At 36.0% G+C, this 144179-nt stretch overlaps 1 protein-coding gene and 1 long non-coding RNA gene across 2 annotated transcripts in view; one reads left to right on the top strand and one right to left on the bottom strand.

Moving 5' to 3' along the window:
- ARHGAP20 (Rho GTPase activating protein 20) overlaps positions 1-13343 on the bottom strand; it is a 157827-nt gene extending 144484 nt beyond the window's left edge. The window contains exon 1 of the mRNA XM_074304311.1: positions 13013-13343. Coding sequence (XP_074160412.1) covers positions 13013-13117 — 105 coding nt within the window. The 5' untranslated portion in view covers positions 13118-13343. The remainder of the gene's footprint in view (positions 1-13012) is intronic.
- Positions 13344-26268: 12925 nt separating this feature from the next.
- Positions 26269-103764, top strand: LOC141563358 (uncharacterized). The gene is made up of 3 exons (XR_012488402.1): positions 26269-26341; positions 26789-26935; positions 102481-103764. It is a non-coding gene; the product is annotated as an uncharacterized LOC141563358 (long non-coding RNA).
- The last annotated feature ends 40415 nt before the right edge of the window (positions 103765-144179 follow it).

The following is a 144179-nucleotide window of genomic DNA, read 5'->3' as shown; positions in this document are numbered from 1 at the left end:
TTTTGTCCAGGGATAGTAAGAAGCATCCTCAGGTCAGATACCAACCAAGAACGTTCTGACCTCAGGTTCAGCCTGCTCTATCCACAAGCCTCATGCTCCCTGTTATTTTTTAAAGTCATACATCCATTTATGACTAGAGCACATAATAAAGTGGACAATAAACAAATTATGGGTTTCTTTCATTTTTAAAAGACATAAGCCTTTAAACTATCTGTAAAGGCCCATAAATAGCAAGCCATTGGATTTTTAAGAGATAATAGGATTCTTTTAAACCCTATTCCTTGATTCTAGCTCAATTATCTCAACAAGGTTTTATTCCTGGCTAAACTGACACCAGATACTGGGCAGATTAATGGGTAGTGATCATGTTCTACTTAGGGCTAGTTAGCCAATCCAGGTAAAACAAATGCTGTCTATACAGAATAATTTCCTATGCTGGGGTATAGGGTACATACTCCCTTCTGAAGTTAAAATGACCCCCAAAGAATTACTCTTTATAAAGCCCTCTTTCCATGGGATAAAGGAAAGGTCATCTTTTTTTTTTTTTCTTCTGTATCAAGGTACTTTCAAGGATGCCACACTGTACTATTACTATACGTTATCTAAATAGGAATTAAATTAGACTATATGTTAAACTCTAGTGACCAATATGGGAAGGTGCTTCCTTCTCCCCACCTTTATATAGATTACACTTCATAACTGACTTTCCTTAAATGTAAGAGGAAAAGACTGTAGATAAGCAATTTATAAATTTTACATGGAATTGTGAAAATACATGCGCTTCCTATCACATTTTAACAAAGGCAATAAACATTTATGTGTACTTGCTTCTAATGTGAGTATAGCACTTAATGCTTTAGGTAATAGGACACAAAGACAAAAAATAAAAAAAAAAATTCCTACCCTCAAGGAATTTCATTTCTTGTTAGAATCCTAGAACCACAGAATCCAAGAACTGGAAGAGGCCATCATTTCTAATAACCAACAGTCCTTTGTTATGGAATAACCGATTCCATCAAGTAATTAATTCAGCCTCTCAGTTTGATGAACTCCAGTGAAGAAGGAACTTTCTGAGATAGCCCATTAGGGCAAGTATGTAATATAGTGGATGAAGAGCCTGTTTTGAAATCAGGAATACTCATTTTTCTAAGTCCAATTCTGGCCTCAGACACTAGCTGTATGACCCTGGGCAAGTCACTTAATCCTGTTTGCCTCAGTTTCCTCATCTGTAAAATAAACTGGAGATGGAAATGGCAAACCACTCCATTATCTTTTCCAAGAAAATTCTAAATGAAGTCACTGAGTCAGACCAATTGAAAATGAAAATTGAAAATTTCCAGCAAATGAAAAAAAAGAAGTTAGTCAGTTCTTGTTAAGTTGTTTTGGTCATGTCCCACTCTTCATTATCCCATTTGAGCTTTTCTTGGCAAAGACATGGGAGTAGTTTGCCATTTCCTTTCCTCACTCATTTTACAGAAGAAAAAAACTAAGGCAAACAGGGGAGCAAGCTGGGCTTGGGGTCAGAAAGTTCTTGGTTGGAATCTGCCTCAGGTCATTCTTACCATCTCTGGACAAAACTAACTTCTCTGAATCTGTTTGTTCATCTGATAAGGGGATAATAATAGCACCTATCTTAGAGAGTTGTTATAAAAATAGCGTATACAAGATATCTCAAGATAATGTAGAGTTGGATGTGACTGAACAACAACAGCCCATTACTCTTTTAATTGGCTTTAACTGGAATAAAATTAGTTAATGACATCTGAATTTGGAAATAACATAGCCCATCTACTACCTATTCCTGGTAAACAGAAGTTGAAAAGGCAGAGGAAAAATGGAGAAGGCACATATTCTTCTTACAAAGGAATTGTGAACTGAACAGTGAAAAGGAGAGTCACAGAGCAGGTTAACTTAGGCAGACTTCTAAAATTCTAAATTAAAGTCTCTTGTTAAACTAAGTTAAAGATCTAAGTTAAACTCTCCTGCTCCATTTCTGAGAACCACACAAGTATCCAGACAGGAAACAGGCTGACTTCCTTGTCTTTCAAGTCTTAGTTCAAATCCCATCTTCTCCAAAAAGCCTTTCCTGGTCCCCATCCAATACTAATACTTTCTTTCTGAGAGTTCCCTCCCAATCGAGCCTGTATATAAAACTGTGTGCACATAATTGTTTGCATATTGTCTCCCTCTTTAGAATGTTAGTTCCTTTAGGGCAGGCACCCCGTTTTTGCTGGGGGTTTTGGTACCCTCAGAATTTAACACAAGGTTGGAAAACAGTAGGCACTTAATAAATATTTATTCATTTGACTAGATTAGGCAATGTGATAGATTGCTGTCATGATAGGATTAGAGCTCCAGTCACTGATATACAGAACTAGCAACTAGGGCTATTTCTGCTTTTGGGTGGTCACTGGTTTTCTTTGTCTGAACTAGGATTAAAGGAGATAAAAACAAAAATTATCAATGGATGGGGTTCCCTCCCCCATCCAGAACTACTTCTGGTGGCAGGAATAGAGTTATAACCTCTGCTCCTTCTGAGGCCACATTCCAGCCTTTTGGCCCCCAGAACATTCCACAAAAGTTAAGCCCTCACACCCTACATTCTGACATTGCACATCCAAGTTTACCATAAAGTAAACAATGAAGACCTTCCCCATTCTAAATCAGTCCCAAAAAGCTTTATTACAGTGGCAACCATATATGGTATTTGTTCCAGGCTTAATTTGTCAGGAAACAATAAAGAAAAATATTAGGAAAAAGATCCCTAGTGGTTCTTACTTCAGGATCCACTGTCATTATCTATTGGAAGTATGGTATAGGGAGGAAGAGTGTTTTACCCTGAGACATATTTCACAAGATCACAGATGGGTTGAAGGGGACCTCAGAAGACAACTAGTGTAACCTCGACATTTTATGAATGACAAGCTGTAGTCCAGAAAGGACCAATGATGACCTTAGGATCACAAAAAGTATTAAGCGGAAGAACTGGAATTTGAGCCCAGTCTCTGATGCTGATCACACTGCATTTTCTCTCAGGATTCTTAGGAAATCATAGACTTTTCAGCTGGAAGTGTTCTTTAGGCCAGGTAATACAATTGCCTCATTTTTCAAATGAGGAAACTAATTCCTAGAGAAGTAAAAGAACTTGACCACAGGTAATTAATGGCAGCAGCAAAAACAAGCAACCCATTGAAGCAAACACTGCCTGTTCCAAATATTTCCTCAGTCCTACATAGGAATATACCTAAGATCAAAGTGGGGTTGTAGTAGTTGGTCTCCTTGGTCCCTTTCAATTCTCAATCTATGCTCTTGTGCTATAAAATGTCTCTGATGTAGAGCCTAGTCTTCCTCTGGCGGGGAAGATCTCCTTTCTTAAATATACAATTCTACCAAAGCTGGAAATGGCATATGACCGTCTGGCTTGACCCACTAAATAATAAAAGTAGGATCAGTGGGTAGAAATTGTAGGTTGGCAAATTTTGTGCAGGAAAAGAAACTGCCTAATCATTAGAGCTGCCTGAAAGTGAGATCATATGTAGAGAAAAAGTGTTTTCTCCTCAGAGGTCTTCAAATAACGTGACAACCTATGGGGGAATCTATAACAATGGCCGAAAGAGGCAGATAGGTAGACTGTGAGATAACTCACAAATATAAGATGCTATGATATAGGAATAGATTTTACTTTATTCTTTGGACAGGTATATTCAATTATCTCATTTTCCCTCTCCTCTGCACGTTCTGAGTTCTGAACTTAGTTTTCAGGTAGACCTGGATTCAAGTCACTAATTTTGGAACCTTTATTTTTGAAGAGGACCAAAATGACATCACTATGGTGAAATTGAATTGCAGTGTGTCTGACCGTGGCTGATCAGACCAACCCAAGCTCAGAATGCTCTGCCACAGGTCGGACACAAATAGTCCCTATGAACATTTGGGGTGCTTCTCTAACTGTACATCTTGTGTCTCTTCTGGGCTAATTCAATTCTGCTTTGCTCAGAGAGCACACAGCACCTTCTCCGAGGAGGGCACGCCATGCTGGATGGTCCTGTGCCAGTGTCTCCCATGTCATACAATCAATTCTTTTTTTTTTTTTCTTTCTTTTCTGAGGCTGGGGTTAAGTGACTTGCCCAGGGTCACACAGCTAGGAAATGTTAAGTGTCTGAGACCAGATTTGAACTCAGGTCCTCCTGACTTCAGGCCTGGTGCTCTATCCACTGCGCCACCTAGCTGCCCCTCATACAATCAATTCTAAAGTTCTTAAGAGAGGCTGTCTTTGTATCACTTTTTTTTGACCCCTTTGTGAGCATTTGCCCTGTGTGAGCTCTCCATAAAATAATCTTTTTGGCAAGCATACATTTGGCATTTGAACAACGTAGCCAGCCCAATGGCGCTGTGCTCCATGCAGATACTGGACCCCCCCCCCAGTCTCACTTCCTCATCTGTAAAAGGGAATAACAATACCCCCAGAGATATAGTAATGATATACAAAAAGCACCTTGTGAACTTCAAAGAGCCAGATGAATGCCAGCTACCATTTAGGTGAGACTTTTCACTAAAATGAAACTATAGGGAATTGTAGGACACATGAATGATAAGCTGCTTTAATATAGTGAATTATTTATCATAAAGATATCAAAGTATATACTTGCTACAACATGCTATTTTTGGTATCTGACCCACATACTGCTATTTTAGTTGGGGAACTTCTGACTATTATACTTTGCCATTATTTGCTTATACTCAAAGAAAACTTTAAAATTACTAAGTGATATAAACATACATACATGAATTACTTCGTCCATAAACAGTGAGAGTATATCATGAACAAGTAAGAGCCGTAAGAGTATATTAACACAAATTTAGAGATAAGGAAACTGAGGCACAGAGTGATTTAAGTGACTTTACTTAAAGTACACAGCTAGTAAATAGCAATGGGAATCAGAAGATAAGCCCTTTAACCCCATATCCAATATTAATACCACTAAGCCCTTCTGCCTCAGGGAGAGAGGGAATTTCATTTAACACTTCAGTAAGTATTCAATTCAGTTAGAATTTTCAGTAGATTTACATTATTCCCTTGTGTTTGACTCTTCGTGACTCCATTTTGGGGAGTCTTCCTGATTATAAGCCCAGGGTTGGGTTCACTGCACTACTTAGCAGATTACTACTATGAACTGAAAACATAGATATTGAGGACCAGAAAGGTTGAGATGTTCAAGGACAAAGAGTAAATTAAGATTCCAGGCCTTGTTCTTGGACTTAAAGAATCAGTGCTCTTCTGCTATACCACACTGTCTTGTCTAATTGCACAAATGTATGAGAGACACTTCCTTTAGCTGTCACTATGGAAAAAACCCACAAATTTCTTTGTTCCACCATCCACAACCTTTTGAGAACAATAAATTATTTCCTCTTCCTGAAGCTAATAAATAAATCACCATTGTGCTCTCATTAAAAGCCATAACAATTCTGGCAACAAGAGTTACTTCCTAGAGTCAGTAAAAAAAAAAAAAGGTCCTACATGAGCAGAAAAAATGTGGAGCTATTTCCCATGTGTATGCACCAAAGCAGATTTCTCAGGAACATGTGATTCCATGTACCCACACATATAATGGTCAAACACAGTTGCATGAGTTTGTGCATTTTGAGCCTATTGTGATAAATTTGGAGAATGTTTAAAGTATTCTGGTGCAAACAAGATGTTGTTAGCTGGCCATCCCAAATGGAATTGCTTTTTAAAAACACATGTGACAGACAGATGGATACTGAAGTGGGCAAAAATCAATCAGAAGCAGTAGGCCAAAAATAAGAGTTGACATTTATATAAGAATTTAAAGGTGGCAAGCAGTTTTCCATACATTACCTCATTAGATCTTCACAAGAACCTAGTATGAAAGATACCACAACTAATGAGTATCAGAAATAGGAATTGAACTCAGGTCTCTCCTGGCTGACCTGTATCTTAACAGTTTTTGCTAATATACAGATTAGATGGAAAAGTACTTGAAACACATCAGGGTTAAAACAGGGTGCTAGTTGCTAGGGAGACAAAGATGAAAAGTAAATGGCATCCATTCCATCAAGAACCTTATAATCTAGTTGAGAGAAGTATGAGGCATGCACAGTTAGTTAGAGTTGTGTGTCAGGAGGTAAAAGGAAAGACTCAGGCAGAGTACTCTAGAGAAAAGGAAAGAATATTTTCACTTGCAGAAATCACAGAAGGTGACATATTGATAGAACCTTAAGGGATGAAAAAAGACATAATATGGTTCAGTAGTAAAAAACAAAAACAAAAACCATGCTGGATTTGGAGGCATAGGTTCTGGTTTCCAATTTTTTTGCTTCTCTTGGGCAAGTCATCTTGTCTCTCCAGGTCTCAGTTTCCTCATCAAATGAGGGGTTTATCACCTCTAAAATCCCTTCCAGCTTTAAATATATATATATGCCTGTAATTCCAAAAGGTAAAGATAAAGAAGGAATAAATTCCAAGTATTGGGGATAGCCTGAATTACTGTGAAGAATAACCATAACCTGCCATTTTAATGGAATTGGGAACACCTGGATGAACAATTTCCTTCCATCAATATAGGTTAGCACCCTCTCTGCAGTCTTAGAAAGCTGCCCAGAGCAGTTAGAATTAAATGATTTGTAGAGGTCACCTGGCCAGTACATATCAGATGAGACTTTTGCCAAATCTTACTAGTTCAGAGTCCAATTCTCTGTTCAGTGTAAAATGAATTAATGAAAAAATCAACTTTTATGACAGCAGCATCAGATAATATTCAAGAGCCCAGAAACAAGTCATCAGACCTGTGAAACACAAGTTGGAGTCTCTACTCCCGACATGCACCCTTCGGATGACTAGTGAGCAGGATGCTTAACTCCCTGAGACTCAATTTCCTCATCTGTGAAATGGGGGAGTTGGTCCAGATGGTCTCTGGACCTATGTCCCATAATTACCTTAATAATCTACTGTCTGCCTTAGAATCTTTTACTATTTATAGACAGGAGTATTTCTTTGGGTGGCACAGTGGAAAGAGTGCTGGCCCTGGAGTTAAGAATCAAATCTCAGGACGTTTATTCTAGTTGTATGAACTTCCTATAGTTGTGAGGATCAAATCAGATAATATTTATAAAAAGCACTTAGCACAGTGTCTAATGCAGAGTAGGCATTATATAAATGCTTATTCTTTCCTCAGTCCCCAATAACAACTCTACATCCTGATTACTCCACAACTCGCCTACCCTTTGGCCTTTGTCTTTGTTTATAATAAGTTAATTTTTATTCATTTGAATACATTTTTAAAGGCAAAGTCATGAAATGTTAACACTTAGAAGGCCCTCAAGGGTTTTCTAGTCAATTCCATCCTCTTACTTTATCAATGAGGAAACTGAGCCCCAAAGAAGGGAAGTATTTTGCTAAAAATTAAAGAATTAGTGACAGATCAGATTGTAAATCAAGTCTCCTTCCAAATACACTTATTTCTATTATGTTGCAATTACCTTAATACATTTCCATATGTAATTGTTTTCTATCCCCTTAAAAACAAATATAAAAGTGAGACAAAAACTTTTAGGATTCATCCAAAGTAGTTCATAGGGAGGAAATATGTATTTCTGTAATTATGCACCCTTTGAGATTTAGCATAAAGTTAGATTTACTTCCTGGTTCGGTTTTGAAGTTTATATCTAGTCCTTTAACTGGACTCTTTCTTGCATTATCCCTAGGAGCTCACTTGCTTCTCTTTCTCTAATTGCTTTTGTGTTACAAAGGTAACATATTCCATTCTCTCCAAAAATTCAAACACAACCAAGTATTCATTAAATGTCATCAATTGATAGACTTTACTTTCCAGATTTCCCATACACAAGATTACACACAGACATAGATATAGTATCTCTTGTATTTAGCTATATGCAGGGTGTCCCAAAATTCTTTAGTGCAATTTTAAGCTATAAATATTTTTACTTTGAGGAGATAGTAAAGCTGCTTTACAGAACAAATAGATCAGGTTGCAAACTAACTGTCCAAATAAAAAACTACAACTTAATACTTCTTCCATTATTCCTGAAGAGTCTTCTGTTGAACAGGGGCTCTCACCTTCAGGTTAAAGAATGTTGGCCAATGTACTATGTTTACCCATGCAATCTAGGAAAGAAAAATACAAAGTGTTCCAAAAATTACTTACTATGTGTCAGCTGCTTTGGGTGTCCTGGAAATCACCTACTGTGAGCTGACTGCTTATATTATCTCATTTGTTCCTCACAACCACCCAGGGAGGTAGGTGCTATAATTATCTCCATTTTACAGTTGAGGAAGCAAGTAATTTGCCTATGGTCATGCAAGGAGACAGCAGCCTAAGTGGTTTATTTACATTCTTTGGTACAGTTCCATCTAAGCCATAAGTACAGCCTTTCTCAGAATCAAGAGCAAATAACAAATTCTACTCTAACCTTCCTAGACTGTCCATGCCATGCAAAGAAGAGGCACACAAGGTCAAACCTGGATCTAGGGGAGTTTCAGCAGTACATGCCTCCAGACATAGTTTGATTTGGGAAGCGTGGGCAGCAAAATCAGAAATAAAGGGTACAATTGCAGCTGCTACATTTAGACTCTTTTTGCTGCTAGTAGATTTATTCAGCTTTCAAAATGTTAGAGCTATTTTAGCATCATTTTTTGGCTTAGCTATCTTTCTTAGCTCCTTTAAAGAAGAAAATTAAAGAAAAATGAGTAGCTTTCAATCAACACTGACAGGTCAGGATTCAGATTGTTTTGGAATCGAACACAAACCCTTTTCAGAAGGAACTAGTTCTAATTGGCTTCTCCATCTAATTTCAGAGTATAATTATTTCAGAGTATAATTTTGGAGTATAAATGTGAGGATTTCCTCAGGTACTCTCAACAACTAAGGGTTATGAAGCACTTTCCTCACAACAAACCTACCAGGTAAGGCAGGAGATTGCAGGCATTCTTCTGTAGTTTTCAAGATTAGATCAATGAAGCCCAAATAGACTAAGTTATCAGCCCAAGTGCATAAAGCTAGTCCTAGAGTTGATATTCAAATCTTCAGTCACAGACTTCAAAGCTCACATTTCCTAGCAAGTCACTGGGCGTGACTTAAGCAGCTAGGTGGTGGTGCAATGGATAGAATTGTCAGAGTTGCAGTCAGTTACACCCAGAGTTCAAAAATTTCAAAAGCTAGCTTCGTAACATTGGGAAAGACTCAGTTTTCTCATCTGTAAAATGGGAATATTAATAGTACCTAAGCCACAAGGTTGTTGTGACAATCAACTGAGATAATATGTAATAAGATGTATTATTGTTGTTTTTTAATTATGTCCACTGGATGTGGGATTTTCTTGCCAAAAATAATGTTTGCCATTTCCTTCTCCAGTGGGTTAAGGCAAATAGAGGTTAAATGACCTGCCCAGGGTCATAAAACTAACAAGTGCCTGAGACAGGATTTGAATTCTGATCTCCCAGACTCCAGGCCTAGCACCTATCTGCCTCAATGTGACCTATTACACATATGTAAAAATGTGAAGTATTACACCCTATATAAATGCTAGCTATTATATCATCATATGAAATATAGATAAAATGAAATGAGAATACCTTTTCTTTTCTTTTTTAAACACATATATCAAAAGTCAGAGAGATACTATGAAGTAACTTGGTTCAAATGATGGCTTTACAACTGTTTGTGAGACAGTGGGTAAATCAACTTCTTATCTTATAGCCTTGATTTTCTCCACTAGAAAATAAAGGATAGGATTAAAGATTTCTAAGGTCCCTTCCCTTTGCAAAACTATGATTCTAGGAATTTTTATATCCATATTAATGCTGACTCTTAAGGAGTCCTTCAGAAGACTATTCTACAAGCATTTCTTGTTCTCTACGACAGCATTAATCACTGAAGGATATTGTCTTAGTCAAACTGAGACCTATTAAAGACCTGGGCTTAAAAAGGGCAAGATCATCCCGATCTATGTGTTTCCTCTAAACCAGATGGTTCCAAAAGGGAAAGTGAGGCTGGTGACCTTGCCTAGCCCTCCAAAACCAACTCACTTGCAAATCATGGCATCACCTCCCTGGAGTCATGGTCTCTTATGAGAATGAAGGGCAAATAACAACAACAAAGACAGGCGCTGTACCATTCCAACAACAGTCATTGCCTAAAAACATTGGGAGTTTCTTGAGATGTACCTATTTTCTCAATGGCACCCAAGGTTGCATCTAATGATCATGCTCAGGTTTGGAAGGCTGTCCTGGATGATCTGACTTAGATTCTGAGACATCAAACCATTTTAGAGATGAAGAAACTTAGATCCAGAGGTTAGTGACTCACCTAAGGTGGCAAGACTAGCCAGTAGCAGGCAAAGAGCTCAGTCTCTTGCATCCCTGTGCAGTATTTTTCTGTGACATCTATCTTGACTCTTTCCTTTTCTCTAGTCCTCAAGAGCTAAGATTTCAACATTCAGAAATATCCAGGTGACCCTTTCTATCATTATTCATCAGTCTAAAACTACAGGCACACATAACTCAAAGTGAAACAGTTCTCTTTCCAATATGCATTTAGGATAAGCAAGCTTGTTATGATCAGAAATGTCCAGGTCATTCAAAATTACTTCCTTTCAGATAAGGAGAAGGGGAAAAAAGGAGAGGTTGGGACCAGCAGAGTAGGGATGTAGCAGTGTGTTAAAGGCTTGTAAAGGAGGCAGGGTCAATACCTTAAAGGAACAAGACAAGGAAGATTTTAAAAGAATATGGAAGAAAATAAATGGGTCTTTCCTTCACTTGACAAATTATAAAAATAGTCTTGGCAGAAGGGGAAAAATCAAATACAGAATCATGGAGACAAGCTGGAAGGTACCCGAGGGATCATCTTATTCATCTTCCTCATTATACAGGTCTCGAAGGCAGGTAAGTTAGAGCCCGGTGTGACTTGTCCAAGGTCACACAGCAAGCTATTGGATGTAGTATCTGAAACCTGTTCTCTCAGCCCAAGATAGTGCTCTCTCCACTGTACCACGATGCCCCCTCCCCCAATCCTCATTATTGTATTTCCCCGGATTGAGACACCTGATTACCAAATGATTAGCCGACTCTACATTTGGCAAAGTTATTCCCAGTACCAAGATTTAGAGCTGGGACACTGACAAAGTCCTGGACCTTGAAGTCCCACCCCCTCATTTCAATGAGGAAACTGAGGTCAACTAGGGTAAAATAATTTGCCCAAGGTCAGGCAATTTGCTAACAGATCTAGCATTCTCAAATCCGGTCCCCCGCCAACTCCCAAAACTGCCTTCAAATCACACATCAGGACTGCCCTTCCCTCCCTCCAGCCCCCAAGAAAAACAAAAGCACCCGGAAACCTTCTGCGCCTGGAATGAACCTGCATACCTGCCTTACAGGAGATACATCATCATCCTCACGAAATGCTCTGACAGTGAGCCAAGGTGTCTGGCTGCAGTCACACCGTTCTAGCCTTATAGAGCCCCGCAGTCCAGACAGCCAGTCCTTAAGGGTTGTGTGCTTTCGTGTTCCCCAGCCCCGTTATTCCCACGGGCAGAGAAGGGGCCACACACTTCTAGAACCATCCAAGAAAGAAAACCGATGCACGCTTTTCCTAAGGAGCTCTCCCTGCAACTTGAGAGAACCCGGTCGGGAAGATTTATGAAGGACAGCGAGATCTGGACCTGCTGAGCAGTCTGCAGAATTCCCTCGGGAACTCGATTCTTCAAGGACTTTTTTTTTTTTTTGCATCTCACTTCTGGCGTTAAAAGACAATGTAAATGTGAACTACTGCAAGTTATGATTAGGATAATCAATATTCCGATGGGTTACCTGAGTCTAAAACTAGAATGCCCAAAGAACGGAATGGTTTTGTCCGTTTGAAACGCAGACTCTAAGGAATCAATCTCTACAAGTCTAGCGAGGGAGATCTAGCTAAAATGCACTTGCTTTGGGAACGGCTCCAGGTGAATATGACAGACAGAAATGATCGCGTTGCACTGCCACTGTTTAGAGGAATAAAACGCTACAACTTGTGCGGGTCCTCCGGAATCAGCCTGGACACTCGCTGCCCCCGGCCCTGGCCCTCACGCGCCTCCCTCCCCAGACCCGCACGAGAGACGTCTTCCCCCGAATAAGGCCATCTCGGACTGGGGGCTGGGGGCGGGAAACCCGAGAACAAGGCGAAGGGCCGCGGAAGCCGCCCCCAATTAAGCGGGCGGTCAATTCTGACCTCGGGTTATCCAACCGCAGACCGGAGGAGCAACTTTGAGTCCCCCACCGAGCGGCCGGAGGGGCCGCGGGGCGCCCGAAGCCTCCCCAGCCCTCCGACCCTCTCCCAGAGACGGTATAGCTCAGCACTGCGCCGAAGTCGGGGCGGGGGGACGGGGAAGGCGGCGGACGCTGATGAAAACATCGCAGAAGACATCCAACCGGGCAAGGTGAAGAATGGAGACGGGATCACACCCCAAAGGCGATCCTCTAACGCCGCACTCGGGGAGGAACGCGTTGTGATTAGCCGGGGCCAGGGCGGGGAGCTGCGGGAAACAGATTAGTAGACCGGGTAACCGAGCGCGATTAAAGAGCCGTGCAGGGGAAGGACCCCGGGAGGCGGGGAGTCTCGCAGGCAAAAATGGGGGGGGTCACCTCCCGGCCCGATCCCAAGTTTCTGCCCCGGAATACAGGGCTCGGAGCTGCAGCTCGTAGGGGCAGCTGATGGAGGAGATGAGCTCCGGATAAAACGGGAAAGGGACTTGGAAGACCGGTGAAAAGGCGGGGGATGCAGGGCAAACAGGGGGTGAACCCGCGAGGAAAAGTAAAGGCTCGGAGCAGGGCAGAGGCACAGAACGGGGCCGAGGGTCCCAGGGCCGCGGACTGGGGCCCCTCCTCACGGATGAGAAGTCCCGGCTCCCGCCGCACGGAGGGCTTCCGCGGGCGCTTTCCCGGGGGCGCGGAGAAGCACGCAGGGCAGAGGGGCCGACAGCTCGAGGTCCTCACCTTCTTGCTCTCCGTGTCAGCCGCGGTCCTGGACTCCCCAGTCAGAGAAGAGGAGCGCCCTGGCTGCCCCCCCAGAGTCTCCTGCTGGGGGGACATCGCTTCCATGAAGAAAATCCCAAGCAAATCCCAGCCCTGGCGCGGGGAGCTACGCGGTCATGTCCTCTCGGGAAAGGCGGGCGGAGGGGAGCGGGATGCGCAGGGGAGCCTAGGGCCCGGGGCTCGGTGAAGGCACACGCCGGGGGGCAGCCACCCCAGCCTGCGGGCCTCCCGTCGGGGCCATGTAAAGACAACCGCACTCGGCTCCGCGGCTAGCGAGAGGGAATCCAAACGCTGCAGCAGGAGCGGACCAGCGCCGCGGCCGGGCCCCGCCCCTGGGCCCGCCCCCTCCCGGGGCCCGCCCCGCAGCCCGGTCCCTTCCTGCCCCCAGCCCTCCGTGTCCGAGGCCCCGCACGCGCTCCTGGCACCCAGGCTCCGGGCGCCAGCCGTCGACCCGCTCCACTCTTTTAAGCGCCCAACTGATTTCGTCCATCTCCCGAGGAGCAGACGCTTTGTGCCCCAAGAAGAGCTCCTGGTGCCCGCCCCCTCCCCTTCCCCGAGAGGACCCCCGCCCCTCCCGAGGAGCTTCCTTACTAAAAAAGAAACCACCCAGCGCACCCACCCGAGGGAGCTGGCGGAATTCTGCTGGCGGGGAATGGGGCTCTCTGCGGAGAGCCCCCTCCCTCCCACTTTGCAAACTGCGGATCCCTGAGCAAATGGGGGAAGGCTATGGGATCGTCCTGGGCTATCGAAAACGTTACTTGCTCTGGCAAGTCTGACTGGCATTTGTGGACATCCATCCGCGCCCCTGCCCCGTTTGCATAAAGGAGGCGTGCTCTCGGAGGGCACCCGCACGTGGGCACTCCGAACGCCCAAGGGCCTCAGGAAATTTCTGCCTGAGATGGCGCTTTGAAGCGGGGGTCGCTATCGCGAAAGCTACAATAAGTGGAAGCCTTTATCAGATGGCAGGTCTGAAATCACAACTTCCTGCCCACCTCCATTCCGGCATGTTTTCTCAAGGTCACCACGGAACTCGAGGGAAGGGAACGAGCCGAAGAGAGGGGAGGGGATCTCGGGATTAGGGCGGAGACCCGCTGCAGTTTGAGTCACCGCTTTCTGGTAATTGGGAAATAGCTTTCTCTGAGACTGTACCGCAGAATCCTGGCTTTCTGAGGCCAGGAAGGGCAAGACCGTAACAGGTTGCTGGCCGGCTGTCTTTCTGGTTGAAATAAAGATAGGAACCCAAGTTCCTGCAGCCTTAGGCTAATAAACTTACCAGGCCAGGTTTCATGAGAATAGGTCTGTGCTGGCCCTGTTCCAACTTTGAACAGTCTACAAACAAACAAACAAACAAAAAACCCCAAACCCACAAAACCACCACACCTCAAAACTACTGATTGTGGAAATGACGCAGAGAAAATGTTCCAGCCCATTTTAATCTCGGGTCCACACTTCATTGTTTCAAGTAGGCTTTACATGCTTTCCACAAACCTGTGCCTTACTCAGGCTTCGGGAGTTTTCGCTGCTCCTCCGTCCTTTTTTTTAAAATTTAAATTAATTAATTAATTAATTAATTATTATTTTGCTCCTCTGTCCGTGCTTTACAATCTCACAGACTCTTGCCCATTTGGTTATGGTCACTATTACCTTTTATTTTAGATTGGAAACTATTTCCGCAGTCGCTTTTCTTGAGGATCAGTGCCCCAAGACTTCACAGTGATTGTTGTTGTTCAAATGCTTCTGATTCTTCAGGACCTCGAGATACTGGAGAAGCTTATCATTTCCTTCTCTGCCTCATTTTACAGATGAAGAAACTGAGGCAAACTGCCCAGACTCAAGCAGTTACTAAGCATCAAAACAATCTGATATAATAAATAGAGATTTGGCTTCATAGTTAATATGACCTGAGTTCAAGGTTAGATTTTGGAACATTAAAGGAATCTGACTCAGCATAAAAGTATTTGGAGTCCCCCAATAGAATGTAATTTCCCAGAAATGAGGCACTATTGCGTCTTTTGCCTTTGCTCCTGGAACAAAGTAGGAAATTAATAAATGTTGGTTGATTGACAGCGGAAAGAAATATGTAAACCTAAATACAACGTCATTTTTTTTAATAATAGTAAATACAGATTAATGTGAGGGAGAGATCTAAAAGAGACCTAGAGAAGTGTTGATTGCAAGTGGCAGCTGTTGTTATTTGTCTTTCATTCTCAAAGAGGACCATGACTTCAGGGAGGTGATGCCAAGTTGGAAGTGAATTGGATTTAATTAAAAGAAGGCTGTGCAAAGCTTCTCCTCAGCCATCTGGATCTAACAGCAAGATATAGGTCAGGATGGCTGGAGATGGCCCTCCATGCAGTGGAAAGCTTGGCCTTTGTAATCTAAGGTCTCTACTAGTTCTCTGAGATGAAATTTGAAAGAAATTTGGAGGTTCTAATGGCACAGGAGATATTTCGATTGTTTTCCTAAATCACAAAGTCTGTTAGATGATTCTTTTAGATATGGAGGCATTTCAGCAGAAAATTTGTTCTTAAATTCTGAACTTTAATAAGAAAATAGAATTTTATTGTCAAAGTCAACTTTTTCTGTCTACAATTACAAAAAATTCAGCTTTCTTGTTGATTTATTTTTATTTTTTTATTTATAATTTTTTGACATTATATATGCATGAATAATTTTTTATAATATTATCCTTTGTATTCATTTTTCCAAATTATCCCCTCCCTCCCTCTCCTCCCTCCCCCCCCCATGACAGGCAATCCCATACATTTTACATGTGTTACAGTATAACCTAGATACAATATATGTGTGTAAATACCATTTTCTTGTTGCACATTAAGTATTAGATTCTGAAGGTATAAGTAACCTGGGTAGATAGACAGTAGTGCTAACAATTTACATTCAGTCCCCAATGTTCCTTCTCTGGGTGTAGTTGTTTCTGTCCATCATTGATCAGCTGGAAGTGAGTTGGCTCTTCTCTATGTTGAAGATATCCACTTCCATCATAATATATCTTCATACAGCATTGAAGTGTACAACGATCTTCTGGTTCTGTTCATTTCACTGAGCAGCTGATTTTTATTTTTAAGCAGATTCAATAAACATTTGCTAAACTTTCAGCACTTGAAGATCATGGTGGTAGTTCTGGTGGAAATATAATGATTAAGTAAGAAACAAGCTCCTCTTCTCATGAAGCTTATAATCCAGTCAGGATGGAGGTACACATATATACAAATAATTAGAATTTTTTAAATGGTTTGTTAAGTAGGTGGAAGATGCCAATAACATACTCTTGGAGATTGGAAAAAACTAATTTACAATTTTTCTTCTTTGAATGTTTCAGAGATAACTGCTCTGATAGGAAATTTGAAAATAAATTCTATTCCTGAAGAAAATTGCTACAAAGATAAATGTTCTATCCTGTGTTTTGAAACTTTCTTTCTCTTGGATGTTGTATAGCATGTTGTTTTGTTCTTCTATAAATCAGTTATCAGGGAGTTAGGAGGAACAGAGAATAGAGTACTAGGGCTATAGTCAGGAAAACCTGAGCAATCACTTAATACTGTTTGCCTCAGTTTCTTCATCTGTAAAAATAGATGGGAGAAGAAAATGACAAACCACTCCAGTATCTTTGCCTTGAAAACCCCTAATTGGGTTTCAAAGAGTAGAACACAATTAAAACAACTGAACAACAACAACAAATCAGTTATTATTAGTAAAAATAATTTTATACCCTAATATAATGAAAGCTACATGAGAGTAGAGACCGTAGCTTTTATAAACATTGAACTTCTTCAGTGCTTCTTTGTTGTTTGCACACAGTAGATGTATGATAAATGTTTGTGGAATTGAACTGTCTTGAGTTGTGTTGATAAGAGTTTTTCTCTCACCTCCCAAGTGCCAACTGAGAGCATAAAAATGGAATCTTAATAGACAAACTGCTTTTTCCTAGACTGTGAAGATATGTTTGCTACAGCTGGACTTATTAAACTTTTTGTACTTGCCACTCTTCATAGAGAAATTTTTACATAACCTCAGGTATATAGATATATAAAATATACAAATCAAATATTTACTGATAATAAATCATAAAAAATTTTAAAACAATTCTTTGGTATACATATAATCTTATTTATTAAAGATGAAAGCAAATTTGTATCTAATGAGTTTGATATGATTATTTTTACACAAAGAATTAAATCTTGGTTGAATATTTGATGTCTTTTACCATTGCCAAATTTTTCACGACCCCCGCATTCAGTTATGTGATCCAATATGAAGTCAAAACCCACAGTTTACAAAGTTTTGCCCAATAGTACTGATTACATGAAAGATGGGGTCATACTGGAAAACAAATGCAACAGGGTCAGTCAAGGAAGTTGATGCTCAAAGTGGAACATAGGCAGGATGCATCAGGAACATTTTGAAACAAAATTGAAATGTTCCAGAACATTTACAACTGGGAAACCCAAGTAACAGACTTCTAGCAGGAAGCAACCAAAGTTAGAGCAAAGCTTGGTTGAAGACAAAAAGTTGTGCTTTCCTTGGAGTATAACAAGAGAAAAACTCCCCAGAAAAGCCCCATCTATTAAACCAAGGAAGGATCACAGACCACACAGTCTTTTCAAGTCTATTGCATACATCAGAAACCAAATTGTTGGCCAAGGATCCTTCACTCCCCAGAACTTTGTCCTTCTATAATGACTTTAAAAATGCATTGTTAGTTATCTATCTTAAAAAAAATCTTCACTTGATTTGATGCTTTCCCCCCTTTTATATCATATAGTTAACCTAATTCCTTTTTCTCTTAAAAATCTTTGATTGAATGATGCCAACCTCCTTTAAAATTTTAAGTTAATCTTTTTTTCAATTAAAAAATTCTATTTTTTCTTTCTCTCACTTCTCCCTCAATGAGTAAAAAGAAAAAAAAAATGGTGTGAGATCTAGAAAAGACCTTAGAGTCTAGAAACTGTTGCTAAGAGATGGAACTTGGTTAAAAATTATAGGGTCAGCTTTATGTAAAGGGAGACATAGTTTGTCTTGCCACTGATGCATATATTCACTTCCACTATGGGTAAGTCATTCAGTCACTCAGTGTACAAGAAGGCTTTATAAAAATCATACCTACAATTTCTTAAACTGATGAAATCACATTAAAAAAAAAACCATCCTGTAAATTTTAGTTCTACTTTTTTTCACTCTGTAGTGATCATCAGCTATGATCTATATTTAAAGAATAAAAAAATCAGCGGTAGAGTCAGGGATGAGCAGGTGAACTAGTCTTATACTGAGGAGGCAATTGGGTAGCTTAGTGGATAATGCATTGGGCCCAGAGTCAGGAAGATCTGAATTTAAATCTGTCCTCAGACACTTTGTAGTTATGTGATCTTGGGCAAATTACTTAACCTGTGTTAATCCAGAAGAAGGGAATGATAAACCACTCCAGCATCTTTGCTAAAAACAAACAAACAAACAAACAAAAACTCCATGGACAGGATTGGCCCATGGGGTCACAGAGACTGAGACATGACTGAATAACAACAACAAACCTTATATCTAATAAAGTTACCTAAACTTTATACACTTCAGTTTCCCTATCAATAAAATAAGGGGGGTGGGGAGGGAAAGGATTATTTTGGTAGCCTTGGTTTTGTTTGTTTTGTTTTTCCCAGTTATCTCATTCTACTTCAATTTTTCTTTGTCTGACATCACTTAAACACTGCTGTTTTCTCTAAAGCTAATGCTACTGTTTAGGGGGAAAGCTATTCATCAGATGCTGATTTAGTGAATGTTGGTAGGTGGGGCTGACCTCATCCATGATAGTGCACCTGCAAGAAGTCACAGACAGCAAATTGTCCTGGAATCTTGTGAAACTCAAAGCACTCTTGCATAAGCTATAGCCAGCTCAAATACTTTCTCCGGACCCAACTCTTACATTTTCAGTGTATTTACATCTCAGAGATTGTCAAATACTACAAACTGGGGCTTGATATATTGTTTTGTTGATTGTTTACACTTTAAAAAGTGATGAAGAAAATGTTAATAATGCAGATTAAATTTAAAAGTGTGTTTTAGATTCATCCATTCGTTCACTTATTCGTTTATTGAAGAACCTGTTCTTAAACATTTACCATCACATTCCCGCTCTTATATCCTATACCACACACATCTCTTCATCTGCTAATTAATACTATTTTCTGGTAACAGATTTTGCTTCCTGCTTCTATTCTTTCTGCTTAAGAAATTCATATTTCTGGAATCTTACTTCCTGACTTTCTAGCCTCTCCCTTAATCAGGGTTCTCTCTGACTCTCAGAACAACTTTGTAAACTATTTCAGATGTGATTATGAGGCTGATAGAGGTTAAGGGACATATGATGAATGTAATAAGTTTCATTGACCCACTAAATGAAGAACCCTGGGGAAACTCAGGAATTTATGACAAGCAAGATATTATATTAGAGTAAGACCAGCATCTACATTCACCCTTTCCTACAGATATTGAGATTGAAGGCGTGAATATAAATTAGCCACTAATTTTCCTGGAATTTTTCCTTCCTCTACTGACATAAGTCACTACTAGTTCTTAGATCCAGGTCTCTTCTCTCTTCTCCTAATGCCTAGAACCAGATAAGAACCATATAAAAACTCATCAGATTTTACTGGTTGGGAGGAAAAGGTACTCTTATTGCCAGATGGTTTCAGTGGGATACCTTATTCTAACTGGGGCTGAGTGGATTTGTTTCCATTATTCTCCTTGATTATACTTTTTCTGTTTGTTTGTCTGTTTTTTGTAGGACAGTTAGGTGATAGTGGATAGAATGCCAGATGAAATAAAAAAGCCCCAGATTCAAATCCTACTATAGTGACTTAATAATTGGATGGGCTTTTAACTTCTTCAATGGTAAAATGAAGACAATAGCAGCACCTACCTCCCCAGGATGGTGGTGAGGATTAAATGAGATAATATTTTTAAAGTACTTTACCAATTTTGTGCTTAGACTTTAATTCTTGAAGAGAACCAATAATATCAGGAAAAGAATGTCTTAACTCCTGTGTAAATTAGATTTTGGTTAGGGATAGCAGCTCAAAGTCATCAGCCTCAATCTCTGCCAGTCGTTGAAATTCAGTGGCAAAAAAAGTCAACGTGACTGGTGATGGCCATGGATTCAGTGGATAACCTTACTGTCTTTCACATCTGATCAAACCCTAGGCATTCTAGAGCACCTGCTTCAGCAGCTTTCATGAACTTTGGAACAAATTTTTTTCATTTGTCCATTCTGCTAGGAGAAACCTTCATTTTGAAAATCTTTATGCATTGTATAAATATTAACTCTACATTCAATCATACTAATTTACTTTATTGTCATGGGTTTTTTGTAGTGAGTTCTTGAAATCTTCAACGTTTCTGAATCTGTGTTAAGATACTTGTCTGGTAGTTGGCACACATATTCTTCTTGTTATTTTTAATCTATAATGTAATAAAACAGTCCTTTTTGAAAAAATTTTAAAAATAGAAAATAATATTTTGACGTAGTAAGTAAGGGAATAAACATGTATACAGTATCTACTACATGTCAGGTACCATGCTAAGCACTTTACAAACATTATCGAATTGTAACAACATTCTAAGGTAGATTCTATGATTATCTCCATTTTACAGTTAGGGAAACTGAGAGAGGGGTAAGAGCTTGACTAAAGTCACATAGCAAGCATGTCTGAGATTTGATCTGAATGTAGGTCTTCCTGATTTCAGGCCCGACACTCTGTCTACACAGGCCACCTCGTTGCCTAAGAATTAAACTTAACAGGAAGAAAACATTAAATAAAAATGTTACTTTTATATTTATTTTAAATGCTGGTACCTAAAGGTTTAAAGAAAAGAGGTTGAGGAGAGAGGTAGGGAAAGACTTTTTTTTTTCTTGAAATGTTGAAGGACTATTCTAAATGTTTTGGAGAATTCTTGGAGTGTCAGAAGTTTATGACGCATTTTTTAAATTTATATCTAATTTTACTTCAAAGTTGACTGCTTTCTTTTTCCTTAATATAGACACAATTGGCTTACACTTACTAGTTATGATTAGGATTATTTTATGGCTCATAAATAAATGTGCTATATGTTAGAAGATCTTCTTGAGGCAACTAGGCTAGAGAAGGAAAGGAGAAAGGGAATCAAAAAGCATATATTAAATACCTGTTATATGTAGATTATGGTACTCGACATTGGAAGATGTACAAAATTTAAGTGAAGTACACCACATGCATATAATCTAGTAGGGGAATGTAATGCAGATAGATATTGATAATTATAATACAAAAGAACACATGCATAAGAATGATCCAAGCAAGGTATTATGTGAATTAAAATAGAATGAAAAGACATTACTCCATGGAAAAAATGACATTTGAAATGAGTTTTAAAGGATGGACAGGAATTCAATAGGCATAAAAAGGCATAATATTCAAAACAGAACAACTAATTAGAGATATACAAACTGAAGTAATTAAGATTCTGTCTCACCCTTGCCATATTGGCAAAAGTGACAAAAAGAAAAAAAAATAATGAATATTTGGAAGGGTTATAGGAAAACAAATATACTGATGCATTGTTGATGAAGTCTTGATTTGGTCCAGCCATTTTGGAAAGCAATTTGGAATCATACTTAAAAAATTTCTGAATCATGCATAGCCTTGATTCAGCAATACCAGTAGTAGACTCATACAGCAAAGAGATCAAAGAAAGAGGAAAAGGATGTATATGTACAAAAATATTTATGAATTAGGCACTTATTAAGTACTTGCCATGTGCTAAGCACTGAAAATGTAAATGTAAGTAAAAAAAGGAATATAGTCCCTGCCTCTCAAGAAACTTACATTCTAATAAGAGAAGACAATACATAAAAATAAACTGAAAAGCAGTGGGGTAGTGGAGGGCAGGAGCTGAGCTGGATGAGATGGGAGCATGAATGATGTGGGAATTTCATCTATTGACATTTCTAGAAAGAATTCATCAAGCAGAGGAGACCATGGTTAAAAGAAGCTCCTCCATCAGAAGAAAGGAGTTTAGGAAAAGAAAAGTAGATTTGGGAGGTGAATAGATGATATCAAAGATAAGAGTTTTAGAACATGATTTGCATTTCTAGAACTCAGTGTAAAATATTAGAAATGATATGCTTTGGGCCTTGGATATAATGTACCTAATGAGAGATGAGAAAAATAATTGTCTTATGACTTAAAGATCTAATCAAAAGGAAAAGAGAAGGCAAAAAATCTACCTTAAATAGGTAAATAAATATCAAATTATACACTTTTCAAAAAGTTTAACTAGAGTGAATGAGGAGTCACATTAAATCTGGAAATCTAGGCTGGAGTCAGAATGTGAAGTGCTCTAAATGCAGAACAAAGTGATCCCTTCTATCTTGAGAGTTTCCCCATCGAGGTTTTGATATATTGAGGATTGCATAAGAAAGTGAATGGAAATTTTTTTGGCAGTTTTGTGAAAGCTGTAGACAATACACAAAGGCTAGAAGATGACACAGAAAAAGTTTAGAAACTCAGAAATATATTACACACACACACACACATACATACACACATGTACATACACATATAGTATTGTATAATATAGCCTATGGCTAAAGTACTGACTCCAAATTTTACAGTAAGATGCTGTAAGTACCCCATAAAAAAAAAGAAAGAAAAAAATTCATACTTCTCTGGTATGGAGGTAGTGCCAAAAATTTTATGTGGCTTTTCCCACATAATTGTCGAGGCACCACACCCCTAACTTCTGTGATATAGAAGAGATAACTTTATTTTGCATTTTATTTAAAAAAGAATAGGGAGGCATGGGAGCTTTTTGACCAAAGAAGTGACAAAGTCAGACCTATGCATTAGGAATATTAATTGGTAGCTGTGTGATAGGAGAGACTAATGCAGGAACACCTATTCGGAGGTTATTGTAGCTGCTGAAGGTTTGGACTGAGATGGTTGCAATGTAGTGAGAAAAAGATGGATGAATATAAGATCTTTTGTTTAAAAAAAATTAATCTGTCACTTGATCCCACTATCCTTTTTTGGGGGGGAAGGGGAAGAATATGACTTTCATCTTTATATCTCTCCCTATGTACCTCCTAACCTTCATCCTATATCTCTCTTCCCCTTCTCAATTAAATTCACTAAGAAAATCAGCTCCACTAGACACCTCCTTTTTCGCTCACTCTTTTCTAAAAGCCTCTGCAGCCTGGCTTGCAGCCATATTATTATATGATTGCAACAGCCATGTCTAAAGTTACCAATCGATCTCTTCATGCTGAATATAATAACATTTTCTCGGGCCTTATCTTTCTTGCCATCACTGTAGTATTTAACATAGATGATCATTCTTTCCTCTCCTATGTTCTCTCTAGACATTTGCTTCTGTTTTTTTGGAACACTGCTCTCTCACACCTAGCTGACTTCTCCTAAATCTTTTTGGCTATATTTTAACTCATGTTATAACCCTCTCCTGTGGATGTCCTTCAAGGCTCTGGCCTAGGCTTTGATTTGTTTTCCTTGCAGTAACATCTTACTTAGTGATTTTTCAGTTACCATGAATTCAGTGATCACATTTATGTAGATGATTCGCCATCTCTATTGACCCTAGTCCCTCATCACCCTCTGTCTTTATCTTAAACCAGAAATCCTACAGGCAGCTTAACATTTCCAAAATGGAATCCCTCCAAACGTTCTCTTCTCCTCAAATATTTTATTCTTTTTTGAAGCAGGGAAATTGTGGTTAAGTGACTTGCCTAAAGTCACACAGTTAATAAGTGTTAAGCATTGGAACTTAGATACCTCTGACTCCAGGGTGGGTACTCTATCCACTGGACTATTTAGCTGCTCTTTATGTGGTTTTTTTTTTTTTTTTGTTTTGTTTTTTTGTTTTTACTTTTAAGAGCAATACCATCACTCCAATCACTCAGGCTTTCCATCCTGGTGCCATTTTTGACTCCTCACTTTCACTGATTTTTCAATCTGTTTGTCACATCTTGTCATATCTACCTTCACAAGCAGACACCATCCTAATTCTGGTCTGCATTGCCTCTTGGAAGGATTATTCTAATAACCTGCTGGTTGATCTATCTAGTTCAAATGTCTCCTTATTCCAATCTATCTCTACTCAACTGCTAATGTAAAAGTAAAGATGTCTATTACTCCTCCACCCTACTCTTCAAATTTCTATGGCTCTCTATTACTTCCAGGATCAAAGAAATAAAAAATAATTTGATTGGCACTTAAACATTTTTAACAATTTGGCCTATATTTTTAGTCTTCTTATGTTTGACACCCATTGATTAGCTGAATATTTCAGTTACACCTGCTTATTTGCAACATGTTTTTCATATGTGATGCTCCATTCCCCTATGTTTTGGCCATACACATACTGGTCTCTTTCCTTATCTTTACTTACTTCCTTCAAGATAAAATCTTTTGTAGAAGACCTTTGCAGGTCCCTTTAACCTTTTATGCTTTTCCCCTTTGATATCACTTTTTAATCTACTTTTTTTGTATCTTGTATATTTTCATGTTGTCTCTGCCAGTAGAGCTTCTTAAGAGCGGGACTGTTTTTGCCTTCTACTACAGTAGTGCATAGTGCCTGGCACATAACAAATTCTTTGACTGATTGATTTTGTTACAGTTAACTATCCTGTGGGAGTAGTTAAAGCTGCTTATTTGAACCACCCTCATGAGGACATTGTTTCATTTTGGAGAGGTACTATTGGAGGCAGTCACAAGCACTTTGGGAATCCTCTTTCTGGAGAAAGGAATGGGATTTGTCCTAAATAACACCAAGTTTTTGAATCGAGCCATCTTTCTTTTTAGAAAGAACAAAAATAAGCATGTGACCCTTAGTCCAGAGGACCTGAAAAGGGACAAAACCACATGTGAGAAGCCCCTCTTGATCTTGTAACTTGAAGCCACAATGCAAGATCTCCCCTGGACCTCATTACTGTTTTGAGATTTTTACATTGTGCATTCCAAAGGGAAAAGGCTTATTCTCTAGGAATAGTTCCCTTTCAAGAAAACCCAAATAAGGTTAGCCCTATACATTGGGAGGTAGATGTGGAGCTCACCTAAGGATGGAGCAGAAACATCTTTCTCTAACAACCTCAAGTTTTTTGAAGGAACCCCAAAGTTATGGTAGCAATTTTAATCTGGAAGATTACATATGACCTTTGGGAAAGAAAGGGCTCCTTAGAAGATGAAGGGCTGTCTTTCTTTCTAACAGCCTAAAATGTGTTTACCTTCCAGGAGAGTCACAATTACAAAGTGGTGGCGAAAGTCTGCAGGATTATATAGGTCTCTAGGGGAAGATGGCAATCACCAGAGAAGGAAGAAGAGTATATAGAATTTTGTGAGTATTTTGTGTGCCGTATTTTCTGTATGATGAAATGAAAATTTTCAGTATGTGATTAACATTATTAATTTGAGTGCTTCCATAAAGAAGGAACTAGCATTTATTAAGCATTTACTAGGTGCCAGGTACTTTGCAAATATTATTTTATTTGATTCATACAACCTTTGGAGGGAGTTGCTATTATTATTCCCATATTACTAGTGGAGAAAGGGAAGAAGAAAAGAATTAAGAGACTTGCCCAAGAGCAAATAGCTAGGAAGTGAATGAGGCAGGATTTGAACCTTAAGTTTTTCTAACTTCCAGGACAAGTGCTTTATCTACTGAGCCATCAATCTGCTTATGAAAGCTGAAGACTCTTTCCCCCCATATGTATGCAGACCTAAACATAAAATCTAATGTTCCTAAGGGTAGGTAACTTGGGTAGGGGGATATTGTCAAAGAATGGTTTGTGAGAAACATCTCCCAAACCTAGTTCACATAAACCTTGAGCTTAGGATCATGGCTTAAAAATGAAATTCTAAAGATGCAAGGAAAAAAAATGTAACTAGTTAGAGAGACAAAGGAGAGCTGTCTAAAGAGTACAATGTGGATGTACATGGTATTTACATCTGATTTAGATTTTTAAAAGATAATGGAAGTAAATTCAGGTAATAGGATAAACACAAAAGTGTGGTGTGAACTTCAGAATGAACTGTCTGTCAAGGGAAACTAAGTACTACCAAAAAAATCTGAAAAGGCAATTTTTAGTTATGTTACAGATAAAGAGAAGATCAAAGAAAGGAGAGGAATGGATGGGGTTTTGATACTACCAAATAATAGCTGTTATTATAAGAAAACTTTTAAGAGTTGCAAAATTACAAATATCACATTTGATTTTTAAAACAACCCAGAAAGGTAGGTGCTATTATTATTTCCATTTTATAGAACCGAGATACAAAGGTGAACAAGTTCAGAAACTTGCCTAGATTCACAGTTAGTAAGTATCTAAAACAGGATATGAATTCAGGTCTTCCTGAGTTCATTGCTGTATCCAGTGTGTATCCTAGCTAGAACAGAAGGAGAATGAGGACAGAGAGGGACAGAGACAGAGAGAAAGGAAAAGAAGGCAAAGATGCTCAACTTTTATTTTGCTTCTTTCTGACAAAGTAATCGTTCCAATGGACATAAAGAATAAAAATTAAGAGGGAATTGACTCTAAGATTGTTAGGGAAGAGCATAAAAGAACATATAGCTGCTTTAATGAATTCAAGTCATCAGTAAGTCAGTCAATAAATATTTATTAGGCACCTACCACATGCCAGGTAGACCTATATAAACATCATCTCTTGTTACTCAAAGAAGCAGCAGAAGTGATTGCTGAGCCCTGTCAATACTTTTTTGGAGATCAAGGAAAAGAGGAAATATATTACAGCAGGGATGTCAACCTCAACCTCACAGAGCTACAAGCAGCCAACAAAATTCCAGAGCCTGGCTGAATCAGATTAAAAGGTAATTTTGCCCATTATTAACAAAATAAATAGAAATACAACATAGATAATGTTAATTTGTGGTTTTCTAAGTCAATATGCTGTGACAGGGATCTGTTTCTATTTAAGTTTGACACCCACTGTGTTATAGCATGGGAAAAATCTCAGTGTTTGCCCTGAATTTTAAAAAGACAACAGAATTGAATCCAAGGAACTTAACTTTGATTTCTGGCAACATCCCAGAATGTATTATTAAAGAGGTTATTAGTGAACCTCTAGAAAGGGAATCAATGATCAGAAGGTATCCATAAGAACAGCTCAGGCCATTTCAATGTAGAGACTGTGCTTTTCCTCCTCAGTGGAAGTCTTTAACTGAACATTGAAGGACTCTGCCAGGTATATTACAGAAGGAAATTTTAGTTATGGATTGGAACAGAATTGGATTTTAAACATTTTGTGTTTGTCATGAACCCTTTTGTCATTTTGGTAAAGTCTGTGGATCTCTTTTCAAAATTACGTTTTTAAATACATAAGATTACAAAGGAAATCAATTATATTTGAATAAAGATGAAAAGTGTTTCTCATCCAAGTTCACAAACACCTTGAAATCTATCCATGGACCTTTGGGGTAAGAAAGGCTGAGCTGGAAGTTTACATTTCCTTTCTGAAGCTTCCAATCATCACTCCAAGCTCCACCTCTGAAAACAGTCTTGAGCACATCCTTCCCCTCCTCTCTGTCAGCCATTCAGTTCTTTAAAGACAGCTTTAACATGTATTCTCCCTAAATGGCTAGATGGAAGGTACAGTGCTGGAGTCAGGAAGACCTGAGTTCAAATGCTACCTTAGATATTACTAGCTGTGTGATCCTAACCAAGTCATTTAATCTTTTTTTTTTTTTTTTTTTTTGACTCTTTCTAATCTATAAAGTCAGTTGGAGGAGGAAATGGCAAACCAGTCCAGTATCTTTGCTAAGAATATCCTAAATGGGGTCACTAAGAGTTGAACATAAGTGAAACAGCACATTCTATGCCTTTTCTTCTTTTGGCTAAAGATAGAGTTTCATTTTTAGGGAGTAAATATTGTTATCTATGAGAAAGGCTTATCACAGGTGCCACTTAAAAGACTCAAATTTATCCAACTTTGCCCACATAAAGGATTCACTGCATCCAATCAGAGAATGCAGAAGTCCTGGATCACTAAAATACATGAAAAAGCACTGATTTCTTGTTTTTTCACCTTATTTATAATCTGGTTTAAAAACAATAAAATGTAACCATTGGGTTTTCATTCAGGACTAGGGACTGGGGACCGAGGAACCTCTGTTCCCATTGACCAGGAACAACTGAAATTAAAGAAGAGCACAGGAATCTGACAATGTGATTCAACTTTATGGTAATATTTACATTTCCTCAATTTCTCCTTCAATTCAGAAAACATTCTTTTCCTCCCCCCAAAGAAAAGGAGGGACCCCCAACTATTTCTAACTGCTTTCATTGTGCCTATTCAGATACTTCTCCCCTTGCTATAAATATACATTTTGAACTTGAGAAAGAATGGTTTCCAGTTACTGTAAGATTGCCAGGTCTGGGGATTTTGCACAGTTTGGTTCTGTGAAGCAATAGCCAAGCGCTTGTGTTTGTAAATTAAAGAACAGAACTGGAGCTTGGGGGGTGGCAGTGACTTTGGGATGGCTTCTTTGAAAACCCTTGCATAGAAGTATATGATACATATGGGCCAAATGCTTCAGAGATGAGCAAATCAATTAATATAGATTTTAATCTTTTTTTAAGAGAGCCACATATCGGTCAGTAATTTATGCTATGATCTTATCCTACTGTGTCCTGAACCCACAGACTCAAGTAATGGGCCATGGAAAGAACCCCCCACTGTGGTTTGAACTTCGTCTCTGATTTCTTGGAGGGAATGATATGCCGTGAAAGGATTACAGCTGCTCCTCTGAAATCTTAAAACCACAGGACCTTTTTCTTCAGCCTTTTCTTAAGCAAAATTATGGTCCACTTTTGATTATCCAAGATGATGGAATGGGGCCAAGGAGTAGATAATGCAAAACAGCAGCTAACTCTAAAGTGATTTGTATTGAGGCCGGGCATACATTATTTTTGTTTTATTTCATTCTGCAACATCAGCAAATTAGTGAATTTTTGCTGAAACTAATGTTCACTTTGGCTTGTATTATCTAGGCCTTGCAGGCTGGCTGACTGCTTGGAGGAGGCAGCTACTCTAGAATCATAGGCCTGCAAATAGACAGGAGCCTAGGATGAGGAATAATGTACACTATATCTTGTTTTTATTCATTTTATTATTATTGCATATCCTAAGGTCAGGGTTGGGAGAGTAATTTTTGGTTGATTAGATTGGTAAAGCAAAAACAAATTACAAAACTGAATTAAAGTGTGAACCAAGGAAGTAAATCTACCTCATCTTAAATCTACTAGAAGAAGGGCCTTGAGATACCTATATCAATGAAAGACCAGAAAGAAATTCAAGAATTAAAGTTCATTTTGCATTTCAGTAGTTAAAGCTAATCCTTTGTTAAATTGGATATTTTTCCTTGATAAAAGGTCAAAAGTAAATGAAAATTCTTCCAAATCTCTACAGACCTATTTGTGGAGAAAGGTGGATTGATAGCACTGGAGAAAGTGTCAGAATCAAGGCCAGACTTCATTTTCCACATCCAACATTACTTAGTGGTGATCATGAGCAAATCACTTAATCCATTTGTGCCTCAATTTTCTTATCTAGAAGATGGGAATAATGCCTATAAATTACTTATCTGACAGGCAAGAAAGAAATGTCATAATGTTAAATGATTTGCAAATTTTAAAAGCTCATGTAAATGTCCAAATTAATATCACTATTTTTTAAGTACTCTTACATTTCACTGTAGAAATCCAGGCCCCACCAACACTTTCATACAAGTGATACTGGTAATCTCTTGATTATAGGAGATCTTATTTAAACTATCAAAAGACTGATCTTTTGCCATGGAAATATAAATAAGACCTAATTCATGAATTCACTGATTGTTCTCCCTTACTAGATATTAACTCCTTTCAAAGATATGCTCCTCAATCTAAATTCTAAATTGGTCCATAAGTTAATTCTGGAACCTCTCGGGTCATTGACATGTGCTGACAGGCACATATTATGTTTCCCCCAAAAAAGGTTTATCTTTCCCCAACATAATCAGAGTATATTAGAATCTTAAAACCAAACAAACAAATAAAAACTTTATTAGAGAAGGAAACTAAAAAAAGACAAGCAAGGGATACATTCCTCTACAAATTAAATTTCAGAAGACATTTTACTCCTATTTTAATTTATTGCTAATATATTGGGGATTTCATATATTGGAGACTTTCTTCATTGCTCCTATGATGATGTATTATGATATTAAAATCTTTGATTGTACCGTAACTCAGAGAATATAGCAGGAAGGGGAGGTTGATTAGATGAATTAGAAAAGAAGATGCTTATGTTGACATACAAAAATGCCTGAGTAATCAGCAAGGAAGGGAAAGGAATAAAATATACATGAGAGTTTTAATGGAATTTTTAGCAAATTATATATTTTTAAAAATGTGTTTGAGCATATGGCCCTGCTTGAGGGCTAGTCTGGGTGAGAAGCTGATGATCAGCCTTTGTTTGCAGTGTGTGTGTGTATGTGTTGGGAGAACTAGTAAAAGAGTTCTTCAGTCATTTTATATAGGCATATAGAAAACTTCACATTTACATTAAAAACTGTAATGGATTTTCATTTTTAAAAAAGTCATTTTTTTTTGGTAGAAAATATTAGACATCTGTAAGTAACCCAAAGACAAGGTAGGAAAATAGGCTTCTGAAAAAGAAAACAAGAAGCAAAAATATGACCTGTGTGTTCATCTCCAGCCATGGTGCCCCAGGCACACAGACCATTACACTGCAGGAGGGGGTTCAGGGATAGGAGACAAGATACAATTACAACTGACACTGCATTTTTTTTATGTTTTCTTGACATGAGCATCAGCAGGATTTAGCTTAACCAAACATTGACACTCTCCCCAAACGGGAATGAAATACAAATGGAGAAACTGGGGACTTCTAATCTCAGTACTTGCATGAGCTAGTGTGTTAGGCACAGGCAAGGATCTGTTTGCCCATTGCAGTTGGGACAGGTGTTCCAACACCCCTAGACACCCTCCATTCTCCATGGCTTGACATTCTGGAAGCTTGCTTGACCTTCAGAGCTATCTTGGAGACTGATACAAGTTTAAAAAAGAGAAAGAAGTATTAGTTTACACAACTTTTAAACAATGTAGTGAAGGTTAACTTTAAGGCTAGATTAAGAAGTGGGAGAAGGTTAAACATTTAGAGCTGAGTTAGAAATATTTTATACTGGAAAATAATCCTTCTAAGAACTTAAAAGCCATTTTTATACTTATTGGACAAGTAGATTGAAAGACCAGCTCCTTTTCCTTTCTGAAGCAGGGATTTCTATTACAAGGTTCAGATGAGTAACTTGGTGATTCTGGAGATCAAACTGGAGATGGCCTAGAACTTGATTTTGTTTTTAAAAGAGCCTTTTATTGAGCTGCAAGGACCAGTGAGGAAATGAATATTGAAGATGGAGGAACCATATCTTACGATCTTAAAGGATTCCAAAGATGGACTGATTTGAATTTAGAAACCACTGCAATCCTTTTGAATTCTATTCTATGTATCATTGGAATGTGTGTGTGCATGTATGCTTGTGCATGTGTACTTATGTGTATGTTGTGAGAGAGAAAGAAAGATGAAGAAGATGGGTGGGGAATGAAGAGAAGAGGGAAGTGAGATAACAGAAAGAAAAAAAGATCTTTTATATTTACTATGTGCATTAAGTAGGCAGAGCTATGACTGTCTTATACAATAATGATTAAACTAGAACTTAAACGCATCTCTGATCTCAGTAAAAAACTTGTCTTTTGAGGATTCAACTGAGTATCTCAGTATTAAAAATATTTTTCTATTCAATTTTTTGGAAATATCTTCTTGGTATATTGCATTATCATACACTAGGGCTTTTATATTTAAGGAAAAAGATTACACATATCTGAGAACCTGAGAATCAGTAGAATCATAAAATGTAAGAGGTGGAAAAAAATCTTTGAGATATTATATTCCAGGAATGAATCCCCTTTTGGCAATCTCTAAAACCTAGTCAATATAATGTTTTTAAGTTCACTCAAGAAAATACTTGGTTCCAAAGGAAACCATTTATGTTGTGAAATATGGTCATCAAACCTGGTTAAGAATCCCTGATTTAGTCCAATCTCTTTAAAGATTTGATAGATGAGTCACTGAGATCCAGAAAGCTTAAAATTATCTCAGTAGGAGGGATATAAGGGTTTTTTTTTTGTTTGTTTGTTTTTAAAGATGGAGACTTTTGCAATTTCATCTTTAGATCTTTAGCATTTGTCTTTTATTTAACAGGCACTTGGATATTTGTTTATTTGACAGTGACAACACTAGAAACTAAGATACATCAATTAGGAAATAGCTGAACAAATTTAGATATATGAATGTAATTGAATCCTATTGTGCATAAAAAAAGATATCAAGTACAATTTTAGCAAAATCTGGGAAGACTTGTCTAAGTGAATACAGTGAAGGGAAAAGAACTCAAAGAATGATTCAGATAATACTAATATTGTAAGAAGGAACAACTTTGAAAGATCTCTGATAAATATAACAATCATCCTTGATTCCAGAAAACTAGTTATGAAACTTGCTGCTTCATTTCTGACAGAAAAAGAATGGGATTGAAGGTATAGAATGAGATTGATGGCCAATGTAAGAGTTTGTTTTGCTTAATCATAAATATTTGTTACAAGGGTTTTTTTTTTCTGTTTTATTTTTAGAAGGACAGTAGGAAAGAAAAATAAATGCCTATTAATTGAAAAAATTAATTTGAATAAAAAGTGATCACATGGCTATTTAAAGTCAGAGCCTGGACTAAACCCAGAAATCATAGCTTCTCATCTTAAATTCCCTCCATTAACACAAGATTCTTAAGTTCTCTCATTTCCTTTTCTCTCTACTCTCTTGAATGTCTTTCAGTGTGCCTTGTATATAGCAAGTATTCTGTAATAGGGTTTGATTGAGGTTGGGATTCTGTGATTGATATATTCTAACGTCTTTAGAATTATTCTGCATATTTCAATCCCAGTATCCTTATGGGGGACAATTTTTTTTAAACAAAGTTCTCTTTTGGTTGAGAATTTTAAATTGGGAGGTTCACACAGCCATTATGCCTTCTGACACTTGGTATATACCCATTATTCAAGAGAAATACTAGTTACATGTACATGCTAGGACTTCTTCATTTAGCTTTATCAAAATAAATGTTATGTATTAGGCAATATTCAATTCAGCAGTCTTTTGAATTCCCACAAAATTATGGCTTTTAATGTAGATTAAAAGAAAGGAAGGGTATTGCTTCACAATAGATGATAGATCCAGGGAATTAATTACATTTCTCCCAGTACACCCCATTCCTCTACTCACACATTCTGCCTTAGTTAAAATTCCCATTATCTCTTGCCTGGATTATTATAATAACCTCATAATTGATTTTGCTGTTTCCAGTCACTTTCCTTTCCAATCCATTCTCCATCCTGCTACCCCTATGATGCCAGATGACTCCAAAGGAGAAAAGGAGGCCCCTCACTTAAATCCAATTTACCTGCAAGTCATGGCATCCCCTCCCTGATGTCATGTTCTTCTTTGAAAAAGACAAACCACCACAATTACAACCAATATGATATGCCTAAGATACAAATCTGACCATGACACCTCCCCAACTAAAAAAATCCTTAATGGTTGGTTCCCTCTTGCTATGATAACATGCAAATTTCTCAGCCTGGCATTTAAAACTCTCCATAGTCTGGATCCCGTCTAACTTTCTAGACTTGTTTATTATTTCTCCCCATCCTGCTTTCTTGGCTCCAGCCAGTCTGGTCTGCTACCTGCTTCTTGTACTGAGTGTGACAAGCTATCTTTTGTTTCCATGACTTTGCACAAGTATCTCCTCTGTATAGAATACATTCTTTCCTCATCTCCACCTGGTGGACTGGCTAACTTCCTTTAGAGCACAGACCAAATATCTCCATTATATGAAGTGCTTCTTGATAACATTAGTACTCTTTCTTTGAAATTACTTCATATTGCTTTTCATTGACTTTGAGTGTTGGTAGAGTTGGAGGATTGGTGTTCAAATGTGTCTATAAAGGATCTGAGTTACTATGGCCATGTCACTTAATCTTTCTGGGACTCAGTTTCCCTATCTGTAGAATGAGAAAATAAGATTCTAAGATCTCCCCATCTTGTCTTGCATAAGCAGTTCCTGTTTCAATGACTGGCTGGCACAATAGAAAAAGAGACCTAAATTAAAATCTTTCAACACACACACAAATAAGGCATTTGACTCTGGACAAGTCCACTCAAATTCTGCCTGCCTCAGTTTCCTCATTTGTAAAGCAGGATAACAATAGCAACCCACTTCCCAGGATTGTGGTGAGGATAAAACTTGATAGTATCTGTGACTCTTAAGATATCATATAAATACTATTACTTTATGAGAACTTTGTCATGTGGAATATTTTAAAATACTGAGTTGGATCAAACTCTCCTCAGTGATCATATTTTTTCTCTGAGCATCATTCATTCCCATTCTTATTTAATCTTCTACAAATATTTTCCAGTTATAAATGACTAAATGATAACATGGGACAAATCCAATGTATGGGAACATCAGTAGCTCCCTGCTGAAAAACAGCACTGGCATAAACACTGGATTGTGGCATTCTTGGACCTGTGAGGGAGGTAGGCAAGGGGAGCAAACTGATTGTCCAGCCAAGCATTCTGTTTTTATAAAGAAGTCTGGTCATCAGTAAGTATGGGAAAGGAAATCCCGGAAAAGCACATAATGGCTTAATGGAGTTTTGGAAAAAGACGTCAGCTGGCATGTGGCAACAACTCTTCCAGGGTAGGGCTGATTTGGCTTTCCTTGTTTCTACCTAGATTTTATTTTTGGAAAAATTAACATAACAGCTGTGGCCTGTTGCTGTCAGTTGGGATATTTGTTTCCCCAAAGAGTGCAGGCTACATCATGTCCCAAATATCTCCATCTCTACTATATTCTGTTGAAAGCTAATCTCTCGGTGACAAGAGACCAGGATTTAAGACCATGAGTGAGATTTAGGATCCTGTGTCCTGGTTTAAAAACAAGGTACTCTGAGACCCCTGCTTAACTTGGTCAGTGATTGGCAGTGACTTGGGGGCATGTCTCCATTTCTCAGTGTCTTCATCTGTAAGAGGTGAATGTGGTGCCTAAGATGGGTGATTTGAGAACATCTGGTGGAAACTCTAAAGAGACAATTTTTGTCTCAGTATTAGAAAGAAGCTTCTAATAACTGGGTGCCAACAGTAGAATGGATTGCTTTGCTAAATAGTGAGTACTTTAATTCTGGAAAAGTCCAAGAAGAATTTGGATGATGATTTCTCAAGGGTATTGGATAAGGGATCCCATTTTTAGTTGGATAAGTGATTCCCAAAAGTCCTTTCCAATTCTAGGATCCTATTATACACACATGTATATGTGTTTACATGTATGTGTGTTTCAATGTATGCATGTATGAATGATTGAGTGAAAATGAACTTATTAAGTACATAATATGTCCCAAGCACTGTGCTAGAGATACAAATCCAAAAGTACAGGCTGTCCCTGCCCTAAAGAACATTATATCCTAATAGGAGGGCGAACCTGTGAAGGGTGGTTTTGGCCAGGGAAGGATATTTTGGTTAGGAATATTACAATTATGGTAAGCAGAACCAAAGAGAAGAAAATGAACATACCTCCTCCAGTAGCAATGGCAATATCAATTTTATTACATTACCAGATTTGGAAAGAGTAGAGGAAAAACATCAAGGAGAATATGCATGGGATGTCAAAGCAGCTAATGAGAGGATGCTAGCCATCAATTAAATTAAGCATAGTTACTCCTGCCCTGGCTTGATATAGGCACCTATCAATCAAGTCAGAGGGATTCTAGGGTAGTAGATCCAGAGACGAAAGGTTAAGTCCTTTACGGCCCAGCTTCTTGTTCAAGTAGTTAGGATCTGGCAAGGAAATAACCAGAGAACTTTTCTATATGAATTGATAGCAGACAATATTTCAACACTGAAGTTTCCATTGAACTGTATTCATTTTTAGTTGGCCAAAGTATTAATCCCAAATGGCTAACTGAAATATCACCAACTAACCTATTCCATGTTGTTTTATATTGCTCAGAATTTTGCTCTGGTCTGACTAGTCTCTTTGTGGTTCTCTTCATTTTCAACTTGTTTTTGGAAATTTAATAATTTTATTAACAAGGCTCAGTTTATTAAATTAAAAAGAATGGTCATTTGGCCATCTCTTTTAGACCAAATGCAATCAGACCAAAGACAAATACTTCATCAAAGGTTTCTTCCTTACACATTAAACATGTTCTCCCATTTATTTCTACTTCTTTGTCTTTTCCTTGGCAGGTTTTCTGCCAAAGATGATCTCCATCTACTTTCTGTCTACTTAAGTCCTATTTATCACTTGAGTTGCACCTCAAGCCCTAGTTCCCTGAAATCTTCCCTTACTTTTATGATCATTGGATCAGTCCCATCTCTCATTTTTTACTGCCTATTTTGTCTATGCCCTACATTTTGTACTTTATGCATATTTATAGTATTTTATTTTAATTGTTTCTTATATGTTCTTATATGAACAAAAACACTGTGAACTCCTAAAGGCCAAACATCATGTATCTTGCTAAGATGTAGCAGTATGTTAGGTTCATAATAGGCATGAAATAATTATTTGTTGATTTAAATGAAATATTCAGTGATATAGAGGATTGTCCCTTTCCTAAATTACTTGGTCTCTCTTTAAAAAAAAAATTTATTAATATTTTTTTCAAACTTCATAGTTACTTCTTTTTATGTTCCTCCAACGAACATTGAGTCTTCCCTTGCAACAAAGAAAAGCAGCTAAGTAGAATTGTGTTTGTAGAATTATGTACATTCTGTATGAGGAGGGTTCTTCCTTCCTCCACTCCATTCTACTGAAAGGAAATATTCTATCATATGTTGCCCAGGGTTGAAAGGTAATTAAAATTAATCAGATTTCAGTTTCCTCTTCCTGTTGTTTTAAGTTGTTGTTGTTTGTTTTTTGACTACAACAAATTTGTTGTTGTAGTCATTGTATCTTTTGTTCTTTTGCTTTTCATCGGTTCATCTAAGTCTCTTTATGTTCCAAGTTCATTATATTTTTGTTGTTACTCAATTGCCCAGTAATGTCCATCTTTTCATGACCCATGAACCATAGCACACCAGGCCCTTATATCCTCTACTTTGTCTCAGAGTTTGTCCAAATCTTTATTTGTTGTTTCCATGACACTAGCTATCCATCTCATTCTCTGCCATTCCCTTATCCTTTTGCCTTCAATCTTTCCTGACATCAGGGTTGTTGTTGTTGTTGTTTTTCCCAATGAGTCCTGTCTTCTCATTATGTGGCCAAAGTTTTTAAGCTTCATCTTCAGTTCCAGTGAATAGCCTGAATTGACTTCTTTAATTATTGCCTGTTTTTATCTCCTTGCAGTCCATTATGTGAATTATTACATTTATTGTCTTCATTTTTTTCTCTTCCCTCTGGCTCTGTCTCTGGGATCTTTGCTCATTTCTATAGTCATTTGAACTTTGGAGAAAAGAATAAGGGGTTGGCATTCTAACTTATTCATTGGGTAAAGGATAACTTGGGAACAGCTAGAGGCATAGATAGAGTTCTAGGGCTGGAATCAAGAAAATGACTAACTATAAGACTTCACCCTGTTTAACTCAGTTTTCTCACTAATAAAATGAGCTAGAGAAGGAACTGACAAACTACTCCATTATCTTTGCCAAGAAAATCCCAAATGGGGTCACAAAAGTCAGGTACAACTTAATAATAAAAAGATGGGGGGAAGGAAAGCATTTTAGACACAGATGATGAATACATAGCTCTCTTGGTATCCAGAAATTCAAGTCTTGTCTCTGATCTTCTCTGTAACCCAGAAAAAGTCAGCCCACTACTCAATGTCCTGGGCAACTTTCTAAAACTTATAAACTGCACAAGAGTTGGTGAACTGCATTGATAGAAAGAATTTCTGTACTGGAAGTTTCTTATATAAATGAATCACAGGTCTAATTTAAAAAATGATAAGGAGGCTGAGCCCATTCGTCCCAATGAGATTTTCTGATTATCTGTTATTTCCCCCCGTTTTTATGGGGGGATAAGATAGGCTTAGACCCTGATATTGAGGAATGAGTTCACTAATATTTTGTATTTTAAGATTCAATATGTCAATCTGTACTCAATAATAGTTCCCATTAAAACAACACTTTGAGGCCTTTGAAGCCTTCTTCCTCATAATCTTGTGAGGTTGTAATTATTTCCACTTTACAGATGAGAGAATTGAGGCTTAGGTTTAGTAAATTATCCCAAGTTACATAGCTAGTGAATGGCAGGGTCTGGATTTGAACTCAGAACTACCAATCCTATCACTTCTTCCACTGTGGTACAGCCTTTTATCATATTATATGCCTTCTTTGGAGGAGCTGAAAAGTATACAAAGCACTCTGCTAGTCAAGGTCTCTCTCTTTCACTTGAGAGACTTTAGTCAGAGAAGAAATGGCCGCAAGTAGCAAGAAAATTCTGCACAATGGTCAATGTCAAGAGTGTCTAATCATCTAAAAAACTTATATTTTCTCTGTGGCTGAGATCAACACAGGTATGAGGGAAGGAAAGGGAGAGCAATGATGGGGCAGTTCAGCTGTGGTCTGGTGCTGTAGGGTCATTGTAAATGGCCTTGACCTGGTCCATACACAGCAGCCAGGAGAACAGCTGGTGCGGGGAATCCAAATCTGTTTACAAATTCTACAAATTAAAGTCAATTAAAAAAAAAAAAAAGAAATTTGATGACTAAACCTCTACCACATTTTTATTCTAAATAAAGCCAGACTTTGACCCAGACAGGCCATGTGACAATTGATGAATAAGCAATGAAAGTCTTCTCCCTTTCTTCCCTGCCCCTTCTCCAATCCACACTAAGCAGTCTGGAGCACTCACCATGAAATTAGTTCATCAGCTATGATCAAATGACTGTCTGGTTTATAGGGTCTAAAGGGGCAATATGGTTCAGTGGCTGATATCCCCAAAATATAATTTCAAGCAAGAGGCTTACTATATGTTACATCCTGCCTATAGAAAAACGTCAAGCTATCCCTTCTCCTATCTCTAAAAATGGCTTCTACTCTATATCATTAGAGCTCATTTTTTTCTAGTAGTGAAAAAGCAAATAATAATAGCAGACATTATTGTAACTTTTTACAATTTACAAAGTACTTTATATATCTTTCTTAATTTGCCTTTTTTTCAAAATATTTTATTGTGAAAGTAACATTATCAGCAAACATAAACATGTCATTAACCAAAATTAATAAGAAATAGGAATGTATGAGAAAGCAATTGTACAAAATAGTTCAATTGAACAAAATCACTTGCTTTGTATCCCCTTTGACATGTTCTGTTTCTCCTGTGTATTTAAAAAAATGTTTATTATTGCTTTATTTTTTAAAATTTTCAAGATTTTTATGGCTATATATTTTTCTCATGACCTAGAGATTTTTTTCCCTATGTCCCTCCTTCCCCTCCAAGAGTCAGCTTTTTAAAAGATTTTTTCTTTTAAAAAAATACACACACAAATTCTAACTCACCTTTGCTGAAACTTTTCATTCTAACAAAAAGTATATAGTCAAATAAGAACAAACTAAGTTGAAACTGTCTAATTCTATAAAATGAAAGATTGGAACCAAATGGCTTCTGGGTTTCTTCTAGCTCTAGATCCATGTATGATCATATGACAATTCTGACACTATGCAATTTTATAGCCACTCACTCATCATGAGTGAGGCAATTTCATTGATCTTTACTAAAGAAATGGTAGAGTTTTGAAATCCCTATTTTACACATGAGGAAAGTGAATCTGAGAAAAGCTGAGTCTGACTCAAGATCATAGCTAATAATTAGTACTGAGGAAAGAGCACTGAATTTGGATTAAAAAGACCTAAGTTCAAATCTGCTTCTTACTATCTGTGTAAATTTGCACAATTCAATTTAATAAGCATTTATTAAGTGTCTACTATATGTCAGGCATTGTGCTACTGCTGTTCAGTCATTTTTCAGACTGGTTCTACTTTCATGATCTCATTTACAGTTTTCTTGGAGAAGATAGTAGAGTGGTTTGCCATTTCCTTTTCCAAATCATTTTACAAATGAGGAACTGAAGCAAATAAAGTAAAATGACTTTGTCCAGAGTTACACAACTAATAAATGTCTAAGCCAGATTTGAATCCAGGAAGATGAGTCTTCCTGACTCAAGGTCCAGTGCTCTGTGCACTATGGTACTACCCAGCTGCCCTAGTTGCCTTAGGCCAGGCACCTAAGCATCTAAGTTAGTAAGTATTATCTAATCTCTTTGGTTTTTCATTTTCTCACCTTTAAAAGGAAGGAGTTGGGAGCTATGCATTTGAGGTTCCTTTTAGTGCTAAATCTATGATTTTACTTTCTGTTCCCCTTCAAATATATAGAGAACTTTTTCAAATCTATGAAAACATGATTTATTTTCCAACTAATAAATGGTCAAAGGATGTAAGCAGGCCGTTTTTCAATGATGAAATAAAATTATACATATAGCTACATGAAAAATACTCTAAGTCATTATTGATTAGAAAAATTCAAATTAAAACAACTTTGAGATATCATCTCATACCTAACTCATAACTAAAATGATAGGAAGGGAAAATGATAAATATTGGAGGGGATGTGGAAAAGTTGAGACATTAATATATCCATTGGGGAATGACTAAATCATTTGTAGAATATAATTGTTATGGCATACTAACTACTGTGCTACAAGAACTGATGAGCTTGATCTTAGCAAAATATGTAAAGGAGCACCTAGAGAGTGCTATGGATAGAACACTGGCTTTAGAGTCAGGAGATCTGAATTCAAATTTGACCTTAGACTCTAACGAGTTGTGTGACCCTAGGCAAGTCACTTAAACCTGATTGCTTCCAGAAAAAAAGAAAAAAAGTTGAAAAGACTTTCATGAAATGATGAAGAATAAAATGAACAGAACCAAGAAAATGTTGTAAACAGTTACAGCAATATTGCTTGAAGAATAAGTGTGGACAACCAAGTCATTCAGAGTATTATAAATATTCAGTTATAAAGGACTGATGAAGGAGATGTTATCCATGTCCAGAGAAAAAGCTGATAAATAGAAGTATGCATAGTATGGCTTTACATATATTTATAAAACTAAGTGAAATATTGGCTTTCTCTAAAGAGAGGAAGACAGATAGAAACTTAAAATGTAACCAAAAAAAATTGAAAATAAGTCTATGATCCCAGTGGACGAGCCAGAAATTATATTTTGGTCTAATTCTTGTCCTCATTCCTCTTTATTGCCTATCTCTATGAAGTGCAGATCCAATCAATATTTATTAAGCACCAAGATGAGATGCTGGGCATTATGCTAAACACTGAGGATATGATTAATAAAAAGAGTTCCTGCCTTCAATAAGCTTATAATCTCAAGAAAGAGATGATACACCAAAAAGAAGACAGGAGGATGCAATGTGGGGATACACAAAAAAGAAGACAGGAGGATGCAATGTGGGGACATCTTATTTCATAGAATTGAAACCAGGAAGGGCAACAGATGCAAAGTAATCTGATAGTCTAGCTTCTGCCCTCTGTAAAGAAAGGCATTGGGAGGAATTTGGTACTTCTCTGATCAGCCCTCTAAACAGAATGGGATGTAGGCTAAGGGAGGTAGATTCAATTAGGGCTTGAGTTAGTAGCTTGGTGATGAGTTTAAAAGTGATGTCCTTCTATGGGACTGAATATGGATCACGACATAGTATTTTCACCTTTTTTGTTATTACTTGCTTGCTTGCTTTTTTTTCTTTTACATTTTTACCCTTTTTGATCTGATTTTTTTTTTTTGTGCAGAATGATAAATGTGGAAATATGTTTAGAAGAATTGCACATGCTTAACATATATTGGATTACTTGCTATCTAGGGGAGGAGATAGGAAGAGAAGAGGAAGAAACATTGGAAACTCAAGGTTTTGCAAGGATGAATGCTGAAAATTATCTTTGCATGTATTTTGAAAATAAAAGACTGTTATAAAATAATTAATGTGATGTTTTTAAATTGGGAGTAGCATCAAGTTCTATGGAGTTGAAACCAGTCAGGGTAGAAGATGCAAGATACAGATCATCTTGGAGACAGCCACATTCACTGGGTCCCAAGCAGAGTAGTTCCTTATAGTACTAGGGCTAAGTGTCTACTTCCATGGGACATGCCCTTCAGAAAAAGATCCATATCCCATTATCTCATTAAGTTGATTGGGAGACTCACCTTGTTTTGAGGCTCCCAGATCAAATTTCACCTGTACCTATTATGATGAAGTTTTTGATTTAGACTCTGGGTTTTTTATTGATTAATATAATAAGGTGTATTTGATTTAGGTATGTACCCAGAAAATTTATATATATATATATATATATGCATATATATACACATATATATATTTTAAAATGGAGAATATTTGAGTATTCAATTATAGAGTATATTATTTTTATTTACACTGACATAGAAATCATTTTTAAATGAAGAACTAAATTTTGTTTTTGAAATATAAAAAATTGCATATAAATGCAAGATTTTCACTGCAATGATAACCAGATGGATAAAAAGATAAATCAGTCTTCATGATCTTTATCTGTCACAGCTAATAAACCAACTTATTATTAACCAAAACAAGATAGGTCAGTGATTCTAAATTCTCTTGGACTTAGGACCCCTTTACATTCTTAGAAATTATTGAGAATTCCAAAGAACTTTGATAGGTATATTTACCTTATTAAAATTAAAACTTATATTCACTCATTTAAAATAATAATAATAATAAACTTATTACATTTTAATACAAATGAAATTTTAATGAAAAAACAACCATACTTCCTGAAACAAAAAAATAAGCAAAAAAATGTATTTTTATTTAGTTTTGCAAATTCCTTTTAAGTCTAGCTTATCAGAAGGTAGATTTTAATATCTCCATTGCATTCAGTCTGTTGTGACATGTTGTTTTGGTTGAAGTATATGAAGAAAATCCAATTTCACACAGACAGGCAGTTGGAAAAGGGAGGCGTATTTTAATAATTAAATGGTGTCAGTACTGTTATGAAAATTATTTTGATTTTTTTAAACCCCCTGAAATGGCTTGAGGAACTAGCAGAGGTCCTCAGATCATACTTTGAGAACTGCTAGTGAAGGTTAAATTAAAGTAGTCCAGTTGTGATGATATATTGGGAAAGAAAGTGTTTTTGTATGATTTATAAAATTTCTATTATTTAGGTCACCAATTATTGCACATACAATGATACAATGATTTATATCTTATATATATATATATATGTATATATATATACACACACTTTATATATATGAATGCCATATATATGAAAAATCATATGGTGAAATTAAGTTTAAATGAAAAATCACTTTTTTGTGTGTGACATTAGAGTGTGTCTAGCTCCACCTGGCACAATCCTGTATGCCCATATAGGGGTTTACATAAGAAAGAATGAAGGTAGGTTAGTGAGGTGTTTCTCCACTTCCTCCATACCTGAATAGTGAAGAAGGCCTCCTGAGGAACAGGAACAAATTCAGGGAAAGCACATTTTGAAGCATCCAAATGACTACACCAGTCATTGTGCTGGACCAAGCCCATTGATCTCTTGAAATGTTTATGTTTCTATAGCTTTCAGTCAATATCTAGCAAAGTCTTGAAGGACTCATGAGGGAATTCTCTCAAGGAGAGGGTGATAAAATGTTGTCTGTGGCTTCTTCCAGAATCCTTGCTAGGTGGAAAGCCTCATTCCCTATTGGCAATCATCACTTTCAGAAGCTAATACTCCTGAAAGCTGTCCAGGAAAGCTGCCAACTGTTTTTGCTTATCGCTAATATGCTCCGGAGTTGGTTACCATGGATACCATGTGGGCTCCTGAGTAGGCCCTTATTTGGATCAGGGTCTGAGACTCCTTCGTGGCAAACACACATTGCACTCTGACATCTTCCCAAATATCTAGACCGCTCTGAGGTCAGTTTTCCCCAAGATGCTAAAATCCATGAAAGAAAAAGCTCTGTCTGAAATTAAAGTTTGGGGATCAGTTCTGATCATATGATTAAAGGATAATATGATAGATTGCTGCCAGAAACACATAGGAAGACTCATGTTTTTCTGGCGAACTTGGATTCTCAAAGCTGGTCCTTTTTTAGGAAAGAGAGTCACTTACCTCCAAAAGATGAGCTCTTCATGTCCACAAGAAAGGATAATTAATTTATTCACCTTTGCTTTCCAAAAATGGTGCTAAGTTAAAAATATTGAGTTTGGAGTCAGAAGACTTCTGACAATTACTAGCTAAGGGATTCTCTTAATCCCTCTGAGCCTTGGTTTCTTCATCTGTAAAATGAAGATAGGAATACTAATTCTACTTATCTCATAGAAAAGTTATAAGGAAAATGTTTTGTGAATCTGGAAGCATTTGAGATCTCTCATTGGGTATTTTGAGGATGAAATGAGAGGAATTTCTTTGTACACTGTAAACTTCCATACAAAATATTTTAAGAAAAGGTATTAGATATGGCATATGAATGTTATGGAATATTATGATTCTATAAGAAATGATCAGCAGGATGATTTCAGAAAGGCCTAGAGAGACTTACATTAACTGATGCTGAGTGAAGTGAATTTCTATTCAAGTGAAGGAAATAGAATCAGTGACATTATTTGATGATCAACTCTGATGGACATGGCTCTTTTCAACAACGAGGTGATTTAGGCCAGTTCCAATAGACTCATGATGAAGAGTCATCTGCACCCAGAAGAGAACTGTGGAACTGATCCAACTGATTTGGATCACAACATAATATTTTCACTCTTTCTTCTTGTTGTTTGCTTACTTTTTTCTTTCCTTCTCATTTTTTCCTTTTTGATCTAATTTTCCTTTTGCAGCAGAATAATTGTGGAAATATGTATAGAAGAATTGCATATTTAATATATATTAGATTACTTGTTGTCTAAGGGAGGAGAGTAGGGAGAAGAGGGAGAAAAATTTGGAACACAAGGGTTTTCAAGGGTGAATGTTAAAAACTACCTTTTGCATGTATTTTGAAAATAAAAGGCTATTATTGGGGGGAAAAAAAGAAAAAGGAATATGGACTAGATCTATTATTTCATTGGCCTGGGAAATTCTCTGATAAGGAAGCAGCTTCTACCAATGTTGATTGGCTGCCTAGACCATTGAGAAATTAAGAGATTTTCTTGGGGGTCACACAATCCAAATGGATCAGAGATGAGGTTTTGAAGAATTTGTATGTGTTATTTATATATCCTCCTTCTAGGACTTATGGACATGTATAATTCCTCATATTGATTCATGTTGTTTGTTACATCACCACTGCCTGTATTATATCAATTACTACAGGGCTTATAGCCAGATCTTAAATCAACTCTGTTCATTAACCACATTATCTTTTAGAATCACGGTTGGGACAGTGAGGTGGCTAGAGCCCAATCCTGGAGCATCTAAGTTCAAATTTTGGTCTTAGACTCGCTGTGTGACATGGCTCAAGTCACTTAACCCTGATTGTTTCCAAGGGTGAAAAAGAAAAGCATCATTGTTATTATCATTGTTAAGATTATTATTGCCTACTTTCATTGCTTCAAGGGTGGAAATCCCAGACCTGTTGGCAGCTTTTTACCCAACTTATCATATACTGCTCTTAGTATGATGCTTTCAGACTTCCTTCCTGACCATCTTCTAGCTAAGCTTCCAGGATGCCTACCTTCAGAAAAACTGTCCAGTGAAGACCTTCTTAAACTTCCTCATTCAGAGACAGAGTGCTCCTAGGCATAAAATATTAGAAATTCTGATATCAGTCTCTGAGATGTTTCAGGTAAGGAAACAGAAGGTAGCAACTCTTGGATACCTTTTAAAAAAAGATCTGGACCCCATGGGGCTGGCGATCTGATTTCTTTGTTGTCTTTCAAGCTCAATTCCTCAGGCCGCAGATTGACTTTTTGTGACATCTATTTCCCTTTCTTATTCATTCAAATCTTCTCTGGATATTATTGTTATTGTTGATTCTCTGGGACCCCACTGGAGTTTTTCTTGGCCGTTTCCTTCTCCAGCTTATTTTACAGAGGAGGAAATACAGGGTTAAATGACTTACCCAGGCTCATACAGCTAGTCCGTGGATGGGATCATAGTTGAACTTAGATCTTCCTAACCATAGGCCCCAGAATTCTGTCACTTGTACCACTTAGAAGTCCTCTCTGGATATTAAACTTTATTAAAATATTGAGAAAAAAAGGATGTGACTGAATGCTGAGTGAAATTTTCCTTGGAGTTTGAACTCCCTCTAGAGATGGCTAATTCAGGAAGCTAATTGTATAATCATAGGGTTGTTCCCTATTTGCTAAAGTCTCATGCTGATTCTGTAGAGTTTGATTTGAGATGGCTTCATTGTATTCTTCTCAGAGAAGAATGTAGAAATCTTAGATCTGGAGCTTGAAAGGGCCTGAGAGGAATGTAGGCCATCCTTGTCCTTGCTTCGGTCCCCCATTTTACAGATGAATAAACTGAGATCTAGAGAAGGAAATGATTTGCTAAAATTCACATAATTAGTAAGTGGCAGAAGCATGTCCTGCTCCTATTCCACTATCTCCCAAGCTACAGGCAGTTTTGGACAATTCCCTAGAGTGATCAATAACTCTGTTATAATCTCATTCTTGTCCTCTCTATTTCCCCAAGTACTGAAGAAGGCCTATGGCCTTTCAGAAGTCAAAAAGCTGTAAAATCCAGGCTGGACTAGTCAAAATGAAGACATAGCTAGGGAATTTTGGTAATTTTTTTCCCCTTAGAAACATAAATCTGACTACATCGTTGCCTACAGTTTCTTGTTAAGGACAGCCAGCTGAGCAAAGTTACAATTTTTCAAAAATAAAAATTTTATAAGTCAAAAAGATCAGCATTAACTCTTTCCTTGACTTCCAGTGAGCTTCTTTGGAAACAACCTATATCAGGGGTGGTTTGGACTGAGTTGAGGACTTATAGCTGGATGATATCTATGAGTATCACACATTTTACTTGGCCCAAGTAAGATTTCCTTTTGAGCAAGATCTGGTTTCTTTTTCTCTGCTCTCCGTCTATCCACTCCTCCACATATCCGTAGTCAAGTGAATTTAGATTGGGTACCTGAATTCATAATTTTTTTGTTCTTAGTGCCCTAGAAGCATGATCCATAGAACCTAGTGGACCTCTGACAACACTGTGATGTAGGAAACATTTGTCCTTGATGACTCTCCACTTTTCTGGGACCTACTTTTTTGCCTTTCTTTTGCCATCTCTCCCAGACCCTCATCAGTGTCCAGGAGTTCTCTCCATATGTTTTCCTCCAAAGCTGCTCTCAGGAAAAGATCTGATTAACTCATTTCACACTAAATTCCTTAGCAGTATGTGCCAAGATGAACCAATGAGGCTTAATGTGCTACTTCTCACAAGGGAAGAAAAACGGCTCATTTATTGAGGATCCTGGAGCTTCATCCAGCCATGTTAAGTGATTCTGGGTTCTTAAAGCCCATGCCAGTTAGCTGCAGGTCCTGGCAGGTACTGCCAAAGCAGAAAGGCTTCTGCAGGTCCTGGGGCAGAGGCTTTGCTTGCTAGCTGGGGGCTAGCTTCCCTAAGTCCAGAGAGGCTCGGCACCAGGAGCTATGAGGTGATGAATTCTTTGGCCATGACAATTCTGGAAGAATGAGGTGTTCTTTGCAGTAAATGAATTTCCCACATAACTAGTTTAAGGCACCAATGATTTTTTTTTAAGCTAAAACTCTGGGAATAATTTTTTCTAAAATATATCACATTTTTTTTTACTTTCCCCTTAATTTTGTTATTCCTGTTTTGCTACATTTCATTCATGTAATGCCCCAACATATCTTTCTTTCTCACCAAGAAGACCAATTCTTTTTTTGAAAGGTGCTTTTTAATATCCTTTGACTAATTATCCATAGACTTCTTAAACAGAGGATATTGAATAGCATTTATCTTGCTCTTGATGGCTCAATCGTCATTATAAACTTCAATTATTTATAATTTGTACTGTGATACAGTCATATCCTGAGGGATGATTGGAGCTATTTACCTCCATATTAAATGTTTCCAAACTGCTTCATTTCTGGACTTTTACTCTCCTTTTAATTTTTTTCTATTGCTTTATTTTATTTTATTTTTTTAAAGTCTGTGATCTTTTAGTTCCTGTTGTTGTCAGGGTGTCTGCCTTTTACAGTTCAGTTCATGTCTAATTTGCTGGGGTTGGGAAGTTAAAGACATAAGCTTATCAGAATTGTGCAAGAATTAAGAGGAAATGACACCCTGATCTGACCTTGACCGCTAGTGGAGAGTCAGCCCCAGACCATGTCCTATGATCCCTTTTGGTCTTACACTATGGAATTTCCAGCTTAACTTGCCTCCGTACTCCAAATAGCCTTACCCATCAGCTGCTTTAATGTTACTTTGCTAGTGTTCTAGTATTTTTAAAGACTATGTTCTTTTTATGTATCTGCCTTGTAAATTCCAAATCCTGGCGAAATTCCTTTATTTTTCTGCACTCCTATTCTAAGTCTGCTGAATGTTCCTGGAGAAGGTCATAAACTAATGATGACTGAGCACATGACAAGTTCTGCCTAACTTCAACTGGGCACTCACAACTATCTGGCAATTTTTTCATTCATCTCTGGTTGATTCCCAATGGAATTTGCTGCAGCTACTATTCAAACCTTTTTCATAGTCTTCAAGCTTTTCATCCCAATTCTGTTCCCCTCATTTCAGCAAATCAACTTGTTTCCAACTTCACTAGCTCAAGATCATGTGGTATTGATTATTTAACATTCTTTTTTCACCTCAAGGCTATTTTGTATTTTTGCCCATTTTCTCTTTCCTTCTTCCAAAAAAAAAAAAAAGAAATGTCTTTAATTTCCAAGACAAATCTTTCTGTTTGAGTTTTTCATTCTATCCCCTACTATGTGCTCTGGGATTTTGCTTCCTCAAAGATGCCCTTTCTTTCCTACATCTTCATACCCACCCTAACTCTCTTTTCACAGGTTCTTTCTTTTTTTATTTAAATACATTTTAAGATCTCCCCATCTAAAACCAAACCAGACAAACAAAACCAAAACCCTTCCCTCAACCCTACTTTCTCCTTGATTCCTGATATCTATCATGGCATAGTGGTTAGAAATCTTGATTTAAAATCAGAAAGACATGGATTTAATTACTATCTCTGGTGCTATGTGACCCTAGATAACTCAGTGTGCTAAACAAATCTCTTAAACCTATAGCTTTGACAGAAGGTGACATTTTGCATTGATAGAGGGAATTTCTTAACTTGGGAGTTTTCCCATTCCATCAGAGGACCAGATCCTGTCCCTCCTGTGGCCAAACTTCTTGGAAAAGTAGTTGCTTTGGATCACTTCCATTTCATTACTTTTCGCTCCTTAGATACCTACCATCTGGTTTCCATGCCTCCTGCTCTGATGAAATAGCTCTCTCAGATTTCACTTAAATATACAATCTAATAATTCTTTGATATTATTGATTGTTTCTCTTCCATTTCCAAACCCTTTCTTTTTCCTTCTCCTCCTTTGGCTTCCATAAAGCCATTCTCCTACAATGCTTGTGAGTTTTTTTGTTTTTTTTTTCAAATTGTTCCCACTGTATCTCTTTGTTGACTATTCATTATCTCAAATTTTAAATGTGGGTTTTCCCCCAAGTTTCCATAAGGTTTATTCTTCCCCTCAGCCTTCTTCAATTCTTCCTACAGTCTTTTCCTCCATAAGAACATACATTTTCACAATGTTGCTTTTCCCCTTTATTCATATGACTCCTAATCTTTTTCCTGAACTCTAGTTCTACATTTCCAATTTCCTGAGAGACATCACAGTCATATTAAATGTTTTCAGACTGATGTGTCATTAAATTTTTGTGTTTATTTTTTAAAGTTTTTCTTCCTTCCTCAATAGCATACTGTCACTTTCTGTTGTGGTTAGTGCCCCCACTTCAGAGGTGCCATTGTTATGTCTAATATAGATAGTGAGCTCCTTCATTAGATTGTAAGCTCCATGAGGACATCAATTATCTTTTGTCTTTTTTGGTAGCATAGTGTCTGGCTTAAAAATGTTTTATTGGATGACTGACGAATTTACTATGATTGGGATAAGAAATTTATTCAAGAGATGGCCATAACCAGGGTCAGAACTCTGGGAACTTACCTGATTTAAACATTTTGAAAACCTATGGAATATAATTACAATTAGATTAGGAAAAATCAGTGTCAAATGTGTGCTCAGTAGACAATGTAATGTATGTTTTCATGATAAAGAATTTATGAATAATAGAATATATCAAAATCTCATGAAGTCAATGACAAGTTGTGTAAAGGAGTGATTAAAGGAAGACATGATTACATAATAAAAATTTTAAGATATACATTTTTTAAGGTTTGTTGAAGGTAAATAAATATAATACTTTTCCTTCATCCCAATTAATCCACACACCTAGCAGAGGTATTACATCCCTCATTCTGGACACTTTCTTTCTTATTGCAGTTTGAAGTAATTTTTAGCTATCTTATCATATTATTGACTTATACAGAGTTTGAAACTCACTAAATCTCCTTAGTTCTCTCACTAGAACTGTTATTTATACACGTCTCCTCAATTCTGCATTTAACAATTTTTTTTTCAGTAACCAAGTATACATTTTTATCTTTATTTTTCCTACTAAATAACATTTTATTCAATTTGCTCTCTCACTTAAATGAGATAATATTTGTAACGTTCTTAGCACAGTGCAAACGAAGACTAAACAATAACAATAAACCAGAGTTAGGACTAGAAGAGCCTAGGTTTCTTGATTCCCACTCTATTCTGACCTCCTTTTGGGTGTGTATCTTGAAATCACCCAATTCTATCAATCAATAAAGATTCATTAACTACTTACCTTATGTCAAACAATTTAAGATCTATTCCTTTTATGTTCCAGGCACTGGGTGCATAGTTCATCATTAGAAATCTCCATTTTTCATTATTGGTAAATATTTGTTTGTATATACAAATGCAATACTTTTCCATCATATCTCTTTGAGATTAGGTGTTGTAAGCCTACTGTGCCTCTAACTTCTAAACTTTAGGCTGTAGTCACTAGAGCAGAGGCAGCAAGATGAAGTAGAAAGAAAGATAAATTACCAATCAGAAGAATTGGGTTCTAGGCTCAGTCATGCATTTTGCTTCTTACCCCTCAGGATTATTGGGCAGCTAAGTATTGCAATAGCTAGAGTACTGGTCCTAGAATCAGGAAGTCTCATCTTCATGAGTTCAAATCTGACCTCAGACACTTATTAGCTGTGTGATTCTAGGCAAGTCACTTAACAGTATTTATCTCAGTTTCTTCATCTTGTAAAATGAGCTGGAGAAGAAATGGAAAAGCACTCTAGTGTCTTTACCCAAATAGGATCAAGAAAAGTTGGACATGACTGAATCAACTAACAATAACAACTCAGGATTGTTGTCAAGATAAATTGAGACATTTGCAAAATACTTTGTAAACCAAGCTTTATTGTTGTTGTTATAATCATCACTATTTCTTTGAGCCTCATTTTCCTCATCTGTAAAATGGACATTATAGTATCTTTAGTTGTGAGGAAGTTGTGAGAATTCTTTTACTTTAACTTGTATTTGATTATCTGAGTCTAAATGGCTTATCCCCAATAGAATGCAAATTCCTAGAAGGAAAAAAATTGTTTTTCTTTTCTTTTGATATTTTCTCAATGAATAAAATGTGGTACATACCTAGTCATATAATTGCCAAATCAAATTGAATCAAATTACACAAAAAGATCTTTGAAAACTCTAAGTGATTTACCATGGCAGCTACTCATACAGTTGCTTCCCCTAGCACTTTCTGTCTACCACATTTGAGACCACTTCATAATGATAAGACTATCTTGGTCTGTTTTTTTAAAATTCTACCTAGAACGCTTTTAAAATTTGCTCTTTTGTCCCTCTCCCTGCTACACTGCACAAAAGAAAGCTAAAAGTAGCAACCAACCCATGCCTGCCTTCAACCTAGGCTGAATGGCTCATTGAGACTGAAGAACATTTTAAAATGCATGCATCCCTTATGAATTGATAAATATACATTTTATCCTTCACTGGCTTCTGCTGCCCACCTCTTACCTTGCCAACCAGGAATGAATACACATATGGCTTCCCCCTAAGACATGTAATAGCTGCCAGCAATTGAGGATGGAGGGTAGGAAGTGGAAGCGCTATGGTTGCTGGATTTCTAGAAATCATCAGACATATGGTCTCCACAGAGCCCTGGGGCCTCCGCAGGCTGAATGATGTGGCATAAATGGCTGAGAAATTGGTTTTGGTGTCATTTCAATGAAAATTTATTTCTTTTACCATCTGAAGTTTCCTTCAAAATTTGTCCTTGAATGATAACAATAAGCACAATGGTTTACATTTATACAGTCTTTCCCAATTCTAGAATGTATAAAGAATACACCATCTTGGTTTTTTAAATTAATAGCTTTTTATTTTCCAAAATACATGCAAAGATAATTTTCAATATTCACTCTTGCAAAACCCTGTGCTCCAAATTTTCTCCCTTTCTCCTCATCCTCTCCTTCCCCTAGCAGCAAGTAATCCAACATAGGTTAAACACATACAATTATAAATGTATTTCCACAATTATCATGCTGCACAAGAAAAATCAGATCAAAAAAGGAAAAAAAGAAAAAAGAAAAAAAGCAAGTAAAAACAACAAAAAAGGTGAAAATACTATGTTGTGATTCACATTCAATCTCCATAATCGTCTCTTTAGGTGCAGATGACTCTCTCCATCACAAGTTTATTGGATTGGCTTGACTCATCTCATTGTTGAAAAGAGCTACATCAATCAGAATTGATCATTACATAATTTTGTTGCTGTATACAATGATCTCTTGGTTCTACTGACATCATTTAGCATCAATTAATGTAAGTCTCTCCAGGTCTTTCTGAAGTCTTCCTCCTGATCATTTCTTACAGAACAATAATATTCCATAACATTCATATACCATAATTTATTCAACTATTCCCCAACTGATTGGCATCCACCTAGTTTCCAGTTCTTTGCCACTACAAAAAGGGCTGCCACAAACATTTTTGTTCATGTGGGTCCTTTTCCTTTTTTACTATCTTTTTGAATCACAGGCCCAGTAGAAACACTGCTGGATGAAAGGGTGTGCACAGTTTGATAGACCTTTGGGCATAATTCCAAATTGCTCTCCAGAATGGTTGGATCACTTCACAACTCCACCAACAATACATTAATGTCTCTGTTTTCCCACAACATTTGGAAGGTTTCCCTTCCAACATTTATCATTCTTTTTTACATTATTATTTGATCTAGCAACCTTGTGAAGGACAGAAATGTAATACATTAGAACTGCACAATTTTCAAGATCATCTAGTCTCACCCAATTTTTTATCTTAGAGGAAAGCTTTAGAAACATTAAACAACTTGTCAGGTCACAGCTAGTTAAAATTCAAATCTCTTGATATCCAGTTCAGTGTTCTTTGTACTCCTTCCTGGGGCCTCTTAATAACTAGCTATAGAACTTCACTTTTAAGGGGATTCCATGTAATGAAACTTAGAAAAGTTAAATAGGAAGGAATAGACTCTAAGCAGTAGTCCCTAGCAGGAGCTAGGACATTCTATAACTCCAACATTCTCACATGTGGAAGTGATAATATCCTAAACACTTCCCTATTTCTAAGATAGCTTCCTGTGTTCTTTACTGTCCAAAATCTCATAGACTTTAGTTACTACATAATTTTACTATTCTCTGTATGCTAGTAGACAGCAAGGATGGTGGAGAGGCAGAGAAATAATAAGTAGCTTCTCAGAAGACATCTCTTTCTCTCTATAGAATAACATTCTCAAAGAACTTTAAAACACTCAGCAATACCCTTGGGTAATTATTATTCGTTTTGATAATAGAGTCTTTAAGATTTATTGGAAAAATACCTGAATATAAAGAACAATGTAGCTTGCATTTCAACCTCTGATACAAATATCATCCAGCCAAAAAGGCCCACCTTCTAAGTTCCTCCTCAATGTGATTGTCCAAGCCACAAGCTGTCACACTTAAAATTACAAACTGAATCTAAAATACAAATCAAATGAGGACACAAATAATGTTATCATTTAGTCACTAAGCCTTTCTTAAACACATACTATTTAATAGATATTGGGTAAGCTCTAGAGATTTAAAAAAATGGCAGCCCCTGATCTCAAGAAATTCACATTATAGTTATGGAGACAACATGCAAACAACTATGTGCAAGGAAGCTATATGTAGGATATAATAAGAAAGGGAAGCACTTAGATTTAAAGGGGATTGGAAAAACTTTCATGCAGAAGGTAAGATTTTACCTGAGTTTGAAGGAAGTCAAGAGATAGAGATGAGTAGGGAGGGAATTCTAGGCAAGAAAGACACCAGAGAAAATACCCAGAGCCAAGAAATGGAGAGTTTTGTTCATACAACTGCAAAGAAGCCAGTATAACTGGATTGAAAAGTATGTGGAGGAGAAGTATAGAATACTTATAAAGTATAAGAAGACTGGAAAGTTAGGAGGGGGCTAGATTATGAAGGGCTTTGAATGTCAGAGAATTTTGTACTTGGTTGTGGAAGTGATAGGGAATCAGTGGAATTTGTTGGGTAAGGGAGTGATATGGTCCGAACTGTGCTTTAGGCCATTGGCAGCTGAGTGGAAAATGAACTGGAATGGGGAGAGATCTGTGGTAGGGAGACTAATGAGCAGTTAAGCAATAATGATATTGAAATGATAAGGAATTACACCAGAGTGGTAACGATATATTCTTCTCTTGAATCTCTTGCCCCCTTTTTCTTTAAAAAATAGAAAGCAATATCAGAGGAGAGAAGCATATAGATAGGATTTGATAACTGATTAGATAGTGTATGTATATGTGTGTGTGTGTGTGTGAGAGAGAGAGAGAGAGAGAGAGAGAGAGAGAGAGAGAGAGAGAGAGAGAGAGAGAGAGAGAGAGAGAGAGAGAGAGAGAGAGAGAGAGAGAGAGAGAGAGAGAGAGAGAGAGAGAGAGAGAGAGAGAGAGAGAGAGAGAGAGAGAAAAGAGACAGAATAGAGAGATGAGAGACAGAGTATGGATGGGAGTCAAGTTTTGAACCTAGGTGACTGAGGAGATGGTGGCATTTCAATTGTAATAGGGAAGTTAGGAAGAAGAGAGAATTTGAATGAATATCATTGGAAGAATGTCTATGGAAATATCCAATTCAAGATATCCAAAGGGCAGTTAGAAATGTGACACTGGAGGTCAGCACAGATATTAGGACAAGATAAATACATTTGAAAATCATAAGCATAAAGATGATAATTGACTCCATGAGAGCGATTGTTCACACCAGGTGAAATAATATAGATGAAAAAGAGAAGAGAGTCTAGGATAGAGCCCAGTAGGATACTTAGTGAGATTGGTCTGGTTGAAGATCCATGAAAAGATATCGAGATAGAGTGTCAATAAAAGATGTCAGAGATGATAAGAGAATTCTATTATAAAAACCTAGAGAGAAGAGAGTATAAAGGAAAAGATCCTGGTCAACCGAGTCATAGGTTGCAGAGAGATCAAAAAAGGATAAGCATCTAGAAAAGGACGTTGGTTAAATGATGAGATCAGAAGCCAAATTAAAAAGATTTAAGAAATAGTAAGAAGAAAGGAAGTGGAAATGGAATTTAGCCACTAAAGAGACAAGAGATAGGGCATGATAACTAGCAGGGATGGAAGGATCAAGCGAGGGTCTTCTGAGGATGGGGGAAGATATGGGCATGTTTGTCAACTGTAAAGAAGTATCTACTAAACAAGGAGTGATGAAAGATAAGTGGAAGTGAGAATGATACAAGGGGCAGTTTTCTGGAGAAGATGAGTTGGAATGGGATCACGTATGCATGTACAGGGATTTGCCTTGACAAGGAGATGGGCCATTTTATTATGTGAAGAAGTGAAAGTGGAAATAAGAGTAGGGAGAATGTGGGCAATAAGGATTAAGGAGGAGAGTTGAGGAAGATTTTGGCACGAGACTTCAACTTTTTAGTGAAATATGAGATGTTCTCAACTGAGAGGGTATGTGGAGGGGAAGTTATAAAAAGCTTGAGGAGTGATGAAAGGTTTAGAAAAGTCATTGTAGTGAATGGGATTAGTGAGTCAGTTAGAAGGGTATAAAAAGATTGCCTTGTTGTGATAGGAATCCACATGAGATCAAGTAACACAAAGTTGTAATGAATCTTAGTCAACAAGACTTTGTTTTTCTTTAGTTTTGTTTGGAGGTAGGTGAGAGAAGGTAGTGAGAAGGAGGCTTGGCAGGGGAAGATCTTTGCTAGAAAAAGGGGGCAAGGGATTCAAGAGAAGAATACAGTGTGGAATTGAACTGATACTCTAATGGTGCAAAATAGGCGAGGGAGAAGAGTAAAGCTAGTGAAGGAGGGATAGTCAGGGAAAAACTAAGGGAATAAGGGATTGGAGAGAGGATGAAGAACAGAGTTTAGTGTTGCAATTAAAAGTTGACAACAGATTGTGATAAGATAAGGGGATTTCAGAGTTTTATAAACATGGAAGTTTGTGGAAGGGGAACATTTATGAATAATATCAAGATCAAGATCTCTGTATATACTTGAGGTGAGATGGAGATTATAGGAAATGAGCAAATTGAAAAAAACTGGAGGGTAAAGGTGTTTCAGGAAATATCCACATGCATGTTGAAATCCTCTAGTATGAGGGCAGGAGCTGAGGAAGAGAGAAAAGCTATGAACCTATCACTGAATTCATTGAAGTAAGAATTGTGATTGAGTGATAAATAAGGATTTAGTGAAGAGAAGCCACTGAGTGATAGAGATGGAGGGGGAGACTGGAAATGGCAACAGGGAGGAAGGAGTCTTCTAGCTCTTCCATCTCAACCAGGGAGTTGGGGGAATGAAAGTGAATTCAGTGCTCAAAAGAGAGACAAGGAAGGCTGTGTCTTCAGGAAGTAGCTAAGTCTCAGTGAGAGCCAGAAGATGAAAGAAATGGGGAAGCAAAAGAAGAAAACAAGTTTGTTTTCAATGGAGGCCAACTTTATCATTCAGTCACTGTCCTTTTCTCAGGCCCTATCCTTCTTGCCCTTTCTGTAGCCTTTCACACTGTTGGTCACCTATTTTTCTTTGATACTCTCTTCTCTCTAGGTTTTCATAACAGTGTTATGGCTCATTACCCTGACCCAGACAGCACAATAGGAGTGGGTAGCTTTTGAGGGGAGAGATGGAGGGAGCAGGGCATGGGGTTTGAATAATGATAGCCTCAGGTTCAGGATCACTGGGATGAGAAGGGAAGGACTAAATGGGAGTTTGTTAACCATGGCCTGACAAATGAGTTCAGGTGGATTATTAAAATCTTTAGGAGTTTGGTTTCAGGATGAAGTCCTCGAAGGGACTGTGCTGGGAAGCAGCTCAGACAAGGGGACCAATGACTGAGAGGGGAAGCTGATGTGAATGATTTATATTTTTAAGAAGGAAGACTATGAATTTTAATAAAACAGTAACAATAGCAACATATTTATTCTCTACTTTCTTGGGATCTGGTTTCCATTCATCTACTTAGAGAGTTTTATCAATGCATTTATTAAGTTTGTAGGCAACGTGTAGATAGCAAGCACCTTTATACTGAATGCTGTTTAACTTTTAAATACTATATTCTCCACTAATATTCAATATCAATGGTATTGACTTGAGGAAGGCCACTGCGCATTAAATGATTGTTCTAGGGGTGAATTTATAGAAGGGCAGGCACAAAAGTCACACAGAATGAGCAGACATGGTTGGATTGAATCTGAAATCAATCCCTACATGGATGAGATCACAGATACAATGGCTTATTAAAGTGAGTGTGATTCTATTGAGAGATGTGGAGAAAATGTGTGGGATCCTGGGTTAGAGTTAGTTACTTTACTAGTAGTAGCAGTAGTTGTAGTAGTAGTAGTAATAGTAATGGTGTTGAATTGTTATTTTTAATTATTAAATTCTTTAGTAATTAAATTACTAATTAAATATATAATTAAAATAGTATGGTATACTTATCTTTAAGCTAGAATTGAAGCTAGAAAGACCCAACTTCAAATTTTGGCTGATATTTATTAGCTAGGTAACCATTATTTATCTACACAGAACTTCTAAGAATATCTACAAGTTAAAAGGAGATTGTGATAATATGTTGGCAGAGGGAATTCCCATGCTGAGGCTATAATAGATCCTTGACATATGGATTTATTAGCAATCCTCATCATCATTAATATCATTGCTAATAAGAGATTACATTTATGCAGTATTTTGAAATTTATAACACATTTTACACATATAACCCTTGTGTTCCAAAAATCTAGTTATACTTTGAGAAGTTTTCCTATCTCTATGGCTCCTTTCCCTTTATGCAGAAAAATCTGGGAAACTCACCCCATCTCACCAACTCCTCTTACAAGCACTTAGTTCACAAAGCTCAAAGAAAAAAGAGTTCATGAAAGAAATCATGGGAAATCCTGACAATGGTCAATGAGCAACTCGGTCCTAAAGTTCTATGAAATCTCAGTCACTTACATTCACACATTAAGTAGGGAGGGGTCTCAGTAGATATTATCTTTCAGTTTCTTGTTGGGTGGTTCCTCCTAGAAATCTTGGCAGCTCCCAATTGGTTCATTTAATTGTCCCTTGGGCCATGCTGCACAAGGTTACTTCTAAGGTACTAAGTGACCTTGGCAAACTCGGTCCTAGCCTTGCAGAAGGGAATATTCCAGTTTCTTTGTTTTGGCAGGAAAGGTTGCTCACCCTGTGATATAGCACTAACCTGTTACCATACAAGAGATCTTTCCCTGCAGTCTCTGTTGTACCAAAGTTCTTGCCAACATCTGGTCTTGCACAAATTTGCCCAGGAGACAGGAACGCATAGCCCCTTTGTCTCCAAGTAGCTTTCAGTCACTACCGCCAGACTGAGACATGGATTCTCCAAGGCCTGATATAATTTTTTTTTTCAGTTTTGCTGTTGTCATTCAGTCATTTCAGTTGTGTCCAACTCTTTGTGGCACCATTTGGGGGTTTTCTTGGCAATACTAGAGTGATTTGCCATTTTCCTCTCCAAACCATTTTACAGATGAAAGAACTGAGGCAAATAGGATTAATAGGCTTGCCCGGGGTGACATAGCTATTATTCAGGAAGATGAGTCTTCCTAATTCCAGACCTGGCACTCTATCTATTACGCCACCTCGTACCAATCAGGCTTCTACAATAAGTCACATATTTCCTACTTAAGTGACCAGACTAAAAGCTTGACAAAGCACTTTAAATTTTTCTTAGTCTCTATGAATGTCCTTAGATCATGGGGACTTTACCTGGAATCTATAAACTTTTTTTTTTTTTTATTTTGATACCATCTCAATATAATTAGCTTTCTCTATAATTTTATGTATTCTATTTAAAATATTTAAATACATTGCTCAGAGAAGTTTGCAGGCTTTACAAACTGCCATAGGTCTCCATGAGATTCGAAAAAAGGTTTTGACCTTGCTCTAGATACTGGGAAGAACACCATTGGGTTGAATTATTCAAATTACCCGAATGTTTTTCCTACCACAACATGGGCAAAGGGAAGCACACTTCTATTTTTGAAGTCTTTGGGGTGTGAAGAGAGAAAATTGATATTACTTATCTATTACCTCACTTGCTTCTCACAACAATCCTCTTAGTTGGTTAGTGCAACTATTATTCTCATTTTACAAATGAGGAATCAGAGGTATTAAGTGATTTTCTTCCATCACACAAATTAATAACTGTCAGAACCTGGGTTGAGCTAAAGTCCAAGTATTTATTTCCTTGAACAAAGGGAATAATAGATGGTCAGCTGAAGGGCAACACATTCAAGAATGGTTCTCAATCAAGCAATACATAGTTTGTTATTTAAAAAAAAAACTGTAAAGGAAATTGTGTATAAGCTTTAAAAAAATGGTTTGACTTGCTTTAATTGTTCTTTAAACATTATTTTTTTAAAAATCAGAGCCAAATTTCCTGCATTTTTATGGTGCTTTTGGAAAAGAAAATATCAAGCTGTGACCTTTTACTTATGCTTATCAAAGTAAATAAATAAATAAAGATGGAACTTTGTCCATCTGAAACTCAGATTAGATTTCCTTTGTGGGTCTCACTAAAGAAGGAAGATGTATTCAATTCTTCTCATTTCCCCTGTACTTTCTAACCTGGTCCAGTTAGCCTTGGATTCCAACTCCTTGTTATAAAACTGAACAGAATGTTTGTTCTGAAGGGACAAGCCTACATGTGGTGACTCAGAGGAAACAAGAGTTTATAAACCATGCTTCCCTAAAGCCTTAGCACAAACACTACAGTGGCCCACTTCCAGACTGGATGTGAATGAACATATTTGGGGTGGTAGCAGCAAAGCCCACTGCCCCAAGAAGCCTGATCTCAAGCGAAGTGTTCTGGGGGATCACCACAGGTTGGGCATCCCAACGCTTTTTAGCTCTTTTATCTCAAGCACTAATAACAAATAAGCTGATTAAGGAAGGTCATCACTAAGGGAAAGTAGCCCTCAATGAGAAGACTGACCGTTGCCCCAGTGCTTACATTATAGACGATTATAGAAGGTTTTCTTTGAATTCCCCCCCCCCAAAAAAAAATCTGACTAGACTGGTGTTTTTTCAGAGTTGATATAGTTAAATCAGACTTTTATGGGATGTGCTTCTAGCTTTGGGTGGTTTATTCAATGAGCTTACCTTTATTTTCTTTTTATGTAACTTCATCTCACGTCTTTCACAGGCTGGTCAAATCCTGTTACTGCAAAGACCAGGGTACGGGCCAAGTTCTTTGGTTTGCAATGGAAAATTTTTTTCTAATTTTTGTTATTTGAACTACAGGGGTCACTGATGAGGGCTTGGGAATGTCTTATACAGAGATTGTGCTTATGAAAGTGCTAATTTTTACAAAATGCCCTATGATACCTAGAATCATGCATGACCTTTAGAATTAGAAGATATGTTGTTGTTCATTCATTTTTTGATTAAGACTAATTCTTCATAAACCCATTTGGGGTTTTCTTGGCAAAGATACTGAACTGATTTTCCACTTCCTCTTCCAGCTCATTTTACAATTGAGGAAACTGAGGCAAATAGGCTTAAGTGACTTTCCCAGGATCATACAGTTAATAAGTATACTGAATTATTAACTCATCTTGAAGATGAGTCTTCCTGACTCCAGACCTGATACTCTGTCCATTGTGCTACCTATATGTACATGGAAGAAACCTTAGAGATCATCTAGTCTGATTGCCTTCATTTTATTGAGGAGGAAACTGAAGCCTAGAAGTAGAAATAAAGTTGTCCAAGGTTGTATAGATATTATGGTGTAATAGAGTTTTAGACTTTGAGTCAAGAATATCCAGGTTCAAATTCCATCTCAAACATTCAACTATTATGTGACCCAAGACAAGTCTTAAGCCCTTGAAGTTTTATTTTAATCATCTGAAAAATAGGAGGAGTGAGAGCCCCTTATTCCCAGCACTGTTGTGAAGATCAATGTTATTGTGACATAATCTATATAAAGTCCTCTGCAAACTTAAAAGTTCTATGGGGAAGCTATTATTATTATTGTTAATTATTATTAGCATAGAGAGGATTTGAATATATTTCCTCTTCCAGAAACCAGGAATCTCAGTATGATAAAAAAGCATCGTGCTTTATCATCATTTGTATCATTGGGATACAAATATATTATATTTAGGGCAGATTTTACTTTGGAAATAATGTGGTTAGCATACAAGAAATTTGGAAGTGACTTACATGACCTTCTTTTCTCTGACCCACCCACTTACTGTTTATTCCCTGTCATTCTGATTTTCTCCCACACTAATAGTCTAAGTTGCTTTAGTCCTTTTTTTTTTTTTTTTGGCAATTTCCATTACTTTTTTACAAATGTTGATGATATGATGAACTTACTGATCGTATCATTGAAAAGCCTGTAGTTTATTGGATCCCCTATTAAATTCCAGATCCAAACTACGAATGGAAAAATTATTGGTCCAGTACAGCCCTAGATAGTTCTTTCTTACAAGGAGCTTAAAAGGAAAGGGAAAACAGAAGGGAATAAGCATTTATATTGTGCCTACTACATGCTAGGAACTGTGCTATATGGTTTTAACAAATTAGGGTATGATGGTTTTCAAGGAGAACTTGCACTTCTGATGTGAGGGCTTGCCATGCTCTTTTCATGACTCCTTATCCAACTTTGGTGTTCACTTGCCACCAACTCCCACTTGTGTTTCCAAGAAGCTTTATTTTGTATATACTGCAGCTACACACTGGTAAAAACAATCTTGGCAGAAGGACTAAACCAGGCTGAAGATATTATTATAAGTCCTCAAACCCATGCGTGAGTTAGGAGTGAAGACTTTCTCCAGTGGAATGGGAGGAGGAGAACAATTTGTTCCAATAGTCATGAAGGCTATTAAAGCAGGCACCATGGAATGTTTACAGCTTGGTGAGACATTGGAGATACTAAGGTCATCCATTGTAACCCAGGCCCTTACTAATTGTCCTGATTTTTGTTTTGCTGCTGGACTTGGCTGATGGCTTTGTATAACTCTCTCACTTAAATCCAATTCATGTGTAAGTCAATACATTATCTTGTGTTGGGCCTTTTTGAAAATGAATAACAATTTCAATTGATCATGATTTGATAAAGTGATGCATTTTCTTAACCTTCACTCTTTCTGAGAAAGATTGCTAATTAATTTTCAAGATGATGATTTGATAGGAGTTCCCTCCTGTTTCTTTCTGATTATAAAAAAGGAAAGAAATAGAAAATCAGGATACAGGAAAGATTATTCAGGGTCTTTCACAGTATCACAGTATAGCAGAAAGTAGTCAAAGTTAAGGAGTCAACAATGACCAGCAGAAGGCACAGTGTAACGGCACTGTAATCTCAAGAAAAAGTTAGGCTTTTGACATCTGAACTACAAATGGAAAAAGTTAAAGAATTTTTCTTCAAGAAGAGAAAACTAGAATTAAATCAATCACATTTTAATAAATAAGCAATATATATATAAGCACTTATATTTCTTTAAATATTGTTTCAAAGTAGATTTTTTCATTTACATTTTTTATTGTAAACTCATCAGCAATTATAAACATTTTATTAGAAAAAGAACAAAAAGGATTTTATAAGAAACTATGCTTTATAAGAAGCTGTATACTGTATGCTTTTTACAGCTGTATGCTGAATGCTTTAAAGTTATACAAATAATAGAGAAAATATAAATATTGCTATTTTAATAATAATTGCTTTTTTAAGAAAGAGCATAATTTTGAGGAAAAGCATGACTCAGTGAGTTATGTGGGGGGGAACACAAGCTGCTTGGCACTTGCCACCAAAGGTAGGCACCATTATTCACCTGGCGAAAGCTATTCAAAATTCAGGCATGATATCTTGGAAGCCAATAAATGGTTTCTGAAATTATTTCAAACCCAAGCTTATAAAATGATGACAGATGTTGCAATACTATTTTTGATTTAGAACATTAAGCTCTATTTTTTCTTTATGTGTCATGTGGCTCAGGTGCATTGCATTTGCAAAAGATTGAGATTTTAAGATGTTTCATACCATCACCTTTTGATAAATGACTACAACTATTTGGATAATGTGAAATAAGAGTTCCTAGTAGAGTTACACTTTATATATACATTGCCTTCTTTTATTATCTACTCATACACAGGAAATAACTTTTCAAGTGTAACCAGAGGGTCATCTCCTTGTCTCAATAAGATATTAGAATGCATTTACATTTCTATCTGTAAATTTACATAGGTTTAAAATAAGTGGTGGCTGGTATAAATTGAACTAACTTCTGTATACTGAATTTAGAGGTGGTAGGAATAAGGAAGGGAGGAAAATCAGGATAAAAATGACTCCAACAGTGTGATTCCCAGGAGAGCAAACTGAAGATACAGAATAGATTAAGCTTCAGATCACAATCTTGGGAATATAGGCTAAGTTTGAGCATTGTCATTTTTTTTGCTTGGTTTAAATCTGAATTTCTTATTTAAATTATTTTAGTTAACAATTCATTCTTTAGAGGAGATGCCGATCAATTAGGGAATGGCTGAACAAATTTTGATATGTGCTTAGGGAAGAATTCTATTGTAGGAATGATGATTCGGATGCTCTTAGAAAAACCTGGAAAGACTTAAATGGGCTGATATAAAGTGAAATGTACTGTGTATAAAGTACAGCAATATTATAATATGTTTAGCTATGAATGACTTCACTCTTCTCAGCAATACAATTGTTTAAGAAAACTCTGAAGGACTTAAGATGAAAAATGTCATCTATACTCATAGAAAGAACTGATGGTGTCTGGATATAGATTGAAACATACTTTTTTAAACTTTATTTTTTTTAGGTTTTTTTTAAGAGGAGTCTATGTTTTCTTTTACAATATAACTAGTATGGAAATGTTTTGCATGATTACACATGTATAACCTGTATCAAATTACTTGCCTTCTCAATGGGGGTAGAGTGGAGAGGGAGAAAGGGAGAGAATTTGGAGCCCAAGGTTTTGAAAATTAATGTTAAAATATTTTTATATGTAATTAGGGAAAATAAAATACTAAATAAATTTTTTAAAAGAAAAAAAATCATTATTTCTTAGTTTGTATGTAGCTCTCCTTTTTGTTACCTCTGAGGAACTGGGCTTTATAAAAAATCTTTCATAATAACTGATTTGATATTTTTGCTGAGAGGAATAAAAGGGAACCTCTTGCTCAAGATTCCAATATAAAAATGAAGATTTTCCTGTTCATTTGTTTTTTGTTTTTACTTTTTCCCAGTTACATATAAAATTTTTTTGGTTAATAATATACATTCATTTTTTACATATTTCCATATTTATCATGTTGGGAGAGAAAGATCAGAACAAAAGGGCAAAACTACAAACAAAAAAAAGTAAAAATAATATGTGTTGATCACATTTAGTCTCTCTTGATGTGAATGGCATTTTCCATCCAAATTTTATTGGGATTGCCTTGGATCATTGAACCTCTGAGAAGAACCAAGTTTTTCATAATTTATTATCACACAATCCTGCTATTTCTGTGTACAATGTTTTTCTGGTTCTGCTTGCTTCACTCAGCATAAGTCCATGCAAATCTTTTCAGACTTTTCTAAAATCAACTGGCTCATCATTTCTTATATAACAATAATATTTGATTACATTCATATACCATAACTTATTCAGCCATTCACCAATTGATGGGCATATGCTCATTTTTCAGTTCCCTATCACACAAAAAAGGGATGCTACAAACATTTTTGTACACATAGGTCCTTTTTCCTCTTTTATGATTCTTTTGGGATATTTCCAGTTTATTTGTACACTAGTAATAGAGATACTATGAGCAATTCCGTGGTTGGAGCATTGGATTTGGAGTTGGAGGACTGGGGTTTATTTTCTGACTTTGTTACTTGCTATTTGTATTATCTTGAGATATCATTTAAACTGTCTGTATCTCAGTTTCTTCCTTTGGAAAAAAGAGAATGCATAACCAGGTGACCTCAAAGACCTCTTCCAGTTGAAAATCTTGTGATTTTCAAAATAGTTTCCTTGGGACTATTTCAAAGTTTACTAAGAACTGGAAGGCAAATATCTCTCTCATGTACTATACACAACTATTCTTTTTGTGGCAAAGTGAAAAGGAAACAAAATAGATATATGCATATATCTATCCAGTCATTGACTATGTGTTGGACATTTTATTAAAGATTTTTATTTTTATAACATTTGCATGGATAACTCTCAACATTCATCCCTGCAAAATCTTGTGTACCAAATTTTTTCCTTCCCTTTCTCCCACAACCTTCTGCAGACAGCAAGTAATCCAATATATGTTAAACATGTGCAATTCTTTTATACATATTTCCACAATTATCATGCTGCACAAGAAAAATCAGATCAAAAGGAAAAAAAGTTTGTTGTTGATCTTAAAGGTAAAAGGAGGCCATCACAATTTATTGATCAAGGCTGTGAAATGAAGAGATTTATGGTACAGGAAAACCATATGTTGTGTACCAGACTGAAAGGAGAATTGAGACCAATTAGGAGACAAAAGCAATAACCTAGATGAGAAGTCACGAGAGCTTGAACTAGGATACTTGCTGTTTAAGTGGATTGAAGGGGCCATACTTGAGACATGTTGTAAAAGTAAAAATGACAAAATTTAGCCATTGATTGGATATGTGGAATTAGCACATATGAAGGATTGTGGACAACCTCAAAGGTACAATCTTAGGTAATTCAGAGGATTGTGATCACTTGGGCAGCAGTAGAGGTATTCAGAATGGGTAAAGTTTTGGGGTAGAAAAGAGGATGAAGGGTTCATGTTGATATTGAGATATCAACAGAACATGTATAAAATCCTTTGAAATCCTAGACTGAATGCTATTCTTTTTTATTCTATATATATATATTTTTTTATTATAGCTTTTTATTTACAACATATATGCATGGGTAATTTTTCAGCATTGACCCTTGCAAAACCTTCTGTTCCAACTTTCCCCCTCCTTTCCTCTATCCCCTTCCCTAGATGGCAGGTAAACTAATACATGTTAAATATGTTAAAATATATGTTAAATCCAAAATATGTATACATATTTATACCGTCATCTTGCTACACAAGAAAAATTGGAATTAGAAATAAAAGAAGGAAAACAAAAATGTAAACAAACAATAACAGAAGGAATGGAAATGCTATTGTTGTGGTCCACACTCATTTCCCATAGTTCTCTCTCTGGGTGTAGCTGGTTCTCTTCGTTATTGAACAATTGGAAATGATTTGGTTCATCTCATTGTTGAAGAAAGCAATGTCCATCAGAATTGATTATCATATAGTACTGTTGTTGAAGTGTATCATGATCTTTTGGTCCTGCTCATTTCACTCAGCATCAGTTCATGTAGGTCTCTCCAGGCCTCTCTGAAATCATCCTGCTGGTCATTTCTTACAGAACAATAATATTCCATAACACTGAATGATATTCTTAATACATCTTTCACTAAAAATGCATCCACCCATAATCTTTGAATGGTGTTTATTTCCTTTTCATATCTTATTTTGTATCATGTCCACAGGCGATTAGCTTGAGCTCATGTAGTTTTCCTAATGGGTTTTTTCTTAAAACAAGCAAACAAACAAACAAATGTTTTACATAGAAACAACAAAGGCACAAGAGGACTTTTGAACTAGAAAAGGTCTTAGAAGCCTTCGAGCCAGCCTTAGAGCCTAACTCCTTAATTGACTCAAAATGATTCTTAAAACAATATTGCTGTTATTATATACAATGTTCTCTTGCTTCTGCTCATTTTACTCTTTATTATCTTGTGTCTTTTCATGTCTTTCTAAGATCATTAAGCTCATCATTTCTTATACCACAGTAATATTCCATCACAATCATAATACTGTAACTTGTTCAACTATTCTCCAATTAATGGGCATTCCTTCAATTTCTACTTTTTTGCTACTCCAAAGAGAGCTGCTATAAACATTTTAGAATATATAAGCTCTTTCCCTTTTCCCTCAGTTATGCATATGTATATGTATATGTGTATGTTTATACATTAAATCATCATTACTAGTCCCTTAGAAATTTTGTTCCTTTAACAGACTCTTCCTATATTGAATTCATTCTATTTCTTAAATCATCTACAATGGATTTGATATTATGGCTGATATCTAACTATGCTGAGTTTAGCTGAGGTCTTTTTGGAAAGCCCATGGTTAATTAAGCAGTTTTCCCAAATTATTTCCAACTCCAATGTTCTTTTGGATTCAGAGAATGGAGATAACAGAAATGATGTTGCTATGGGACTCATTTTAATAAGTGTAGGACTATCCAAGGCTGTGACAATCTGTGGACCTTTGAATGTAGGACAAAAATTAGAGAGATTCCTTATGGTGCAGAAACAATCCTTAAATACTTTGGAATATAGCTTTTGGTTTTGGTTCTTTTGTGTTTATAATTAAAAGTAAACCAGAAAACCAACACTAACTTTTCAAAGAAGTCGGGCTTTCCCCCTCAAGTTACCCTCTTTTTCTTCCCACCTCCCTCTGTTTTTGTATGGTTTTTTTCCCTCCTAAATTAAAGTAATAATTCTGAAGTTTGGCAAAACAAAATACGGACATAAGCAGAAAGGTGCAAAGTTCACAGCTGTGCAGGACAACATGCTGATCTCCAAATGTACCAACAAAATCTTGATAATTTTAAAGCACTCCTCTCTACAAATATTTTCCCACCCCCATTCTCTCACAAAGAAATATAAGGTTGTATGCTTTCCCCCTCTATGGGAATTTTAAGAAGTACTTTGATGAGTTTTATATCTTCCCCATCCCTTCTTCAAAACAGAGTTTACTCTGGTTTTGAAGTGGGGGGACAATCGTTTTTGGAGAAATTTTGGCAGCAAAGGAAAGATGGAAAAGTAGGTGAATAGTTTAGAAAGTAAAGGAAAAGAACTGGGAAGATTTAAGCATGTTAGGCAGCTGGAAAGGAGCCACTGGAGAAGGAGAGAGAAAAGAAACATAATAATATTCCCAGAACAAGTTTTAAGGAGGTAGGAAAGGATAAAAACAAAGTCACAAAACAATGCAGAGGCATTAGCCTCAGGAATAGGAAAACCTTTTTCTCTGTGACCATCATGGAACATAGATGAATGGAAGATGAACTCTAATGGAGCCCTCATCATGGTCTCAATTTTCTCAGTGAAATAGGAAATTTGACCATAAACTTTAAGGATGGAAATTGCAGTATTGGAAAGACAGAAAAAATTTTGAAAAAGGGATCATGGGGAAAAGAAATAATATAATACTCAGAAACATAATTGATTTAATTTGTAATCAAGTGCAGTTTATTTTATTCACTTACATATTTTATTCTGAGAAGTTGTCATGGGCTTTATCATACTGTCAAAGAAATTAACTATATTTATATAATATATATATAATATGTAATACATATATATTATATAATGTATTTATATCCACTATATAAGACAGATTGATAATTGCTACACTATAGAATCAGACAAGACTGGTGATAGCTCTGAAGAATGTAAACTCTCTGAGTCGAGAAGATAGGAAAAACTCTTGAGAAAAGGATTATTCTTTGACTGAGCAGAGACAAGTAAAGAATTATCCTTCCTTTCTTCCCCACACTGACCATGGGGATCTTACAATAGAGTAATTTAGGAGACAACATAGCCAATTCACATAGAGCCAATCAATTAAGGCATGGGACAAGAACTTGTGAGTGAAAGGAAAGTTGCAGAAAGAAACAGTCTTAACTGAGTGACTTATCTAAGAAAAACACTGTGTCTAGGTGGAACAGCATGAGGACATGAGAAAAAAAAGGTACATCAGCCCTTGCCCCTATAGCTTTGTGATTACAAGGTGTCCCAGTCATGTGTTCCCTAAGTATTTGCCTCTCTACTAACATGCTCTTTATGTGCCTCTCTATTAACATGTTCTTTGCATATGTCTATCTTTCGCAACTGTGTATATTTGTGGGAGAATATGCCCCAGTTTTTAAGGGAAATATTTTGCAGCTATTGTTCTTATGATGCCATCTCAGTAAATGCCTTTGCTACACCAATGGGATTCATGAATTATATTTTGGGGAGTGCGGATTCATATTATAGGGAAATCAAACTTGAAATTGGAAGATCCAAACTAAGGTTGTCATTTGAGGGAATTCTGCAGATTTTTTTATTTTTATTTTTATAAATTTTAGAAAATCAGCAAAGAAACTAAATGAGAAAATTGCTAATTTAATACAAAATAAATACATAAAAATTAACCTTTCTATAATACGATAACTACATCCAAGAAGAAATAATAGAAAGGGAAATCTTATTCTATATATTTACAAAAATGTATAAAATACCTACATTCCAATCAATAAAAGTATATTCAAGACATTAAAACTCTCTTTGAACAAATAAAGAACAGTTTAAATAAGGAGAGATATTCACTGCTCCTATTTGGGCCATGCCAATATAACAATAATAAATGATGATACTATCTTAATTAATTTACAGATTTAGTGCTATATTAATCCAATTACCAAGATCTTACTTTATAAAACCAGATAAATTTTGGCAAATTTCATTGGAAGGAACAAAAGGTCTAGAATTTAAAATTAATTAAATGTAAAGACAAGAATAAACAAACAATAGCATTTTCAGACCTAAAATTATACTATAAGGCAGAAATCCTTAGAACTAATTGGTATTGGTTTAAAAAAATAGGAAATGATCAGTGGAATAGACAATAAAGGGAAGAATTAGGAACATCTGAAATCAATAATGCAGCTTTCAGATACAATGCAGACTCTCCTTTTTCATATTTAACACTTGATCATAATCTGGTTCTGGCCTCCCTTTTCAATTTTCTTTTCTTTTCTTTTTTTTAATTATCTCCATTTCAACCAAACTGAACTTCTAGCTGTTGCCCTTACATGGCAATCAATTCTTCCCTACTAGATCTTTGCACGGGAGGTCTCAGAATACATTCCATCCTCACAGGCCTCACAGAAAACCCATTTTTCTTCAAAATGGAACTAAAATGCCAGGTCCTATGTGAGGTCTGATTCTCCTGCTTATTATTCTTGAGGTTACTTTGCTTTACTTTGTTAAATACTCTTTAATATTCTTATTTGTGTACAGTTTGAAATCCCCTTGAAAGAAGGACTATTTCATTTTTGTGTTTTTTTTCTTTTTATCTCCAACACCTATCTTCTCACATAGGTATTCCATAAATATTTAGTGAATTAGATTTTTGAAAATTGAACAAGTCTGAATGAACAGTGAAGTGGATATAGGTGGTGAAATGGATATAGCACTGAGCTTGGAATACAGCAGACATATCTTCCTGAGTTCAACTCTGGCCTCAGATACTTACTAGTTGTGTCACCCTGGGCAAATCACTTAACTCTGTTTGCCTTAGCTTACTCATCTGGTAAAATGAGTTGGAGAAGGAATTGGTATTCTGGTATCTTTGCTAAGAAAACCCCAAATGGGAACCTAAAAATACAACTGAAACAATTAACAATAACAATGAATGGACAGAAATCATAGAAAGTCAGATGATGTCTCATTATAAAGAGAAAAAAAATCCTAATAAAAGTGTACAAAAATGGAATTAAGTACTTTGGGAGTTAATGAATTCCTATCTAAATCAATTCAAAAAGAATTTATTAAGCTCCTATTTTGAACAAGACATTGTGCTAAGCACTGGAGATACAAAGGGAAATTGAAAAATAACTAGTGTTCTCACATGCCATACTAACAATTGAGGGATATAATATGTAAAGAGATGAGTATACACACACACATACATATATATACATATATATGTGTATCTATCTGTCTATCTATCTAATGATTTGAATAGGAGGAGATAACACTAATAACTAAAGAAACTGGTAAAGAACTGATCCTTGAAGGAAAGTAAGAATTCTAAGAGGTAAAGGTGAGTGGGGAGTATACTCAAAGAACTGGGAATAGTCTGTACAAAGGCAGATTTGGGATATGTACTAAGGAATTCGGGAACCACCATGTATTTAAGTTTTCTAAATGCTGGGTATCAAAAAAAAAAAAAAAAAAAAAAAGACAAAAATTGATCCCTCCTCTCAAGGAGCTCACCGTCTAATGTTGGAGACAACTTCAGAGAAATTATATATAAACAAGATACATACTGGATAAAGTTGAGCAAATCTTAAAAAAAAAAGGTTCAGGAGAGGCTTACCGTAGAAGGCAGAGTTAATTTAGTTAAGGTCTGAAGTAAAGCAAGAAGCAGAAGTGAGGAGGGAAGAGGGTTCTAGGATGGGACGTAATTAATGAAACTGAATGCAGTCAGGATATGGAGTGTCCTGTGTGAGGGGTATGAAGGAAGCCAGCATCATGGAACTTTAGAATTCATGCAGAAGACTAAGATATAAAAAATTTGAAAAGGTGAGAAATGGCCAGGTTAGGAAAGGCTTTAAAATCCAATGAGAAGATTTTTATATTGGATTTTGGAGTAACCAGGAGTCAGTAGAATTTATTGAATTGGTTGATAGTTGGGGGTGGGTGGTTCAGACTTCTGCTTTATTTTGTAAGTTCACTTGGCAGCTGTGTGGAGGATAGTCTGGAGTAGGGAGAGAAAGAATGAATGAATGGAAAAGAAGTATTTATTAAGTGTTTACTATGTGAAAGGGCATTGTGCGAAGCTGGTGGTAGAAATAGAAAAGTAAGATAGTTTCTGATCTCAAGTTCATATTCTAATCAAGAGACAAAATATATGGCAGGTTTCAGCAGCAAACCAGACAGAAAGAACCTATGTTCCTTAGGATGCAGTAGCAAAGCAGTTTTTTTTAAAATTCTTAAATGTTTATTTTCAGTTCTAATTCTCCCCCTTTTTTTTTACCTCACCCTCATACATTGAGAAAGCAAGAAAGACAATATCCTTTACATATGAAGTCAAGCAAAGCATATTTCCACATTAGCTATGTTGCAAAAGGAAAAAAAATAAAGTGACAAGTTACACTTTAATTTGCACTCGGATTTCGTCAGTTTTTCTCTGGAGGTAGATAACATTTTCATCATAAGTTTTTGGAATTGTGGGGGATCATTGTGTTAATCAAAGTAGTTAAGTTTGTACAATTTATAATTGTTACAATATTGCTGTAACTGTATAATATTCGAGTTTTGTTCACTTCACTGGCAAAGGAGATATTAATGCTTCTTCTTTAATGACATTTTAACTGATAAAACTGATAAAAATGATAACTGATAAAATCAGTCTGAGAAGAGCTAATGACCAAAGTGAAAGCATTGGTCTGACTTGACTGGAACATACTGTCTTTTTTCAGGGTTCCTTGATGTTTTGAGACACTCAAAATAGGGAAATCAGGTAAAAAGTTTTGCAATAATTCAAGCATGACATGATAACCTGCCCCAGGGAGATAATAGTATCCTAAAAGAGAAGGTGGCAGAAAGAAGAGGTGTTATGAAGGGAGAATAGATAGCACATGATCTTTGATCAAAAGTAGGGGGCAAGAATGAGTGTGTTGAAAATGAGAATGTTGTTCTCAACAACAATAGGAAAGCCAGGAAGAGGAGAAGGTTTCTTGGAAGTAAATATTGATTTCTGTTTTGGACAAGTTGAATTTAAGATGTATATAGGAAATTCAATTCAATATTTCTAATAGAAAGACAAGCCCTCCTGAGTGAATCTTCACTCTTGGTGAATAGTTCTTAGTTTGACATCCAAGTTGGATCAGTATTGGATACCAGAGGGAGCCACGGGGATATTCAGTTCCATGAAGAGCTTCCTACTTTAAAGATCTCCTTCCAAATTTTTTCATTATTCTGATTATGAATCTTAATAATATCATACATATGTTTCTGCCCAATGTTATTATCTTTCTATTTCTACTCTTTCCTTAACATGATATTCCAAAACTTTTTTCCAAAGGGTAAATCCTTTTTTTTTTTTTTTTTTTTTTTTTTTTCAAATCTGCCCTGGAAATTGGTAATTTGAGGGCAGTATCTGATTAGGTGGCAGCATCATATTGGATTATAGAACATATTCATTTTGTCTCTTCATTTATACATTGGGCATCGCGAAGGTAGAAAGCTTGCCTGATTCTCTGAAGCAGTTGAAATTTGAATTGTATTGGCAGGAATGGGCATGGATAAACCTATGGTCTGAATCACTTTGGGGAAAATAATTTTAAGTACATGCCTCAGTCTCATTTAGTTACATTTGGAACTTCTGGGATTGTTGCCTAAGTTTTTCATATCATCTCAATTACTGTAGGGATATATGGGGTGTTCAGGAAGACTAGTGCCTTGGGATAAGGATTTTCTGAGCTCTGTTGCTCATCCACCCTTGGTGTCCACCTGACATTTGACTCTCACTTGTGGTTCCAAGAAGCTGTGGCATGTACAGCAATTATACCTCAATAAATTGTCTCAGCTGATGGGCTACACCAGGCTGAGGTTAAGTGACACACTTCAGATCTAATGATTAGGGGGATAACTATCCCAAACATGTGAAGACTTCTCCTGGGAGAATAGGCAGATGAGAACAATTTGTTCCAAGAGCCATGAAGGTGGTTGAAGCAGGTGCTCTGGGACACTTAAAACTTGGTCAGATGTTGAAGATGCCATTGCATCCCAGGCCATGACCAGTCATCCTGGTTTTTATATTGCCATTGGAGTTTGATGACTCTGGAAGAGAGAGGGAGGTTGATAACTTTGTACAACTACTTCACTTAAATCCAATTTACACATGAGTCAAGACATCACCCAGTACTGGGTCATTGGTCATCTTTGAAAGTGAAGGATGAACAACAGATTATAAGCTTCTTAAAGGCAAGAACCATGTCTTATGTTTTCTCTTTATTTCCCACAGAGCCTTTCACAGCACTACATAATACATGGCTCAATAAATCTTTGTTAAATAAATGGAGGAATAAAGTCTGTGTTATTTAATGATTTGGGGGTCATTAAGTGAATCCTAAGGCTTTAAGTATCTCCAGATGTGAATGTTATGAACTCTATTTGGGAACCAGCCTTCAGAGGTTAATTTCTCTCTACAGGGGGCAGTTACTAAATGGTCTAGCCAGCATGACTATAATTGAAAAAAAAATACTAATCTTGGAGCCAGAGACTTGGGTTTTGGTCCTGGCTTTGCAACATGCTATCTGTAGGGCTTGTCAAGACAATTAATTTCTTTAGGGATCAATATCCTTATTTGTAAAATGGGGTTAATAATATATGTGCCACCTACCTTAAAGAGCTGTTGTAAAGAGCAAATCAAAGAAAATAATGTGCATGAAAGTGAAAAGTGGAAATTATTATAATTCTAAATAGAGGTAGGATGTATTCCCTTAAAAATGGAAAATTCCCCCAAATAAGAACATCTGGTCGCTTAAGAATCTGCTTATCATTAGTGAATCGCTATCAAGATTTGGTATGGTCAATCTCTCTCATCCTCTCCTCTGTTTTCTGCCTCCCTGACCACAATTATTTTCTTAATATTTAATTATTAGATTAATATTTAATTAATTAGATTAACTTTCACAAGTTTGTCAGGTGGCTTTATTTATATCTAACAACCTTTGTCTCTTCATTTGTACATTGGGCAATCATATGATGTTATGACAATGTCTACTTAAAAAGAAGGTACATAATGGGTGATTTGAATAAAACCATGAATATTCTTGCAACCATTTCCCAAACTACAGCCTTTCAAACTTCTAGGGAATGTAAGTCATTAAGTCCTCTTGGCTCCACTCTCTGTATGGCTAAATCAACTATAGCAGCAATTTGTACCATAGTCAAACCCAGAAATCTCAGAGAATGAAAAAGATTGTTTTAGGACTGGACCTGTGAAATCCTGGACTTTTGCAAACATAGCTTCTCCTCTTAAAATATCTACTTTCTTTCAGAATTTAAACTATTACCTTCTAGAGGAAAGCCTTTCCTGATCCTGACCTTCTCCTTGCCAACTACTAGTATTAGCCTCAGTTACTTTATATTCACTTTGCATATATTTTATATTCACTTATATGCCTATATGTTGTTTCCTCTAATAGAATGTAAACTACTTGAGGGCAGGGACAATTTAATTATTTTCTTTGTATCCTCACTACATCTGGCACTAATAGGTGCTTAATAACTTAATAAATGATTTGTAATTAATAAAATATAAACTCTATAAAGTCAGGCCCTGTTTTATTTTTTGTTTTGTATCCCTGGTACCTAGTAGAGTGTCTGGTTCATTAGTTAATATTTTATATATACTTGTTGAGTAATTAAATTTAGAGCAATTTCTGGGAAGACATCTGTAGGCATTGCCTTTTGGCACGGAAAAGAGAAAGCTTTTTGTTAGTGAAGAGAGAAATTGGACACAGTTGTAGGGACGATTCTTAGGTTTTTGTCCATTTCATCCCCTCTCTCTTTGAGCAATACTCAAATATTCCTATGTCCCATTCAACTCATGAAACTTCATATCTTGCTTCCTTTTGGGAATATGTTAAGTACTCTCCCCAAACCAGAGTACATGATAGAATAGTACCAGCAATCAAATCACTCAATCATCAATAAACATTTATCAAGTACCCACTATGTGCCAGGGAATATAAGAAAAAGAATGGAAAAAAAATCACTACTCTCAATGAGTTAATTTTCCAGTAGGGGAGATAACAAGGAAGTAAATTACTAAACGACAATTGGTCATTGGGTTTTTGTTGTTGCTGTTATTGTTATTAAGTATTTTGGAAGGAAGGACACCAGTAGTTGGATGGATTAGGAAAGACCTCATACCAAAGATAGAGCTTAAATGAAGAGATGGTTTCTATAAGGCAGCAGTAATGGAGACATATATTTCACGAATGGGAAAGCCCAGTACAAAGACGCTGAAATTTGGGATGGAGTATTTTTCGTGTGAAGAACAAAGAGAACAGTTTGGCTGGATTGAAGTGTGTGGGAAGGGGAGTAAGGTGCAGGAACATTTAAAAGCAAGGTTGCTGCCAGGTTGTGCATGATTTTAAAAGCTAAATGTAGGAGTTTATCTTTTATCTTAGAGGCAATAGGAAGTCATTAGATTTGATTGAGTAGAAGATTAACATGATCAGATCTGTGCTTAAGGAACATTACTTTGAAAGCAGTGAGTGCACAGTATTGACTGCAGGGGTACTATATTTCAGACAGGTAGAGAAGGCTGTTGTAATAATTCATTGTCTTTGTACTGGTCTTTCCTATTCACGGAATACATGTCTCTATTACCTCCACCTAATAGAAATCATCTCTTCAGGCAAGATGAGAGGAGAGCCTAAATTAAGATGGTATATATATTAATGGTGAAAAGGCAATCAATGTGAGAGAAGGTGGGAAGAGAGAAATGGCAAGATTTGTCAAATGTCTAGAAATGCTGAGATTATGAAGTAGGGATACTAGAAAGATAATGTTACAACCTTTGACAAAAATAGGAAAGTTTAAAAGAGTGGATAGTTTAGGGGGAAAAGTTATTTGTTCAATTCTAGACATGTTGAGTTCAAGAGACATTCATTATGAAATATTACTTTTGTAATGTGGAACTAAAACTTGAAGGAGGAGCTTGGGGTATATATCTGGGGGGCTGGGAGAAATCTGTATAGAGATAATAGTTAAACCCATATGCTATGTATTTTACAGGCTGCTGGGAGTTGTAGTTTCCAGGGATTAAAAATCCCCCACTCCCATCATTAAAAATCATTCTCATATTTTCAAATTTTCGATCATTCACGCTATCTAAAGGTTCTCTGGATAGTCCTTGCTCTCTCTGGAGAAGAAATTGAAGTCCCCAAATATAGGATTTCTGCTCTTTTTTGCAGATTTTTAGAGAAGGTAGTTCATTCCCATTTTAATATATTTGGAACAGAAGACCTATAATAAAGTACAATTTAAGTACATTACACTGGTGTGATGAGACTTAATTTCATACAGTTAATAACTATGAAGTGCTATAAAGAAAGATTGCTATTCATATATAAAATGTTGTTTTGTGTCCTCCAGCAAATCTGACAGAACCAGACCTGATTTGATTCTCATTGTTCTGCCTGCTATTTTTGTTTTAGAGCCCCATAGAGAAAACAGTGGGCTTCACCAAGGGGTGTTTTAGTGAAGCACGACTTTTATCAGTGAATTGAGATCTGAGTCTGAAATTGTATTAGATTGTCTAAAGCAACTTTGAATTTTTAGCAAGCATTTATTATAGATAAGTGAAGAAAATGTTCCAGTGTGAGTTGTGGGATAGTAGCATTCATAAGAGTTTTGTTTCCTTGTGCTAGTAATATCTTTCCTGAAGTGAATAGGTAATAACAACACCATAAATCACATTTATATAGTGCTATTTGTTTTATAAGGTACATTTCTTTCAGTAATCCCTCAAGACAGATAATCATGGATACATTATTATTCCTATTTTACAGATGAGAAAACCAAGGCATAAATTGCCTAAGTGACTTGGACCTGAGCTGAGCCAAGACTCAAAATCTTTTCATTTCACTCTTCCCATACTACCATGCTGATTTTTAGAGGTATCCTCCCTATCCAGGAAACCTCTATGCCTATAGCTGATTTCTAGATGAATTCTTAGAGCCATAAATAATATTTTGATAATGAAGTCCAGGTCAATCCAGAAAGGTTTCAGTGATTTCTTGCGTAAATATCCAGGGAATTTTTTTCTCCAACATTTGTGTGCATGGGAGTCATAAACTTTCCCCTTTCTTTTGTATTTCAGTGATTATTTGCATCAATATTCACAATAGCACAATACATGCTTTCTGCTATTTGTTATAGTGTTAATTGTTAGGCCAAAATTAGCACAAGCAGCAGAGAATTGATCCATACTTTGATGCATCACAGCTTTGGGGGCTGCATTGAGTACACAATTATTTGCAAACAAAAATTCATGCACCAACATTCTCTCCAATTTAATTTTGCTATCAGAGAGATAGCTGACTTTGGTGCTACATTTATCTTCACTGTAGGTTTTTGACATCATGACTGAAATCATTATGCTAAAAAAGCATATAACCTTGTTTCACTCCATTGGTGACTGAGGAAGCTTGAGAATATTGTCCATTGTCCAAGACTTAGGCAAGCATGAAACTGATGAAATTCTCTAAGCATTGTTCGAATGCCAAATGTACACTTTCTAAGAAGACTATTTTATGGAGAACTCACATAGGTAAGCACTCACAGAATGGTCAAAAAAGTGATGCAAGGACACTCTCTTGGTCCCAAGATTTTAGAAATGATTGCATGACATGGGAGACACTGGCACAGGACTTCCCAGCATGACATGCCCTCATAGGAGAAGGTGCTGTGATCTATGAGTAAAGTAAAATAAAATTAGCTCAGAAGAAACAGGAGATGCACAGAATTAGAGAATTAGCCCCCAAATGTTCATATGGACTATTGCGCCACTACTTGTGGCAGAACATTCCAAGCTCTTATTAATCTCATCAGCTATAGCCAGACACAAATTGACTGTAACATAGTGATGCCATTTTGGTCCCCTTCAAACATGAAGAGAACAATAAACAAACTATACATATACACATACATATACTATGTGTGCATGTATATATTTACATGTATACATGCATATATATATACAATTTTAGATAAAATATAGATTAGATAAATTATGTGCTGGACTCATCTTAAAACATTGCTCTTTTATATCGTTGTTTCACTTCTGAGTTGCCTGTAGCACAATCCTATAGGTAACTTTGTCATTCATTGCTAGATCACATTGATTTCTACCTCTTATGCTAAGGTCTGAGTTATTAATAGCTCTTAATACCCAAGAAATTTTTATCTTTTCTATGTGGACCTTGGAAAGGAATGTGTGAGATTTTACTGAACCCATTAGCCAAGGAGAATCAGGTTGCCTACAGTTAGGGAGATTCAAGTTCAAATTCTGTCTCACATACATTGTAGTTCTGTAGTCTTGGGCAAATTGCTTCAATTCTTTCAGAATCTGTTTCTTTATCTATAAATGAGGTGGTTAGATTCATAGGCCTCCAAAGTACCTTTCAAGTCAAAATCTGTGATCTAGCCTCAGCATGTAAAATTCTACTTTCTTTTCTTTTATGCTACTATTCTGTCTAAACCTTAGTGCATCATTCCATATAGCTTGGGTGGAAAGTAGAAAGGATTGTGGCTAGATGAAATTCAGACTACTGTTTGAGTCCTTCCATTTTTGAGGAGCAAATGGAGAGAAGGAATGGAAAGTGAAGAGAAGGACTCTCCAGAACAGCTGGAGATTGGGAGCAATATACAACAAGTCAATAGCAGGAATTAAGTAGATTTGTCTATGAGCTGGAAAGAATTAAAAATAGGACTTGGTATTGGAACCAGAGGTCAAAACCTTACATTTATAAAACAAATCCTAGTGTTAGGCTTGAGGAGGCAAGATCTGGGCTTCAGACTGCAAGAGCTTGGGGTCAGATGATCCCAAGTCAAACTAGACCAAGAGCATGGACTCAACTTTACGCACTCCTGGGCCTCTTGAGGGATAGGTACTCAGCAAGTCTGTTCTCTTGACTTACCCAAATCATTCTCAGTTGGAATGATCTTATATTGATTCATTAACCTTCATATACAATCTATGGGGCTCAGTCCAACCCTTGGAGCATCCAGTCCTCTAGTGCTGTAGCTGGTGGTTTGATATCCCGTTGTTCTCTTGTCTTATTCTGCAGATAAGTTTACTCACCTTGGAAGTATATTTCCCAGGTTCTCTCTTTGGACAGAGACATAGCACAGTAGATGGATTCCAGGCCTGGAGTCAGGAAGACTCATCTTCCTGAGTTCAAATGTGGCCTTGGGTCCTTATATGATCCTGAGCAAGTCACCTAATCCTGTTTGCCTCAGTTTGCTCAAGTATAAAATGGGGATAATAATAGTATCTCTCTCTCAGCTTTGTTAGAATCAGATGGCACAATATAAAGAGCAGTGCTTTGGAATCAGAGGACTGTGGTTCAAATACTGATTCTGTCACTTACAAACCAGATCTGTATGATCCCAGCCAAGTCACTTTCCTCTCTGAACCTCAGTTCCTTTATCTATAAAATTAGGGGGTTGGACATAATGGATTCGAATGTCAAACATAACTGTAATCCAAGATCCTGAGATGAATGATTTCAACATGGCAGCAGAATCAAGCCTCACAAAAACAGGTTGCAGTTGGGGAGAGTTCACATTCACCTTCCTTCCTCCCAAAGGACTCCAATCCTCTAAAGCATTCAGTACAGCCCTTTGGTTCTGACCCTCTTCCTAGGGAAGAATGAAAGAGAATCATTCCATTTCCCATCTCCCAAAATTCTCTGCTTCCATTCATGAAGTCTACAATACAAGTCCAAGTATACAAAAATTACTAAAGTCTATTGTTTATAGCTATAAAATTTCTTTATCCAAACTAGACTATAAATATCATTTTGCTACATGCTCCAAGACCACTCCTCAGTTTCAGGTTAGATGGTCTCTTTTCACAATCACTTGATCCTAGATTTAGTGGCATTCTTGGCCTTTGTTTACTACATTTGCTTGATCTTGCCTCTCATTTCTGGAGTCTTACAAATCTTCTTGGAGTTCTTGAGAGCAGTCCCTACTCTTTTTTCCTTCCCACTATTAAATAACTTTCTATTCCATTTTAGAGAAATTAGCAAGTATTTTTAACAGCAATTCTTTCCCCCATCATATTTCTATGGCAGATGTTAAAATATTCAATGAACATATGAACAGATTGAGGATCTGCACTTTGTAAGGATTTCACAGACCAGTCAACAAGATGCCAAATTGTAACTTACTCTAATACTTAGATGGATGGATAATTTTATGGGTGTAGGTATTTGCTAGAATTATAGTGACTGCCCTTCTCTGCCTTCCCATTCTGTAGAACTATTGAGCATATCCTTCCATAAGTTTGCCAAAGGGGATCTTCTCAGTGTGATGAGGACATCTCCTTCCCTTGACATCAGGAGAATCTCAGTGCAATATGTGGGCTATTCATCAGTTATCTTTTCCTCTCAACATGGAAATAGTCTCTCCCCTCCCCCCCAATTTATATAGTACTTTAGTCATATCCTTCCTACTGCTTTTTTTTCTCAAATTCTTTGTTTTCTAACACATCACAGATTTCTGTTGCCTATCAGGAATCATTGTCCTTTGGGCAAGCTTCAATTTCATTCTTCAAAAATTGTATTTTTTTCTATGACTTTAGAGGTGGCACAGGGGATAAAATACTGGGTCTGGAGTTAGGAAGAACTGAAATCAAATCAGATTTTAGACACTTAACTGACTGTGACTGTGGGCAAGCCATCTAACCTTTGTCTCAGAGTGGAGAGAGTGTCTCAAATGGAGGAAATAGCATCCATTTCTCAGAGTTGTTTTGATGTTTAAGTGTTATAATATTTGTAAAGTTTTTGAGTATAATATCTGGTAAATAATAAATGACAAACCAATTCATTGGTTTCCTCCTGTTCAGTTCTTGGTTCAAATGGTCTCTCTCTCTCTCTCTCTCTCTCTCTCTCTCTCTCTCTCTCTCTCTCTCTCTCTCTCTCTCTCTCTTTGTCTCTCTCTGTCTCTGTCTCTCTGTCTTTCTCTCTCTCTCTCTGTCTTTGTCTCTCTCTGTCTCTGTCTCTGTCTCTCTGTCTCTCTCTCTCTCTGTCTCTCTCTCTCTCTGTCTCTCTCTCTCTCTGTCTCTGTCTCTCTCTGTCTCTGTCTCTGTCTCTGTCTCTCTGTCTCTCTGTCTCTCTCTCTCTCTCTCTCTCTCTCTGTCTCTCTCTGTCTCTCTCTGTCTCTCTCTCTCTCTCTGTCTCTCTCTGTCTCTCTCTCTCTCTCTCTCTCTCTCTGTCTCTCTCTGTCTCTCTGTCTCTGTCTCTCTTACCTGGTAGCTTCTTTTGGTAAAAAAAATGTTCTAAGCCACCAGGTGGCAGGAGAAATAGGACAACATCCTGCTCTCACCAGCTACTTTTTCTCTCTACTCAGTCCTCATGTAGTTTATGAATACATAGTGGTACCTTTGTTTCTGTCTCTTAAATGCTTATTCTTTCCTTATGCTTAAATGTTTATTCTTTCCTCATTTTAGGTGAATAAGTATCACAGATAAGTTATGATCTTGTAGGCTTCAAAAGATTAGAAGAGTTAGTGGGAGGTCCAATAGCCATATTGAAGGCCATAGCAGTCAACTGGTATCCGAGGATACAGATATCAGGTTCAATTGGCCAGGCTCAACTCAATGTTGAATCAAATCTGGAAGCCAAGACATCCATTTTACAGCAGGTAATATAACTACTTGTCAATCATCCAGGACATCTCCAAAATCGAACTTGATGAGGTAGGGGAAGGTAATGTTTGTAACATTCACTTTAAATTTGGGCGCACTCTCCCAAGGGAAAGGTGATAGTAGAGGAGATGTGTCTCCTAGTATGGGAGATGATTTGTACTTTGATTCTTCTGTACCTATTATTTTATCAAATATTCCTTTGTAAAAGCTAATTTATATTAATTAATATTGAGGAGGGATCAAGTGATATTGATATTGAGATGTTGACTTGTGATAGATATTGTGGGAAATATACTGGATGTGAATTTAGGACTGACAGGACTAGAAAGATACCCTTTACCCAGTCCTTCTGGGTTACTTACAGGACTTTGAGGGAATCTTTTTTTTTTTTTTCCTGAGGCTGGGGTTAAGTGACTTGCCCAGGGTCACACAGTTAGGAAGTGTTAAGTGTCTGAGACCAGATTTGAACTTGGGTCCTCCTGAATTCAAGGCTGGTGACTTTGTGGGAATCTTACAGAGGGAGTCCCTCTTGAGACCAGATCTTTGCTCTTGTTGTCATCCTTTGAATATTGAACATAGAGTATCAAGTCATTATTCAGAAAAAGAAAAAGTCAATTTATGTTTTTTAACTGAAAGAAAACATTAAAAATACCCTTTAAAGTAAAATAAGCATGGCAGAGCATCAACATTTTCAACCAGCTTGCCTAAATGCTACACTCATTTTATTTCAAAATGAAAAGTCGCATTTACATATTTATTTGCACAGATTTTGTGGCTTCTTCTAAGGTCAAATACTGAAAGATCCTAGGTAAAAAATAGAATAGAAATAAATCTCAATTGATTCACAATCACTGGTGAGTTATGGAGAAAAAGATAATGTTCTAATTTTTCTAAGACTGGTACTTAAATGTACACACCAAAGTTAAGGATAGTGCTTGGGGGAAATATGAAAGTAGCTTTTGGGTTCCCAATAGGCAGATTAGGAGTAAGGTCTATTATCCAACACAGACATTATGCCATCTGGCCTTCTATTGCACATTAATTCGAACAAACTTACAATTTTTACCTCTTGTCCTGAAAATAGTAAGCAAATAAATACCAACCATTGCTTCTGGAAATGATATGACAATCAATTGCCTTTGATTCTACCTATCATTTTTATGTCTCCAGATTGAAATTCCTGATGTTGTCATTCACTTTTCTATAATATGTTGTTTCTACATATTTCTAAATATGTTGTATTAAAATTTAGTTCTAGGATTGTACCTATTTGAATTCAGAGCAGAAACTTTTTTTTTATATTTTCAGTATTTAAAACACTTTCTGGCACATAGAAGATATTCAATAAAAGTTAGTTGAATAACTGACACATTGTCTCCATCTATTAGTATTTGAATCTAGGACCATGCCTATTAGAATGTAAGCTCCTTGAGGGCAGGGGCTATTTTATTTTTGTATCCCCAGCACTTGGCACAGTGCCTGAATAGGTGTTTATAAATAATTTTAATTCATTTATTCAGGATTTGAACTCATATTTTCCTGATTCCAGTGCTCTATCCACCATGTATCAACAATTTCATCATCTCTGTGATAATAGCTAGGAAGTTTCTGATAATATGTGTCAGTATTGATAATTAAATGCATTACTTCAGCCACGTGACATGTCATAGGGGCCTTCTGAACATCCAGTTCCACTCAGCTCAACACATATTTATAATGTCTTTACCAAAAGTAATGACCTGAATGGTAACAATCATGGAGAGATTACCAAAATGTTAAGATTAACAAGCAAAACAGAATATGAATTTTTGTATTTGAAGAAGAGATAAGAGTAATTTATATTAGCATACTACTGCACATATGTAGTTGGATTCTTGGGATATACTTTATTGCACCTGATTATAGGTTATTCACTTAAATTTTTTTTCTCTCAACAATCTGGCCTATTTTATTGGTTTGCTGAGCAGACAGACTCTTACTTGATTCATAGGGCAAATAAAATTTGAGTTGAGTCTTCAACTGGGAAACTTGAGATTCTTAGTTTTTTGGCTAACCTCAGTTACAAGGTATGGACTTAGAAATGAAAGCCTTGTATTTTAATACTGAATATATGTTTTTTGGTCACAGAGTGTTACTGTAAAATGGACTTCGGGCTCAAGAGGAAAGTTCACAGTATTGTAATTCAACAAAAAAATTGACTGGTCAAGCAATAGAAACCTGAACTTATTTTGATCAGTTCATTATTATTCTTTATTATTTACTTAGAAATTCCATATAATTCTTTGTGTGAGCACCACACCCCAAGTCCCTCCCCAAATATAATACTTTCCCTTCACCTTTTCTTTAAAAAAAGAAAATACAGTGCTAACTCATGTCTTCCAACAACACTGATTGTTCTGTTATAACATACCAGTGTAACTGGAGGATAGACCAGGAAATAGGAAATAATGTTAAGTTTCAAGTTTCCAAAGGACTATGATAAACAGCAATCAGGATAGTGTTCAGAGTCAAAGATGGGAAAGTCAGTTTTCATTATACAAGACAATAAGGTCTTCAATCCTTTTTTTTTTTTTTATCATCAATCCTTCTGGAAGTCTAGTGAAACTTATAAACACTATCTAATAGATTCATGTTTTGTTGCTTATGTATATTAAGGAAGGAAATGCTAATTTCCTTCAGTTATATAATTTCAGATAAAATTAGTGAAAATAAAGAAACAGGTTTTTTCCCCACTCATCCCAGTTCATGGATTCTCTGATATCTACTTTGAACTGCAATTATGAAGTCTTGGAATAGAAGGGATAGAAAATTAGACTGTGCTGTCAGCTAACAAACATTTGCTAAGTATCTACTACTATTTATTAAGTAGTACATAGTAGATAGCATTGTGCTAAGTGCTGTGGACACAAAGAAAGGCGAAAAAAATTCAGGTCTTCTCAAGGTCACATAGCAGGTAATACTCTTTTCCATTTCCCTTTTAACTTGTCCCAAGTGAAAATATTCCTGGGTGCTTTTAGTCCTGTGCCAACTTTCTCAAGAGTCAGAGTACTTAGATCCTTGTATTTTGGATAAAAAGAAGCTTCATGTATTCTCTCGGGCTTTGGTATTGAATGATGTTAGAAACAAAGACTAACAAGATAAGAGATTCCTGCCTAAGTGACAGTAGGCCAGCAATCCAGTAAGAATACATAAAGTGACTAAGCCTTAAATTGAGCTTCTAGGCCTATTAAATATTAATCTAGGAATGATTTATGTTTGCCAGTCTCCAACTTTTTGCAACTTAAATTTGTATATATTCACAAAGCCTGAAAATTCCAAAAGGGCAGGATGGGTGTCTAACTAATTTGTGACTCTGTAGTCACGACTCACATAGATTTAGAGTTGGAAGAATCCATGAAGTTTGCTTCCACTTAATTTTATTTTTTTAATTTAATTTGATCTTTTTCAATAAACAAAAATCATTTCTATCTTCTCCTAATTGCTGCTCAAAATAGAATAGAAAGAAAATGCTTATAAGGAACAGCACAACCAAACAAAATAAATTCCCTCATTGTTCATTTAAAAAAAAAAAAAGATGTCTCCTTCTGCAACCTGAGTTCATCACCTTTCTGTGAGGAAGCAGGTAGTCTCCTTCATTATCCATCCTCTGGAAGAATTGCTGAATTGCTGATTTTTACATTAATCTTCTTAAGGTATTCAAGCTTAGTTGTTTTTATAGTATTGTCATCACAGTATAAATTGTTTTCCTAGTTATATTCAGTTGACTCTGCATCATAACTTTATATCATTTCTTATATTATACTTGCATGTAACATAATTTGTTCAGTCATTCTTTTATTGATGGTCATTCTTTTAATTTCTAATTTTTTTTTACAACAAAAAGAGCTGTTTTGAATATTGCTGTTCACATATAATCTTTTCCCAGAAGACCATGCTTCCACTGATGAAATTGACCATATTGAAAGACACAAAGAAAGTGCCCTTCTTTACATCAAAATTTCAATTCCTATCGCATATTGATCAAGAGACATTTATTAAACAATGGCACTTTGCTAGGGTCTGGGGATACAAATACAAAGAATAAAACAATCCTTACTCTTAAGGATCTTACTTATAAGCATTTTTGCAAGATTACTTTTAAAATTGAATAAATCTGTAACAATTAAATCTTAGCAGAATATTCTTTAATTCTTGAAATGGGTGGGGATCTTCCCCGAAGTTATTAAAAGTATTGCCTATGGACAATCACATCTTTGGCAAAACAGAGGCCTGCTCCTGTCCTTTTTCATTTATTGTTTCTATTTATTATAAGATGGAAGGAAATGTTTCAGTAACTTTTCTCCTGTAATGTTTACTCCCTACAAACCAAAGGTACGCTTCAGTTCAATATGTGATACAGGGTTATCTAAAAGCAGAATGGGCCAAGTCACTCAGTCGTTAAGTTCCCTATTCATAGAGCTATTTAGTTTGAGGTTGGACTGTCATTTTTTGGGATGCTAGAGGAGGTTTATATACCAAACAGTGGTGGATTAGATCATTATATCAAATTCAAATAGAAATGGGGGTCATTAATCCATACATAAGGATCCTGCAAGCTGCATACTTAGTTTTAAAATGTAATATATTATCTATGTTTTATGGTATTTTCAATGATTTTGTTAAAGACTTCCTGATTGCATTTTTAATTTGGTTCAAGCCTCAAGGGAAGTTTATGTATGAACACTGTGTGTTTAATACCTTTAGCCTAGGTGATCTATTGTCTCCTTTCATTTCTCAGATTCGGTTATCTATTTTCATCTATTTTTATTATTTTCATATCTTTTTATTGTGTGGCTGCCCAACATTGGTACTTAAACCCCCTCCCCAACTATTTGCTGTCTTATTAATCTATTGCCAATTATCTAATTTAAGTGACATTTTAAAAACCCAATCTTAAACAGAAAAGCAAGAAAATTAGATATGAATGTGGCTTCATTCTTTGCAGCCTTTCATAATGTGGGTAATGATGAAAACAGGACAGAAGGTGGCATTCAGTCCACCATAACTTTGAGCAGTTCCAGATAAATCCTGCGACCTATTTGATTTATTATTGTAATTTACAGATTTGTGTAATTTTCACTTCTCCTTTACTCTCCCAGACACATAAAATTTCCTGTTTTGTAATAGGCATTCATTTCTCAGAAGGACTTATTAGATATCCCTACTACTTGCTATGACTCTAATTCTTAAGAGAAGAAAGAATATTTCTTATCCATCCTCATGAACTAAGTTCTTCATATTTTCTTTAGAGATATATGGCATCCTTAGAGCAATCTCACAGACTTGCTACTCTTGAATCTTAGACATTTTATTGTTTCCATCCAGAAATAAACTGCAGTTATCCCTTCTATATCATGACTTTTTCCATCATAGCTTTATATTACCTATTGGCATAAGAAATTTAATGGGATGGTAAACTGCTCTAAAAGTATTTTTTTTAATTAAGCTTTGATTTAAGGCTATCAGTTGTCTTTTAACATATATACCCTGTTTTCTTTTGGATAGCTGAATGTGTCTTGGTGGAGAACACAAAGATATTTATGAGTATTATCAATTTGACCTTAGGATTAAAGATCAAAGCTCTCAGCTTCAACTTTTCCTTGATACTCATTATGAATTTTATACTTATTAAATCTGAATTATACTTTAATATCACTGGAGAGAGTTTCTGCGCAATGAAATGTCTACATAATGGGCTTTTCAATGGATTCATATAACTTGCTGTCATGCCTGCACATCAAGTGATTAATATGCTATTTTATTCCTACTTCCTCTTGGTCTTGAATGTCATACTTAGTTCTATTCAGGAGTGATGCTAATGGATTTAAGGCAATGCCACATTTTATATCAATTTTTCAGTCATTATTTTGGTTGTGGCATGTTTTGCATAGAGAATAGTTTTCTAGGGGGACAGTAAATACTCTTGCACTATGATTAGGCTGGGATCTATTTTATTTATTTGCAGTACATAGTTATGTGTGCAGAACTAAAGGAGAAACTCTGTGATAATCAATAAAGGTGGTATAAATGTTACAATACTTCTGGGTAGCTTGTTCAATCATCTGTCCCTAATTAATAATGACTTGGTTTTTATATCCATGAGATTACAGGGCCTACCACATATTAGGTATTTAAATCTTTATTGACTGACTGAGTCATTTTGTTCTTTAGCCAATGTATTGATTACTTTCTTGTTTTTATAAATAGATTTTTGAGTATTATAGATTATGAATGCCTTGTACACAAATATGCAAATGGTCTTTATTTGAAGGGATCATTAATGTTCTAATCATTGGTAATAAAGATGGGATATCTTCTGCTTAGCACATAGTAGGCTCTTTAGTAAATATTTATTGACCATTAAGAAAAATGGGATGAGGTTTGGATAGAAAAGATGCTGATAAAATACCTTGCTAATAATGAGTAGAATCATTGGATCATAGATATAGAACTGCAAGAGACTAGAAAGGTCATTTAATATAACCATCTCATTTTATAGATGAGGAAACAACTCAGAGAGTTTTATTTATTTGCCCAAGGCTACGTATGGAGTAAATAGCAAAAGGGAAATAAATGCAAAGTCTCAACATGTACTCTACCTTGCTGCCTCTCCACTTGCAAAGTATTTTTGCCCAATATTACATCTTTTATTCGATACTGCTACCTTCCAATTTTGCAGCAAGCCTAGAGTTTCAGTAACTCTGCCCCCTTGATATATCCATTCTATTGTCCCTGTGTCTTTGGGTCTTTGGGCACACACCCCCTTGCTATATCATTCTGGATGGCTTTCCACTACTTTGTTATTTCTTACTTCCCATCCCAACATTAATAATAAGTTGGACTTTGAAATGATTATAACTGTTATTGTAATTATTATATTAATACTTCCCACTATTTGAAAATTCCCTCCTGTCTCCAGAAATATGTTAATCATGGTATTTTTGTTCCAAATGGATAGAATTAAAGAACCAGAAAATCTTTATAGAGTTTCACAGGACTTTAGAAGTCATTCATTCCAAACACTATAAAATATTTAATTCAATTAAATCTAACAATGCTTATTAAGTACCTCTTGTGTGCAAGTTGCTCTGCTGGGCAATGAATAGATATAAAGATAAAAATGAAGCAAATAGTCCTTGCCCTCAAAAAGGTTCTCTTTTATTGGAGGAGGGCAGTCATAAATCATAAATTCACTTAGATAAATGAATATAAGAAATTTGATGAGAGTGAGGAAATACTAAGAACTGAAGAAACTAGGACATAGTATCTGAGCTGAACCTTAAATAGAGTTCATGGATTCTGAAAGGTAGGGATTAGGAGAGAATTCTTTCCAGCTATGGGGAATGATACCTCCAAATGCCTGGAAGCAAAACATGAAATGCCAAGCTTGGGCATTCTGTCACAAGGCAGAATACTTGAAAGGAGAGTGATATGAAATAAAATTGAAAAGGTAATAGGACTCTGACTGTGGAGGACACTGGGGTACCCATGGAAATATGCCAGGTTCAGTTGTTTTTATTTTTTCCTAGAGGCAATAAAGAGCCAATGTTGATTTTTGAGCAAGTAAATGACATGGTCAGACTTATTTTGGCAGTTGTGTGAAAGATAGATGGGAACAAGGAAATACTGAAATGAAAGAAACAAATGAGGACATATTTCCAGGCTAGATCAGCAAGTTCATACCGAGAAAAGTGATATGACTTGCCCAGGTTGGCACAATCATTAAGTGTTGGAATCAAGATTTTTTCCTGATACCATATCCAGTAAGGTTTCCAAAGTAGTAATAACAGCTATAAATTCTAGAAAAAATGCATAAAAGAAAAAAGGGGGGAAAAAAGAGTAATCTCTGTGATGCTTTAGAAAAGTTATTGGGTTTGGAGCCAAATCCTTGTTTAATCACTGAAATTTTCTGGATTTCAGATTCTCCATATACTATTACATGAAAGAGTTAGACTAAATGAACTTTTAAGGTTATAATGGAGAAATAGAACAAATAGGATACATTTTTAAAAGAGAAAAATATGTATAAACACTTTATTTAACAAATTATATATAACCATTTACTATTTGCATATAGGATAATTTTTATTTATGTATATTTAAATGTGTTAATTATGGTTACTACTATTGGAACAAAAAAGGACAAACACTACAAGTAATAATTCTGTCTATAATATCCTCAACAGATATTTGAATATCTTCAGGGATTCCTTGCTCTAAGGCAACACATATCATTTTGGGAAAACTAATTTGTTAGGAAGTCTTTGTCATACTGGATGAAATTTATGTCCTATAATCTCCACCAAAAATGGGTAATAGTTCAGTCCAAGGGTAATAGATCAAGTCCAAGTCCAGACCTATATAATCACCCTTGAAATACTTGAAGATGGTAATCTTGTCCCCTTGAAATCTTCTCTTTTCTAGACTAGACATGCTCAGCTCTGTCAAGGGATCCTGATGTAGCATGCCTTGTGTCCCTTCATCATTCTGGTCTTGATCCTAATGGCCATGTTCCAGTTTGCTTAATTTTCCTGTGAATCTGGTGCCAAGGGTCCACACTAGTTTGAGTGAGATTGATCTATCATCTTCTTTCAATAAGGCAGCATTGTCATTATGGCTGCTCCATCACACCACTGGTTCATAATACACATAAAGAGTATCAAAATTCCCTGGGTCTTTTTTTATGTGATGTATTTGCTAGCCACATATCCCTCTCTTCTCTCACTTCCTATCCCCTTGCCACATGAACATGGACAAGTTATTTATTCTTAATGGAAGGACTTTTATATTTATCCCTGTTTCATTTTACCTTATTAGATTTGAGCCCATTGTTCCATTCTAAAAGAAATATCTTTGTATCCAAGGTCTGGCATTCATTATATTAACCAGCCCTCCTAGCTTCAAGTCATCTGTAATTTTAATAAGCTTCCCATCTTATAACTTCATTCTAGTCACTGATTTTTAAAAAAAAAATGTTCCGTATTGTCGTCAAGATAAATTACAAACTCCTCAGTTTGGCATTTAAATCCCTTCACAATCTGGCTCTAACCTACCTTTCCAGATTTCAAGTATTCTGTGTTTCAGTTAAACTGGCCTGCTTTCTGTACTCAGTACTCTGCACTCCATCTTCTGCCTTTCCTAGACTGTTTCCCATGACTCCCTCCTCATATCTATCTCAAGTTTCTCAATTTCTTTCATGACTTAGCTTAGGTGCTGCCTCTTCTGGGAAGTTTTTCTTACCTCTTGCTTCTAATTTCTTCCTCCCTCCAAATGCTCATGTATATATGTGAACATTTATCTGTGTACATATAAACATACCTTGGTCCCAATTAATACAAATAATGAATCCCCTGAAGTGATTCCATGTATGCAAATTTATACTATTTGAAATTATGATTATGTAAAATATAGCAATTGCTTCTGGCCCAATGGAAATATCCAGTATATATTCAAATAATATATATCTTCATGGAATTCATTATTCAAACTGATTGGACCTTGATGCATCTATTTTTGCACATGTTGCATGTTGCAGGAAAATGGAAGCTCTTTGAGAGTGAGGAGAGTTCTTTGCTATTGTCTTTGCGACTACAACTAGTGCCTAGATAAATGTCTGGTATACACCAGGAACTTGTTAAATATTTTCTGAATTGAATTACATAAAATAAAGTACAGGTCAGAGCTCTGGGATGGGCTACTAGAGACCACACATTAAACTGACATTAATCAACAATCTTTAGATCTGATAATTCATTTCCCATTTCTTATCTTGTCCTCAAAATGTCTACTGCATTTGTGGTATTCCCCTTATCTACCAGTCAAGAAATTTTTGCCAAACGGGAAGTGAGGTTAAGCTGGCTTGCAAGCATAACTTGTTTTTAATGAATTCAATGGTGGCTTTCAGAAATCACTACTTCCCTTTCTAAGTACCCACAAGCAACATTCTTGATTTCTCCCCCTGAATTTACAGCAAGTTCATAGACATATAGTTTGAAGAAATAATCTTCTTCCTCTTTCTGAAAATCAGGATGTTTATCTATCACCATTTCCCACTCCCTCTCCCATTCTCCATGACTTTTGCTCCTCAATTCTTAATCCCTTTTATTCTGCTTATGGCCCCCATTTAGCAACTGAAACTGTTTCTCTAAGATCACCAATAATTTCTTCATTGCTAAATCCAGTGGTTTTTATTTTTGCTTCTATATTTTTTTGATTTCTCTGTAGTTCTTGGCCTTGTTGACTATCTACTTCTTCTGGACATGCTTTCTACCTGGATTCTGTGACACCATTACTTTTGCCTCCCTCTTACCTATTTCGATTCAGTATATTTTTCCATTAAATTATCATTGTCTTCCTACTCGTAAAGTGTGAGCATCCCTAAAGGCAGTTTAATGGTTCCTCTTTTTTCTCTTTCTTTACTCTCACCCATGATGATCTCATTAGCTTCCATGGGTACAATTATTTTCTCCATCTGGATGATTCTATACAGTTGCCTCTATTCTCTTTCCTGGGCTCCAAGTTTTGATTATTAACTAGCCACTAGATAGTTCCAATTGGATTTTTCAAAGGTATTTAAAACTCAGCACACCAAAAGGAAAATTTATTATTTTTTCTTTCCCACCTCTTGCCTTCAAAAGTAAAAAAAACAAACAAAAAACAAAATTTCTTACCCATTCTTCAAAGTTTTCTCTTTATGTTGAAGGCAAAACTATCTTTCCAGATGCCACAATCTTGGAGTCACCTTTCATCTTCTTTGAGTAATAGCCAAGCAATTGCCAGGTTTTGCCAGTTACAACTCCATAACATCTGTCACATCCATTCACTTCTCTCTACTTATATGGCCAATATCCATTTAACTCTCTCAACATTCACCCCTTATTGGATTATTGCCTCCTAATTGGTGTCCCTGCTTCTATTCTCTTTCCTTTTCAATCTATCATTTATATAACCAACAGATATTTCAAAAACACTGATCTAAGTATATTATTATTTTTATTAAAATTTTTTGTGCTTTTTGGGAACTTCCTTCCTTCAGATTTGAGGGCAGATACCTCTTCTCCCAGAACCTTTTTTTTTTTAAAGAGGATAGTCTTGGTCAAACATACCTTCATTTCCCATCATGTTATACTCCATATATGTCCATATATAATTCTCCATAATGTCTCCTCCTCCTTCCTTTTCTATTTTCTTTTGTATGTTGCTTTCACCCATAAGATTGTAAATTCTTTAAGGATAAGTTTCACCTTGAAAGTCCCATTTCTTTATATCCCCAGTGCTTAGCTCAGTGTATGATACTTGCTAGGCACTTAATAAATATTTGTTTAAATATTAATTGCTGTCTGACTGACTAACTTCTAGGAAAACAATACAAAATCCTCAGTATGACTTATGAAAGAAGGCAGGAATTCTATTAAGTCAAAATGTAATAAGGTCTTTTTGTAGGCATGGTGGACAACTTGAGCAAAAGTACAGAGATGGGAGATGAAAAGTTGTGTATAGGAAACATTACAGTTTGGGCAGAGTAAAGGAGAGTGATATGAAATAAATCTGGGAAGAAAGATTGGAAGCCAGACTGTGAAGGGCTTTAAAAGTCAAACAAAAGAGCTTGTAGAGGGTCTTAAAGATTAGGGGCAGTCTCTAGAGTGTCCTCCCTCCTCTCTATGCCTCACAGTATCCCTAGCTTCCTTTATAGCACAGCTATAAGTTATCTGTTACATGTGTTAATTCATCTTTGTTATCACCAGTCCTTAGCACAGAGTCTTACTCAAATTAGGTGCTTATTATTCACCTAATGAATTAAAATGAAATTTTGAATTAGAAGATCACTAACAACAGCTCAGCAATTTGTCCTGCACGCTCTTTTTAGTACCCTCCAATATAGTTTCTCTGGGTTTGAAATAATTTATGACAAATGAGTGCTCCCTTTACTTCCATCTAAATCATTTTTTCTCTATCTCTTTGAAGCTCACTCTCCTCATTTGAAAAATAAAAGAAGTAAAAAAAAGAGGTGAATAGTTCTTTTTTCTCTTTGTCATCTGTTATTATTGTTCCATCTACTCCAAGCTGTTACCTTACATTCCTTGTTCCTCTTGTCTTCACTATAGCTGATTAAGGTCCCTTTAGCATCCCTCATTGCCAACCTTTGCTTCTTTTGGATTTTAATCTTTCTGACTATTCCTCAGTAATGTGACAATCATTTTCATTCATCTTTTGTTACTTGTTCTTCTTCTACCATACACAAACACACATACACACACACACACACACAGACACAAACACACCCATAAAATCTGAGCTCATGGATGACCAAGCTGTGTAGCCCCTTTAGACACTTCCCTGCCTTTTCTTATGAGATTATTAGATTATGAGAATTTCATCCATGAGAGTATCATAGGTTCTATTTTGCTCAGATTCTACTTTGCCTTTTAGAGGCTTTGGATAAATAATCCCATTTACCTTTCCACTCATCTTCTATAGAGTAGAATAAATTTACTGGAACTAAGTAATCAAAGGCACAATGGTCTCTCCTTGGCTTTGAGGATCTTTAAATTCATTTGATCATTTTTTCTTAAGCTTTTCACTCATTTCATTTCATCCCCAAACTACTTGTTAGTCAGAATAGTAGTTCTTAGCATTTTCTTTCCCCTTTAAATGATGAAATTATCAGAAAAGCAAGGCAAAAACATATAATTTTTGACCAATAGAGAGAAAACAGCATGTTTTAATAGAAGGATCAGTGAATTTAGACGCAGAGACCTTATATTCAGCTCTGATCTCTGCTATTTACTACTTTCTGTCCTCTAATTCATTTTTTGGGTATATCCATAGAAATGTCACTTTTGTTGCTCTTTCTTTAGATCTCTTGACATCTTTCCTTTCTCAGATTCATGGGTTTCCAAGTAGGTATACATACTGACATATAGAACTACTCAGTCTAGCCTTATATTCACTCTCTTTCTCCTAAATAAATACATAGCTGAGTAAGTGCGACATTGTGGAAAGAGCATTGATTCTGGAGTTAGAGCCCCTGGGTTCGAATCCTACTTTTTATAACTAATACAAGTGTAACAGGTCTCAGTTTTCTTATTTATAAAATGTGAGGTATGTGTGTGTGGCATAGAATGGTGTCTCAGGTCTTTTCCAGCTTTCATTCTATGACCCTTACTACCTAAAGAAGAAGATGGGACAAGTAAATGACATATTTCTAAGACTAAGTGTGAAGGAAGCCCTTTGTGGCTATGGCCCAGAGGGAAACTAATTAATCACACAAGAATAAAACTCACAAACTTAGAATCTGTGGCTAACTAGAGCGTTCACTCCTAAGGCCGTCTTGACAATACATACACATGAGCACATATGTGTATGCATATGCATGGATTATATATATAGTTCAGGCATTTTATGTAAAAAAGTTCTTTGGATTTACATGCTGTCTTTCTTCCAAAGTCTTCAGGCTATTTTAGAAGTTTTCGTCTATTTTGGAAAATGCATTTCTCTATTCTATAATTGTCCTGGTTTTTGTTATGATCCCACCCCCTTCAAAGTGCTTTCACATAAAATTGATTTCCTTCTATAAATATGACCCAATACCAGGAATGGATAGAGAAAACTGAACTGATGGTCACTGTCAGTGAGAGAAATAGATGTTATGAATTTTCAACACATTGTGTAACCCAACCTTTCTGGAATGATGAATACTGTTTCCAAGGTTAGAAAGAGTCCCGCAGCACACTTGTGAACCATGTATCATGAAGGTGAACTTTAGGGAGACATTGGCCACAGCTATGTTATGTAGAAACAATTCAAAGAAGACCAACTCACTTTTACTGCTGGCTTTGCTGTAACTAATCTCTGATAAAAGTGCAGTAGGGACATGGGGAATAGTGGTAACACTATCTCATTCATTTCCTGATTCCTTTACTGAGTTGTGAAACATTTAACATGAGCTTAGTATTTATTTTCAAGGCACTATGTTACTGATCATACAAAGATGTAAAATGAAAAAGCTCATGCTTTTGAAGTACATACATTCTAATGGAGGTGGGATGAATGTGACAGGAGCCAAGATTAGTATAACAAAGAGTAAAAAAAAAAATATGGGAAAATTTAACAAGAAAGAAAAAAAAACTTTCAATGAGGGGGATTAGGAAAGAATGATGGAGGAAAAAAACAACAACATAGAGCCTTGCAAGAAAAGGCTGAATCTTTTTCTCCAATTGACTCATTCTTCTCAATCTCTCCATTTTCCAATGCACATGCAGTGTCCAATGCATGTCCAATGCACAGGCCAGTCAAGTCTTCATTCCTCGCCAGACTGTACTCTTTACCTTCTAAATTTCCCTTACCATATCTCCTTGTCCAAGTTCACCCTTGCTTTGTATTTTTAAAATCTGTTGTCTTCTCACATTAGAATATAAGCTCCTTGAAAGCAGGGATTTTACTTATATTTATATTTCCAGCAATTGGCTGGCTCAAGGAGCTGATTTTATACTTAGCTTGTGGTGTAACACAAATAAATGTAAACATATTTTGCTGAAAGAGAGCCTTTCAATAACTGGGGTTCCAGAAAAGTTGAAACGAGTCTTTGATATTAATTGCTTGCTTGATTCAATGAATATTGTATGCCTACTGTATACAGAGATACAAAGTTTAGAAAAACACAATCTCTGCCCTTATGGAACTTACAGTTAGATAGGAGATATGAAAATGGTCAGTCATTCTTCTAGCTATAAAAAACAAGTAAACAAAACAAAAACTTGCATGACAGATAATCTTTCCTTATTAGGAAAGTTTTTCATTTTTAAAACTAACTGATTCTGTAGCTGGGAAAAATGAATTTTACACTTTATGGTGCTAATTGTCAAGTCTATTTTTACATTTGCAATGCAGCTGCAGTGGAGAAGTTGCACAATTAACCTGAGGCCCTTTCATTCTCCTTTGAGCCGCTTGCTTTAAGGAGCTTCTTGGCAGAATAGAAAGAGAGCTTGAGTCCAGCCTGTGGTTTAAGAGATCACACACTCTCACCTCAAATACCCATGGGGCAGATACTTAGAATTCCTGCCCAACCTATCACATTTCACAGGAGTATTTTTGATAAGAAAAACACTAGTGGTGTTTACTCTTATGGATATCCTATCACACTATTGATTCATATTGAGTTTGAATTCCACTGAAGGCTCCAGATCTATTTCACATTAATTATAGATTGGCTAGCCCACATTTATGCATTTGAATTCAAATGTATCCTATAGTTTTAATCTGCCAAACTCCTTTTGGATCCCGACTCTCTCATCTGAAATATAATCCATCAGGTTTTTTTTTTTTTGTGTTTTTTTTTGTTTTTGCATCATTTGAAAATTTGAAAAGTTTGACACCTGTGCCTTTATCCAAATCATTGATTAAGATGTTGAATGACCCAGGACCAAATAGAGATCTCTATGGTATACTGCTGGAGATATCACTTGACATCTATCCATTAATGATATGACCCAGAAGCATGGTATAAAAATAAAGAGGTGCTTTAATTATCTAACATCTGTTGTAGCTCTCTTCTTCTGAAAACTGAGCATCTAATAATTTCTCTACTTGTCTTAATGATAAATTCATTTTTTAAGGTTGGAAGAGGAATTTTTTCTGGATCTGATTTCTTTTCTTCTCTCTTTTAAAAAATAACAATAGCTTTTTATTTTTCAAAATCCATGCAAAGATAGTTTTCAACATTCATCCCTGCAAAACCTTGTGTTCCACATTTTTCTTCCTCCCTCTCTACTTCCTTCCCTTCCTTAGATGGTAAGCAATTCAATATAAGATAAACATGTGCAATTCTTCTTAACATATTTCCACATTTATCATGCTGCACAAGAAAAAACAGATCAAAAAGAGGAAAAAAGAGAAAAAAACAAGCAAAGAATGACAAAAAGGTGAAAATACTATGTTGTGATCCTTATTCAGTTCCCATAGTCCTTTTTTTGGATGCAGTTGGCTCTCTCCATCACAAGTGTGTTGGAATTGTCCTAAATCATCTCATTGTTAAAAAAAACAAAAGCCAAGTCCATCACAGTTGTCTGGATCTTATTTTTACCATTAAGGAAGAATTTAGCTGCTAGTACACAAATGATAGGAATATTCAATCAAAAATATATTTATTAAGTACCAGTTATAGGCCAGATTCTGTGATGGGTGCTAAAGCAAAAGTATGACAGCAAAAGCTACCAAAGAGCTTACCTTTTAGTAAGGGGATTTAATACATATAAGGAAGTGGTAGCCAGGGAAGTAAGTTTTTACAAACATTTACACCAGTGGAACTCAAACTTTTAAAATAGGGGCCAGTTCACCGTCCCTCAGACTGTTGGAGGGCGGGACTATAGTAAAAACAAAAACTCACACACTATCTCCGCCCCTCAGTCCATTTGCCATAATGGGGGGGGGGGGGAGGGCGCATAAACGTCCTCAGCGGCAGCATTTGGCCCGTGGACGTAGTTTGAGAGCCCCTGATTTACATGTTACTCCAAAAACACATTTTCTCACATATTTTGTGAGAAGTCTTTTATGAGAAAGTAAAACAATTAAAGAAAACTAGTAGTGTCCTCATCTGAGACATTTCATTTCTGTTCCCTCTTACCTTTCTTTTTATTTTAAAGAAATTAAATGAAGTCTAATTAATTTCCTCCCACCCCTTTCCCCATTCCTACTCCACTGGGGGAGAAATTGGAAAAAAAATTTCTTGTAATAAATATGCATACTTAAGCAAAACAAATTCTCTAAGTAGTGACTGTATAACATATACATATATACACATATTTTAGACATATATGCAAATGCACACATGTATGTGTTTATGTGTATGTATGTATATATACATACACACAAATATGTGTGTGTGTCTCATTTCACACCCTAAAATCTTTCTTTGAACCTCTCTGTAATGGATAGCATATTTCATCATTGGTGCTCTGGAATCATGAATGTCATAAAATGACTATTTTATTCATCATAATTCTTAAAGTCTTCAAAGCTGTTTATTTTTCAGGGTTGTTATTGTAAAAATCATTCTGCTTGTTCTGCTCATTTCATTCTTCATCAATTTATAATTAAAAAAATTAAATTAAAAAACCATCACAATTATTCAGTTTTATAATACTTGTGATAATTATAAATGTTCTTCTCATCCTACTTTCTTCACTTTGTATCAATTCATATAAATCTTTCTGTGCCTTTAAAAATTCTCTCTTTATTTCTTAAATCACAATAATAATCTGTCACCTAGATCTTCGAGAACTTATTTGACCATTCTTCAATTGATGGGCAATTATGTCCTCAGTTTCCAAATTGTTGGGGTGTAGTTTTGGTTTTGTTGTTGTTTTTGTTGTTTGCCAACAAAAGAGAACTACTGTAAGTATTTTTAACATAAAAAACTTTTTCCTCTTTCTTTGATCTCTCTTGGGTAAAGGTACACAATGGTAGATAGCATGGACTAAGGGCATACACTGTATTAATGTTTTGTATGTAATTCCAAACTGCTTTCTGGAATGATTGTACCCATTCAAGGGACCACCAATAGAGCACCAATGTGCCTGTTTTCCCACAGACCTCCCAACATATTTGATTTTTTTGTTATCTTTAATAGGTGTGAGATAGAATCTCAGAAGTGCTTCTCTAATTAGTAGTGATTTTTAAAAACATTATAATAGTCTGGGTTTCTTCCCTTGAGAACTGTCTGTGTATATTCTTAGACCTTTTATTAATTAGAGAATGACTCTTATTCTTATACATTTGAATCCATTTTTTTTTGTATCTTGAAAATGAGACCTTTTTAGGATATACTTGTTGCAAAGGTTTTTTCCCCTTAGTTATTATATGCTTATATTAAGTGATGAAAAATACAAATGCAAGTAGAAAGACAATCCCTACTCTCAAGAAGCCTACATTCTAATGTAGTAAGACAACATGCAAGTTGTAAAATATGTGTATGTATATGCACATGCATGTGAATCTGTGTGTGTAGCATTGAAGATTTTTGACCCTTGGCTATGATGGAGAAGTCCATAGTGTAACCTGGTGGGAAATGAAAATGAGGAGCACCTGAAAGAGCAGATGTAGAATCCTTATTCTTTACTAGATAAATAAAGAGATGGCTAATAAACATCTGGAAAAGGAGATAGTTATTGAGCCAGTGTGACTTTCTTAGAAACAGACAAAAAAAATACAGATTGAAACATACTGTTTTTCACTTTATTTTTATTGATTTTTCTTTTGGTCTGTTCTTTTTTTTTTTTTTTAACACTATGACTAATATGGAAATAGGTTTCACATGATTACATATATGTAATCTATATCAAATTATTTACCATCTTAGAAAGGGGGGACATAAAAGGAGGAGGGAGAAAATTTAGAATACAAAATTTTTAAAAATTAATGTTAAAATTGTATTTACATGTAACTGAACAAAAATAAAATATTATTTAAAAATATTAGATCAGACCATACAACAATTTTATTTTCATTTTTTATGAAGCTGCTAATCAGGAGAAGGCAATAGGAATAGCTTACTTATTTTAAAATTCAATTTTCCTTCATGCTATTTTTGTCAAAAAAAAATCTAATCTTGATACAGGTTAGATGATAGAGGGTATAATAGGGGCAGCTAGGTAGTTCAATGGATAGAGCCATCAGCCCTGAAGTCAGGAGGACCTGAGTTCAAATTTTACCTCAGACACTTAACATTTCCTAGTTTGTGATCCTGGGCAAGTCACTTAACCCCAATTGCCTAAAAAAGTTGTATATATAAAATATAAACTATACAAAATAGTTGTATTTGGAATGTGTTGAATGGCTAGAGCTGAAGAATTGTCAGTGGCTGTATGGCATTTCTTTAAATGAAGTGAGTGTTTGTGGGATCTGTGTTCAGACCTGTGGCTTTTAATATTTTAAACACTGACTTAGACTGAGGCATCTGTATCAAATTAGCAGATGACACAGAGCTGGGAAGGAAGGGTAATACACTAAATGACAAGTTAAAACATAAAAAAAAAAATCCTTGACAGGCTAAACTATAAGGCCCAATCAGATAACATAAAATGTCAAAAGGGATAAATATGTTACTTTGGTGAAAGGGATCAAATAATTAATACAAGCTTGCAAAGATATGTTGAGATAACAGCCAGAAAAAGACCTGGGGTTTTAGTGAACTGAAAAGTTAATAATATAAGTAAATGGTATGAGATAACAGAGAAAACTTTTTTTTTTTCTAGATTGGTGACCTGATAAAGATTGCACTCTGTTGACCCAAAGTCACTTCCCTACCAAACACCACTGGAGAAGGGTTTTAGTAAAGGCACGATGTTTAAGGCATGCAAACATATAGAAACATTAAATGAATGGATCAATCATCTTTTTTGTATTACCAGAATGTAACTCTGTAACTTTCACATGGTATATGTTTAACAAATATTTATCGACTTGAATTGAATGAAACCGAGGGCAAAAATCCCTTCTATCCTTCTTTGTACTTTCCACAGTGCCTGAATGTAGTTGGTGTTCAGGCAATGTTTGTTGATTTCTTTTTATTCTATCCATTGAAGAACTAGGTCATCACATCTAAGTTCCTGGATCCTCTGACAACCTTTTGGTCATTGGCCCAGAGGAAGAGACAAAAAACGAAAACAAAAACAAAAACAAAAACAAAAACAAAAACAAAAACAAACAAAAAAAAACCACCTTGTCCCTCCCTTTTAGTAGAGAGTCTTTTAATTCTCTATATTACAGACAGTCTACCTGGCTAAAAACTGTAGACACACAATATTCACTACTAAATACCAAATAGAAAGTGTTGGAACTAGAGTATACTCCAAGTAGTTAAACTTCTTTTCTCTTCTGACTCCCTAGAGACAGGTAAAATTGAATTTCATCAAATACTATATACTCTCAGCCATCTCTTCTGGATCCCTAATAAATCTGGATGTCCTAGAGAGACCAGGTGCAATTACTGCCCAGAATCCATGTAATGGGGTATGTAGGTAATTGTATCTAAGTGACATGAGCCTCTCACCGATAACCCCAGCAAGTTGAAATTTCAGGAAAATCTTTCACAAATGCACATTTCTGAAAGATTTTTTTCTTCAAAGTTTATAACTTATTGAAGAATCTTTGCTTCTTAGAACACATTTTATAGTACATGGGTAACTGTATTAGATACTACTTGATACATATGCTGCAAATACATACTTGAGAACAGAATTACAGAACATCAGAATAAGAAAGAACCTTAGAGGTCATCTGAACCAATCTCGGAAGTTATGGTAAACTGAGGCAGTGGGTTATAGTGGATACAGTGCCAGACTTGGAATCAGAAAGATATGAGTTTAAATCGTGCCTCTTCACTTAGTAGCTGTGTGACAATTACAAACTTAGAAGAAAAAAATCCTTCAGAAATGTTTATCTATTTTGTATAACTTCATATGTGCTTTCTCAGTGATAAGAGTGGATTGGGGATGGAAGAATGTAGAGAATCTGGAAGTCAAAATATTAAAAACAAATGTAAAAAATATTTTACATGTAACTGGAAAAATGTAAAAAGATATACTCATACACACACATATATAAGTGTATATATATTAACATATATATATATACCAAAAAAAAGAATTTCCACTTCTCATCTACAAAGTCCTACTACTTGTGTGCTCTTTTCTATTGAATATTGATAGAATTATAGAATCTTAGAGTTTGAATGGAATTTAGAGGCAATCTATTTATTCTAACTCATTTTACAGAAGAGGAAAGACATAGTGGAATTAATGGCTTACTAACAGTAAGCATCAGAAGGATTTGAACCCAGGGTTCCCTGTTTTATACAGGTGTCTGCCCTGCCTCTGCTAAGGCAGTATTAGTGATAGTTTCAAAGCACCCACTTGGCTGATATTTTGTGCTGATATTCTTGCATTTGGTAAACAAATTGCACTACTGTTCTTCCTTGGCATGAACAAACAGCAAACACTCCCCCAAGTCACACAAATGTTGCCTACTTAGAAATTAGGTAAAATTCAGGGCTGTGAAGTAACAGGTGAAGCAGTTACAAAAATACTCTCAGCAGATATATTTCCCATCACTGTTCCATGGATCTCTTTGACAATGAATGACCACCTCCTGCAGGGCTTGTTCTTAGGGTTGATTGGTATGTGCCAGCTAGCAATGGTACTTTAGGAAGAAAAGAAAAGAAAGGAAAGACCCACGAGGGACATCAAGTATGAAGAATCAGGTTCAATTTTGGAAAGCATGACAAATAAAAAGAGAAGCCACCTTTATAAATGGGAGATTTTGGACACATTTGTCAAGGTGAAAGGCTTCTCTTACAAACACACACACATACATACACATGCGTTAATTCTATGATTCACTAAATAAGGAACTTAGGCAATATGTGTCTAAGAATAGCTCAGTAAATATTTTGCATGCATTAATTGCAACTTTTCCAAGAATATAGGAAAAGGATATAGAACAATAGCCACCGAATGCCAACACATCAGATATAGCTCAAGAAGGCCATTAAAAGTTTTTTTTTTCTCAAAAAGTAACTTGAAGTTTCTGAGAATTAGAAGAAAAATATTAGCATTACAACCTCAGTTCAAAAAATTCACTTCCTCCTTTAATGAGTCTCAGTAGACAGTAGATATCAGTACAGTGGATCAAAAAAGAAGGTAACAAAAAACAGTCAATGGAAACAGTGATGTCCAAATGGAGGAGAAAATGGGGACTTGGCCTTTCTTGGTAGCTGGAAATGGAGAATTCCAAATCTTAGAATCTCAGATTTGGAAGATACTCTGGGGTGTATATAATTTATCCCTGAGCAACAATCCTTTCTACAATGTGCCTGACAAGTGGTCATCTCACTTTGGAACGAGGATTTCCTGGAAGGAAAAAGACATTCTCAAAGCAATCTGCCATTGTTGAACATCACTATTAGGATATCGATCTTTGGCTAAAACCTATATTTGTTACTCTGCAACTTCTACCCATTGCTTCTAGTCCCGTCCTCTGGGGCCAAATTCTAGAAGCTTACTCTCTCCTTGATATGACAATTCTTCAAATACTTGAAAATGGCAAGTATAGTCCTCTGAAGATTCTTCTTGAGGCTGAATAATTAGTGAGTTATAGAGCCTGGAGTCAAGAAGACTTGTGTTGAAATCCGGCCTAAGACATCAACTCTGCAGCCTTGAAGAAGTCACTTAATCTCTATTTGCTTCAGTTTCTTCAATTGTAAAATAGGAACAATAATAATAACACCTATCTCCTAGGATTATTGTAGGGTTCGAATGAAATATTTGTAAATCACTAAGCACATTGCTTGGCATTTAGTAGGTGCTTATGTAAATGTAAGGTGGTAGTAGTGGCAAAAGTAGTAACGGTAGTAGTAATGATAGTAGTAGTAGTAGGAGTAGTAGTAGTAATAGCAGTAGTAGTAGTAGTAGTAGAGTCTGAAGAGAGAGAAGCCTTTTATTTGTGTATTGTCATTCCTCACATTTTTGGGTTAATCTGTACAAAAAGAAAAATGTGAAATAACCCACTAAAACACTGGCAATATATAATTGTAGATCTTAGAAAAGAAGCCAAATGGATTGGAAAGAAAAGTGATATGCAGCTAGAGTTTTTCCTAAGGCTTCTTGACCATAAATTCGGATAAAAAAAGATCTTGAAAAAGGTTTTGCAAACAAGTCCAATGATTATAGAAATAGGAACTTTATTACATTTTCTTCATAAATGCACTTTATAAACATTAAGAGACAAATTCTCCCTACTATGCTGAGGGATCTGAGTTATAGTCTTAGTTATCTTAGAAATTTCTCCTCTCTCTTGTTTTTTGAAATTAGGGTTTGTTTTAAGAAAAGAAAATCTGCAGAAAAGGAAATATTTTAAAATTTTCAGTTTTCATTTATGTCTTAATTGTTAGTAATCATGTCTTTCAATGTCAGCTATGTTAAAAATTAATTTTGATAAATTCAACTTCATCTTAGGAAATGGGATTCTTTTAACTTTTCAGTGGAATAAGCAGACATGGGTTTATTTGAACCATAGGAGAGCCACTTTACACATTGCATACATTGGTTATTTTCTTTTCTGCTCGAAGAAGATCAAAGTGACATCACAATGTTGGGGTCAATGTACAGTGTATCTGACTGTGGCTGATCAGATTGCTATGAGCTTGGAAAACTCTATCACAGGTTGGGCACAAATATAAACGGTTGGAGTAGAAATGTCTCTAAATTTGCCCATCAAATTATCCTTGGACACTTTAGAACATTGGGAGACTACAAAATATGTAAGCTCCAATTGTGTTAGAGACAGGGTTCATAGCTTGGATCCATCAATGAGTTCCCTGTGTCCTACAAGCAGTTATAATTCTGTGTGTCCCCTTTTTCTCATGGTGATTTATTTTAAGAGCCATAAGACAGATGGTAGGTAGAACAGTGGATAGAATGTTAGACTTGGCAGAATAACACAAAGACCAGAGTTCAAATCAAGCTTCAGATATTTAGAAACTGTGTAATCTGAGCAGTTTCTTAACTTTTCTCAGCCTCAATTTCTTTATTTGTAAAAAATACAGCTAATAATAACATCTATCTCACTGTGTTGTAAGGATTTTTGGGATATCATCCATAAAATACTTTGCAATTTTGAAGTGATATTATAGTGTGTGCCAAATCTTAGTGCAAATTTATTTTTTAATTTACTTTTTTTTGCAAGGCAATTGGGGTTAAGTGACCTGCCCAGGATCACACAGCTAGGAAATGTTATGTCTGAATGTAGAGTCAGGTCCTCCTGACTTCAGGGCCAGTCTCTATCTAATGGGCCATCTAGCTAACCCCATTAGTGCAATTTTAAATTTAAAACTGCATTAAGAATTTTGGGGCACCCTACAGAAAGGATTATAATAATAATTCTTAGTATATATATATATATATATTATATACATAACAATGTTATATATAACATATAAATGGATATCATGTAAAATATATAATATATATTATATAAAACTGTTATTATTAGTTTTTTGGAGGAAAAAACTCTGAGAAAGCATAGGTTCACAGAATTCTCAGAGCTAGAAGGGCCTTAAGAGAACATCACATCTGCTCTTTTCATTTTATAAATAAGGAAATTTTGTGGGTTAAAATCCTAGAGATCATATTATATAGTAGGGATTTAAATCCTTATTCAGGCACTTATTAGCTGTTTGAGCTTGGATAAATTCTATAATCCATCTGAGCTTTACTTTCTTCATCTGTAAAATTAAGGGATTAATTTTTATAATGTTGTTAAATAGGAGTTATCCTTTTGATTCTGCTCAGTTCACTTTGCATCAGGTCTTCCAATTCTTTACTAGATTTTTCTGAAATCATACCCTCTGTCATTTCTTCTAGCACACTAGTAGTACTCCATCACATTTGTATCATAATTTGTTCAGCTATTTTCTAATCCACACATGACTTCATATTATTAATATTATAGCAAAAATTTTGGTTTTCTTTTTATTTTCCATTGGGGAGGGACAAAGAAGGAGGAAGAAAAAAATAAATGCTTATTGATTAAAAAGAAATTAATTCCTTTTAATGAGAAGATTGGAACCTTTCCAGCTCTAAATATGTAATTCTATGATCCATCCTTTAGTAGACTGTCTCAGGTTACTGTGACCGATTCCCCTCCCCACCAAAAACAAATAAAAAACCAAGCAATAGCAACAAAATGCCTTCAAACTTATAGACTCTTCCAACTTAACATTCTCCTGTGTCAATTCTCTCACCAAGCCAGTAGTAGAAACCGTTCTAGTTTCTTAGGAATTGTCAAACTTTGAGACTCGTTCTGTCTTCAAAACTCATTTTCACCTTCAAGTCATTATTAGGCCTTAGAGTGTATTCTAAAGGAGGTAAATCTTAAAGCACTGAAGACACATTCTGGTTTAAGGCCCATTACATAGGATGACATTGCTGGAACCCAAGAGGACTGATAAGAGTGAAGATGTGACTAGTTTGAGGTCTTGATGGTTGACAAGAATGGACAAAGGAGATTCATTTTCAAGTCAGTTGGCTGTAGTTACGGATAGAAGGTTGATCTTGCGTTGGGGAAGGCTTTGTTTGATTCTTGTCTCTAACATGTATTTGCTATGTAACCATGAATTAATGCCATGTGCTACTCTGATTCTGTAAGTCTGAATAGCAGAAGTAGATTAGAAGGATACTCATAAAATCCCAGGATTGGACCGAAATAAAAATTTATACACCTGTTCCCCGCTAGATGAAATCAATGATGGATGAATCCAATAGTCATGTTTTCCAATCATTCAGTGATTTGACTTTTCCAATTTATTTCAGACCTCTTTTTACCTTCAATTTTTATTACAACCTTTAGAAGTCTCATTAGCTTTGTTATGCTTATATGACAGATGAAAATGCTATGGCTCAGAGAATTTCAGTAACTCATCTAAGGCTTCAGAGCCAGAGTTGGAATAAAATCCCAGGTGTTCTGACCAGGGTGTGTGGGAATCAGGCAAAGATTGGTCTTGCATAAAATGTGCCCCAAGGCTGGTGACAGCTGAGAGAAGGAAGTCTGGGATATCTTGGAATACCTGGCAGCTTCTACCCTGATTAAAATGTGACTTAAAATGTGAAGATTCTGCCAACTCTATTAGGAGTAGAGCTGGGCAGGGAGGGAAGTGTCAGGGACCAGGTCCATAGTGAAAATGATGAAGGAAATACTTTTATTGTTGCTTGAAGTGAGAGATATGCAGAAGAGGGAGGGGCATTAGTGGATGAAGCTGGTAGTGGACACTGCTACAGCTAGTGATGGACAGGAAAGAAAGTCCCATTGAGAAGCTGCTTTAATTTATTGTTTTTGTGGAGTAAAGCCTCTAGTATGTCACCTAGTTAAATATGATCTTTATGTAGCCCTCAAAATTTTGCAAAGCATTTTATATCAATAATTCAATTGAAACTCACTGTAACTCAATGAAATAAATATGAATATGACTCCCAGGCCCTGCTTAGCACCAGATGGTAGAGCTGCCTTCTTCTTTTCTGCTACTGCCCAACCACCAGTAGCAAGGAATGGGGAGGACACCTAAACTAAATATCTTTGATTCCTTGTCTCTTTAGGAATGACCCTGCTTCCTTCCTCCAGCAACATTTTTAATTGATTCCTTCACCCTGTTTCTTGGATGACAGGGTAATGGGTGAGCTGTTAACACTTTCCAGAACTTGCAAATCTTATTTAATATGGGAGAAAGTAGGAGGTCAGCTTAAAAGTAGGCTTGCAAACTGGAAACTGATCTGCACAAATAATGGAAAAAGCTGTTGAAGAATAACAGTTTAGATTTCTACAACGCCTTGTTTTTCCAGGATCTCACAATACATTATGACTCAAAGTATACTCAGAAGTCAGCCAATCCACTGCAAAAATACACCTTCTTTTGGAAATGTGTGGAAAAATATATCCCTTAGTGAAATTCATTGTTGTAATTTTAATTCATTACTGTTATAATATTAGTAAAAACTGACATTTACATAATTCTTTAAAGTTTGGAAAACACTTGACATGTTATTTCACATGAAGCTTATAACAACTCTATGTGGGAGGTTCTACAAGTATTATTATCCCCATATTACAGATGGGGGAGGGCAAGGAAGAGAAAGGGAGGAGAATAAACATTTATAAAATACCTACTATGTTCTAATTCCTGTGCTAAGCACTTTTACAAATATCCCATTTAATTTTCACAACAATCATAGTTATTATATTATATTATAATAATTATAATTTTATATAATAATATTATACAAACTATTATTATTTTATAGCTGAGAAAACCTGAGGCTAAGGGTCAAATAATGTGTCCAAGGGCACATAACTAGTGTCTGAAACAGGATTTGAGTTCGGACCTTCCTGATTCCTCATTGAATATTTTCTCTGCATAATGGTTAGAGTGCTGGGCCTAAAATCAGGAAGACCTGAATTCATATCCAATATCAGACATTTACTGCCATTATGATTTTTGGGAAAATTTATATCCAATCTCAGACATTTACTGCCATTATGATTTTTGGGAAAATCAATTAACCTCTATATTTCTCAGTTTCTTCAACTGTAAAAAAATAGGGATAATAATAACACCTAGTTCATAAAGTTATTGTGAGTATTAAATGAAATATTTGCAAATAGCACTTAGCATAGCACCTGGCACACAGTAGGCCCTAGATAAACATGCAGGTGCAATATATAAATCCTTCCCTCCTTTTGCTTACAACTACATTCAGAGTTATATGAATTACATTATAGATGAATTTATTTTTATTGATTTTATTCTAAACTCTCCACTATGATTCAATTGCTGACAAATTAGTTCTGGTTGCATTGTCATGAAACCTTTTAAACAATGTCAAAGCCTTCCTACTTATTAACTGGAGAGAATCGCTTGCCTTAAGTGATAATTGCTATTAAAGATTTCTATCTCAATTCTGTTGTCACTTAGGACTCATTGTTGAGTTGTGTAGGCTGTCTGCCTTTCATGGAAGGAATTCTAGGTCAATGGAAAATGTGGATTGCTCTGGACCCATTAGGAAAATGGATGAAGTATGGAGGCTTTCCAAATCACATGCCTCAGAGGCCAATTTTGGACTAACCAGAACAGCAGAATTTATTTTTTAAATGTACCATACATGTAGCTTTTTCCAATATCTTACATTAGGATACAACCCTCCTGTTATCCATGTTCTAAAATACTTGCTACATGAAAGGGTTAGAATTCCCATTAAATTCACATAATCTCATTCTAAGATACTCTTAGCTCCTCAGTCTGTTTAATGCTCTGGGACATTGTTTGATAAAGAATGGCATAACTTGAATATCACCTCATTAACTCATTGGGGAATAGTGGGAAGCTGCCAGCTACTTACTCCATCTCCTACCAAGTCTCAGGAAGATACAAATGCTTTTAAGTTTGCCTCCCACCCTTTCTTCTAGTAATCTAAAGGGCAAATATATAAAAATACTCTAAGAGATTAATATTTCAATTTTAACAAGTATAATACTTGTGAATTGGGTCTCTTTCCATAAGGCAAAAGGTAAAGATGTCTTGAATCTGGCAAGAGCTAGACAAATTGTGCCATTACATCAAACAATTGATTATGGCTTAGGAATTCATCAGTAAGATTACTTATAAAAGCTGAATGTATGTTTAAGACATAGCTGGCTTACATCTGGAGTTTGTGAATTATCCATATTCTTGTTCCCTACAGTCAATATTTCTTGTGGCCATTTTAATCTTCTGTGGACTTGGCTAATTCTCTCATCCCATCGATGCCCAGTTAAGATTAAAGGTGGGTATTAGAAACAACAGTAAAAGTTAGAATAACAACAATAATAAATGACATTTATCTAGTACTTTAAAATTTTCAACATGTTTTATATATATTAACTCATTTGATTCTCATGGCCCTCTACAATGTTTGCCTTAAATGTTTGGATTAAACATTTCATTTGAAATAGTGTTCTCTGTAGCACAAAATCATGTTTTCTTGATAAAATGACTATTTTCTAGAATCCAAAATGCATGTTGTTGAAGCCTTGATTTCCCCTTAATGACTCTGGCTTCTCTTCTGGGTAATGCTGCTATGGAAGTGGAAGAAATCAAAGAGATGGTATCTAAGTTCACCAGTTGCTGACATCTTTTTGTACTTGGTTCTCTGGATTGTTGGAAGCCAATGTTAGAACAAGATGGTCCATCTTGTTTCCAGTAATGAAGAGCAAACATGGAGGCAGATTTGAACAGTGTATGGATGGCTCTCTGCTCTGTTCCCTCCATGATCCTGTGTGGGTTCCTGTAGTGGATGAGGGGAAATAGATGAAGTATACCTTTAAAAAACAGAGTGTGATGGGGGCAGAGGAAGCATGTGAAAGTGACGGGGGACAAAAAATAGAGTGGGCAACAAAGTTGGCAGTGGTCAACTCCTTTTAGTTGTATGTTAAAAGATGTGAGAAAGAGAACAACCAGCAGAGGAGATCCCGGAAAGGTATGTCAAAATCTACAGTTTGGCCCACTCTGGATGAGAATCATGATGGCAAACTCTGTCATATAGATATAGATGGAAATTCACCACAGTGTCCTAAGTTTCTTTCAAAAGGCTATGAAATGGCCTTCAAGGTTTTGTCCAGGGGGACCAAGACTATGGACATAATTTCCTGGTCATTTAAGGCATACTCATCATATTATATAGTAGAAAGTAGAAAGAGTAGAAATAGAAAGTAGGAGAAGGGGTTGGGAATAGAAAGAAAGGGAGAAATATCCATCTGAACCAACTTGACATCTTTGTTGAATACCCATAATATAGCTGAGATAACTGCTTTTTAAAAGTGTTATATTGTCTATGAGTGACAGTATTTTGTTTCAGTTTTGACTCTGAACCGTTGGACCAGCCTGAGTTGGGACCCACTCTGAAGAGTAGGTATATGCTATTTTCTGGAGAGCAAGTTTTTCTATAAGTGCAAGAAGATGGACAGGGAGTGAAAAGGTTTTGTTCTTGATCAAATTAAAGTTGACCTAAATGGAACAATGGAAGGAAGGAGCAGAGAAGAAAAGATTCTGAGGAGTGATAGGCTTGATGTAGATGGGAATGAAACCATAGAGTTTAATATTAGGGGAACAGAGATTGCCCCCTATCCCAGGGTGTGAGAATTCAATACTGCAGGCCTGCTCCCACTATATTTTATCAGGAAATTTTCTACAACAAAGCTAGATTTAACTTATTTGGGGAAAGCCTTCATTATGAACGATACCTAGTTTTATATTTTATTTTATAATCCAGAAGGAGATATGAATGAACCAGAGAGAAAAAACTTCAAGTTTGAATTATGTGAACCAGAGTTCTTTGGACCTTGAATGACATTAATTTTTTTTCTCTTCTTCTCTCTCCCTTTCTCTCCCTCTCTCTCCTTCTCTCTCCCTTTCTCTCTCCCTCTCGCTCTCACTCTCTTGTTCTTGCTCTCTCACTCTCACTCTCACATCCTATCACTGCCCTGAAAGAAAATTTCAGGAAATCTCTAAAACAAAGTTCAGGAATGCTTATTGCTTACAGTTCCCCCAAAGTAGATATTTGTGTTCCTTGCCAAACCCTTCCACAGAAGTTGCCTAAGATTCAAAGGACTTAATAGGAGCATATGAATAAACACAGGAACAAAACATATTCAAATAGCCTTTTACATCCATTAGCTTACTCAACTGGCATTTCTGGGACTTCTGAAGACTTTTCCTATTCCCCTCAGATCTGTACTGTCCAAGTAATTCACAGTAGTTGTCATGGAGAGTAGTCAAGAAACTCTTTCCTTATTACATGGATTACATGGATTTAGTCTTCTAGCTACCAGTTGATCCTGACTATAATCTCCTCTTGTGAGAAGTATGCTGTTGAGGAAAAATTCCTTTCACCGGGCAGCTGGTGCTTGAGTTTGGAACTCAAGAATTCTCAATCTCAGGATTTCCCATGGAGGAATCTCAAGCTTTGGAGTATCCATTGTTAGGATCTCTATGTTCAGAAAACATGACCTGTGTTCAGAAAAGTAAACAAAGTTTTAAAAAAAACACCCAGAACTGGGAAGTCTGGGGATTTCTGTCTCTTATTCAACTGGGTAAGCAGGTGCCTTTCTCTGATCATATGTTTCTACTGTGTGTTACCATTGCTGCTAGGAACAGTGGAGAAATTCTTTCTGGAATATCAGAAAGAGGAAGCTTGTGAAAAATAAGAGTCCAAAAAGGAGGCTAGAATTTTTCTTAGCTTTTTATATAGATTAACACAGGGAAAGAAGTCCCTCTTTTCAAGAATGTAATCCCCATGACTCTTAGTCACCAATATGTAGCATTTTGAATGTAACAATATTTTTTCATGCTGGACCAAGAGGAGTATATAAAATGGAGCAGATGGAAAACCTTTCATCTATATGAGTGGCATATATCTATATTTATGTGTGTGTACATACACATACATATATTTAGCTTATATATACATATAATATATAGGAGATATATGCATTATATTATGGAGATTTTATTATATGTTAATATAATATTTACATATAATGATAGAGATAGATTGATTTCCTTTAGTCACTTTCTGGTGCCCACATTCCAGTCCTGCTTGTGATCCCACTCTAAAAATGATGATCTACCCCTACATTATTAACTTATTGTACAAGAAATTTACTTGATTTCTGCCAAATCTATGTCATTACATATACATTTACACTCCTTTTTCACTTTTAAAGATATTGGCTTTTATTTTGGCATTTGATGTGGAGATGAAAGGATCTTGGCTTTAGTCCTGGCTCCATCATTTACTAATTGCAGAATCATGGGCAAGCTATTCAACCTCTGAGCCTCAGTTTCCTCATCTGTAAAGTGGGAATTATAATAATCCTTCTGTGTCTCCTTGTTGCCTCTAGCATGAAGTCCAAAGTCTTCTGTTTGTCATTAATGCCTTTCCCAATCTGATTCCTCTCTACCTTTGCAGACAAATTAGATAAAATTCCCCTTCACATGCTATCAATCTGCTTTTCTTACTGTCACTAACCCATGACAATTTTTCTCATATCTTTGTGATTTTATACAGGCTGTCCCCCTCATGTCTGGACTCTACTCTCCCATTTCTAGATTCTTTTCCAAGCTTATGCTTCTCAAGATCTCTAGCCTCCTTCGAAGCTCAAAGGCCATCTCTTACAAAAATCCTTTCCTGATCTTGCTCTATGCCCTATACTCGCATGACTAGTGCCTTTCCCTCTCAAAATTACTTTGCACTATTTTTATTTTACATATATATGTGATTTATTTATAATATATGTTTATTTATAATATAACATATATAGCACATATCCACTTAGAATCTATAATAATTATATATAATATGCAAAATACAATATACATTATATACATAACATAACATATATGTGGTATAGAATTATATTTATGTTTAATCTATGTATATATCTAATATAGACTATATATGTATATGTAATATATCATATACTTGTATAATATGTATGTAATAAAATATATCATATATATTGTGATAATTATATAATATATTTTGGGGGGATTATAGAGTCATAGATCTAGAGCTGGGAGGGATCTTAAAGGCCCCCCAATCTCCTCATCTCCCAGAAGAAGAAATCGAGATACAGAGAAGTCAAATGTCTTTCAGTTAATTGCTACTGAGGTAGGGCTAGAACCAAAGCCTCTATCCAGCACCCTTTCTACTGTGCAACACTGTCTCTCATTTCTGTCTTTGTATCACAATGCCAAGTATAGCGTCTTAAACATTTTTTTTTCAGAATAGATCTATGATTCTAGAGGAATCTCAGTGAAGAACTTATCTCCATCAAAGCAGAGGGGCATCAGTTCTGCATTTTATAATCTCAGAAGTTTGCCTGAGGTATTAAAAAGTTAGATAACATGCCTAGGGTCTTACAGACAGTGCTTGTCAGAGGAGGGATGTCCTGACTTCTCAGAGGCTGACTCACTCTCCCCTGTGCCTACACACAGCAGGTACCTAATAAACATTTGTTAAATTAAATTAAATGTCTGCTAATAAATATAAATTGCTCATTCTGGCATTTATCTGACTCTAACCTTTTAAAATATTATTTTATATGAATTTTCTTCCTGTATTTTGTTGTCATTAAAGTAGGTCTGCTGATTTCTTGAATACAATGGCCCTTGTCCTACCTATATATCTTTCTTTGCCCAAGTGGTCTTCCATGAATGGAATGCACCCTCTCCCCTCCACTCCTAGAATCTCTGGCTTCTTTTTAAAGGGCAGCTCAGGTGCTATTTCCTAAAGGTCCTTCCTGATCTTCCCTCTCCATCTGTTTATCAGGGTTCTCTCCTTCTAGAAATGACTTATATTCTTTTGCATATACAATATAGTATTTATTGTTTTACCATCTTTTGTATTGCTTGATGAGACTAGGAGCGATGTGGTATAGGGAATAGAGTGCTAGGTCTGGAGCCAGGAAGGTCTTAGTTCAAATATAGTTTCAGACAACTTCCTAGTTGTTTAATCCTAGGCAAGTATTTTTATCTTTGTCTGTCTTCTTTCCCAATTTGTTAAGTGGGGTCTATAATAGTACCTACCTCCTAGAGTTTTTTAAGGATAAAAAGAGAAAACATTTGTAAATTTTTTTGCAATTCTATAGAACTGCTAGCTATTATTATTAGAATATAAGCACCTTGAGGGCAGGGACTATTTTATTTTCATCTTTGTATCAGTAGTACACTTTTTGTACTAATACTTTGCACAAAGAAAACAATTTCAAATTAAAATTTATTATCATCATCAAATTAAAAATAAACAATTCGGGAGTTATACCATTAGTCACTGTCCTCTGTTAGCTCACATGACTGTTGCATTGTCTATAAAAATTAAATTCACATCCCTACAGCATTTCCCAAAACTTTTGTTTCCCAAGCTTTGGCTACCATATCTCTACATTTGAACATGAGCTCCTTGAATTCAGGAATCTTGTTTTTGCCTTTCTTTGTATCTACAACACCTAGCATAGTGCCAGACACACCAAGCAGATAACAAATGCTTGTTAGTTGATTGTTCTATTGTGTGTGTATATGGTAAGTCCCTTATCTGCCTAACCTTTAGCCAAACATATGATTTTAACTTTATTTGCTAATCCAGTTTTGTCATCTTTCTAAGTTTCTTTACTTTCTGACCTATTCCATTGCCTAGCTTCTTATGAAATTTACCTGTTACAGTACAGTTAATACTTGAGTCATTCATGAATACTGTTTTCCCAGGTTATAGAGACACAGTGAGGGTATTAGGCCATAAATAGGAAGTGAATTTACTTTATTAATTAAGTTAATTAATTAAAAAAAAAAAGTTGAGGGAAAAAAATCTTGTAAAATAAAAACAACACAAAAAAATAACAATGCAAAGTATACACCTACCACTTTTTGAAAGTGAATTTTCCCTTTCCTTTCCAATATGTGATGAGAGCTCCATAACCTACAAGAAAGCAATGTAACAAAAACAAAAACTCCAAGCCATCACCCTACCATTCTGATGCTAGGTAACCTCTTTTTTCCTGCTTTTAGTGAAGATAATTAGATTCCTTAAAACCAATCCATAATTCAATTAAATTCAATAAACATTTATCAATAATTTACTGTACCAGGCATTGTACAGATACAAAGCAAAAACAAAAACTTTTCCTGCCCTCAAGGAGCTTATATTTCAGACATTTCATACAGACATATGTACAAAATAATTTCTAAGGGATAAGGAGCACAAAGGAAAAACCTGATCGAGACACAGCCATATTTACACAAGTATAGTCATTTGTAAATACATTTTTCTTTTGATATCTCCCATTTTAATTATCACATTCATATCAGTTATTATCTGATGTAGTGGGAGAAGATGCATACTTAAAAAACTTTTCAATTAAGAAATCTGGTCTAGAGATGTTTATCCCATTTCTGATAAGTTGTACAATATACAATGCTTGCACATGATATTTTCCCACATACCATGCCAGTGTATTCAGGCGTGAGACATCTAGTGCACATTTAACTGTTCCCATTCTCAACCCTATCCCCACCCCTGTCCCATGCCACCATTTAAGTGGATTATTTAGGATAGACAATAGAACTTCATGATTTTTTTTTCTATTAATCTAAAAGCCTGGATGGAACATTGCCTACTTATTTAAGAACTATTTATCTAAGGTCAAAAATGGGATAAAGGTGAATCAAAGACAGTCACCTGGTTAGTTCCATTTATCTGGATGTTAGCAGACAAGACAAATTTCCTGGATGACTGATAGATGTGTTCATTTTCATCTGGAAACTTTGACATCCCATGATCCAAAGTGACATGAAGAATGCAGTTATATTTTAATAATTTTAGATGGAAACCTTGGGCTGTTCCTAAAGAGCAAGAAAATTGAACACAATGTATGTTGGGAGTGGTTGAATTATCAAGTGAATTATTTCAGCTTTCTACTTGTTTTTTAAGGGTAAGCCAAGTCAAAGATATCTCCTATGGTTTTATCGACATGAAAAAGAAAATTTCTCAGTGAACTGTGTTTATTAGTCTCAACTGGTTTTCCCAACTGTGAAACTACACAGAAGGAAAACCAAAAAAAAAAAAAAAAGCTCTATGAGCACATAGATAATTGCAGAGGAAACTAGGACTTAAGATGCTAAATCCTTTATGCATGGACAATTCTCTGAATGGAAGAATAATAGGGCTCTGCCAAGTGTACCTTCTTTTCTAGCTCAGAAGTCCTATTAGCCCTGGCAAAGTAAGGCTTAGGGAGTAGTTGGGCAGGAAGTCCCTTATGAATCTGGCCTGGATGACTTCTTATCTAAACATTTCAAACTCTTCAGAAAGAACAAAGCTCTTCAAAGAGCAAAAAGATCTCAATAGCTTGAGTTCTCCTGTCAAGAGGTTCAGGAAAAGTCTGGCCAGCTACCACTACAAGGGAAAAATAGCAGCCAGGTGTAGAAACACTTCTTTCTGAGAAACTGGAAACTCCACTGTGGCAATAGAACCAGGAAGACTGAGATTTTCATTCAACCAGATTTCTTCCCTTCATAATTGTCCAGTTCTTTTGATATAGTATAGTTTAAACAAGCTAAGTAATAAATTTAATTTTTTATTTTTCAGGTTTTTCAATTGTATAGGTACAACCAAAGACTAAGCATTGGATGTACTTTATTTTTAATTTTTAATTCAATTATTTTACTAATGTCCTTTTAATATTTAAATCACAATGATTTCTCAATATTATCTTCCCCTCTGCATCCCTACCTTCTTATGAAGTAAAATAGTTAAGCAAAGCTCACCCATAGACAAAGCAAGAGGAAGGCGTAGAGGCTGACAGCGCATATAACATTTTGTATCTGTAGTCTCCTATCTCCCTATCAAGAGTAGGGAAGTTTATTTCACCATTGAATTTAATCTAATTTAATTTTTTTTCATTTTAATAGCTTTTTCCCCCCAAATGCATGCAAAAATAGTTTTGAACATTCATCTTTGGAAAACCTTGTATTCCAAATTTTTTCCCTCCCTCCTCCACCTTCCCCCCTAGACAGCAAACAATCCAATATAGGTTAAACATGTGTAATTTTATAAACTTATTTCCTTATTCATTATGCTGCACAAGAAAAATCAGATCAAAAGGATAAGATACATAAGAAAGAATAAAACAACTAAACAAATAACAACAACAAAAAGGTAAAGATATTATTCAGTCTCTATAGATCTCTGGTTGCAGATGGTGCTTTCCATAACAAGTCTATTGGAATTGCCTTGAATCCCCTCATTGTTGAAAAGAGCCAAGTCCATCACTGTTAGTTGATCATCACATAATTTTGTTATTGAGTACAATGCTCTCTTGGTTCTACTCACTTCAATTAGCATCAGTTCATGCAAGTCTTTCCAAGCTTTTCTGAAATCAGCTTGCTCATCATTGTAGAATAATAATTGAACTGAATTTTATAAGAGGGAAAAGGCACGCAATATGAACCTTAGAAGGGATAGGGATGAATGTCCTTAGGAAAACATCACTAACATCAGTCATGCTTTTCTGTAATTGACAGGTAAATTCAAATATCCTTCAGTAACTATGGCCTTGAGCTTTAGACTTTATTGAAACAAATATACTTGTTCTTCCAAGAATTGATTTAGGGGGATCTTATTTTTTACCTCAAAGCAGAGTTTTCTCTTTTATAAATATCTATACCTTCCTGACCTCTCACCACTGATTCCATGGACTAAGCTCCTTGACTTCTCTGCTTAATGAGTATCTGCTTAGTTCCATGGTTTTAGAGATTGCCTTACCTGGTTCTCTAAGTACTCTTTCTTCAGCACCTGCCACTATCAAGGCATCTACTTTCTCTTTCTTTCTTATTCCTGTTGGCTTCCCTTCCAGACTTCAGTCATGTGTTTTTCATTTGTTTTATTCAGATCAGAGTAACATCCTCCTGAAATGTGGTGTCCTGGCTCTCAAAAGAGCTTCACATTTTGTCTCCCTTTACCTAACACAAAATTTCAAAGGACAGACCTTGGATAGTCCTTTCTGATTAAGGAGAGCTTTTTGGCCCTCAGTAGACTTGGCTCAGTTCTGGCTCTGGCAATGTATTTGGTCTAGCCAATAGTCTTTTGGAAGCCTTACAGGGGACTTGTGTTGGGAGTTTGCATCTTTGCGCAAAGAAACCCTAGACACAATTAGGCAGAATTTAGAAATGAGTCAACAGGGGCCCCAATAGGACATCCCTATGAGTCACTGATGTCACTTAAGTTTAATGTGGCTAGACTTTTTAGTTCACTAAAAGCGACAGAATAACTCCACAACTATAGTTTCCCTAGTTGCAGCAGATACTCAGAAGTTTCACTGTTGTAGAATGAATAGATTGCAAATGGAAAGCCTCCTGATTCTTTTGAGGCAGATGAATAACAAAGTATTGTAAACAACTGAGGGAACTGAGGGCAAACCATATCCTGCTATTAGGAAAGTTTGGGAGAAATGTCTGTCTTGTTTAGTCAGATCAGCTCTCTAACCCACATACTTGAACATGGTTAGTTGTAAAATAAATAGGTCTGGGAGAGAAATGATGGTGCTGAAAGAGCTAAAACCACTGAGGAATGCCTGAGGTGAAGGGCCAAGCATGAAGAGGTAGTTAAGGCAACAAAAAGAATGACTGACCATCTAACACATGTTCATGCTTAGCAAAGCTCTGTTAGGGACGGGAAGTTTTAAAATAGTGCTGAGTAGCGGCTGGAATTAGGTTGATTTCACAATGGTGCATTCCCATGATAGATGTCTCCAGCACATTCCATATTTATGTAGTCTATTCAATTTGCTTCAATGAGCATTATTCAATGCCTACGGTGTGCGGAGAACAGTGTCAAACACAAGGGAAAAAAATTTTTGCTTCTCTAGGTCCTTAGGATCCTAGAGGTGGAGCTGAATGGGACTTCAGAGGCCATTTAATCCAACCCTTTCAATTTACAAAAGGGGAAACTGAGGGCCAAGATCACACAGGTTGTAAATCTTACCATCATGGAGTATATAGTTTGGTGGGAGGAAGAGTGTAAAACACATCATCCACAAGTAGCTATAACAAATAATAAATATATCAAATAAAATAAAAATTTTTTGGGGGGAGGGGATTTATAATATCTAGAATTTGTAGTTGTTATTTTTATTTTTAAAAAATAAACAAAACTAACCAGCTGTCCATCTTTTTTTTTTTTTTGCTTCTTTCTCCCTCTCACACTCCATAAATATTATTGAGAATATTCTTTCTCCCCTTTAATAATTTGGAACATGTTATATTTTCTTTTGTCTGATTCCAAATCTACTTTGCTAGTCTGTGATTATTTCAGATTAGTCCTATAGATTTTCTGCTTTGTTCTACTAAAGGCTAAAATCCTAGCACTTACTATGGCACCTGGCACAGAGTAAGTTCTTAATAAATATTGATTTATTGATTTTTTTCCAACTCTCTGTTCCTTATTAACCAAAGAGATAATCTCTAAAATATTCTCAGGTTTCTGAATTCATAGAAGCCATAACTTTGCTTTTAATCTATACTCTATGATTAAAAGCAGTCACAAAAAAACAAACAAACAAACAAAAAAAACCAAAACAAAACAACTTTCAAGCTTTGCACTTGGATCAGTTCAATTCTATTTTCAAAAATTCAACCAATAATAAGCATTTAAATGAGCTATATATTGGGAGGATACAAAGGTGAAAGACAAAGTCCTTATCTTCAAGGACTTTATACTATAGAAACAGTATGGATAGAGCACAGCACAAGGAACTAAGATATGGGTGTATATCCTCCTATGCTCACTATTCTCCTATGCTTACTATGATCTTGAGAAAGTCACTTAACTTAAGGTTCCGTATCTATAAAATATATTGTACCAAAATACACTCTAACATATCAATGAGAGATTTGTAAAGTGCTTAGTAGAGTCTTTTGGGTTCATCTAATAATTCCTCATTTAATATTTACCTGGTAGCAATGCTAGCCATTAATTTGACACTATTCACCAAGAGGATCAGACACTGGAAAGTCCTGTGAATTCCCCAGTGGTAATATACTCCATCTTGTATCAAGAGGGATTAGTAAGGAAGTGGCAAATTCTTTATAATTTTCAGAACAGAATTTTTTTTTTACCTGCTTTACCTTTTCCTTTCCTTCTCCCCACTCCAATTCTACCATCTGGGGAATCTACACTCATCTCATTGATACCAATATTTTATTTAATGTGAATTTCCCTTCCTTCCTTCCTTCCTTCCTTCCTTCCTTCCTTCCTTCCTTCCTTCCTTCCTTCCTTCCTTCCTTCCTTCCTTCCTTCCTTCCTTCCTTCTTTCCTTCCCACCTAATTTCATAATGTAGACTATAAAAAAACTATAAAAATATAGACTATAAAATATAGACTTAAAACTATGTGTTGCTCATTCTCAAGAAGGATAGAAGTTCACAAAAAGGAATCTATCTTAAAACTCTTGTGTTTAGACCATAATGATAAACTATATAAAACCTGTCTAAGTCTGAAAGAATACACACACAGACACACACACACACACACACACACACACACACACAGAGATGGATAGATCGGGAGAATATATATTTGGTAGGACAAATGGCCTCTGAGATTTCTTCCAGTTTTGAGATTCCTTGATTCTGGAATAGGATAAACAAGGGGAATAGCATGAGATATGGTTAGAAAAATAGGTTGGGAGTAAGTTCAGTACAGATTTTGTTCAGTTGCATATATTCTGTTACATCTACAGTTGTATATTTATATACATATATAGCTATACTATAAGAATTGAATTTCATACTCACTTCCAAACCCTTACTGAATCCTATTGGCCTTTTTGAACAACCCATGAAAGATCAAATCCTTTATTACAGTTTTAGGGTTTGGTTTTGTTTATCCTGTATTCTTTGAAAATTGACATGTAAATAAATATGTATAGCATAAAAATAGTATACTACACATATGCATAGCAGAGGGATAAATTGTAAATAAATATGGTTGATCTCAGCTAATCAGAATATTCAATTACCTGGAATACACTTTCCCCCTATCTTACTGGGTGAATGGAAATTCCCTGTCATAATGGTGCTTTTCAAATTCTCCTCCTTCATTTTGCCCTTTTTAGACTGTCATCTCTGAGTAGCCACCATTTACTGATAGTCACTCAGGGTTGATGAGCCCTAGTGAATGAAAAGCAACAACGTCTTGGTCCCTGTTGAAAAGGTTGTTCTTTTATTGTGAAATTCTCTCCCACATGTGTTCCTACCAAATATAGTTCTCAAACCAGGAAGTGCTTGGCCACACACCTTTGAAATATGATCTTCTCTGGCATCGTGTGTCATCTTTTTTCTCCTTCCATAATGTCCCCTGAGAGACATGGAGCATATTCAGATCCAGATGGGACTGCTCAATCTGAACTGCTGCTGTAGCAGAGAATTAATAGAACAAATAGCAGAAAGGACCGAGTAAAATGATGCATGACAGAGTAAAGAGAAGGTCACTGCAGGTATACAAGGAAGTACAGACACTTGGGTGTTTGAAACTCTTATTGAAAGCCAGCTGGTTGCTAACAAAGCTGATGCTGAAATCCATTCTTCATTTATGATATTTAAATAGAAGGACAAGTGTAATTGAGTACCACCAAGGGCTTTTTTCTTGCCACTAGATGATGTCTAGCATTTGAATATCCTGTTAGAGTATATCCTGTTAACCCATTAAAATCCAGGTTATGTCTATGCAGAGGTAGAAAAAAAATTATTGCTCATGTTGTTTAATTATTTCAGTTGTGGTTTACTCTTCATGATTCCATTTTGGGGCTTTCTTGGCAAAGATACTGAAGTATTTTGCCATTTCCTTCTTTAGCTCATTTTACAGATGAGGAAACTGAGGCAATAAGAGAGGGTAATAGACCTCCCTGTGATGGTTTATCAAGTCACAGTTTAGTTTTATCCATAATCATATGGCTTTCCCAAGCAGAAGGGGAAGTTAGGAGACTTTAGAAAAGAAAGTCCTGGCTTTGATTTAATCCCATGGTCTTTGAGGATTTTGACTCCACCTCTTTCTGATAAGGAAGGGATAAATGAGCTACCTCAGATTCTCATGCTTCAGGGCAACCCCTAGTGTTCAATCATAATACCATTTTAGTTTGATAAGATTCAACCAACTCATGTTCTTTATGTAACTCTCCATTGCTTTTCAGGAGACCTTCACTATTAATTATTTGTAGACTGTAGCATTTCATGACATAACAGTCATACAGCATCATTGGAAGAATATTGTTAAAAAGATGGATATTGTTTTAGAGAGAAGCTTGGGCTCACTGAGTGCACTGTGCAAGTTTCCAAAGATAATGAAGCCAGCTTTCTTTTTTTCTGTTCAACTCTGGACCAGGTAGCTATCCCTTTGTAGTTTCTATCCAGACTGCATCATTGTAAATATGTCATATATATCATACTCTGTATTGTTCATCTAATTTCATAACAAAGCCTGAAAATCCCTTCATCCTCTTGATTTTTGAGTATGTATAGTTAATAAAGTCTTTTGAACTATTATGGATCTCATTGGGGAAGTTCTGTTTTCTCAGAGTTTGATGCAATCAACAAAATGTTATCCACATAAAGGAACATTTAAAAGTATTCATCCTCTTTGGGAATATCGTTTCCATTTGGATTTGGTTCTAGATCTCCTCCAGTGACAAACATCTTGCAGATAACATATCTCCCTTTTGACAAACACATACACATCATTTGATAGCAGAGGATTCTCAAAGTTTTATTTATTGATAAATGTTTATGTAATTTTGTCATGCTAATTAAAAGTCTTTAAAATGATATTTAATATTATGAATCAAAAATATTTATATAACGTACTGGGAGAAGATGGCCTCCCCTACATCAGCTGATGAAATTATAGATGGTAAGAGGTTAGATAAGAGATAATGAAATATTAATATTTTAAATAAAGTACAAAATATTTACCCTTTGCTACCTCTTTATGAGGTATATGAATAAGTTTTTTAGTCAAGTTAATAAAGGTGGCTAGACTTTGGAAGGATGAAATATCTACCATGATCTCCTTCTACCTTTAAAAAGAAATGGAAGATGTACTGTCAGGGGAAGAAGATGTGAAGGTAATAAATTCTGTGAGTCAAGAAGAGAATAAATAGAAGTATATATAGAATAATTTTATACATATATACCTATTTGTGACAAATGGGTGGAAGGGGGAGGGAATGAAAAATAAATTTACATAATAACGTATATTTAAAGGGAACAATAAGTTATACTTGATAGATTTGTAGTTTCATATGCAGTCATCTTTTTTTATTGTACTGTTATAAAAGTACTTCTTTTGATCCCTGAATTGAAAATAAAATACATTTTTTAAAAAGCAGAGCCACTCCACTCCTAGCTCTTGAGAGTTGATTTACTGGGAGTAACAGATTCAGGAAGTCCAAATGAATGGTTTGCACTTTCCTATCTTGGAGGAAGAAGCACTATGATACTTTTCATGATACTCATGAGAAGAGAAAGGACATCAGGATTTTGCAGTGTCAGAGATATGAGTTGCATAGACCCAATGCTTTTCCTATTTATGCACCTCAATATTAATTCAGTCTATGTGTGAACCTACTTTTCCAACTAACATTATATGTAATTGTGGTAGAGGGTGCCCCAGGTTTATCAGGGGAATGTTTTATGATGCTAATCATGTTAAGGGATTCATAGGTAACTCAGTGAACAATGCCAGTTTAGTGTCAAGAAGACTTGAATTCAAATCTTGTCTCAGACAAAATAGCTGTGTGAACCTGGGTAAATCAGTTAACCCCCTCAGTTGCCTGATCAATTCTCAAAGAATAGAGGTTGTAGAGAAGGTACTGAAGTTCATTGGTAGAAGAAGTATCCTCACCTGGAAATTCCCTAAATCAATGAAATCACGGGTCCAGTCTCTATTTTCTATTTCCTATCCCTTATCAAACTATTGTCCTCTCTTCAAATTGCAGGTTATTAAATGCCCATTATAATTTTGCATTATTTTCATATAAGTTTCATCTAGCTATATCTCTGCTATCCAGTTCTTGTTATTGTTTTTTTATGTCTATTAAATTATTAGATTTGCTCCATCTTTCTAGTCTGTTGAGACTTTTAGTAAAATGGTGCTTTCATCCAGTGTCTTTGTTATCATCTCATTCCTCAGCTTTGAGTCATTTGCAAATTTGATAAAAAAAAAAGTCATTTATTCATTCATCAGTCATTGATATAAATGTTAACCTGCAAAGGGTCAAAAACAGATCTCTAAAGCTCATTATCACTGATTTCTATCCAAGCTGACACCTTATGGCTAATGTCTACTTTACAAATATAATCATCCCATTAGTCCTAAATCCCCCTAACTATGCTAGCTGCTAACACTTTCTCTACAAGGTGAAAGAAATACTTATTAAATTACTGTTAATATTGGGGATGTATCCCTCTCTGAAACCTTATTCTCTCCTGAGCCAAGCCAGCTCTGAATTACATTGTTGCTAATGAGTTTGGACTGGCTTTTCCCACAACCTTGTTCAGACTCTAGGGAAGCTCATTGTGTTCTATTCAGATTTGGGTGGGGATAAATTCTTTGATTAAATTGTCCAGGGCTGGGTGTGATTGGAAATAAATGTCACATTCCCCAGCCCTTCATTAGAATAGTCCTTTTCTCATTATAAGATTCACTTCCTCTTTATTTTGTTAACCAGAGTTGATTTCTACCTTCAGAAACATCCACTTTTCCAAGGATATATAAGCACTTACTTAGTGGGTTCCATGATTTGTTATTTGGCCTAAAAGAATTGGAGGTTGACCACTCTTTTATTTTTATTATAACTTTTTTTTGACAGTACATATGCATGGGTAATTTTTTACAACATTGTCCCTTGCAATCACTTCTGTTTTGACTTTTCCCTTCCCTCCCTCCACCCCCTCCCCTAGATGGCCTGCAGTCTTATACATGTTAAATGTTATAGTATATCCTAGATATAATATATGTGGATCACTCTTTTATTAATAAAATGCTACATTAGTAATAAAATGGTTAATTATCCAGAAATTATTTCCCTTGGACTTTTTTTATGTCACAAAGGCAAGTATAAATGGCTCTCAATTGTGGAAATCCTGGACCTCTATATCATTGACTATCAATCAGTATTGTTACACTACAATAGAAAATACAGTCTGCCTGGTATGGTTTGTTCTTGAAGCCATACCAACTCTCTATAATCATTACTCTCCTTTCTAAGAGTTCATAACCCAGGCATTTAATAATTAGTATGAGGATTTTGTCAGAAATTGAAATCAAACTTATTGGTGTATACCTTAAAACTTTACCATCTTCTGTCTTTTGAGAATTAGAATATTTGCCTTTTTCTGGTCCTGCTGCACTTCTTTCTTCTTCATTTTTCATATATCTGAGAGCACTTCAGCATCACATTCATTGGCTCTTAAAGCCATCTGTTGGAGACAGCCATTCTTTGAAATCTTGTGTAAGCTTTTATACAGTGTCCTTTGTATCTGACGCTTTCTTTTGGGTGCATATCTATGATTTTGTTAGCGTAAAGATATTCTCCCTACTGATGAAGGCCAGCAGTTGGTGTGTAGCTAATAGTCTTAAGGAGATGCTCAGGGTCACCCAGCCAATCAAAGGCTGGGCTTGATCCCAGACTTGCCTGAGGCCAAAGCCAACTATCTCTTTCTCTAGCACTATATCACATTATCTTTCCACTCTTCACGTAGATGCTTAATCAAATATTTATTGATTTGATTTTAGTTCTATTTTGATGAAAATGAATTTTTAATTGTCTCCCTGGAATAGCTGTTAGACATTAAAGACCAGTCTCCAGAGTCTCCAAGGCTCTGAGGAGAGCCAGAAACAGGAAAACCCAGAGCAGCTGCCGTTGTGACAGTTACTGGGAAGACAGGACTCTGAGTTTAGCTCTTTCCCATTATTCTATATCTAAGCGTCATAGGCTTCATTCAGCCAAGCAATATGCCAAACACCCTTTACTTTCTAAAATCCAACCTGCTGTTGCCTCTTTTGCCATAACAAAGAAAGAGCTGATCTGAGACCCTAGGATTTGGAAGTCAAAAGGACTTCAATTCTAGCTTTTCAATTGCGCACACTGGGAACACTGATTTGTCCAAGGTCACTCAGGCTTATAACTAGCAGAGCTGATTTAAACTTAGGTCTTCTAGCAATTTGGAACTATGCTCAAAAAGTTATCAAACTGCGCATACCTTTTGACCCAGAGGTGTTACTTACTGGGTTTGTATCCCAAAGAGATCTTAAAGAAGAGAAAGGGACCTGTATGTGCAAGAATGTTTGTGGCAGCCTTCTTTGTCGTGGCTAGACATTGGATCAATTGGAGAATGGTTGGGTAAATTGTGGTATATGAATATTATGGGATATTGTTGTTCTGTAAGAAATGACCAACAGGATATTTCAGAAAGGCTTGGAGAGACTTACATGAAATGATTCTGAGTGAAATGAGCAGGACCAGGAGATCATTATATACCTCAATAACAATAATATATGATGATCACTTCTGATGGATGTATCCATTTTCAACAATGAGATGAACCAAATCAGTTCCAATAGAGCAGTAATGAACTGAACCAGCTACACCCAGCGAAAGAACTCTGGGAGATAACTATGAACCACTACATAGAATTCCCAATCCCTCTAATTTTGTCTGCCTGCATTTTGGATTCCCATCATAGACTAATTGTACACTATTTCAAAGTCTGATTCTTTTTGTACAGCAAAATAACTGTTTGGTCATGTATACATATATTGTATTTAATTTATACTTTAACATATTGAACATGTATTGGTCAACCTGCCATCTAAGGGGGGAAGGAGGGGAAAAATTAGAACCAAAGGTTTGGTGATTGTCAATGTTGTAAAATTACCCATGCATATATCTGGTAAATAAAAACTATTATTAAAAAAATAAACTTAGGTCTTCTGATTTTAAGTCCAGGGCATTTGGGGTCAAGAGGGTGCTCTATAATGACTGCCCCACTCAATGAATTATGGCCGTAATGTCAGTATCTCTTTATTAACATATAATTATTTCCCTTTTTCTTTTTTACATCTTTTCTCTTTCCTCCATTCTTTTTACATTTTCTCTCAATGTACAGTTTTTTGCTAATGTTCTCCTCAAGGAGACAATCATGGTGCTTGAAGACTAAGTGAAGCTTGAGCTCTATATGGTAAGCAATCAACCAACAAATAAGCATTTATTAAGCACCTACTATGTGCTGGGCACTGATGATATAAATTCAAAAGTGAAACAGAGCTGGACCTTAATGAGTTTATAATCTGTAGGGGGTAGGTATGAATGAGGAGCACAACATGTGCCTAGATAGGTATGTCAAAATATATACACAAGGTTATTTGGGAGGGAAGTCACTGGAAGCCGGGAGGATCAAGGAAGACCTGTTGTAGAAGGTAGCATCTGACAGCTGTGTTGTGAAGTTGAGGGAGATGTTAGAAAGTTCATTCCAAGCATGGAAAGCCACAATACAAAAGCCCAGAGATAGATGAAGATCATACAAGTAAGAAGATCAATTTCATTAAATTGAAATGTGGGAAAAGGGGAATGATGGTAACAAGACTGGTAAAGTAGTTGGGGTCAGATTGTAAAGGACTTTACCAAATAAAAGAGTTCACATTTGATCCTTACAGTAATAAGGAGTCAGTGGAATTTACTAAGTAGAAGAGTGACATTATCAGGCTTGTGTTTTAGATCCTTTTGAATCTGTGTGAAGAGTAGAATTGGAGAGGTGAGAGATCTGTGGCAGAGAGATCATTGAGGAAGCTATTTCAGTATTCTGCTTAAGAGAAGAAGGCCTGAATGCAGATACTGACTGTGAGGATGGGAAAGATGCTGTTGAGGTAGAATGGCAAGATACAGTGACTAAATGGCTAGAGGGGGTACTGGAAAGGACAAAAGTATGGGCCCGGAGATAGGTTTTATGTTTGCTGTCTGAGGATTAACATAGCAAAGTTGGGAGAAATTCTTTATGGAGACGTTGGCTGCAAAATGATACTTTTTTTTGAGTGGGGTGGTGATAATGGAAAGGATCCACAGCAGCTCCTAAAATCTGCCTACCAAGGCATGAAGGGTTGTGTGATCTATGTTGTCAGAGTGATCTATGTTGGGAGAAGGAGGATCCACATGGGAAAAAATCCCAGAATCTTTGAGGGACTGGAACACATTTATTTCCACCTTATGGAGTTGTGGTGAGGAGAATAATTGGTAAATCTTAAAGGTTACAAAAATGTGTTATTAGATACGTACAAAATTATAGCAAATTTGGACCTTGGACACCACAGTGTCTCTTCTACAGATCTATACCAAACATAGAGAGAAAGGTGGAATTTCTCAATTCATCTAGACATGGTATCCTGGGGAAGTTTGGGGGAGTTTTTGTTTATTTTTGTATTTCCTTTAAAATTGCATTTTGGTGAGAAGCAGCAAAGTGTGGGAGCAGCATGGTGGCACTGTGTATAGAGTACTGGGGTTGGAATCAGGAAGACTCATCTTCATGAGGTTAAATTCAACCTCAGACACTTCTAACTGTATAATGCTGAGCAAGTCATTTAACCCTGTCTGCCTTAGTTCCTCATTTGTAAAATGAGCTGGAGAAAGAAATGGCAAATCAGTATCTTTGCCAAGAAAACCCCAAATAGGGTCAGAGAGAGTAACATGTGAGCTCTGTATCAGTTATATGAAATAAATAAAATAACTAAACAGCAAAGCATAGCATGACATTTTTGGAACCAGGAATTCATATGTTAAAATCCCATTTCCCATACTGAGTGACTATATGATCAGAGGCAAATCACTTAACTTTAAACTTTACTTTCCTTCTCTGTAAAATGGAATGAACAATGCCCATGTGCAGAGAGAAGAGAACAACTTTAAGATGGGCAAGTCAAAAATTGTTAAGTTTGAAAGGTCTGGAGGTAAAGGAAGCTTTCTTGAGGGAAAGCCTAAATTTGGAGTTAGAGCTGAAAGGACTTTAGAGGCAGTGAATCTAATATTTTCATCTGACTTATGAGGAAATTAAACCACAGAAATCAAAATGACCAGATAGGATGTTGTTACAATAGTCTAGGTGAGAGGTCAAGAATCAAAAGATCGGGGCAGCTAGGTAGCGCAGTGGATAGAGCACCAGCCTTGAATTCAGGACCTAAGTTCAAATCTGATCTCAGACACTTAACACTTCCCTGGGCAAGTCACTTAATCCCAGCCTCAGGGAAAAAAAAAAAAAAAAAAAAAAAAAGAATCAAAAGATCACAAAGCTAGAGCTAGTTGACTCCCTCAGACTCTTCTGGTGCAACTCTTTTATTTTATAGAAAGAGATCTACATGTATTGGTCAAAGTCACAATGGGCAAAAACATCCAGAGCAAGATTTAAAGCCAGGATCTCTAACTCTATAGCTCTTTCTCCTGTACCAACTAATAGGCCTATCATATATATAATCCTTGCTTTGAGAGATGACTAGCCCAATGCAATGTGGTCATCATTCTGGGACATGAGAATAGGAGAAAATAGATCAAATTGGGTCAAAGTCAAAAGTCTGCCTAGATGGAAGAAAAAGCTGGAGAGAAGGAGAAGCAAAGTGCTTATATAATTTAAAGGGAACAATGGTTTGATCCAGTCCATGGTGGTATGGAAGAACAAGGAAGAACAGAGAACCACAGTAGGGGCAAGGAGATAAGAGTTTTGGTTGAGGAGGCAATGTAGAGGCACACAGCCAGCCAAAGAGTTTGGGTGAGAAAGGGACAAAAAATTCAGGGAATCAAGGATGATAATTGAATTAAGAAGTCTGGGAGAGATATGGAACACCAGCAGGATGAGTGGAATTTGATACTAAGGCAAGTAATCAGAAAGCTCAGACTTCTTAAAATAACTAGTTTCCCTCAAGTCTCAACTCAGGGACCACCATCTATATAAACCTTTATAAATCCTTTTAAACAACTCTTATTCTTTCTTCCCAAAGCACTTAGTTTCTATTTTGTTCATATTTTGAATATACCTATATCTGTGCATATTTTCTCTCCCAAAAGAACTTAAGTTCTTTGAGGAGAACTTTTGTATTTTTGTCTTTGCATTTATTAAGCATTGATTGTGTGTAGTGCCTGACACATAACAGGTTCTTAATAAATGCTTATTGATTGATTGAGTTATATGGAGAGAGAAAAAAAAAAAGTGTTCTAAGAATCAATGTAGATCTGAATTCACAGTTGGGGAATAAAGGAGCAATTGGTTTAGAAAGAGATTTGGGGATGGGAACTCCAGGGAAGGGAATTCCGGAGGGAAAGCTAGAGGGAGTTTAGCCTGAAAGGTTGGTTTCCAAGCTCTAATGCAAGAATGAATCAGAAGATGTAAATTCTGCCAAAATAAGTTTCCTTAAAGAGTGTGAATTACAAGGACTATGCATAAACTGTCATGAATTTCTTTGTTGGATTAGGAAGATGTTTAGTTGAAGAAATTAAAATTCAATATTAAAGTGCTATGCAAAATGAAATGTCACCATCAATCTATTAATCTATGACTAAGAAGTCACTAATTTACCTATGTAATTTTAGTTATTCATCACAACTTGAAAATGGACAAGGGGAAGAAATTTGGTAGTAGATTTATAGTCAGAAAATTTGAATTGAATTGGCCTAGGCTGACATCTTGACTATTACTTGTATATTCTTGGGCAAAGTCACTTTCCCTCTCAACCTCAGCAACTTCCTCTCTTAAATAAAGGTATTTTGGACTAAATCACTAAAGTGTTTTCTAATCTTACACTGAAATCTTCCTGTGGAAGCTACTGGCATCATATTTATAAGATATCTAGATCTTTCAAACTCATAAGGTCACATCTTAGACACATCCATCTTGTAGGACAGAAAGGAAGAGATAATATCTTCAAAATTATAGCTTGCCCAGATTAAAAGAGGAAGAAGTAAATTGGTTAAATAGTTCCATTTTAGAAAAAGAAATAGAACAAGCTATTAATCAACTCCCTAAGAAAAAATTCCCAGGACCAAATTAATTTACATGTGAATTCTACCAGACATTTAAAAAACAATTAACTCCAATGCTATATAAACTATAAGATATTTGAAAACATAGGGATTGAAGTAGTGCTACCAAATTCCTTTTATGACACAGACATGATACTGATATCTAAACCAGGTAAGTTGAAAACAGAGAAAGAAAATTATAGACCAATCTCCCTTATGAATATTGATGCAAAAATCTTAAATAAAATATTAGCAAAAAGATTACAGAAAATCATTCCATACACCATTCCATAATACACCATGACAAGTAGGATTTATACCAGTAATGCAGAGCTGGTTCAATATTAGGAAAACTTAGCATAATTAATTATGTCAATAACCAAATTAACAAAAACCATATGATCATTTCAATAGATACAGAAAAAGCATTTGATAAAATCCAACATCCATTCCTAATTAAAACACTTGATAATATAGGAATAAATAGTCAGGAGCATATATTTAAAACTGTCAGTAAGCATCATATGTAATGGGGATAAACTGGAACCATTCCCAATAATATCAGGAGTGAAACACTATCACCATTACTATTCAATATTGTATTAGAAATGCTAGCTTTGGCAATAAGAAAGAGATTAAAGGAATTGGAGTAGGTTATGAAGAAACCAAATTATCACTCTTTGCAGATGATATGATGGGATATTTAGAGAACCCCAGAGATTCTACTAAAAAACTATTAGAAATAATCTATAACTTTATCAATGTTGCAGGATACAAAATAAATCCACATAAATCCTCAGCATTTTTATACATCATCAACAAAATCCAACAGTAAGAGATACAAAGAGATATTCCATTCAAAATAACTGTCGATAGCATAAATACTTGGGAATATTTCTACCAAAGGAAAGTTAGGAATTATATGAGCAAAATTACAAAATACTTTCCATACAAATAAATAAATGATTGGAAAAATATTAAGCGCTCTTGAATAAGTCGAGCAAATATAATAAAGATGACAATACTACTTAATCTATTTATTTAGTGCTATACCAATCAGCCAAGAAACTATTTTAATGACCTAGAAAAAATCACAACAAAATTCATATGGAAGAACAAAAGGTCAATAATTCCAAGGGAACAAATGAAAAAAAAAATCAAATGATGGTGGCCTAGTTGTACCTGATCTAAAACTATATTATAAAGTAGTAGTCATCAAAAGCATTTGATACTGGTTAAGAAATAGACTAGTTGATCAGTGAAATAGATTGGGTCCATAGGACAAAATAGTCAATAACTATAGCAATCTAGTATTTGACAAACCCAAAGAGGGAGTGGAAGAAATTGGAACAGAAGTGAGTGCAAGGGACTATGATGTAAAAATTACCCATTCATATGTTCTGTCAATAAAAAGGTATTTAAAAAAAAGGAAAGAGATAAGCATTCATTAAGTACCTATTATGTTTGGAGGCCCTGTATTAAGTGATTTATAAATGTTATTTCATTTGGTCCTTATAGCAATCCTGTGAGTAGGTGTTATCATTATTATGAGATGAGAAATAGAATGTCATGTATAAGAAAGAGTGGGAAGACTGATACTGTAGGATCCATAAATATAAGGAAATATAAGACTGGAAATATAGGTGGGATAAGGTTGTGAAGGGCTTTAAATGTGAAACAGAGCATTTTATATTTGATCCTGGAGGTAAGAAGGAGCCACTGATTACATTTGAAGAAAACTATTTTGCCAGTAATTTAATCAAACTCTCTAACAATGTACTAATTCAGGCTCTTTCTTCACTCCCCAAAAATGAGCACCCTCTAGGAGATCCCTCAAGGAATCACTCTTGTAGCAGGAATTTCATTTGCCATGGTAGGCCATGGGAGAGAGAGTTCTGAACAAGGGGACCTATCAATACTACTCAGATCACAGCACTTAGGTCTAATGGCAGGGAGAATTTGACCACAACAAATCAAACAAATGAATCAATTAGTTTATTGATTGGACAGGGGTCTACTGATTGGAGATATGAATGAGCAAATTATATATATATATATATATATATATATATATATATGTGTGTGTGTGTGTGTGTGTGTAGATATATATACATGTATATATATATGCATATATATATTTATATAATATGAATGTAATAATTTTATTTATGCAGCAATAAATGAAGCACATGAGGAATTTAGAGAGCCATGGGAAGATTTGTAATAATAGAATAAAACAAGCAGAACAAGATGAACAGTGACTATGACACAGAAAAAAGACCACTAAGAGAAAAATGAACTCTAAATAGCTATAATAAATTGTCTTTGTCCAGAAAAATACATGAAACGTACTTTTCTCCTTTTGGCAGACAGGTTAGAAGAACAGAGAAGCAAGATGTTGCATATATTCTTAGATGTAGTCACTGCATTAGTTATTTTTCCTCAAATATTTTTCTTTGTTAGGATGAATGAATTCTAGGCTTTGTTCAAGGGTGTTGAGCTTGTCAGCCAATTCTTAAATTTTCAATGTGAGCATTTACACCTCAGGCATCAGCAATATTATAAACCAAGGTTTGATTTATTGCTTTGTTAATTATCTAGACTTAAGGAAGTGTTAATAATGCCAATTAAACTTAAAAGAGTATGGGCATACTTTGTTTTTTCCAGGAAGCCCTGATGTTAAATGTTTACTGGCTCGACCCTGAATTGCTCTATAAATATTGTTTGAGCTCCAGGAGGAGTGCAATGGAAGGTTTAGGGAATGAAATCATCACCAGACTGGAGGCCTGGTGACTGGAGGCTATAACTGTTATAACACCAAACAACTATAATAACAATTTGCATTTATAAAGCACTTGAAGATTTGCAAAGTGCATTACACATTATCTCACAGAAGTCTCATAATACTCTTGGATTTCTGTTTAAGTGTATTCAGAAATAATTATGATATAAAAAACAAAAAAGCAAAATCTTACTCCAATTGTCTGCTTTTTATGAAACTATTTAAAATGTTTCCTTTATTTAGGGAATAGTTTTGGGAAAGAGAGCAACTTTTGCCTCCCATTTGCCTCTTTTCCAACTTAGTTTTAATGAAAACCTATATTTCTGGATATCTGAAAGATGAGATCAGGGGCTCTATCCTGAGACTACCTCAATTTTCTGTAGCTGAAATAAAATGCACAGCAATTTTCAGATTTTGCAGGCATCTCTCCCTTAGATGTGTTCTCTATATTTTTACCTTGAATTTAATGACATCAATGCTTCTAAATAGCTTTAAGATTATATTTCTCTGGACTTAGAAGCGTTACACAAATGAGATTGATCTTAAGTGGACCTGGCATTACATCAGTCTTCAGCTATTCCAACTTCTTTTTTCCAGCATGATCCCTCAATACCTTTTTTTCCTTTCTCTTGGTAAAGCTGCCTCTGAGGCTTATTCCCCAGTGGGGAAAATAAAGCAAGTATCCATGTCCTGTTGTAGCAGCCTTGTTTCTAACCAACTGGCTAAAAATGAATTTCAGAATTCTCTCTTCCTCTATCAGTTTAACTTAGGAACTAAAAATAAAATTTTAATTTCTAAAGATGTAGCCTTGATTTACATTTAATAACTCATATTTGTGTCTTATGAAGGTGTAATGCCGGAGAAACTGAGGCAAGATAGAGATTAGAGAGTATTTAATATTTTATTTGAAATGGATTTGGATATTGCTTTTTCTTCCTCTGAATTCAGTACTCTAGTTTACATATCAAGATGCTTTATCTAGTGTATTACAATTAAAAAAAAATAAATCCTTATTCATATTTATGAACCAGTTATCATTAACAGTCCCATTTTACAGATGGGGAAATCAAGATATAGAGTTGTGCTCCTAAGAAGGGACTAAGCCAGGATTTGACCCCACCTTCTTACCTCCAATCTATAACATTTTTCATTAAGCAACAAATAGACCTATCAATTTGTCACAATATGGTTAATACAACTCAACACAACCTATAAATCTTGCAATAGTTGGTCCATGTATACATGTATATAGTGACAAATGGATATATTTGCATTTTGTTGAACAATAAAACAAAGTCAGAGGTAGTGTGGCACAGTAGATAGAAAACTAGTCTAGAAGTTGGGGAGATCTGAATTTAAGTATTGTTTCTCACACATGTTGGCTATATAGTTTTGGGTAAGTCACTTAGCGTCTCATTATCCAAGAAAAATGTCTTAACTCTGTATATTACTAAGCAAGTATTGAGGACACTAGCTTTTCATTTTTGTGAACCTCATTTTCCTGATTTAGATTTAAGGGGAGCATAACGACAATGCCTACAAAACACTGCTTTGACCAGGAAGCCCTGAATAACTCACAAGGCAGCTCTCTCATTAGTCTTCAGGTCCCATTCAGCGTATTCACAAGGATCAGGGACATTTGCTAAAAAAACAAAACAAAAAATGAGACTGGACCTTTTAGGCTGGTGTTTGAAAAGAAATTTCAATCTCTGGGAAGCACAGAGACTTCCATAGCTCTCCTAGTTCCAGTGTCAATGCCCTCAGCTTGCTTTCTTCTTATCATAAAGACTTCATTATACCTTTTTTTTTTGGGGGGGGGGCTGGAAATAGGGAAGACAGCAGGTGTCAGTCATTATGAAATTTAGGCTCAATTACAGGCTGCTACTTTAGAAGTAGGATTTCTTTGAAGGTGTTGTAGGGGAAAGGGAGTATCTGGGACCAAAGAGAATTTTTTTTCCTGACAATACAATAGTTACCTGGGGTCTATTCAGCTCCAACTACAATGAGAGAATATGATAAAACCACTAAGCCAAAATTTTGGATTTAGAAAAATGGTTTCTAGAAGAAGTAAAACAAAGAAGGGTTCTGGTTCCCTTGGGAGAGATTATAAAGTGTAATGGTTGGATATTTTAGAAAGCAGAGTTTCTTTCCTTAGATTTACTTTCTTCCCTTCTCTATTGTTGTGGGCTGACTGTATACCTCTCAAATTCCCCCATCAACACCATTGTCCATTATAATTATTCCTATATCGAGACAGGCTCATCTCTTTTGGATGAAAACATAGAGAGGTGTTATCCATTACAGTGGTGTGGTGGTACATGCTTAACAACTGGCTCATGTAACACATGTTACACTTTTAAATTTAATCTGTATTATTAACATTTTCTCTATCACTTTCTTAAGTCTGGAGACTTAACAAAATAATAAATCAAGCATTTTAGCAATGACTGATTTCTGAGATTGTAACTGTTCACAATGAAAATTTAACAACTGAGCAGGTCAGAACTGGCTCCTGCATATCCCTGTCCCAGTCTTTCATTCTCTGCAACATAGAAATTCACTCCTGCCTCCAGTTTTATTTTTATCTTTTGCAGCTCTATGAGGTAGTGAGTGGGAAGCTACTACAAAACAAGGAGAAATCAATGTTGAAAAGGGTTAAGATTCAACTAGTTTAAAGCATTCTAAAATTCTCAGAACAAAAACCACTTCTTGGATTTAATTAGCTCTTCCTGGCAGCCATTCAATAACTTAATAGGCAGCAGGATAGCAGACTAAATAGAGCTCTGGACTTAGACTCAGGAAAATCTGAGTTCAAATCTTGTTTCAGATATTTGTGTGTGACCTTGGGCAACCTCTCTTAGTCTGTTTTTTCATCTACAAAATGGGAATCAGTAAAAGCATCTAATTTATAGGATTGTTGTGAGGAGCAAATGAGAACATGTAAAGAACTTAACAGATCTCAAAGCACTATCTAAATGTTAGGTATTGTTGTTATTATTATTATTAGCATTATATCTTAAAATCTAAAAGCTGGTCTGAGATCACAAGTTTCTTTCCCTCAAAATTACAATCTCACATTACAGACTAATGTTTTCTAGACAAAATTTGTTCCAGGTGAGACTTTTTCTGCTGATTATCCTGGGTTTCATTAAGGTACTCCCTACATCCATGGGGAGTTGTCGTATATTGCTACATTTTTTAAACTCCCTTAATTCTCATTAATCACAGTAGATAATCTAGGGTCAAGATTAAGTCATGCATCTCTAACCAGCAGAGAATTACAAAGTAGATAAGCCAAAAAAAGAAAATACTCAGAAACTCCATTTCCACAAAGTAAGGGGATATCATAGGATCACAGACTTATAGCTGGTAAGGTCTTAGAAGTCCTGGAGTCTACTACTTTTTTTCTAAATGAGGAAACTGAGTCTTAGAGAGATTAAATTACCAGGATTACACATTTAGTAAAGTATTTAAAGTAAAATTTAAATCTAATTCTTCCTAATACCAGAGCCAGAGTTAATTCATTACCTCATGCTGTCCATGAGCTAAGCAGTTACTACCTTCATTGGGGCAGCTTGCCAAATAGTCTGTTTTCTATGATGGAAAAATAAGAAATCTATATGGCCTACAGAGATCTGATTCTGGGAGTTTTTTAGGTTTTGTTTACTGAGGCTTTCAGGTTCTCTACAGGTTTTATTAGCTTCTACTCATCCCTTTACTATATGGAGAGTAATGTACAGTAGAGGTCTAGATCACAAAAACTGTTTTCTATATTAGGTTTGGGAAATCCACCAAAGGTGATTAATAATGTTAATGCTTGTGTAACACCCTCTCTGGGCTCTCCCTAAATTGAATTTATAGTTACTGCTTAGGTCCCCAGATTGTAGCTGCTACCTTCAGGTTCAAGAATTGTTTATGAGTTCAGACCTCCTAAAACTATAGCTCCTGCCATCACTAACATGCTTTTCACTTACAGTGAACAAATAGGTAAAATTATCTTAAAACATAGTGATTCACCTGTTAGATTGGCTAATATGACAAGAAAAGATAATGACCAACATTGGAGGGGATGTGGAAAAAATGGGAACACTAATGCATTGTTGGTGGAGTTGTAACTGGATCCAACCATTCTGGAGAGAGCAATCTGGATTTATGCCCAAAGGGCTATCAAACTATGCATACCCTTTAATCCAGCAGTGTTTCTACTGGTTATATCCCAAAGGGATATTAAAGAAGGGAAAGGGACCCTTATGTACAAAAATGTTAGTGGCAACCCTTTTCTTAGTGGCCAGAAACTGGAAACTGGGTAGATGCCCAACAATTGGAGAATGGCTGAATAAATTATGGTATATGAATGTTATGGAATATTATTGCTCTGTAAGAAATGACCAGCAGGAGGAATACAGAGAGGCTTGGAGAGACTTACATCAACTGATGCTGAGTGAAATGAGCAGAACCAGGAGATCATTATATACTTCAACAACAATATTATATGAGGATCAATTCTGATGGAAGTGGCTATATTCAACAATGAGAAGATCCAAATTAGTTCCAATTGATCAGTAATGAATAGAACCAGCTATACTTTGTGAAAGAACACTGGGAAATTAGTGTGGTCTACAACATAGCATTTATATTCTTTCTGTTATTGTTTGCTTGCATTTGTGTTTTTCTTCCCAGGTTATTTTTACCGTCTTTCTAAATCTGATTTTTCTTGTGCAACAAGATAATTGTATAAATATGTATACATATATTGTATTTAATACATACTTTAACATATTTAACATGTATGGGTCTACCTGCTATCTAGGGGAGGGGGCGAAGGGAAGGAGGGGAAAAAGTTGGAACAAAAGTTTTTGCAAGGGTCAATGTTGAAAAATTACCCATGCATATGTTTTGTCAATAAAAAGCTATAATAATTTTTAAAAATTAGTGATTTACTAAAATGGCAAGGTAAAAAGAATAGCTACAAAACTTCCTCATCCCACATAAATCTTGGGTAGATACTATCTCAGAAATACATTATTTGTGGGAAGAGTCCAGTGGGAATGAGGTACACTTGTAGGGGGCACAGATAAAGCAACTCCCATTTCTGGGACTTCAGATCCCAATGTCCTTTCTCTCTTGTGGGATCCTAACTCTCCTAAGTCTACCTTCTCAGTGAGGCAGCTTGCTCAGCTAGGCTCCTAAGGTCTGCTAGTCTGCAGCGTGGCTTTCAATGGCCAACTGCCTTGAATTCTCTCTTGAATCTATCATTGGATTTCTTTTCTTTTGTGAGTTGGTTTTCCAACCCCCAAGTCCAAGAAGTTCACAATTTAATCACAGGAAGTGAGAAGCCACAGAAGACAGAAGCATCTTTATAACTGAATACCTCATTAACATATCAATACCTCATTGCCTCTGTTAAGTGTCTTTTGCTTTCTGTGACTATATCGACTAAAGAGTGAATGAAGCAGGGATCAGTCAAAGACTTCAAAGAGGGGCAATATTATTTACTGGGAAGATTACTGAATTTGGAGTCAGAAAATCTGGATTCAAATCTAGTGGATTGCTTTTTATTATATCTGTGACCTTAAACAAGACCTTTGACATGTCCAAATTTCTGTCATATATAAAATGAGAGAGTGGACTAGAGCGCCTATGAGTCAAAGTATTTACTCCTATGATTCATGATCACATATTTATGACTAAACTCCTCTATTGACAGACATTGCAATATCTTCTCACTTGAGCAGAAGGTGAGAAAAATTGTTATAACCAAAAATATGTATCAGAAGTTGGCTAAACTTCTATAAACACACCTTTCCTGAAGCACATTGGTTATCTACTTGTTGCTAAACCCATATACACAAAGGTTTTTTATTCTGGTAGCACTCAGTATAGCTTGTAATCCATTGTCTTTGAAAAGCTGAAGTTGTCTCCATGCCCTAACTGGAAGAAGGCTTTATAATAATAATAAAAATAATGATGATAATAAAATACTTATAGTTGTATGGAACTTTACATTCCACCAAACATGTTCTCATATATAATCTTAATTTCTGTCATGACTTTTCCTTACTCCCTACCTCAAGAAACTTCTGATGGCACAAAGAAAGACAATGTCCCAGTCCAAAAACAAGTGTAGATTAAAAACTCCTTCTGTAAATTGATATTAAAGGAAAGCCCAAGTGAGTTTATTGGCTATTCTAAATCATGTCTCCCAATCCATCATTGCAATACATTGAATTTACTTCCTTGTAAAGGGCTGGAACTCTGGAAAAGGATACTTGAAATAAGGATACCTACAACAGGGTGTTTACTCAGAGTGATTGATGAGATAATAGTTCTCTAGTTCACATATACTTAGTACTTAGTGTGATACAGTGATGTAATGGTTCCATAATTGGCACATGCTCAGTGTGCTGTAGTGATATAATTGTACTAAGGTATTTAAGGGCTGAGAGGACTGGAGAGAAGAGAGTGTGCTCGAGCTCGCTCTCAAACTCAGAGACTCAGACATAGACACAAAAAAGACTGTGGATTCTATCCTTGACTTTCATCATTCCTCCACCTAAGACCAAGGCTTATCCAGAGATTCTCCAGAAAGCTAATCTGGACACTACACTTCCCCCTAGAAGACTACTTTCTTCCTCATGTAAGAGGTAAACATGTAGCTATGGTGTGAAGCAAGAGGCTGGATTTTATTGTTGTCTATAAAAACTACTCTCCATAGCATTAAACTGGTTGAAAAGGTGACACACCCATCTGCCTATATTCCCTGGATAGGAGAAACCAAAATAGTCTGAACGTGATGTTCCATGGAAGCAGAGTTATGCTGATAACATTTAACAACCAACTCTCCAAAAATAATTTAGGACACATTTTGAAGTTTAGCTCTCATTATTTATATTTTCTGCATCACCTTCTTAAGCCTGGACTATCAACAAAACAATAACTCACGCCCTGCTATGTAGCATTTGCCCATTGTTGAGGTGTAAATGCTCACACTGAAAACTAACAATTAGCTTTCTAGAGGTGGTCCAAGATGACTCCAGGTCATCCTTTCATGGAGTTGTGTAGTTATAGCTGGAATGCAGACAAGTCTCTTCAGTTCCCAGTAGTTGTACTGCAGGGTTGTATCTCAGATGAGTCTATACAATGATAAAATACCTAAACCAGTACCTGAGTGGACCAAAAATATCAAACAAGCCATTTGGCATGATATATAAAATACAGTCAGTTATGGTACCTGCTGTTTTCCCTTTTCAATGAGCCAGCTTTAATTTGTCATCACAAAAAGGAACTAATAGTCTATGCTTGACAGACTCATGGAAAGCCACAGAGAATCTTGGATAGGAGTTAGGAGATAGCTATTCACCAAGTGTTAGCGAGCAGGAGCATGTGGGAGGCCTCCTATTAGTGTTTGTGGTTTCAGTACTTGGCCTAATAGATTTCATGGGCTTTCTCAATGCCCAAGGGAAGCCCCACAGACATATTATACATTCAATGGGAATGCAATAAATACACATTAACATCATTGCTCAGAGCTGGGTGTAATACTTCTGGGTACAGGAGGACACACAGAACACTCAAGTAAATTAAATGACTATTTTGATTGTGGTAATCACATTTACTGTTAACATGGGCTAGGCCAATTTTCCAACCCACTGGATAATCCTCATCAGAAAAACAGATGCATGTTGGGTGATTTAGTGCTGCCACAAGCAAACCATTTAACCCAAATAGAATTATGTGAAATTACCTGATGAAAACAAGTTTCCTCACTTTAGTTTCCTGCTTTATGGACATTTTTAACACAGGTTAAGCTTACCAGTTCATCACAGTTCCTTTGAATGTGGATTGGGGAAGAGTTTTGAGAGGGAAGCATGATGCCAAAGGCCTTCTACATGCTCTGACCTCCTCCTTTCCATCAGCAAGTCTCAGGTCTTGGCTCTCGGGCCTCCTCTAATGGTTTCTTCCTGACACAATCTCTCTTCTCTGATT

The sequence above is a fragment of the Sminthopsis crassicaudata genome, chromosome 3, assembly GCF_048593235.1.
Source record: "Sminthopsis crassicaudata isolate SCR6 chromosome 3, ASM4859323v1, whole genome shotgun sequence".
NCBI lineage: Eukaryota > Metazoa > Chordata > Mammalia > Dasyuromorphia > Dasyuridae > Sminthopsis > Sminthopsis crassicaudata.
The sequence above is the reverse complement of the archived record's forward strand: the minus strand, read 5'-3'. Positions and strand labels throughout refer to the sequence as shown.